The following is a 143,257-nucleotide window of genomic DNA, read 5'->3' as shown; positions in this document are numbered from 1 at the left end:
CTCAATAACGTCCAGTCGGAACTGAGTCCGACTGGACGTTTTAACCCTTTCGATCGCGCCGTGAAACATCACGGCGCGATCGAAAGGCATCCGCCGACAATTGAAGCTGATCGGCACCCCCCGCGGCGAGATCGGAGGGTGCCGATAGCAGTAAAAGGTAGTCTGGGGTCTGGCCAGTGACCCCAGACTGCCCGGAGCCCCCACATACCTGGTGATCCTGCCAGGACCTTCTGATGTCAGGCTGTGCGTCTACACAGCCTGACATCCTGCTACGGAATGCCATGTGGGACACCTGCATGCTGTGTCTCACATGGCATTCTATATCAGCAAAGTATTGCTGATTGAAGTGTCCTAAATGGACACATGAAAAAGTAAAAAAAAATTTAAAAAAATAAAATGAAGTGTATGAAAAAAATTAATAAAGTTATAAAGCCCAAAAATCCCTTTTTCTCAATAGAAAATGAATTATATAAAAAAAGAACTAAAAAGTAATAAAAACAATGCATATTTGGTATTGTCGTGTCCGTAACAATCTGTACAATAAAACTGAAATAATATTTAATGTACACGGCGAACGCCGGAAAAAAAAACCGGAAAAAACTCGCCGGAAGTAATGATTTTTCGCCATCTCACCATACAAAATATGCTATAAAAAGTGATCAAAAAGTCATATGCATCCGACAACAGTACCAATAAAAAGCGCAGGTTGTCCCGCAAAAAATAAGCCCTCAACCAACTCTGTCAACCGAAAATTAAAAATGTTATGCCTCTTAGAAGATGCGATGCAAAAAACATTGATTTATGTCCCCAAATGTGTTTTTCCTCTGCAGAACTAGTAACACATAAAAAAATACTATAAATGAGGTATCGCCGTAACCGTACCGACCCGCAGAATAAAGGGAACATGTTACTTATACTGTACGCTGCATGGTGTAAAATTAAAAAAGTAAAACTCAATGCCAGGATTGATTTTTTTTTTTTTAAATCCAGCAAAAAAGGGTTAATAAAATGTATTCAATAAGATGTAGACACCCAAAAATGGTGTCATTACGAAATGCATCTCATCCCGCAAAGAATAAGCCCTTATATGGCCGCATCACCAGAAAAATAAAGAAAATATAGCATCTCACAATGTGAAGACAAAAACCCTCAAAAATCGCCAAATTATTAGAACACAACTGGGTGCCTCATGTAGGGAATATATAAGCTGTGTGAGCGGATATCAGGGGACACCCCAGATTTACAGCTTATGAGGGAACAGACACCAGAAGTGAACCCCAGAGTGACTCCCCCAATCATAGGAGCTACGGGGACATAGTAGGGAATTTGGTGTCTGCAATGTCCTCCGCACAGCTTATACATTCCCTCTTCGCCATCCGCTGTGCAGTCACGTCCGGGATACTAATACTCACTACACCCCCTGATAAATTCTTTGAGGGGTGCAGTTTTCAAAATGGGGTCACTCCTGGTACCCCATGGAATCCACTTTTCTGGTACCTTACAGGCTCTACAAACATGACATGGCGTCCAGATACCAAACATCTGAATCTGTACCTCAAAAGCCGCATAGCGCTCCTTCCCTTCTGCGCCCTGCTGTACGTCCAAACTGCAGTTTATGACACATGTATGACACATGTATGACACTGGTGTACCCCGGATAACGGACATAATGTCATATGTGGGTATAAACTGATATTAGGGCACAGCCGGACACAGAAGGGAAGAAGGGTCATTTGGTTTTTGGAGCACAGACGGTTTGGTTTTTGGATGCCATGACACTTTTGTAGCTGAAACGCCAGTAATTTGGAATCCCCTGATAAATTACCTTATTTTGGAAACTACACCCCTGAAGGATTTATCCAGGGGTACAGACAGCATTTTTAACCCCCAAGTGTTGCTATAACTTTATATATAACTATAACTGTAGTGGATTGTGAGAGGTGAAAATGACCATTTTTCCAGGAATACGTCCTTTCAGTGCGTAATATGTTGTGCCCACCTTGTATCAGAGATGAACGCTCTAAAAGCTGTTGTGCCTGGGATACCCGTTTAACAGTTTTTGGAGTGTCTCTGCTGACATAAGTCGGGCACAACATGTTGCACACTGAAATGGCAAATCTGTAAAATTTTCATTTTTAACTTCTCTATCAGTTGCGATTTCATTTCTGGAAACTAAATAAATGCAACACTCAAGGGTTAAAAATTCTCGCTACACCACTTGATAAATCCCATCAGTGGGGTAGTGTCCAAAATAGGGTGACATGTCTGCGGATTCCACTTTATTGGCAATTCAGGGGCTTTGCAAAAGTGGCATGACGTCCAAAAACCAAACTGTGCTCCAAAAACCAAAGTAGCGCTCCTTCCCTTCTGTCCCCGGCTGTGCCCAAACAGCCATTTCTACCCACATATGGCATTAAGTACGTTATCCGGGGTACACCAGTGTCATACATGTGGGCATACACTGCTATTTGGGTACCCAGCAGGGTGCAGATGTGAAGGAGCAATATGTGCTTTTGGAGTGCAGATTTAGATTCTTCGTTTTTGGACACCATGTCACATTTGCAGAGACCCTAAAATTGCCCCTACAAAATGGGGTCACTTCTTGGTGAATTCCAGTTTACTGGAACCTCCAGGGCTCTACAAAAACATCATGGCGCCCAGAGGGTCCCTCTAAATCTGTACCCCAAAAGCTAAAACGCACAGTGGTCCTTCCCTTCTGAGCCCTGCTGTGTGCCCAAGCAGCAGTTTACACCCACATATATAATTTTTTGACCCCCGGGATGGCCCACTTAATAGTTTTAGGAGTGCAGGTCTCTGACAACACAAAGTGGGTGCAACGTATTGGGCACCGAAATGGCATATTTTTAAAAATTTCAATTTTCATTTTGTACATTAATTTTTGGGAAGCATTTTAGGCTCAAAATGATAATACCCCTTGATACATTCCTTGACAGGTGTAGTTTCTAAAATGGGGTCACTTTTGAGGGGTTTCTATTGTATTGATACTTTAGGGGCTCTGCAAATGCGACATGGCCCCTGAAAACTATTCCAGCAATATCTGCCCTCCAAAATCCAAATAGCGCTCTTTCCATTCTGAGCCCCAGCATGTACCCATACAGCAGATTTTGGCCACATATGGGGTATTGCCGTGTTCAGAAGAAATTGTGTAACAAACTGTGGGGGGCTAAACTATGGCGCTAAATGGACGATTTATTGGGAAAAAAAGTAATTTTTCATTTTCACGTCCCAATGTTAATAAAATCTGTGAAACACCTGTGAGGCCAAAATACTCACTCTACCCCTAGACAAATTCTATAAGGGGTGTAGTTTCCAAAATGGGGTCACTTATAGGGGGTTTCCACTGTATTGGTACTTTAGGGGCTCTGCAAATTCGACATGGGACCTGAAAAATATTCCAGCAAAATCTGCCCTTCAAAAGCCAAATAGCGCTCTTTCCATTCTGAGCCCCGCCATGTTCCCATACAGCAGATTATGACCCCATATGGGGCATTTTTGTGTTCAGGAGAAATTGTGTAACGAACTTTAGGGAGCTTTTTCTCCTTTATCCTCTTGTGAAAATTAAAAATTTGGAGCTAAATTGACAGTTTGTTGGAAAAAAAAGTAATTTTTCATTTTCATGGCCCAATGTTAATAAAATCTGTGAAACAGCTGTAGGGTCAAAATGCTCACTCTACCCTTTAATATGTTCTGTGGGGGGTGTAGTTTCCCAAATGGGGTCACTTTTAGGGGGTTTCCACTGTATTGGTTCTCTAGGGGCTCTGCTAATGCGACATGGCACCTAAAATTATTCCAGCAAAATCTGCCATCCAAAAGCCAAATAGCGCTCCTTCCATTCTGAGCCCCGCCATGTTCCCATACAGCAGATTATAGCCACATATGGGGTATTGCCGTGTTCAGGAGAAATTGTTTAACAAACTGTGGGGGGCTTTTACTCCTTTAACCCCTTGTGAAAATGAAAACTTTGGAGATAAAGTGACATTTTAGTAATTTTTCATTTACACATCCCAATGTTAGTAAAATCTGTGAAACAACTGTAGGGTCTAAATGCTGACTATACCCCTTGATGAATTCTGTGAGGGGTGTGGATTCTAAAATGGGGTCACTTTTGGGGGTTTCCATTGTTTTGGTACTCTAGGGTCTCTGCAAATAAGGCATGGCGCTGAAAATTATTCCAGCAAAATCTGCTGTTCAAACACCCAGTGTCGCTCCTTCCCTTCCATGCACTGTCGTGTGCCCAAAAATCAGTTTACACCCACATGTGGGGTATTTCTGTGCACGGGAGAAATTGCACAATAAACTGTCAGATGCATTTTCTCCTTCAACCCTTTGTGAATGTGTTAATTTTGGGTCTAAATGAATGTATTAGTGAAAAAAAATGAAATGTCTAAATTTCACTGCCATATTATTTTTATTCTTATGAAATGCTTAAAGGGTTAACAAACATCCCAAATGCTGTTTTGAATAATTTGAGGGGTGCAGTTTTGAAAATGGGGTAATTTATGGGGGTTTCTATTATACAGGCCTTTATAATTACTTTCAGAACTGAAGTGGTCCCTAAAAAATTGGTTTGGAGAATTTTCTTGTAAATCTGGAAAATTGCTGTTACAAAGATATGGGAGATAATATTTATTCATGTATTTGGATGGTATGACTATCTGCCTGAAAAGCAGAGAATTTCACATTTTGAAAATTGCAATTTTTTTCAAATTTCCATCAAATTTCCTAGTTTTTTTTATAAATAAATACAAAAATATTGATTAGTGTTTACCACTAACATGAAGTATAATGTGTTACGAGAAAACAATCTCATATTCATTTGTGTAAGTTAAAGCGTCTCAAAGTTATTGCCATTTAAAGTGACACATGTCAGTTTTGAAAAAAGAGGCCTGGTCTTTAACATACCTTTGGGCCTGGTCCTTAACCGGTTAAAAGGGTATTACCAACTGGCTTGTTCAGCAGCCTGCATGCTGTGTGCTCTGTTCACTTCCTGGTTTTCTCGATACATTGGTGGACAGGGTTTCACTTGCTCTGCTTAGTTCTCTTCATAGCAGTATGCTTGCAGTCAGTAAGCTGATATAGCAGAGCTCGATCTGATTGCAATCAACTTGTTTTAGGTCTGTTTTTACATACAGAGGTACCGGACTCCCTATCTCAACCCTTATAATCCAAATTCATTTAAACCGACGGAGCTCCGTTACTTGTCTGTGGCAGAGACAGAAACAGCTCAGAAATACAGGCTCAACTCCACCCCCGCCTTCTCTGAGAGCAGGCAGCTACATCACTTCTGGACCGAGGAGATAAGCTCAGCACCAGGCCCATGGTTATGGAAACACAGTGTAAACAATGAAGTGAATAAATTAAGATAGCAGCCAAACAAAGCAGTTTTGATAAAGCAATGCTTTTAGGAAAAGTCTTAAATCCACATAAACTAGCCCTATAGATAGGATCCTTGAGATGGGACAACCCTCTTTAAATACAAGCAGACTATATGCACTTCCCATCCACTGCAGAATCGTCCAGCACCTGGAGCCTGCCGAAGTAGCTAATCTGTGTGGGGACCAGATATTGGAACCTGTGCATTGTTTTCAGTATAACAGCTGGAAAACCTCTTTAAGCTTTGCATATACATTACATTTTTTATCTTACACAGATAATTGATGCAGGTGTAAACAGGCCTTTATGCTGTATAGGAAGAGCGATTTGTTCATCCCCAAACAGTAGCAATAATCTGCTTTGAAATGCTCTTTTCTAATTATTGCCCATATGGTGGGCACATGTAAAAAGGCCTTAAGTTGTGTCTATTGTCTGACTTATCTAGTTCCATTAGCATATTTTGGGTAGGATCGGAAACACCAACTACTGTATACACACAAATGATTTCTATCCCAAAATGAACAGATAACACCACAGTTTCTTCTTGGTCAATTACTATGCACTCTTTAATTTATTTGTGTGGAATGTTTGCCGTTGTTTTTAATAATGAGAAGAAACATTTGTATTAGATTTTCTGATGACAATTTTAATTCTATTTATTTATTGGAATAAAGTTCTTGATAAAACTTTTAAATGTGTGGTTGAATAATTAGATGGATATGAAGTGCATTATGTGAGTATGAGTATCGAAAATTATTGTTATCCCAGACGAGCCCCCAACCCCTCATTATTCCATATCTCATCATACAGTACCAGGTTTGTTTTTCTAACAATGTATTAGCAATTGTTAGTCTTGAAATTTAGTGGTTCGGGCATTGTATATACAATCTAATAGACAGTAGGAAAGGTACTTTAGGCTAAGGTCCCAAAAAAATGAAGCAGAAACGCATCATGTTTTTTTCCCACAGCACTTTCTATGGACTCTCTGTTCCCGTTATACCTATAAGGAAACCATCAGTGTTTCTGTATGTATAATTGGCATACCTCAAGTGTGGTTGAAATTGCAGTATTTCCACTGTAGATATTTTTTTTCTGCAATGTGTGGATGGTATTAGCCAGAATTCCATACACTTTGCAGGTACTATAAAACAGAGTGTTTTATGATGGGGCGTTTTTGCTGCAGCTAATATGCAATATGTTCTCTCATCATGGGGTTCCAGACTTAGAGTGATTGTGGGTCCCCTATGCTTCTGTACCCCGGTGCCACTGCATAAGTTGCTGCATTGACATGTCTGCCCCTAGATTCACCAACAGGAATTAATGAAGGTCTTCTGCAGCTTTCGAACTTTGCATTACAAAGACTGAAAGGCAAGGTGAAATTTACAGCATAAGTCACTTTGTGTTGCAGGTTTTGGTTGCACCATGTATTTAAATCTCCCATACTATATTGCTACTAATGAATACTGTGGATTAGCCATTGGCGGTTTTACGTTTTCTAACCACCACGATTTCTACTCATGTTTCTCAAATCTTACATTTTTGGCTTTTTTTTTTTTTTAATAGAATTCATACATTTCTACAGTTCCCCATAAACACACACTGCTTCCCTATAACAGTACTAGACACACAGTGCACCATTGGTAGCTACCTGTTCCTGCTCACATGTTGCACATCACTGCCTGCCAGACAGTTTCTTTGGATGTTGGCATGCATTTTCCATAGACCTGCACAAATAATTTTGGTCAATACTTGTACCTTCTGAGTTTACCCACTATGGCCTAAACTGCAGTTTAACCTTATTCAAGGTAACAGGGCCAGCCACACTTCCCTGCATTGTTTCATTCACTGTGAATTGGTCTTGATTTTGAAGGTAACTAAGGATGGAACTGTGGTAGCAACAGGAAGTGAACAGCAAATTAGTAAGAAAGGAGACACCTAGTGGGAGAAACTTCAGAAATGCTTTCAGGCAGAAAACAGCAACATTTTAAAATAAAGCGCATTACATTTTAGTCCATTTGGTTAGTGACCATTTAAGGATTACTGATCCCCTGACTGGGTAGAGAGTCACGTGTGAAAGACTGTATCATAAATCTCAATAATACTCGGACTGCCAGGCATCAAATGAGAACAAAATGTTGTGAACGGGATCTGCAGACTCCCTTCATTGGCCCCATAGTAATTGCCTACACTGCCTCCATGGTATGGTCATTGAATGACTGTATAACCTAACAAAACAATACCCCTTTACGTGTATATAAACACTATCATATCAGTAATACATATCATTTCATAGTATATTTTATAATGGTTAAAACCTGATTGTGAATAAGAACTTTATGGTTATCTACCAAAGGGACCATAGATAGGTAACCATAGATTTTCGCTTTTCTGTCTCCTCACTTGCAACGTATGATGTTAATTTAATAGCATCAGACATCATGGTCACTAGTACACGACATTGCATGAAGGCAACATGTCAGCTTGCTTGGAATGAATGTGCAACATTAACTTGAGCTGGCACAAGTGAAGGCCAGGTAGAAAATAGAAGTATTTTTCCTGCCTTTAAATTAATAGGTTTTGCTCCAATGACCCTGTTTTGTCACATAAATCTGTTGCAGAATGTAGTAGTATATATCACTGTTCTTTATGCCAAGGGACACTACCACTAATCCTTAAAGGGTGTATGAGGGCTCATTTCTTTGTAGAACTCTCAGGTAATAGTAACAAAATCCACTAATAAAAGGCAGCAATTAAAATCATTATACTTAAGTAAATTTCCTTGATCTAGCTCTAAATGCTCCACAACAAAAATGGCAATGTTCTTAGGCCTTTGTATATTAGATGGTTTCCTAATTGCAGCACTTCATCCTGATAAAGGGCTCTAATATAATAGCCCCAAACATTGTAGTATTTGTTGTGTGTTTGGAATAGAGGCATTCACTTAAGCATTAAGGTTTGGATCCATTATGTGCTCTTGAGAAAAGGTCTTTTTCAAGATCTCCCTTTCTATTTTAAAGTTGTTGCATGGTGGATATCCCTGGACTTACAAGGGGTCAGGGTTTTTGGTTTTTTTTATTAGCCCATTCTACCAGAACATCAAGAAACTTTTTAGATTGCGCAGTGTGGACATCACTCATATACTTCAGGATGATTCTTTTGAGAACCTACAAACAAGGATTTTTTTTTCTTTGTAACCGTAAGAATTGCATCTTCGGGGTAACGTAGGGAGATTATATATGTATACAGTAACTGCCCTGCCTAATAGTACTGATCAGCTAACCAGCAAGCAAATGCCAATGTATCTCTTTATGTAAACACAAAGATGACACGGAGTCTGTTCTTTGTAGAAGCATGTAAGTGGTCTTTAAAAACCTGTGTACTGTAATATACATTTACTATGCATATTAGTTGATCTCATTTATATTATCTCATTTATATTATAACGGTAAACTTAAAAGGGTTATCCAGTTTTAAAAAAATACGGGTCAAATAACAGAATGCACGAACACAAAACACTTCCTCATATATATCCTGTTTAAATTCAGCAGTTTATCTGATTTTTTTTTTCCAGGTCATTGACAACAGTTGTGACGTTTCATGTACAAGCTCACTACCCCTCCATGTGAGCAGTTCAGCCAGCATATGAAACATCACAGTAGAATGTGACCTCCTTGCTATTTGAAGCCACTCATATTGACATCAGATGTGGCAGTGATTTATTACCTGGTCAGATACATAGAGGAGAGAAAACTAAAAAATAAATGTGACATAACACAGACCCCAGGGACAGACTTTGCACACAGGCAGGGAATGTGTCTTGAGTTAATTCGAGAGAGTAGAGAATGTAGGGGTAAATAGAGCGTGAGAGCAGGAATATGAATTATGGGAAATGAAGTTTTTCCACAGATTTACTGCATATAAGTAACAGGCATACAAAGATCAGCAGGTAAAATAAAACCAAGTAATGATATATAAAGGAACAGTGAGGCTTTAGCACTGTTGTGGATGTATTTGCACCTAATTTTGTAAGTTGGTTAACCCCTTTATGGATAATAGAGATCCTTGTGGTACCTGAATTTCTCCAAGCTATCTACTTTGTATAATGTAACTATACAATCCCCAAGACTCCCCTCCCATGACTGTAGGAACAGTCTGATTTTGAGCTGCTGACTCCGCATTCAGCCTTAATGAGCTTGTACAGGCAAACTGGTAAGCGTTAGGGAGCATTCACACGGCGTAACGTGCTGCGAGATTTGGCACGTGTACGCCACGTGACCCTTTGCGTGCCGTACACGCTCCCATTCATTTCAATGGGAGCGGGGAGCGTATGCGCCGCGCTAGTTTGTGGCCGTGAATAACGCTCCCATTCATTTCAATGGGAGCGGGGAGCGTATGCGCCGCGCTAGTTTGCGGCCGTGAATAAATGCACGGCCGCAAACTAGCGCGGCGCATACGCTCCCCGCTCCCATTGAAATGAATGGGAGCGTGTACGGCACGCAAAGGGTCACGCGGCGTACACGTGCCAAATCTCGCGGCACGTTACGCCGTGTGAATGCTCCCTTAGGGGGCATTCGGAGTAAAGTGAAGCTGATTCTGGCACGATAACTCGCAGCATAATCAGTGCTAATGAAAAGACTCCCATTGACTTCAATGGGTTCCATTTTTCGCGTGGAAAACGGAACCCATTGAAGTCAATGGGAGTCTTTTTATCAGTGCTAATTCTGCCGCGCATTATCGTGGCAGAATCAGGGCCACTTTACTCCATGTGAATGCCCCCTTATATAGGCTGGGGGCGGTGAAAAAAATAAAACATGCCTGTTCTCAATGCTCCGGTGTCCTCTCAACATGGACCAACCTTGCTGATGCAGTGTCTTCTCAAAGTTAATATGCTTACCGTCTGTAGGCCTTAGGAAGAGACCCATCACATCTCAGGTCCTTCGCTCAGTGCCCACATTTGATTGGGACTTCCACCACAAGACAATTTAATGTCCAGTTTTGCCTAGACAACACCTTTAAGCCCATATATATATATATATATATATATATATATATATATATATATATAGAGTTCACTTTTTGTCTTCTAATATTAATACTTACACTTGCAAACTTATTTCCAGATATAAAGGTATCAGGCATTGGATGGTGCTTGTCATACCCAGGTGCCATAGCTATAAATGCCTGCTTAGCCAATCAGTGACCACAGCGTTGATTCGGCGATTGTCTAGTTTGAAGACAAGGAGCAAGAAGTGAAGAGCGATGAGGTTAGTAATGTGTGTGTGACCATGTGAAGTGCATACATTATATTCTTCTCAGTGTATATGTATATACCATGCTAGGCTCCTGTATGAAACAGTAGAAAATATTTTTTTTATAGCCCAAAAATATCACATGAACAATGTGACCAGCATCAATATCCACTGGTGCCCTCCTATACACTGAGCACTGAGGTAACATGACCTATTATCTGGCATCCATGCTGGCTATCTGTTATTAGGTTAATTTTGTTGAAAAATTTCATTTTCTCTACATCTATTTACTGATGGTTGTTTCACTAGGACTGTATCTTTGATAAGAAGAACTGTCTATGGTTTTGTACAGCGATAAGCTGCACAAAGTACAGCAGGCCTTGTTTATAAAAGGGGAGGGGGGATGTCCCATCTGAGGACTTCTCTGTTGGATTTTGCTGAGAACGGGCAGAGCAGCTTGTAGTGTATTGTAACATATGCAAGCTGCAGAAGACAAACTAAGAAACGAGTAATGCAAACCAATCTACAAAGTGATGTGTATTAAAGCATGCACTAAATGTAATAATGGGCAAAAAGAAAAAAAAATGACAAAGGTGCCCAAAGCCTTTAACTGTGACACGTGACTAACCATAAATCGAGTCTGCCATGTACCCCAGCATATTCACCTGCACCACTGTGTTACAGAGCACATTACAGTGATAAACAACTTACCTCCCAACCGCCCAACTTTCAAAGGACAAAAAAAGGTACAAAATTTGCATGCCAAGGGGGCAGTTCATGCTGCCCATGTATAGGCAGTTTTGCACTTTTTTAAAAAATGGGGCATGTCCTAAATGCATTGTAAGATGTTACTACCAATAAACCTTTCCTTTAATTATTTTAAGATTAAATGAATAGATTGTTAATGGTTTATTAAACTTCATGTCAGGTCAAGTGATCTTTTGGAAAAACCGTATCAAGGACGTTTGTTGAGTTTCTACAGTAATACATGAAGCAGAACAGCTGTGCTTGCTCTGACTGTTGACTTTGTGAGTAGTTGTATGGTCAGTATTGTGATGTGTCATTGTTTAGGAAAAATGAACAACAAATTACAGCAATTATGTCTGCCCTGAAGAATGAAAGCACAGGAGTAATTGGGATCGGGCAGCTGTCTATTGAGAAATGAGTCATAACCATTGCACCGTGTAACCGATAAGTAAAGACGTCGCCAGTCGAGATTATGATAATTAGCCGCAATGATTTCCAAAATTTCACTGTAACCAAGAGTGGAATAAAAGACGTGAAATACACAGTGCTACGGTATTCATTATTAAATAATTAGACTAAAATGAGGCAAAATAGATTTTTATTCATTTTCTCATCATCATGGATTGGAAGCATTTTTATCTCTCGAAGAAAAAAAAAATCACAACCCTCATCTTTTAGCCAGAGAGCAACCACATGCTGTGTTTTCTTTTTAGAAATAATGGCTCTCATGAAGACTAAAAGTTTGTGCTATATATAGTGTATTTTTCAGACTATTAGATGCATCGGTAAAATATGCAATGGTAAAATATTTAATACTAGCAGGAGGACCCAGCTTCGCATGGGTATATTTAATTTTTTGTTTGTGTCGTGGCCACATAAGAATTGTCCCAGACGTGCATATCTAATCCTCCGGCGTGTGGTACTGTGTGAAGGCGCACATATCTAATCCTCTGTCGTGTGATACTGTGTGCTGACCTGTGTTTCCAATCCTCTGGCGTGTGGTATTTTGTGCAGATGCGCGTATCTAATCCTCTGGCATGTGGAACTGTGTTCAGACATGTGTATCTAATACTATGGTGCCTGATACTGAGTGCTGACCTGTGTATCTAATCCTCGAGCATGTGGTACTTTGTGCAGACGCACTTATCTAATCCCGCGGCATGTGCAACTGTGTGCATTGGCATGTATCCAATCCTCCAGCATGTGGAATTGTGTGCAGTGGCGTATATCTAATCCTGTGGCATGTGGAACTGTGTGCAGACGTGTGGTATTGTGTGCAGTGGCGTATATCTAATCCTCTGGCGTGTGGTATTGTGTGCTTACCTGTGTATCTAATCCTCCAGCATGTGGTACTTTGAGCATACGCGTGTATCTAATCCCGTGGCATGTGGAATTGTGTAGATGTGCGTATCTAATCCTGCGGCGTGTGTAACTGTGTACATTGGCATGTATACAATCCTCCGGCGTGTAGTATTGTGTGCAGTGGCGTGTATCTATTCCTGCGGCATGTGTAACTGTGTGCATTGGCATGTATCCAATCCTCCGGTGTATGGTATTGTGTGCAGTGGCGTGTATCTAATCCTGTGGCATGTGGAACTGTGTGCAGACGTACAGATCTAATTCTCTAGCGTGTGGTATTGTGTTAAGATGTGCGTATCTAATCCTCCAGCTTGTGGTACTATGTTCAGACGTGCGTATCTAATCCTCCGGCGTGTGGTACTTTGTGCAGACGTGCGTATCTAATCCTCTGGCATGTATAACTCTCTGCAGACACATGTATCTAATCTTTAGCCATGTGGTACTTTGTGCAGACGTGCGTATCTAATACTCTGGCGTGTGATACTGTGTGCTGACCTGTGTATCTAATCCTTCAGCGTGCGGTATTTTGTGCAGACGTGCATATCTATTCCTCTGGCATGTGATACTGTGCGCTGACCTGTGTATCTAATCCTTCAGCGTGCGGTACTTTGTGCAGACGTGCGTATCTAATCCTCTGGCATGTGGAACTGTGTGCAGACGCACGTATCTAATCCTTTGGCATGTGGAACTGTGTGCAGACGCGCGTATCTAATCCTCTGGCATGTGATACTTTGTGCTGACCTGTGTATCTAATCCTCCAGCGTGTGGTACTTTATGCAGATGCATGTATCTAATCCCGTGACATGTGTAACTGTGTGTAGATGTGCGTATCTAATCCTGCGGTGTGTGTAACTGTGTGCATTGGCATGTATCCAATCCTCCGGCGTGTGGTATTGTGTGCAGTGGCGTGTATCTAATCCTGCGGCATGTGGAACTGTGTGCAGATGTGCGTATCTATTCCTCTGGCGTGTGATACTGTGTGCTGACCTGTGTATCTAATCCGGCATGTGGAACTGTGTGCAGACGTGCATATCTAATCCTTTGGGTTGTGGAACTGTGTGCAGACATGCATATCTAATCCTCTGGCATGTGATACTGTGCGCTGACCTGTGTATCTACTCCTTCGGCTTGTGGGACTGTGTACAGACGCGCATATTTAATCCTCTGGCGTGTGGAACTGTGTGCAGACGCGTGTATCTAATCCTCTGACATCTGAGTGGGGGTTGTGAGTTTACCAAACAAAATGGAATCCACAGCACATGGCATGGTGACCGTATGGTCTCACAAAATGGCGGCCGTCAGCACACGTCTCAAATACAAAATGGAGGTTACACAAGCTGCAATCCTCCACACTATAAATATTTACTTGTAAATTTTCAAAAAGCCATTTTTATAGTTATTTAGATCCCTGAATCAGTGAATTGTACTTTTTAATCAAGTTTTAATTTTTACTTGAACATATTTTTAAAGAATTTTTGATGTTTTTAAAAATGTTCCTGAAATTTTGATAGGCCATGAAAAAAAAAAATCCTTGACAACCCGTTTTTACAAAATCTGCTCTATGTCAATGTTGTGATGTGTTAGTGAGTGCAAGTTCTGATTACTGAGTGCCCCACTATTGAGACCACAGCACAGCCATCATGAGAATGGAGGACCTGTGTCAATGTTTCCAATGGAGCTATGGTCTTACATAGCTTTAGTCAAAGTTTATGAAACAGATGTATATCTCTTGGTCAGTCCCATAGAGATTAGAATAGCAGCTCTATTGTTGTTCTATTCAAATTCTAGACAGAGAGTGATACTCCCCACCCCATCCCTGCGATCAGTGGGGTTCTGGGAATCAGGCGTTTATCACCTTTCCTGTGAATAGGGGCCACGTTGTGATATTGGGACCACAGACTGGCCCTCTGACAATCCTCCAGTGGCACCAGGCTCTAACTGTCACGTTCGTGTCTATGCCTAGACCCAAAATCCGGACTGCAGACTGCACCTCTAAGGGAACAGGGGAGGGAGACTTTCCCTGACGCTACGGCAGCTAGCTAAGCCCTGCCTGCGGGTGGTGGTCAGCTGTTCCCAAGCTAGCCTTGGCCCCCGACAACTCCTGGCTCTCTAACACGAAGGCCTAACCGACAGGGTGAGAGCTACAAGAGAGTTAGAACTGGGGATACTAAGGTGGTCACCCCTACAGAAACCAAGGTGCAGCTGCAGACAAAACAAACAGGATGGGAAGTGCTGGACAACAGACACGCAGCACAACACAATACGTAACAAGAAATGAGGAGAGGGACAGTGGAGAGGTGAGGAAAGGTTTAACACAGGACTGGGGCAAAACAAACTGGAACCCAAACCTCACAAACACCAAGACAGTGGCAGGCAATCAGAACTGAAGGACAGGGCAGAGTGGAAGTGTGAAGGGGAAAACCAGACTAGCACACAAGGCAACACTCACACCACTTCCAAGTCAGCTAAGGTTCCAAAAACACTCCTCCTCCCTAAGCCACGAATTCTATGTTAGATACAACGAAAACCGGCAACAAGTGAAGCCAGCCCTCCTCCTTATACAGGCCCCAGAAGCGTCCGATAGGACAATGGTAACGACCAACACCTGAGGCTCAATCTAAAGAACCTCAGGTATACTCCGAAGGCCGATACCAAATGTACAAACAGATGGCCCAACGGCAAGGAAGCCACCAAGAGACTACAGAACACCGGATCAAATCCCCACCAGAAAAACACACCACTCAATCACAAGAACTCAGGTCGTGACACTAACAAGCAATATTCAAGAGTGCTGTGACCTAGGAGTTGTTAGAGAGTGGGACCTCAGAATTATTTATGTGGTGGGCCCAAGGATAAGGCAAAGAGACAACTTAACCCGCTGCAAGCCTTCTAGAGACGAAAGAACTGCTAGATGGTAAACTGACAGCTTAAGAATGGCATAATGACTTTTTACAGTAAAATAGCATTGATGCTTATGAAAATGTATAGAATAATTCTTTCCTTCACTTGTTTTTTCAGTCATGTCCTTTCCCATCCCTTGGTTGAACTTGATGGACATGAGTTTTTTCCTCCAGTACTGAATAGCTATGTAAGGAAGATTACATTTTTTGCTAAAAATATACCACAAAGCTAGTACAGATGTAATCCTTGTTATGTAAAATAAAACGAGTTACTCCCTATCCGATAGTGTCACACACATTATCCATTTTATTGTGTTCCATGTCTTGACTAACCAGAAGCGGCTAGAGGTGATTAGAAGATTTGACCGTAACATGATGATTAGGTTTGCCAGTAGCGAACGAACATTGCCATCATTCTCAAGTGCTCATTGCAGACAAATACAGCAAATGTCGCATGTCTGGGAAGACTATTTGGTACCTTACAATTGTGCTCTTGATAATACGACCTATTCTAGTAGAGCTGATTGTTCATGTGGTAATCGCCAGGTACAATGAATCAGCGAGAAGTGTTTGATGTGCAGTGGGAAAAGTAGATGTGATTTGTGATCACCATGAAGTGCAAACCAAGTAAATGGCAGGATTCTTCGTCAGACATCCTATAGAAAAAAAAAATACTCGGAGGGGAAACATGTAAGCACAGGTAGAGCATACAAACTCCTTGCAGATGCTGTGTGGCTGGACTCAAACTTAGGACTCCAGCGCTGCAAAGCCACCGTGCTGCCCATATTATATAGAATATCTCTTGTATATTATAAAGGACAACATCTGCAAGGAGTCTGTATGTTCTCCCCGTGTTTGCGTGGGTTTCCTCCGGGTACTCCAGTTTACTACCGCACTCCAAAGACATACTGATAGGGAATGTAGACTGTGACCCTGTATGGGACAGTGACCAACAATGTCTGTAAAGCGCTGTGGAATATTTTGGCGCTATATAAGTAAGCTAAATAAATAAGAAATTACTTGACCCACTCATACTTTATTATTGTATTTCATTTGTTTAGTATTTTTTTCTGTAGTATATCAGGTATTGGCCTTCCTCTTGCCTCATTCATTTTAATGTTTTTACGCTGCAGTATATGTGATAGGTATTATTATGGGTATTATTAGTCATCTAATAGAGAGATAACAGTTTCATCAATTTGACTGTGTTTTTTTAGCTTAAAGGATTTTATAGGTTTAAGATAAAGGATTTTATAGGCTTATGATAAAGGATTTTGTCGCTTGATCTGTTTAGGATTACGGTTAATAGTTTGGTGATATGGACCTTTGTTTTTTATGGAACAGTGTATGAATCACCTGAAATTCACTTGAGCTTAGTGGTGTTACACAATGGATGCTTAAAAAGGGTCAAAAGGGACTTCAAAATTTTGACATGAGCTGCACACTTGAAGAACAGTCTCTGCTCACTTAGGTGAGCTTAAAAAATGCAGAAACATACCGTGGATTGTGACTTTTACTCCAGCTGAAGGGCATATAAAACACAGTGGCATAACTACGACTCCTAAGGGCCCCAGAGCAATTTATGGACTTGTTCCTTACTTCCCCTGTTGGCAGACAATTTGAAATAGCAATATAAAGAACTAGCGTACCGTATATTACTGAGTTATAATACAGTACAATATACACTTCTTTAAAGAGATTCTATCATTAGCATCCCTTTTTTAACTAAGTACACAATGGAACAGCCTTAAGAAAGGCTATTCTCCTACCTTTATTATTATGATCCCCACCGCCGTTCCTGAGAAATTTCTTCTTTCCTCCATATGTAAATGAGTTTTCAGACAGCACTGGGTTGTCCCCTGTTCTCTCCGAAAACTCTTCAGCGATGCCTCCATCTTCTTCTCCGGACCGCCTCTTCTCCCGCATCTTCATCCAAAAGCACCAACTGAGCATGTCCGTTGGCCATTTTTTCCGTTTGGCCACAGGAAAATGGCTTATGGACATGCACAATCGGCGCTTTTGGATGAAGACGCAATGGTGGTGTGGAAGGAGAGGCAGTCCGCAGAAAAAAAAGGCATCTCTGGACAGTTTTTGGAAAGTACAGGGGGACTCCCCTTGCGCTATTTGAGTGCAGGGGAATGCCCCCAGTGCTGGGAAAAAATCTCATTTAAATATGGAGGGAAAAAAATTTCTCAGGAACAGCGGTGAGGATCAGAATAATAAAGGGAATTCTAATGATAGAATCCCGTTAACATGTCGCCATGCAGAGACTGAATCGGCTATGGGTACTACTCCAGGGCCTGCGGCATACAGTTAACCAGAGCCCAGCTACCATATTCTATTATAGTACCCCCTGCACTACCAGACAGATTCAAGACTATTTATTTCCCTTACTTACACAGTGCTATCCTATTCCACAGAGCTATACAGACATTGTCAGTCTCTGTCCCATGTAGGGCTATCAGTAAGTCTTCGGAGTGTGAGAAGAAACTGTTGTACTTGGAGTAAACACACACAAACACAGGGAGAACATACAAACTCCTCACACTGTCATGTCCCTCTGAGATTACCCCACAGTTTCATGTCCCCCTGAGGTTACCCCCACAGTTTCATGTCCCCCTGAGGTTGCCTCCATAGAGTCATACCCCCCCAGCTGCCCCCCCTTCCCCACAGTGTCATGCCCCCTCAGGTTTCCCCCACAGTTTCATGTCTACATCAAGTAGCTCCCTCAGTGTCATGTTCACCCCACAGGTTGCCTTCACATTTCCATGTTTCCCTCCAGGTTATCCCCTCAGATTCATGTTCCCCCACACAACCTGGTTGCCCCCACAGTATCATGCCCCCCCTACCCCTTAGGTTGCCCCCACAGTATCATGTCCCCCATCCCACATGTTGTCCCCACAGTTTCATGTCCCCAACTGTATATATCAAAGAGAAAAACAAACCTTGATACTCCCCTTTTCCTGTTCCCTCCTCTCTGGTCCTGGAGTCTTTAAGGAGTAACCGGCTCGATGTAAGTGACATCAGTACATCGCACCTCCTGCTCCCAGGATACCTGGATTAAAGACAGTGGCTGGGTTGTGAAGCAAGGAGCTCCCCACTTCATCACTGGCTCCAACGAGACGCCGATGAGCTTGTGTAGCAAGGACCCACTGCCCTGGACAGCGAGACAGCAAATGCAGGACTGTCCGCTGTCCAAAAGAGGCCCCTGCTGTCATAGGGCCTGGTGTAAGTGCATCGTTGAGCCTATGGTTAAAGTGGCCCTGATGTGTTGTATGCCAGAGGATGTGTAATACATAAGCTAGGCAATGGAATCTTTCTGGTAGGGTCCCAGTGAAGATGGAAGCCATTCTGTATTGCTGTCAGTAATAGACAGCAATACAGAGCACTGGAACTACACATAGCAGTCTTGCTACTGCTGGCTTCAGTGTCACGTGCCGCACAGGGTTATCTCAGGGCCCAGTTATGCTCGCACACTCTGCGACGTGAAGGTTATGTCCATGGCCCGTGATACAATAGCATTGGGGGACACGCATTGATGCAGATATTCTAATAAAAATGTAAAGGAATTCTGGTGCAGTTTACTCTTGCCGTTAACCACCTTTCTTATTCGTTGTGGACATTTCTGGTTTATTTAACAAGGGGGTGTTGCTTAGCAGCAAGAAAGCGTGGTGTAAGATGCTACACTGTTCGCAAAAATGTGACAGAATTTTGCTATTTTTTGTTGTTGAAAACTAAGCCAAAAAATAGATGGTGCAAACTAAAGTTGCTCCAGATATAGCGTTCAGCACCATCCGCCATGATACATCTGGTGCAATCTTAAGACCATCTAGTCTACGTTTGCATTACCTAGTAGATGTTATTAGTAAAGCTCCCTCATTGTACATTGTATGTTGTATGAGATTCCACCAAGAAAGCAGCATTGTGTGCTATGTTATCATGTAATCTACTGGAAACCTGATGGAGACCTGATGGATTCCATTAGAGCCCATGGGATCTGTTGGGTACCATTTAAGTCCATCATGAGTTGAATATGGAGCTTCTGTAATTCTCATTATTCTTCTCCAAGACGTATAAAATGTGAAGTGGGAAATGAAGGAGGCCTCGTATAGCCTGAAATAAAAATGCAGATCAATGAGAGAGCTGAAATAAAGATTTGAAGGATCCTTGAACTTGGACTAAGGACAGGCTGAGTAACTGTAATGATCTTAATTAAATTTTTTTTCATGGTGATTAAGTATAAAAGAGGACATTTATTTGGAAGGAAAGGATTAAGTAAATAAAGGTATTTCTTTGTATAATGAAAGATACAGTTTTGTAATATACGCTCTGTATCACTTTCTCCTGGTTTTCAAAATCTTTGCTTGATAAGCATTGAAGATTTCTATTTTGTTGCACATATGTTGTCAGGGGCGTAACTATAGGTGGTGCGACGATAGCAGTCGCTACTGGGTTATGGACCCTAAAGGCCCCCAATGGTCCCTTTGCCATACAAAATATGCCACTGTTCTAAATGGCACAACGTAAGTAGGGACAACTGCAGTGGATACCAACCTGTCCTGGTCATGTGATGGACACATCTTTGACACATGACACAACCCTGATTCATGTAGTGTTGTAACTGTGATCAGTCCTGCATCTTGTGGCTTCTGAGCCCAATGCAAAAACTGTAATGGGGCCCCAACCCACCTTATGCCATTTAGAAAAGTGGTGGCTCAGTGGTTAGCACTGGTTCCTTGCAATGCAGGTTTAAATCCAGACAAGAAAAATATCTGCAAGACGTTTGCATGTTTCTCCCTGTGTTTGCATAAGTTTCCTCCCACACGAGTTGGAGTCGAGGGGGAAAGTATGGGGGGGTGGGTTGGCTGATTTGGGGCATAACAGTCCATGGAGTCTCATCTTCCTCTTAGTTGTTGACCGCTATATGGGGAGGTGGGGTGGGTAATGCCAGGTTATGCATCCTAAGGTTATGTTCATACCTGCATTGAGGCTCCATTTCTAGCTTTTTCGGCAGAGCCTGACAAACCCCGTTAGAAGTTATTGGCGTCCATTTGATGGTGGTTTCCTTTATATGACACATCTAGGCTTCATTTATAAATAACTCTGTGACAGACATTATCCAAGTAACACAACATAAATAACACCCACATTTCCCATGTAACCTGCTCCTAGTCCATATAATCTGTATACAGGACGGCTCCGGACCTGATGATATACTTTCAGAATAAAGAACAGGCACAGATATAGTATGGGAGCAAATGCCAAATATTCTGCGGGCACCAAGGGGAATGTATTAGCAAATAAAATAAAAATCAACCCCCTTTAGACGTGTCTTATTGGTTTGCTTAGACCAGCTCCTGGGTAGGCCGCTGCAAAAAGGACATAGCCTATGTGTTATTTGGTTAGTTGGTATGAAAATCATCATCATCATATATAAAGCTACTGGGTGTCTCTAATAACCAATAATATGTAGTTTCCTTCACCATCACGCCACAATTGATTTATAGCATTTTATTATTCTGACAATGAAAGTATTCACTATAATAATGAGATAGGAATACAGACAGCATGCCAGGTAATGAAGTTGCCAGCACTGCCTCGTCTATTTTCTATCTTCATTGGATTACCTATATTGCACATAAAATACGGTTCAGTTCAGCTTAACATGCACCAAACACGCCACCTAATGGCGATTCTATAGATTTTTTTATCTAGATTTTTTTTTATATCTTAACATTATAAAACTAATGTAGATAGCACAGTGATGATAACGGTGAGTACAGATAACATAGTGGATGTCACCTGCAGTCCTATGTAACACTACAGATAACACAGTGATAACTCTCTGAGCACAGATAATATAGTAGATGTCACCTGCAGTCCTATGTAACACCACAGATAACACAGTGATAACTCTCTATATACAGATAATATAGTAGATGTCACCTGCAGTCCTATGTAACACTACAGATAACACAGTGATAACTCTCTGAGCACAGATAATATAGTAGATGTCACCTGCAGTCCTATGTAACACCACAGATAACACAGTGATAACTCTCTGAGCACAGATAATATAGTAGATGTCACCTGCAGTCCTATGTAACACCACAGATAACACAGTGATAACTCTCTGAGCACAGATAATATAGTAGATGTCACCTGCAGTCCTATGTAACACCACAGATAACACAGTGATAACTCTCTGAGTACAGATAATGTAGTAGATGTCCCCTGCAGTCCTATGTAACACCACAGATAACACAGTAATAACTCTCTGAGTGCAGGTAATGTAGTAGATGTCCCCTGCAGTCCTATGTAACACCACAGATAACACAGTGATAACTCTCTGAGCACAGATAATATAGTAGATGTCCCCTGCAGTCCTATGTAACACTACAGATAACACAGTGATAACTCTCTGAGCACAGATAATATAGTAGATGTCACCTGCAGTCCTATGTAACACCACAGATAACACAGTGATAACTCTCTGAGTACAGGTAATGTAGTAAATGTCCCCTGCAGTCCTATGTAACACCACAGATAACACAGTGATAACTCTCTGAGTACAGATAATGTAGTAGATGTCACCTGCAGTCCTATGTAACACCACAGATAACACAGTGATAACTCTCTGAGCGCAGATAATATAGTAGATGTCACCTGCAGTCCTATGTAACACCACAGATAACACAGTGATAACTCTCTGAGTGCAGATAATGTAGTAGATGTCACCTGCAGTCCTATGTAACACCACAGATAACACAGTGATAACTCTCTGAGTACAGGTAATGTAGTAGATGTCCCCTGCAGTCCTATGTAACACTACAGATAACACAGTGATAACTCTCTGAGTACAGATAATGTAGTAGATGTCCCCTGCAGTCCTATGTAACACTACAGATAACACAGTGATAACTCTCTGAGTGCAGGTAATATAGTAGATGTCACCTGCAGTCCTATGTAACACCACAGATAACACAGTGATAACTCTCTGAGTACAGATAATGTAGTAGATGTCACCTGCAGTCCTATGTAACACTACAGATAACACAGTGATAACTCTCTGAGTGCAGGTAATGTAGTAGATGTCACCTACAGTCCTATGTAACACCACAGATAACACAGTGATAACTATCTGAGTGCAGATAATATAGTAGATGTCACCTACAGTCCTATGTAACACCACAGATAACACAGTGATAACTATCTGAGTGCAGATAATATAGTAGTATAGTAATTATAGTATATATCCTACTAATATTATAAATGTGAAAGTTTGGATGTTTGGATGTTTGTGAGTTTGGATGTTTGTTCCTCAATCACGCTAAAACGCCTGGACGGATTTGCGTGCAATTTTCCACAAACATAGTTTTCCCTCAGGATTGAGTCACAGGCTACTTTTGGTGCCACTAAACAACATGGCTTCCTAGCAGGAGACTCACAAAAGCAGGACTCCTAGCCCCAGCTATAGACTCACACACACTGCCTGGCATTTCCTGCCTCAACACTACACACTCCTTACTGTCACCTCAGGAGTAGCCCTCACTCTACTCACTCACATTTACATATAGCTTTCCACTATACATACACAATACAACACATCACATTGTAATTACATGTATCTCCTATCACTGCTATATACAGTACCTGATACATATATACTCCTGTACACAGGCTGTATATACTATATAATTACATGCATCTCCTATCACTGCTATATACAGTGCCTGATACATATATACTCCTGTACACAAACTGTATATACTATATATTACATGTATTACCTATCACTGCTATATACAGTGCCTGATGCATATATACTCCTGTACACAGGCTGTATATACTATATAATTACATGTATCTCCTATCACTGCTATATACAGTGCCTGATACATATATACTCCTGTACACAGGCTGTATATACTATATAATTACATGTATCTCCTATCACTGCTATATACAGTGCCTGATACATATATACTCCTGTACACAGGCTGTATATACTATATAATTACATGTATCTCCTATCACTGCTATATACAGTACCTGATACATATATACTCCTGTACACAGGCTGTATATACTATATAATTACATGTATCTCCTATCACTGCTATATACAGTGCCTGATACATATACACCCCTGTGCACAGATTGTATATACTATATAATTACATGTATCTCCTATCACTGCTATATACAGTGCCTGATACATATATACTCCTGTACACAGACTGTATATACTATATATTACATGTATCTCCTATCACTGCTATATACAGTACCTGATACATATATACTCCTGTACACAGGCTGTATATACTATATAATTACATGCATCTCCTATCACTGCTATATACAGTGCCTGATACATATATACTCCTGTACACAGACTGTATATACTATATATTACATGTATCTCCTATCACTGCTATATACAGTACCTGATACATATATACTCCTGTACACAGGCTGTATATACTATATAATTACATGTATCTCCTATCAATGCTATATACAGTACCTGATACATATATACTCCTGTACACAGGCTGTATATACTATATATTACATGTATCTCCTATCACTGCTATATACAGTACCTGATACATATATACTCCTGTACACAGGCTGTATATACTATATAATTACATGTATTACCTATCACTGCTATATACAGTACCTGATACATATATACTCCTGTACACAGGCTGTATATACTATATATTACATGTATCTCCTATCACTGCTATATACAGTACCTGATACATATATACTCCTGTACACAGGCTGTATATACTATATACAGTCCTATGAAAAAGTTTGGGCACCCCTATTAATCTTAATTATTTTTTGTTCTAAATATTTTGGTGTTTGCAACAGCCATTTCAGTTTGATATATCTAATAACTGATGGACACAGTAATATTTCAGGATTGAAATGAGGTTTATTGTACTAACAGAAAATGTGCAATATGCATTAAACCAAAATTTGACCGGTGCAAAAGTATGGGCACCCTTATCATTTTATTGATTTGAATTCCCCTAACTACTTTTTACTGACTTACTGAAGCACAAAATTGGTTTTGTAACCTCAGTGAGCTTTGAACTTCATAGCCAGATGTATCCAATCATAAGAAAAGGTATTTAAGGTGGCCAATTGCAAGTTGATCTCCTATTTGAATCTCCTCTGAAGAGTGGCATCATGGGCTACTCAAAACAACTCTCAAATGATCTGAAAACAAAGATTGTTCAACATAGTTGTTCAGGGGAAGGATACAAAAAGTTGTCTCAGAGATTTAACCTGTCAGTTTCCACTGTGAGGAACATAGTAAGGAAATGGAAGAGCACAGGGACAGTTCTTGTTAAGCCCAGAAGTGGCAGGCCAAGAAAAATATCAGAAAGGCAGAGAAGAAGAATGGTGAGAACAGTCAAGGACAATCCACAGACCACCTCCAAAGAGCTGCAGCATCATCTTGCTGCAGATGGTGTCACTGTGCATCGGTCAACTATACAGCGCACTTTGCACAAATAGAAGCTGTATGGGAGAGTGATGAGAAAGAAGCCGTTTCTGCACGTACGCCACAAATAGAGTTGCCTGAGGTATGAAAAAGCACATTTGGACAAGGCAGCTTCATTTTGGAAACAAAAATTGAGTTGTTTGGTTATAAAAAAAGGCGTTATGCATGGCGTCCAAAAAGAAACAGCATTCCAAGAAAAACACATGCTACCCACTGTAAAATTTGGTGGAGGTTCCATCATGCTTTGGGGCTGTGTGGCCAATGCCGGCATCGGGAATCTTGTTAAAGTTGAGAGTCGCATGGATTCCACTCAGTATCAGCAGATTCTTGAGAATAATGTTCAAGAATCAGTGACGAAGTTGAAGTTACGCCGGGGATGGATATTTCAGCAAGACAATGATCCAAAACACCGCTCCAAATCCTCAGGCATTCATGCAGAGGAACAATTACAATGTTCTGGAATGGCCATCCCAGTCCCCAGACCTGAATATCATTGAACATCTGTGGGATGATTTGAAGCAGGCTGTCCATGCTCGGCGACCATCTAACTTAACTGAACTTGAATTGTTTGTCCAAAATACCTTTATCCAGGATCCAGGAACTGATTAAAAGCTACAGGAAGCGACTAGAGGCTGTTATCTTTGCAAAAGGAGGATGTACTAAATATTAATGTCACTTTTCTGTTGAGGTGCCCATACTTTTGCACCGGTCAAATTTTGGTTTAATGCATATTGCACATTTTCTGTTAGTACAATAAACCTCATTTCAATCCTGAAATATTACTGTGTCCATCAGTTATTAGATATATCAAACTGAAATGGCTGTTATAAACACCAAAATATTTAGAGCTAAAAATGATTAAGATTAATAGGGGTGCCCAAACTTTTTCATAGGACTGTATTACATGCATCTCCTATCACTGCTATATACAGTGCCTGATACATATATACTCCTGTACACAGACTGTATATACTATATATTACATGTATCTCCTATCACTGCTATATACAGTACCTGATACATATATACTCCTGTACACAGGCTGTATATACTATATATTACATGTATCTCCTATCACTGCTATATACAGCACCCGATACATATATACTCCTGTACACAGGCTGTATAACACATCACATTGTCTGTATCACAACATACACAATATAACACATCAAATCACATTTGCTAGCCCACCAAACTTTTTAAAGCACTTTTACAGTTTCACACGTCTGTGTCCGCCCAATACTCAACTCACCGCAGACGAAGTCACGGGTAAAAGCTAGTAGTAAATATATGATAACTGTATGGGATACATCAGAAAGGATATGACTAATCTGACCTTTGCACTTTACCTACCTCCTTTTAATGTAAGTGAGCTCATAAAGCTTTTATATATGGTGATGTGCATGATTTACAAGTATATATGTGAACATACTGAAGAAAACAACCTGCTGTGCACATTTGTATAAGCCGAGTATAAAGGTCATGAAGATCTTGTCCTATACCTGCCATAAAAGCCGTAGACATGGCAATAGTCACGACAGGAAGAACCTATTATTGAATGATCTTTCCTGTCATGACAGAGCTTCTTTAAAGAGGACCTTTCATGGATTTGGGCACATGCGCACTATCGGGGGGCGTTCCTCCCCACTCACACAGCACAGCGCTATAGGCGCTGCTGTGCAGAAGGACGTTCCTAACAGAGTGTCAGAAACGCCCTTCTGATGATGAAGAGCTACGGTTCTGGTACCAATAGCTCTTCACCCAGGGCACAGATCGGGAAAGCCGACAGTGTGCTGAATTCAGTGCACTGTCGGCTTTCCAGCAGTATATAACACCGCATGTGCCCAAGTCCATGAAAGGTCCTCTTTAAGTGACACTAGGATCACCAAGGACTTTAGCGATGGAGAGCCGGGTTACTAAAACACTGGTTACACATAGACACCAGCGGACCCTAAAGACTGTGGCCCTGCAGAGCTGTTATGGAAGCCCAGGTTGTATGATAGCAGCCTTCAGCTCATCTGCATTGTTGGGTCTGGGGTCTCTCATCTTCCTCTTGACAATACCCCATAGATTCTCTATGTGGTTGAGGTCAGGCGAGTTTGCAGGCCAATCAAGCACAGTGATACTGTAGTTACTAAACCAGGTCTTGGTACTTTTGGCAGTGTGGACAGGGGCCAACTCCTGTTTGAAAATTAAAAATTCATCTCCAAAAAACTTGTTGGCAAAGGGAAGCATGAAGTGCTCTAGAATTTCCTGGTAGAAGACTTCGTTGACTTTGGTCTGGATAAAACCCATGGACCTACACCAGCAGATGACATGTCTCCCAAACCATCACTGATGGTGGAAACTTCACACTAGACCTCAAGCAGCTTGGCATGTGTACAGCGGCCTCTACACTCTTCCCCCAGACTTTGGGACCACGATTTCCAAATGAAATGCAAAATTTACTGTCATCTGAAAACACTTTTGACCACTGAACAACAGTCCATAAGTTTTTGTTCATATTCTAATTTATTGAGATGCACTCGTATGTCCTGGGTTAGGTAGGATTCACACTACTGTTGGATTCCGTCATAAAGGTGTCCGTTAAAAAAAACAAAAACGGACACCTATCATAATGGACACAAATGGGCAGTAACTGATGGCTATCAGTTACTGTCCGCTATAAGTCAGTTGCCCATAAATCTCAATGTTAAAAAAAATAATGGACACTTGTCATCCGTTTTTTCTAAAAGTCCTGCATGTAGGATTTTTTGTCCTTGGGTGTACTTGACTTGGATGGTCTTCTTTTGCACTACATTTCTTTTTACTTTGATACAGAATGCCACTATGCATTTCTATACAGTATGTAATCTTGGTAGGCTTTGGGCCTTATATTTATTTGTGTATATCTTATATTGTTTACTTGTACTTTTTGTATCTCCTATCACACATTGCCTCATATTATATGTATACTTAGACTTGTTCTTTACATATTCACTCTTGGGATGCACTTTTGTACCATGTAATTCATTCTTTATCTTGTCCTTTAATTTTTAGAATACCGTATTTTCCGGCGTATAAGACGACTGGGTGTATAAGACGACCCCCAATTTTTTCAGTTAAAATATAGCGTTTGGGATATACTCACCGTATAAGACTACCCCTCTTCTGTTGGGTACCTCTTTTTAATGCATACTTACCCCTTGGCATACTCTTTAATGCTTTTTTATTTGCTTTCCAGTCCCGAATAGAGATGAGCGAATAGTATTCGAAACTATAGTTTTGAAAACCTCGCTTCCATAGGAATGCATGGAAGCGGCCGAACATCAAGGGGTTAAGCGCCGACGTCGGCCGCTTCCATTCATTCCTATGGAGCGTGGTATTCAAAACTATAGTGTCGAATACTATTCGCTCATCTTTAATCCTGAACCATCTTTTATGTAAAGGAGGGTTCACACTACCGCCGCTGTCCGCCCTGGGATTTCCTTCCTAAACTGGACAGGCGGCGGCTTTCCAGCAGTCTGCTTTACAACCCATTCATTTGAATGGGTCATAAAGCAAATCGCCGGTGTCTGTATGCGGCCTCTCTGCCTGGATAACCGTTTTTTTTGCACGGACAATCTGGCGGGGCCAGATTTACCGTAGATATACCATTTTGGGGAAGGTCTATTGCTTACATCACCTTTTATTTAAATCGGAGGCGAAACAGTGAAAGAAAAAGGGGGTTTGACACTTTTGATTTTGACATTCACCGTACAGGAAAAATGGGAGATTCTGTACATTACTATCACGGCTGGTCATAGACTAGCCACGATAGTAATATTGCTATGACAGGCCTGGGAGCCTTCAGTAGGCTCCCGTCTGTCACCGGAAAAGGTTGGCTCCTACAACCTCGCTGCACAGGAGCCGGCCTGCAATTTTAAAGGTGTGGGGCCGGGGAGGGTTTTTTTACACTTTATGGACGGGAGGGGGGTTAAGTTTTAATGCCTGGGATCAGAGTACATTCTGATTGCCGGCATTAGCATTGGGCCTCCACGTATAGCGGAGCGGTTACCATTAGCTTTACATATTCGGCAGATGCGGTTGAGGCCGGGGTTGCAGCATCGCTCCACTCCTGCCGCTGCAGGAAGCCAGCGGCAGCAGGAGCGTTGCAATCCCGCTCCTCCACCCCCTGCCCCACTGTATATCCGGCGTACAAGACGACCCCCAACTTTTCAGAAAAGTTTTGGGTGTTAAAAAGTCGTCTTATATGCCGGAAAATACGGTATATTTCATAAAAGGGCTTTTTTATATTGTGGTATTTATCTCAGTTGTGTTCTGTTTTTGTACTGAATTATAGTATAACATTTTATCTGTAAATTTTTTTTCATGTATATTAAACAAAAAGACAAAAGCAATTCATGAAAATTATAAAGGTATACAATACTCAATAATACATACCACGTTCCAAATTGTTATTCAATCATATTTAAGTGTCATAAAGATTAATGTTTTAGGCTAAGACCCCACGGGACGTCCCGTAGCAATAAAGCTCTGCAGGAAAAAACGCAGCAGCAACGCATCGCAGTTGTTCCGTTTTAAACAGAAAGTTCACAGAGTTTTCCTCCACGGACTTTCTGTTACAATTATATTTATGGGGAAACCACCTGCATTTCTATAGATATAACTCACATGCTGCAATTTCCAAAACTGCGCCAGTTTTGGAAATTACGGCGTGTCCGCACAGCGGTTTTCACCACAAAGTGGGCATAGGATTTGCCACTTTGCCTGTACTGTAAAACATCACGATTTTTCCAGCTGCGTTTCTGTTGCAGGCAAACCGCAGCCTGGGGGGCCCCGGCATAAGACTAAAGCTGAGGCCCCATGTTGCGGAAACGCAGCTTTTTTTGTTGCAGATTTTGCTGCGTTTTTTTTTTTTTTTTTTTTTTTTTTGAGCCAAAGCCAGGAGTGGATTTACCAGAAGGTAGAAGTGTAAGAATTTCTTAAATATTTCCCATTCATTTTGTAGGCATTCTTGGTTTTGGTTCAAAAAAATGCAACAAAATCTACAACAAAAAAAAGCTGCGTTTCCGCAATGTGGGGCCTAAGCCTAAAGCTCCTTGTTGCGGAAATGCAGCGTTTTTGGTGCAGATTTTGCTGCATTTTTTTGAGACTATGTGGATTGAAAAGAAATGGAAAATATAAAGTAAACTCTTAGACATTTCACTTCTGTTATGTACATCCCTGTTATAACGTAGCAAAAATTGCAACAAAAAAAGTTGCCTTAGCCTAAGAAGGATGTTCCACATTTTTAAGCAGGCCACAAGTTTCAAGCAACTTGGTAAAGAAAAAGAATATCTCTGCTGTTGAAAAACGATAAATAGTGTAATGCCCCGGACAAGTTATGAAAACATTAGATATTTCAGAAAAAAAAATGTGACCATGATCATCATACTATGAAGAGATGTGTGTCTGATTCAGAGCGCAGGAGGGTTCATGCAGATAAAGGCATAATGAGGAAGGTTTCTGCAAGACAAATTCTTTGCATTAAGAGAACAGCTGCTAAAATACTATTACAAAGCAGCAAACAGGTATTTGAAGCAGGTGATGTTCTTGAGTCCCACGAACCTCAAAGTGTAGGATCCTCCACAGGCTTGCAGTTGTGCATAAACCTACTATTTGGCCAACTCTAAACAGTGATCACAAGCAGTAATGGTTACAGTGAGCCCAAATATACATACAGATTAATTCTGAAACAATCTTATTTACTGATGAAATACTGATGAAGGTGTGAAAATGGCCTCTGCAAAGTATATAGAGTTGCTGATGACTTTCTTTGGAAAAAAAAAAGAGGAAGAGTGCCTTCGGTAGCAAAATAATTTTAATAATCTCATGCAGCAAAGAATACCTCCGAGTAATTGTTGCTATGGACATAAATGTAGAGAAAGTCATGGTGTGACCGCCACCATCCTCCCCTGACCTCAATCCTATTGAGAACCTTTGGCAAATTATCTATGAGGCTGGGAGACAGTTCACATCAAGACAGCAACTCTGGGAAGCTATTCTGACACCCTGCAAAGAAATTCAAGCAAAAGCTATCCAAAAACTCACAAGTTCAATGAATTGTGATGGTGATATCAAAGAAGGGGCCCAATGCTAACATGTAGTTTGGCCTGTTAAGATGTTTTTGATTGAAACAGCTTTTGACTTGAGTAAATGTGACCTCCCAATGCTGCAGATTCAACAAATGACAATTTCTTTACAACCAATAAAATGTTTAGAAACTCTGCTGTGCATAATATTTTGGAACAGCGAGTTTAGATTTTTTTAATTTGTGAAAAATATGTTATCATTGCGAGGTTTCTCCATTAAAATTTGATATATACTCGATGACATCATCAATGACATCATCACTTATGACATCAGTGATGACAATAGCTTGAACGTCATACTGACTGTTTGCATCGACCATTTAGGAAAATCAGAGGAAAATATAATTTGCATAATAATTTGGAATGCGGTGTGTATGAATATGTACTTAGTCTAAAACTATGAATGTAGTGGGACTATTAAAGGATTATCTTATCTTAATAAATTTTATTTTTATGTTACATTCCATTTTCAGACATATTTCAAGCATTTACACAGATTTGACAGATGGGTGCAAAATCATTCTTTATGCCAAAAATAATAGATATAATAATAATATAGTATTTATTTTCAAGCATGGCTCTGTTTTTCATGAAATAAGATATGGCAATCAGGTTGAAGAGAGGGGTGCCAGATTTCGGCAGTAGAATATGGTAGAATCTGGCAATACCCTTTCAGTCTTGTCATGGGGAGAAACAAGCTTTACACAGTCCTAAGGCCTCGTTCACATCTGCGTGGGTAATCCATTCAGGGAATCCGCATGGGGACCCCCCCGAAACCAAACTCATTGGCAAGCGGTGTGCAGTGAAAGCACATGAACCCCATAGACTATAATGTGTATCTGCGTGCTGCCCGCACAAATCATGACAAGGAAGTGCTTTGTGATCTACTTTCATGTCCACATGATTCGTTTTGGCAGTGCGCAGAAAGCACAAGGATCCCATTATAGTCTATAGGGTCCGTGTGCTTTCACTGCACAACACTTGCCAGTGCGTTCGGTAGTCTGTTCGGAGGTCTCCATACGGACTCCCTGAATGGATTACCAAACGCAGATGTGAACCAAGGATAACTGAAATCAATGGACTGTCCATGTAATGCAAGTAGGTGCCAGGTGATCTAGAGTGAGAGATACTCTATATAGTAACCCTCTCTGGGCTGGGTATCAGATGAAGGGCCTGCCTAAGGGGGAGGGGGTTGTTATGTAACTCAGAACTACCTTTTGTCCCTAATATTCAGTATGATACAACTGACAACTATCAGTCCCGTTTCACCCACTAAGGCTAAGTTTACACCGACGTTGCATCTACGTTCAGGGCTTCCATCCCTAAATATGCTTAAAAAAATGCAGGACTTTTCTCTCCACATTCTTCCATTTTTTTCGCGCGGAAACCCAGTGGACCAATAATAGTCTAAGGAGTCTGCAGATTTTCTAAGGTAACCACTTTTTTAAGCGAATTAAGTTTCCGTTTGGAAGGTCCCCAAGCACAGGTGTGAACCTGGTGTAACATGCATGTTTTATTGTGCTAAGAAGGGAATGTCACTTCTTTGTGTTTATTGTCTCTATAAGTCATACAGCATTATCATCCTCTCTGAAAATAATCTATAAATTGAATGCAATGCCCCGATGGCATCCTAGATAGTTACCTGCACCATCAAACCCCTCATTTTGAACTATATTTACATATATAACTATATTTACTTATTTATTTATATTAAACAAAAATATTCGTGAGGACGTTTCACCATCTCCACCACCTCCAACTCTTTGTATCCTTAAATAGGTTGTGTTCCACTGATCCAGGCACAGGTAGACTTTCGTCTCTAGCTCCCCTACTGAGCAATTGGTCAGAAAGCTAATTAGGCTGGATACTGTCAAGTGGGCGGCCCTAGCCCAGGGCAGACATCCTGGGACCTGCTAACTGAGAGTAGGAAGCCTAATTCGCATACTGGGTGCTGAAACACAAAGAGTTGGAGTTGGTGGTGGTGGTAAAAGGTCCTTTATAAGGATTTTACCCAAGGAGACAATTTAAACCCTATCCTCATGAGAGGGGTAAGTTGTGGGTCAATGGGGCTCAACCTTTGTACCCCCTTCTGAATGGAACATACAATAAGACTCTCAGTTCAACTCTATGGGAGGTCTTCAAGGGCTGTTCTTGGTATCTCTTCAGCAATCTCATAAAAATTCTGGTGATTAATACGGGGGGCCAAAGGACAGACTTGCACCAATCAAAGACTTATTCTCTATCTTGTGCATAGGATATACATTGACTTAAAAATTTTTAACAACAAACCAAAATATACCAAGTTATATACATTATTAAACTGTAGGAGTCATGCTTTATCTTATTGATGTTACATAAGTAATCTATTGCTATATAGGTTAAAGTTGCAGCCTTAGAATATCTATTAACATTGCATTTTATTAAGCTTTGTGTTGTCTTTTACCTTCAGTTTATACAAAATATATATAAAAAACCATCTAAACAGAGACAACAAATTCACTACAATAGTAATAATAGTATAATAAATTATTACTGTTGTTGTCACTCAATGTTTCTTTGTATCCACCGCTAGCCTTCACGTACTCATAGACTAAGATTACAGCATTTTGATGCCTGCAGTCACACTAGGCAGAGCTTATTGAGTTCAATGGTACGTGAATGAATCCATCTTAAATAAGATCCCGTTAGCTAAATTTTATAATTACAGTTTCCGGGAGTGTGAAGGGACATAGGAGTTTTGGAATGTATTATTAGAAAATGGTCGTCTATGATACATTTAGATTATAAAGTAATAACAAAAATCAACTTGGTTGGTTAATGAGGACAAGCTTTTATACGGCCGGAGGTATAAGCAGGTATTGAATGAAGCAGACAAAAAAAACCTAAAAAAAACCAATTATACAACATGGCATGGTGGCATGTAATGTAAAAAAAAGGCTAAAGCATCTTCCAGGACCTGAAAAAAGTTATTTTGCCGAGAAAAAGTGTTAAAGTATAACAATAACATTGCTGTTGCCTATGTCAGCTGCATAACCTGACCCAGCTGTTGCCGCATACATAAAAGGCAGGAAAAAGAGTCTCTGTAAAGGTAGCGTGAAATGTGTGCAAGTGTCTTATGGGGTTGGAAAGCTTAAAAAAGGAAAGTTGACCGGCCTCATAATTCAGGTATATACCAAGTGCTCGCAGAGGACTAACTATACGTATTGATTTACTCTCAGAGTTGTGAAGAGCTGACAGATTATTATGGAGCATTACCAATCCCCAAGATTTGTCATTACACCCAATTAAGGATTCATTTCCCGTTTTCTTTACAGTAGGATAAGCCATACCCACAACCCAGTACCCTGTCGTACTAACTTGTACTTCCAAGTAATGTTCTCCTGATGCAAAACCTCTTAAGCTCAAGACCTGAGAAGATGCAAATCTCTCAGGAATGGTAGACTGTGTAGCTTCTGTTTTTAGGTAGGAGGCCATTTTAAGATCTTGAGAAAGAGACACCTTACTATTAGCAGTGTTACAATCCATGACTGTATTCAGCTCTGCTTCAAGATGAAAACCTCTTTTTGCCTTCAGTTTAGCTAGAGAATGAATCAAATTGTTCAGGCTGCTTTGTAATGTAACTGATATAAGTACATCATCTAATTTGTGGTTAAAAGTCCCCGTCCTATTGTATTCCATCTTCACATAGTTCTCAAAATCGGGAGCATTGCCAAGCATCAATTTGCACTCCTTTAGAAAGTTCACTGCATCATTAACTCCAAAAAGCTCCTCAATGTGAAGGATTTTTTGATAAAGGTCATCCTTCCATATCTCCAGCTCTTGAATCTTCTCAGACACTTGTTCCTCAATGTCATCTTTTTGCCGGCTGATCTCATCTAAGACTTGGCTCTCCAGTTCATCGACTTGTTTTCGGATATCTGCAAATAGATTGATAGTTCTGACTCTTACTTCATTCGCCTTCTCATGTACTTTCTTGACTTCTCCTTGTAGATCGTGCACTTGTTTTCCCACATTTCTCCTGGTCAGTAGTATTTTATCCAGAATGCGTTTTAGTTCATCCATTTTCTGCTTGCATAGATTGCTAAGTGTGTTCACCTGGTGAGTTTCATGCTTTCCATTAAGTAGGCATGATGCACACAAAAACACGTTGTCTTGATAGCAGTAATACTTCAACACTTCCATGTGAGTAAGACATTTTCTATCAGACTCCAGAAGGACACTGGAATTGGTCTCAGTTAGCACATGTTCCTGTGACTTGCTATGTACCTTGAGATGCTCCTCACACAAAAACGCTTCGCACAGAAGACATCTTTTAACAGCATGTGTGTTAAAGCCGATACAATATGTGCACAAAATGGCCCCATCCTGTTTCGTCTTGTCGGAGAACAAGTGCTCGACAATGTTACAAAGCTTCCGGCTCCTTGTCAGCTCTGGTTTTTTCTTGAAGATAGTTCTGCATTCAGGACAGGTATAAACTTTTGACTCCTTCAGTGTCACAAAAAAATTTTCAATACAGTTCTTGCAAAAGTGATGTCCACAACTGAGACATACTGGATCCGAATAAATATCCAGGCACAGAGAACAGCAAAGTTCTTCTCTTACTTTTGCCGATGCCATTCTTGAGATGGTCGCAGAGGAATGAAATCACAAACCAGTTGGAGAAGGTAGATAAGAATGTAGGAGTGGTATGGTTGTCACATTCGTCATGGACATAGATGGTGTATGAAATGACCCTAATTTGGCAATAAACAATGACATCACTAGTCCAATAGAATGGCAGTAAAATGTTACTGCTTTTTTTTGTTTCAATCCAGTTTTTATTAGATTTTCAAACAAACATAAATCACATACAAAGTACAGAGAAGACGTCTTTCAAGTAACAGCTTACGTTACCAAGAATATCAGTGGCATTATGGTAAATGGCATCGTGCGTGATCTTAAGCAAGGAACAGGAGAAATAGAAGACCGAATTTCAATAGAGCTCAGAGAAAAGGCATCTTATCTGTGATAGAAGCCATGAGGCCAGTAGTAGAACATGTTGAGGCCACGGATTGCTGCTACATTTTATTTTATACCATTTTTGTTTATTTTTCATTTCCTGACAACCTGGATTAAGCCATTAATATGCTTTTAAAGGGGTATTCCCATGGGAATATTTTAGGTCATAACATAAAACATGTTAAAATCAGGTTGCAAAAGACCTAAAGCCTGGCTACATCACTTCACAGAGGCTGCTGGAATGGGATTGAGTTGAGTATTTCTCTCTCATTCTGCTACTTTATGAGGATTTTATACTGTGTTGTTGTGAATGAGGGGCACTTATACTGAGTTATAGCCAGGAGTATAACTACCTGAGTAGCAGCGGTAGTGGCTGCCACAGGGCCCGGGACATTAGGGGCCCAGCGACAGCTGCTACTGCTGCGGGTTTTGTTTTTTGTTTTTTTTAATAGGCCGTTACCGGCTGGAGTTAGTTCAGATGGTGTTAAGGTTCTGTGTATTAATTAAAAAATAATATTTTTAAACAACATAACCTCTAGTCTGCAAGGCACTGCAGCGAGGTCCACAGGCCCAATGATGGGCGGCTGAGTGTCTGAATAGTGCCCTACCAGTTAACTGCACTGGCAGACACAAGACGCAGTACTAAATGTGTACAGGCTGCAGGAAAGCCTTGCCAGTTAACTTCACTGGACAGGTGCTCAGTACAGCTGAAACAGCAAACAAGGCTGCCAAGGGTTAACTCACCCCAGGTCAGCAACTAAACATTCTCCTGCAACAGCCAGGAGAGTATAGGAAGTTTGGACAGTAAATAGGCTAAGTGAGAGCCCAAGCCTGCTGCAACTCTATGAGCTGGAACAGTGTCTACTGCTCCTAACCCTGGTATAGAGCAGGCAGTTCAGGGCTTACTGGGTACTAACTACAGGCCTAGTTTGAACCCCTGCCTGGATACTGGAGCTAGCCCTGACCTACTGTCATGAACAAACTTCATGCAATCTGATTCAAAGTGTGAGCGCCGGGTGGGCGTCGGCTCACACTTTTTAAAGGGGAGTCCCCGCCCAACAGGGCAGTGGCCATGACCTCACTGCTCATGCTCAGTAGGCAAGAAGTGGCACTTAGCCTGTGAGCGACTCCAATAGGCCTGAGCATACTCATTGGGCCGAAATCTGGACTTACACTCCAGACACCTCACTACATGAGGCCGAGGGCGACGGTTAGATTGACCCAACGGTGGCGCTGTGCGCTGAGAGTGGACCCTGCGGGACCCAATCCTAACAGACAGCAACGTACCCTATTTACTTAACGATCCTGGCAGGGGCTGGGATCGGTAAGTGACGCCGTAGGCCCCACAAATTGTTATACTCAGGGGTTTTTTCATAGCCCCATATACTGTATTATGGCCACTAAGAGACATTATGCACTATAGTGGTCTGAAATGGGACATTATACAGTGTGGTGGCTAGTGAGGGTGCATTATGGCCTGTGGGACTGAGGAGGCCTTATGATGTGTGATTGCCATAAAGCAGGGGTAGGGAACCTTCGGCTCTCCAGCTGCTGTGAAACTACAACTCCCAGCATGCTCCATTCACTTCTATGGGAGTTCCAAGAACAGCAGAGCGAGTATGCATGCTGGGAGTTGTAGTTTTGCAACAGCTGGAGAGCCGTACGTTCCCTACGTTCCCTACCCCTGCCATAAAGGATCACTATACCATGTTTCTATACAATGGGCAGGGTTATAGGCATAGCTCAACATATTTGTTTTAGCAGGATTTTCTCAAGAGGATGTGAATATTGCTGAGTTACTGTGAAAAGCAGTCAATAAAATGTAAACTTTGGCCTGCTTTTTCACATATTCCATAGTAAGAAAATGTCTAAGCTCAGTATATTCTCCCATAAAAGAGTAACTGTCTCATTAAACCAGAGAATAGAGACAGCAAATGAAATTTCTTGTCTGTTGAGCTGTTTTTCTGTGTGTCCAATATATAACAGGACACAGCTACATATACTTGTAAAACAATTCAAGGACATGTGACCATCAAGTTATGCCAAATATAACATACATTTGTTTTTTCCGGAGTGATTTTTTTTTTCCATGTTATTTTATTATTAGGCTGGCTTCACATCTGTGTTTGTGTCTGTGCACCTACGTGGTTTTTGTGATCCGTTTTGGTGATCCGTCGAAGGATCATAAAAACTTATTAGAACAGGTTGTAAAAAAAAACATGCATTTCATTGTGTGTTTGGAGCATTTCTGCCCTGTACTGCTCTTTGAGACTGAGACAAAAATAGGACTCGCAGTACTTTTGCGCCTTCCGAAAAATAAGGAAACATGATGAACAGAAACATATCTGTTTATTTTAACATTGAAGTCTATCGAAGGCGGATACAAATGGATTGCCAACACATAGTAATCCATTTCTGTCTGCTTTGCATTTATCCATGCTTAGCATGAAGAATTAATGTATCCACCAAAAACTGACACTAAGGGTCCATTCACACAGAGGAAAGTGGTGAGGAATTTGGTGTGGAATTTCAGTGCTGAGAAAAACGCCTTCTTAATTCAAAATTTTGTAAAAAAAAATTATTTTTCCTAGTCGCCATATTCTAATATTTTTAAATTTAAACATACAGGGAGGCATAGGGCATCTTTTACGAGGGGGCCAGATCTGGTTTTTAGTTATATCATTTTGAAGAATGTCTATTCCTTTGATCACTGTTATTGAAATTTTTATCACAGGCAAAACAGAGAAAAAACCTGTGGTTTGGCTCTTTTGATTCTTTTCACTGTACAGGAAAAAAAATGTGTGTATATATATATATATATATATATATATATATATATATATATATGGCCTGTTAGTTTTTCTTCCTCTGCTGCACTCATTACCGGTATTAATTGCATCTGTATGAAGTCGTTACCTGTATAAATTACACTCGTCCACACATTCAATCATGCTACAACCTCTCCATCGTGGCAAAGACCAAAGAGCTGTCTAAGGACACCAGGGACAATACTGTAGACCTGCACAAGGTTGGAATGGCTACAGGACAATAGGCAAGCAGCTTGGTGAGAAGGCAACAACTGTTGTTACAATTATTAGAAAAAGGAAGAAACTCAAGATTGCTGTCAATCTTCCTCGGTCTTCATCATGGGGTAATGATTATTCTGTGAAAGGCCAAGAATCAGCCCAGAACCACATGGGAGGACCTGGTCAATGATCTGAAGAGAGCTGGGACCACAGTCTCCAGGATTACCATTTGCAACACACAATGCCATCATGGATTAGAATCCTCCAGGGCACGCAAAGGTTCCCCAGGGAGCTAGAACCTGTGATGTGGGCGTGGTGATCACGTTATTGTGAAACACTTTCAAAATGCAGCAAGCACACAGAAGTGGTCAGCACTGCCAAACTATGCATCTAAGAAATGCAGGTGCACACTGCTGTGGTGTAATAGACACGTGAACACAAAAAGATGAAACAGCAGTCTACTAGCACCGAGAACATTACTGCTAATTTCTTCTGTTTAAAAAAAATGCTGTTGTTGCAACTTTGTGTTCACATGTCTCTTGCAGCCACATCAACATGCATCTTGTTCACATTGTTTGGCAGTGCTGACTATTTCTGTGTGTTTGTTTCATTATGCATTTGGTGGTGTGGCTGATTAAATTTTGGTTGTGTATGGTAACCATCTGCCCAAAGCTGATTTTACTAGAGCTCAATATGGTTGAACTAGATGCCCCTTTAATTCATTCAGAGGACCAGGTCTATAGAGACTATATGTTTCTACTAACCTCTGCCTGCGACTTTGCATATTGTTAGCGTCGATGATCCGCCTATATTCAGCAAATTGCTGCCATTGATGGTTGGCCTGCTCTGACGTTTTGGCAACTCTCAAGCTGTCCTGCTGCTGAACTTGTTCTTCACGCCGTGCCTGGTATTGTTTCGGCATCTCAGCAGCTCGCTGGAACACCATAAAATGAGTGTGTTGTTGGCGTCAATGATCCGCCAGCTCTGGAGTTTCGGCTGCTCGAAGAGCAGGATTGAGCTCGTTTGCTCAATCCTCCTCAACTCTGCTTAAGGAGAACTTTGTTGACTTCTGGCTACCTTCATAACTCTAATTTTTTGAGAATTTTACGACAAATTAGATTTTCTTTTTCCTGAATAACCGCAGTGCGCTTTTTCCCTTGAAAAAATGTATTGATTAAAAAAAATCGATCAAAATATTGGAAATTCCCCCAAATTAATTGTGCTGCCAAATATATGCCCTACACAGCTCCATACATGGAAATATGAAAAATTTACAGGTATCAAAATATGGCAATAGTAAAATACAGCAAAAAAGATTTCAATTTAGTATTGCTGTGGTGGTGCCGAGCCAAAGAACATAAGAAACGTGTGTTAACACTGTAGAAACAAAACCACTTCTTCTCTAATTCTACCTCAAACTTAATTGGGTTTTGGAATATGGAGAGTAGAAAACAAAAATCAAAAAATGGTCATGGAGAGAAGGGGTTAAAGCATATTTGTAAACACCGTTATTAACAGCTCAGAAAATATGTCGGGTCCCCATATACAGTAGATGTGCAGGAAATATAATCTAAAAACAACCAAAAAGTAACAACAGAGAAAGTAATAAGTTTCATCATATGATTTTTATTTATAAAAAAACATATTTATTAGAGATGAGCGAACACTAAAATGTTCGAGGTTCGAAATTCGATTCGAACAGCCGCTCACTGTTCGAGTGTTCGAATGGGTTTCGAACCCCATTATAGTCTATGGGGAACATAAACTCGTTAAGGGGGAAACCCAAATTCGTGTCTGGAGGGTCACCAAGTCCACTATGACACCCCAGGAAATGATACCAACACCCTGGAATGACACTGGGACAGCAGGGGAAGCATGTCTGGGGGCATAAAAGTCACTTTATTTCATGGAAATCCCTGTCAGTTTGCGATTTTCGCAAGCTAACTTTTCCCCATAGAAATGCATTGGCCAGTGCTGATTGGCCAGAGTACGGAACTCGACCAATCAGCGCTGGCTCTGCTGGAGGAGGCGGAGTCTAAGATCGCTCCACACCAGTCTCCATTCAGGTCCGACCTTAGACTCCGCCTCCTCCAGCAGAGCCAGCGCTGATTGGCCGAATTCCGTACTCTGGCCAATCAGCACTGGCTAATGCATTGTATTGGCGTGATGAAGCAGTGCTGAATGTGTGTGCTTAGCACACACATTCAGCTCTACTTCATCGGGCTAATAGAATGCATTGGCCAATCAGCGCTGGCCAATGCATTCTATTAGCGTGAACTGAGTTTGCACAGGGGTTCTAGTGCACCCTCGGCTCTGCTACATCAGATTGCTACATCTGATGTAGCAGTGCCGAGTGTGCATCAGATGTGTAGTTGAGCAAAACTGACTCAGCACTGCTAAGTCTCTGCATTCGCATAGGAATGCATTGGCCAGCCTTCGGCCAATCAGCGCTGGCTCTGCCGGAGGAGGCGGAGTCTAAGGTCGGACCTGAATGGAGACTGGTGTGGAGCGATCTTAGACTCCGCCTCCTCCAGCAGAGCCAGCGCTGATTGGTCGAGTTCCGTACTCTGGCCAATCAGCGCTGGCCAATGCATTCTATTAGCCCGATGAAGTAGAGCTGAATGTGTGTGCTTAGCACACACATTCAGCTCTACTTCATCAGGCTAATAGAATACATTGGCCAATCAGCGCTGGCCAATGCATTCTATTAGCTTGATGAAGCAGAGTGTGCACAAGGGTTCAAGCGCACCCTCGGCTCTGATGTAGCAGAGCTGAGGGTGCACAAGGATTCAAGTGCACCCTCGGCTCTCCTACATCAGAGCCGAGGGTGCGCTTGAACCCTTGTGCAGCCTCGGCTCTGCTACATCAGAGCCGAGGGTGCGCTTGAACCCTTGTGCACACTCTGCTTCATCAAGCTAATAGAATGCATTGGCCAGCGCTGATTGGCCAGAGTACGGAATTCGGCCAATCAGCGCTGGCCAATGCATCCCTATGGGAAAAAGTTTATCTCACAAAAATCATAATTACACACCCGATAGAGCCCCAAAAAGTTATTTTTAATAACATTCCCCCCTAAATAAAGGTTATCCCTAGCTATCCCTGCCTGTACAGCTATCCCTGTCTCATAGTCACAAAGTTCACATTCTCATATGACCCGGATTTGAAATCCACTATTCGTCTAAAATGGAGGTCACCTGATTTCGGCAGCCAATGACTTTTTCCAATTTTTTTCAATGCCCCCAGTGTCGTAGTTCCTGTCCCACCTCCCCTGCGCTGTTATTGGTGCAAAAAAGGCGCCAGGGAAGGTGGGAGGGGAATCGAATTTTGGCGCACTTTACCACGTGGTGTTCGATTCGATTCGAACATGGCGAACACCCTGATATCCGATCGAACATGTGTTCGATAGAACACTGTTCGCTCATCTCTAATATTTATATATGATCTGTAACATCAGTGAATAGCAATACCAAAATCCACCACTGGATGTCACCAATGAAATAATAAAACATTAGAGATGAACGAGTAGTGAAATATCCGAGATTCGTTTCGAGTAGAGACTCAATATTTGACTACTCGATCAAATATCGAATCCCATTATAGTCTATGAGGAAAAAATTTTCGTTTCAGGGGAAACCACTATTCGACTAAAGGAGAGTCACCAAGTCCACGAGTAGCAGGAGGAGAGTGTTTAGGAGGAACGAAGTGCAGTTGAGAAGGAGAGCTGTGCAGTTAAAGCGCATGGACCCCATAGACTATGGGCCGGTTCACATTAGCGTTTGCCTCCCGCCTGGAAGGAGTCCGCAGGAGGACCCCCCGAACGGAATATCAGGGCAACTGCAAGCGCTGGACAGTTAAGCACACAGACCCCATAGCATATAATGAGCTCCGTGTGCTTGCCGCGCACTGCCCGCATGAATCATTGTCTCCGTGGGCTCTTTACCTACAGGCTTCTCACAGCCACCCTCGTCCCCTGTGCTCATGGCCCTTCCCACCCCGGCGCCCCCGGCCCCCATCTGTCTCCCATGGTCCCGGCCACACCCCCATCCTCTCCGCGGCACTGCACCGCGCAGCGCCCCTGACTCCCTCTCCCTCCTGCGGCACCCCAGGTCCACCTCCCCACCCCCCTTTTCCTGCAGACCCCCCCTCCTATGACCCCCACCTTTTTGGCACCCCATTCACCCCTGCCCCCTCCGTGTAGCAGGCCCCCCCACCGCAAAATCCCCTAGCACCCCTGCCATCACATGCACTGTCCCGTTGCCGAATGACACGGCGTACTCACCAGAGCTGGTAGCACGTTTCAGTGTGGGATCGCAAACATAGGCTGCATGATCGCTATAGCCCCGACTGAGCTGCAGACTGTTTAAGCCGCAGCCGGTGCGGGACAGTAGGCTTTCCAGAAAGCGGCGCAGGCGACCCTCTCCCCGGCCGCGGCAGAATACTTCGATTCAGCGGCGAGCGAACACAGACAGGGCAGCTGATGCACGTCTTGCTGCCCCAAAGTACGGGTGCTTGCTCTGGACGCTCAGGAGCGCTCAGCGGCGCCATGTTTGTCTGTTTGCTGGGTGCCAGATAGCTCCGCCCACACAGAAGCGCCAGCCAACCGGGTGAGCGACTGAAGGGCCTGGGATGACGTCATCTCAGGTCCTTCAGCAAATTCAGAAGTGACAATCACACCGTTCACAGACGTGAATTCCGGTTGTCTACGGGGATACCAAGTAGCCTATCTTTCAATCCGGGACCCAAGGTATGCATGTGTGAAATTTCAGGTAAATCCGTTCAACAAACATCCAAACACACAAACATCCAAACACACAAACCCACAAACATCCAAACACACAAACTTTCACATTTATAATATTAGTAGTTGGTCCCGGGCAACCAGACTCCCATGCATACTGAGGTAAAACAGCACTGAGCATCCAACGCCCTCCTAACCAGAACAGAGCCAGGCCCTAGAGGTATTAGCCAGAGCTCCTGATGGTGGAGATAGACTGGGTAAAATCTGGGACCCAGAACCTCAGCCGTCCAGAGGGTGTCACACGCACAGCGCACCACAAGTCACAGAAGAACCCAGAATTCCGAAAACTACTAACCTTGGCGGGTATGGAAGCAGATGAAACTGGTCAGCAAAGATGAGTGCAGTATCAGAAGTTCACCAGAAGATGGTGGAAGCACTGTAGAGTAATCATACTAGCTGGATCGGCACCATCGGCTGGATCGGCATCGTCACGCAGTTTTCAGGGATGAGACAAGATGTAGTCAGACAAGCTGGGTCATACACAGGTGGTCTCACAGTACAAGGTCGCAGGTCAAGGAGAAGTGGTCTGGAAGGCAAGCAGGGTCACAACAGAGGCGACCAAAGGTACACAATCAGCAGGCAGGAATTGAGGTCAGAGGGCAAACAGTCAGACAACCGAACAACAGGATAGCGCAGAGTGGAGCTGATAACCAGCAGCAAGCCACAGTCAGAGTTAAATAGACTCCAGCTTGCTGTCTGATCCCCTGACCCTAGAAGTTTACGATCCAGTCCCAGGAGGAGACCAACAACCCCCGCAAACTACCACGGAGGTTCTGGTCCTACCCCTGAAGGAAGCGCCGAACCAAGTGTTGATAGAGGAGAGGACCGGCAACCTCCGTGCACTGTCTGGACTCTAAAACTTGACTCTGGCTGGACATGACAAGGTAGTTCCCTGCAGCAATCGGAGGCGGCAGTACACCTACACCCAATAGCAAAAAAAGGCCATGCTCCGGCATCAAGCATACCAGACAGAAATATTATGTAAGTCAAGTGAAGGCCTTGAAACACAAGCTACCTATTCTTTCTCTCTAAATGATGATGCTGAATGACGACCCCACAGCACATGTTGGGCCATCTCAATGGACCAATTGACAAATATATTGGGAAAGGATACTAGGAGTCTGTCAAAATTCACTCTGATTATGGAAATGAATCTGGGAACTTGAAGAGGGCAAATGCCGTTTCCACCAACATGGATGTTCAAGACTAACGGGCCCAACAGTCTCCTATTAGCAGCAACCAATTCTGGTAAGACCCTGTCTGCCACAAAAAATTTGCAGTGCAGAAGCCATCTTCAAACCACCTGGATGATGCAAGGTCATCCGAGTTGCACAATAAACGTATAAGTGACTGATAAGGCCAAATACTTGGCCCAAGAAACCTGAAAGTAAACAAAGATACATATCAGCACTCGACAGATGAGGATGGATGCAACATTTGAAGGAATTGGATTGCCAAAGGCCAAATTTTTAAACACTTCCATCACACAAACCGGCTGCAGTAGAATCTGCCAATTCAAGAGAGAGTGCCGAAATCTGACTGAAAATGGAGGCCTAAGGATAAGAAACTTCATTTGAAAACCCCAAATAATTCTCACCTGTGATATCAGCACAACTGTTTTAAGTGATAGTTTATCTTGCAATGTATTGAGGTGGTGGGGGAGAGGTTGTATCAGTATACCCTGTTGTGTATTGGTGGAAACAGGGTAGAATTTGTATCAGTATATCTAGTATCCGGACATGGGGAGACTTCTTACCTTTGGTAGTTTATTACAGTAGATGGTAGAATGGCATTATGGCAGTTACATGATGGAGAATTATTTTCCCTCGGCTATGTATAAAGTGCCTTACAAAAGTATTCATACCCCTAGAACTTTTTCACACTTTATAAACTTACAAACGTAAATGTATTTTATTGAGATTTTAAGTGACATACCGATACAAATCCGCACATAATTGTGAAGTGAAAATGATACATGGTAAAATAAAAATCTGAAAAGTCTGATGTGCAAAAGTATTCGGGCCCCTATACAGAAACTTTGTAGAGCCACCTTTTGCTGGGATTCTTTTGGGGTATGTCTCTACCAGCTTTGCACATCTAAAGACTTACATATAGGTGAAGCTGAGCTAGATCGGATGGAAATTGTCTGTGAACAGCAATTTTCATGTCTTGCCACAGATACTCAATGGGATTTATGTCCGGACAATGACTGAGCCATTCTAACACATAAATATTCTTTGATCTAAACCATTCCACTGTAGCTCTGGCTGTAGGTTTAGGGTCATTGTCTTACTGGAAGGTGAATCTCCTTCCCAGTCTCAAGTGTTTTGCAGCCTCCAACAGGTTTTCTTCCAGGATTGCCCTTTATTTAGCTCCATCCATCTTCCCATTAACTCTGACCAGCTTCCTTGTCCCTGCTGAAGTAAAGCTTCCCCCCCAGAATGATGCTGCCCCCTATGTGTCACAGTGGGGATGGTCTGTTCAGGGTGATGAGCTGTGTTACTTTTCTGCTACACATAGCACTTTGCATTAAGGCCAAAAAGTTCAACTTTGGTCTCATCTGACCAGAGCACCTTCTTCCGCATATTTGCTGTGTCTCCTATATGGCTTGTGGCAAACGGCACTTCTTATGTCTTTCTTTCATCAATGGTTTTCTTCTTGTCACTCTTCCATAAAGACCAGATTTGTGGAATCCACGACTTTTAGATGTCCTGTGGACAGATTCTCCCACCTGAGCTGTAGATATTGCTGCAGCTCCTCCAGAGTGACCATGGGTCTCTTGGCTGCTTCTCTGTCCAATGCTCTGCTTGCTCTCTCTGTCGGTTTTGATTGACGGCCATGTCTTTGTAGGTTTGCAGTAGAAGAGTTTTTCCATTTTTGGCTGATGGATTGAACAGTGCTCCTTGGGATGCTCAAAGCTTGGGATATGTTTTTATAACCTAACCCTGCTTTAAACTTCTCCACAACTTTATCTCTGACCTGTCTGGTGAGTTCCTTGGCCTTCATGATGCTGTTTATTCACTAGTGTTCTCTAACAAACCACTGAGGTCTTCACAGAACAGGTGTATTTATACTGACACTAAATTACACACAATTGGACTCAATTGTGCGCACTGGATTTTATGTAGGAGTACAGGAAGCTGAATACTTTTGCACTAGAGATGAGCGAGTACTGTTCGGATCAGCCGATCCGAACACAAGCACCATAAAAATGAATGTATGCACCTGGTACTTCCACTTTGACACTGGCCGGCCGCTTAACCCCCCGCGTGCCGGCTACGCCATTCATTTCTATGCGAGCGTGCTGTTCGGATCGGCTAATCCGAACAGTACTCGCTCATCTCTATTTTGCACTTCACATTTTTCAGATTTTTATTAATATTTTGAAAACCATGTATCATTTGCGTTCCACTTCACAATTATCTGCTACTCTGTGTTTGTCTACCGTATTACTTAAAATCTCAATAAAATACATTTAAGTTTGTGGTTGTAAGGCGACAAAATGTGAAAAAGTTCAATGAATACTTTTACAAGCCACTCTAAGGGAGCATTCACACAATGTTACACTCCGCTTATTCTGAACGTAAAATTCGTTCAAAATGAGCGCGTAACAAGCAGCTCCCAATGATTTGAATGAATGCTGGCATACGCGCGCTACCCATTGAAATCAATGGGAGCCTTTTTTCCGTATTACTTTCAATGTAATACGATGCTCCCTTACTCCACCATGGGGACGCGATTCACCTTTGGAAGATTATTATAATAATTTACAGCAGAGTTACATGATGGGTAATGTATCAGATCAGTCGGGTCTAATACACTGGAGGTCCCACAGCAATAAAGCATTGCGGGAAAAAACGTGGCATCAACGCATTGTGGTTCTTTCCGCAAAGCTTTAGACAGAAAGTTCGTGGAGTTTTCCTCCGCGGACTTTCTGTTATTATATCTATGGTGAAACCACTGGTGTTTCCTTAGGTATAATTGACATGCTGCAATTTCCAAAACCAAGCCGATTTTGGAAAAAGTGGCGTGTCCGCACGGCGGTTTTTACTGCAAAGTGGGCATGGGATTCGCTAGAATTCCATCCACTTTGCCCATACTGTAAAACGCTGCGATCTGCCTTGTGGCGTTTCTGTTGTGGGCAAATCGCGGTGTTTCTGGCCTGTGCGGCCCTGGCTTTCAGGCGGAAACCCTACGGACCCAATTATAGTCTATGGGGACCGCGGGTAATGGCTTTGTAAACAGAATAGGTGAACCTGGCGTCAGCCACCGGATGCCATATACCAGGTATACGGCCAGGTGCAGCATCACCTTTCTTTACATCATGATCTGATACTTATCACGTATTCTGTGGATTGGTCATCAATGTCCAACTTTGCTAGATCACAGACAATCCCTTTAATCCTGCACCGGTACACTTATCACTCACATGTGCAAATGATAACCCTGCAACAAGTGACCCTGAAACAGAAACCAGGCGTCTGGGTCATTCCGGAGCTATTAGTTCACCATAACTTCAGATACGTAGTTATTAGGGACTCCTCCATCTTTCAGTGATACAGTCTGGGCGTGTTGGAGAATGACCATCAGTCCCTGCTGTGTCCTCCATGTGAGCTAGTTGCTAGCCATGCTACACGCGGCTGTGAGCTATAGCAGCTGCGGTGGGAGGGGGAGTGGGCGGGGCTATGTGGAGCTGCTCTCACTCTGCTCGCTCTGATGTAATCCCCTGACGTCACGAGCTGCTTGCTTGGAAGGAGAACTAGCTGCCACTGCCCGTCACCGGCTGCTGCTGCTGCTTCTCGGCTCTGCTCCTCCGGAGGCTCCGTATCACGGGGGACCGGGCGTCTCTGCAGCATACGGCAGAGGTAAGGCCTGGAGCAGCGCCTGTCCCCGTTATGTGCTGCCTGCAGATCACCTGGCGTCCCTCACATCCCCCGCACCATGACGGCTCCCGTTATACACGGTGACTTGTCGCTGACTGCGTATGGTTCTGGTGCTGAGGCTCCGGTACACAGGGCTGCACTGTGCGGGCTCAACTTGTTTATGCAGAGGCATAGTAACCGGAACGGTGTCCTTGACATCGGTGCAGGAGGCGCAGTGCCGGTCAGGTAACGCAGTTATCTGTGACATGCTGGAGTCCCTAGTGCTGCAGATGTGGGGGATATGTATGTGTGCTGGAATGCATAGTGTGACCTGTGCTCTAGCCTCAGTCACATAGCGGTATCTTAGGATGTGATGAGTGCACAGACCCCAGTCCCATCCAATGTGATGGGGAGAACCATCCAACCATGATATGACATGCCTGAAGTACAAGATGTAAGATGCAGGAAATCTATCTATCCAATATCTATATATAAATATTGGCACTCCGTCAGGCATGGCAAGATGTCTCCCTGAAGCCTAGTTGTGTTTGCAGTGGGATGTGTATAAAGCCAGATTGTCCATGCTTGTGAGTCGCTGGCAATGGGCACCTTGTATGTGGTGCCCTCCTGTACTTGGTATTGTGGAGCTGGGTTGTGTTTGTCAGTGAGACCCTGGATGTGCTCACCTGTATGTGCTAAGGAGGCGCTGTATGGAGCCACACTGTGCCGGGTAGTGGATCCAGTGGGAGGGAAATGTCCAATGCACTGAATGTTCTTATTCTTGTCTCTGGTGGTCCCAACCTGCATGGAGTTCTTGTGCTGCAGGTTATAGACTGCAAATTATTGAAAACTCATTCACTTCTTTTATAATGAAATTTGAACAGGTATCAAGGCGTATTCACACATGCAAGATTCATCTGATTGAATTCCGATGACAGATGCAGATTTCTAGATGAAGTAGTAGCAACTTCTGCAACAGATCTCAACCTAAGGCTACATGTTCCTAAATGTGTGTATGTATGGGTACGTGAGAAAACTTCCCTTGGATGAGATCTGTGTGCCTGAGACCCGTATAACTAAATGAATGAGCCCAAAACAAACAAGGATAGGATCGGTTCTGAGTTTTGCCTCCGGTTCGGTAAGGCTGTTTTCACACGTCAGTGATTTTGTTCAGTGATCGTGAGCTAAACCTAGGAGTGGAGACTACCCAGAGATTGGGTATGATAGAAATATTTGCACCAGTTCTGCGTTGTAACACACTCCTTGTTTTGGCTCAGAACACTATGTAACAATTTTTTATTTTTGTTTTGTCTTTGTTTCAGTAATGTTATTTTCTGATTATTTAGATCTGAAAAGAATATTAAACACTAATTTCAACTCATAAACTTTTGCTTTTTGTACCCGGACATCGATATTTTAAAATCCTATATTTAAATTAACAAGCCTATCCTATGTCTAGATGTTGGTGAAATATTCTACACTGTTCTGAAAACTTCTTACGTCTACATTATTCTGGCCATGTCTAGATTTCGGTAGAATATTCTATATTGTCTGCCTGTTTCCTATATAAGCACGTCTGCTGGACAGTAGTACTTATTGGAATTGCAGTTATAGTGTGATAGTGGATAGCGATATAGTGTGTAGTTAGATGCAGAGATGGTATCAAGAGGCTGTGAGTCCCATATCTTGTATCAAGTCGTTGAATCCTTTTGATTGGGGTAGTATCTCTCCGTTTCTCCCCTATTGACACTATAGACTGGATCAGTTACATCTTCTTGTTCAAAATCTGATGTGCCACTTTCTTCTGATGATGGCTGATTTCTTTCAAGAGGGGCAGGTATGGGGAGCTCAGTGCAGTGTGGTGGGATATCAGGATACGCCACTGGAGGAGCATTCGTGCCACTTCGACGTTTGGAAGGATCGACCATGCAAAAGTAGAATTCTGCTGATTCGTTTTGTTACATATGTGGCAAATTCATGAAGACGCGAGCCAAGAAATATTCAATGAGAACATTGGTCAGGATGTGTGAAGCCTATAAGGTATACCTCAGAGTACAGGTTGGGGACCAGGACAAACCGTGGGCACCTCACTACAGTTGTGAAAACTGCAAAAGAACACTTGAGGGATGGTTCTGAGGGGAAAGAAGAGCCATGATGTTTGCTATTCCAAGAATTTGTCGAGAGCCTACCCACCACTCAACCAATTGCTACTTTTGCATGGTCGATCCTTCCCAACGTCGAAGTGGCAAGATGCTCCTCCAGTGGGGTATCCTGATAGCCCATCAATTGCTCCAGTATCACACTGCACTGAGCTCCCCATACCTGCACCTCCTGAAAGAAATCGGCCATCATCAGAAGAAAGTGGCACATCAGATTTTGAACAAGATGTAACTGATCCAGTCTATAGAGTTAGTAGGGGAGAAATGGAGAGATACTACCCCAATCAAAAGGATCTCAATGACTTGATACGAGATATGGGACTTGCAAAGTCCAATGCTGAGCTACTGACATCTAGACTGAAGCAGTGGAAGCTTCTGGATGAAAGTGTTCAAGTTGTGGACCAGTGGAAACGTCACTACCAAGGACAGTACAATGAAAACATGATGGGAGATTACATTTGGGGACTTGTTTGAGAAAAGTGACTTACAGTATAACCATAAATCTAGAAGGCAAACGCACTTTTAAGTTTAATATCTTGACTACTGTACTATACAGTACTGTATAATGACATTATTTTTCTATAACATTTTGTTATTGTATATGAAGCTAGACAGCTTATTTTTACTAAGATCAGACATTTTTATAGTTTTCGATGCCCTGGTCATAAAAACAAAGTTGAGTAATAATAATTAGTATTTTCTGTAATGCCAACCTATGCACTGTTAGGAAATAACATCTGATGATCAAGGACAAAAACTCTGTTACATAGTGTAATAATTGATGAAAATCGCTGACCAAACACTGACAGTGTGAAAGCAGCCTAAGGGTGCATTCACACGGAGTAAACGCTAGCTTATTCTGAACGTAAAACACGTTCAGAATAAGCGGCGTCTAAAGCAGCTCCATTCATTTCTATGGGAGCGGGGATACGAGCGCTCCCCATAGAAATGAATGGGCTGCTTCTTTCACTCCGTGCAGTCCCATTGAAGTGAATGGGGAGTGCCGGCGTATACGGCAAGCTCTGCTCATGCCGGAGCGTACACGCCGGCACTCCCCATTCACTTCAATGGGACTGCACGGAGTGAAAGAAGCAGCCCATTCATTTCTATGGGGAGCGCTCGTATCCCCGCTCCCATAGAAATGAATGGAGCTGCTTTAGACGCCGCTTATTCTGAACGTGTTTTACGTTTAGAATAAGCTTACGTTTACTCAGTGTGAATGCACCCTAAGGGTGCATTCACACTGAGTAAACGCTAGCTTATTTTGTAGAGTAAAATTACACTTGTAAATTTTGCTATCCCATTGACTTCAATGATATTTTTTTACAAGTGTAAAAATACGCCTGTAAAAAATACGCCTGTAAAAAATACGCCTGTAAAAATACGCCTGTAAAATGTCATTGAAGTCAATGGGATAGCAAAATTTACAAGTGTAATTTTACTCTACAGAATAAGCTAGCGTTTACTCAGTGTGAATGCACCCTTAGGGTGCATTCACACTGAGTAAACGCTAGCTTATTCTGAATGTAAAACACGTTCACAATAAGCGGCGTCTAAAGCAGCTCCATTCATTTCTATGGGAGCGGGGATACGAGCCCTCCCCATAGAAATGAATGGGCTGCTTCTTTCACTCCGTGCAGTCCCATTGAAGTGAATGGGGAGTGCCGGCGTGTACGCTCCGGCATGAGCAGAGCTTGCCGTATACGCCGGCACTCCCCATTCACTTCAATGGGACTGCACGGAGTGAAAGAAGCAGCCCATTCATTTCTATGGGGAGCGCTCGTATCCCCGCTCCCATAGAAATGAATGGAGCTGCTTTAGACGCCGCTTATTCTGAACGTGTTTTACATTCAGAATAAGCTAGCGTTTACTCAGTGTGAATGCACCCTTAGATAAATGTGCTATCTATTAAAAACTCTGTTAGAACACGGTCATGTGCATGTAGTCACATGCGGCAGATTTGTTGTAGTTCCCTTCATCTGGTTGGGATTTCCACAAGCCCCATTCAGATAAATGGGAGAGTTTCAAAAGTGTCTCTATGGAATATACTGTGTTTAGGGCACAGATAGAGGTTGATACAAGTTGAATACAGTAGTGGAGCATAGAGCTAATAGCTTTGGCTGATGAATTCTGCAGCAGGGAAGTGCAGTGAGCACTGAGCCTCAACATCATTAGGAGCCTGCAGGTCTGTGGGAACAGGGTTAAAAGGGCTCTATCACTGGGAAAAGTCACTTTTAGATAAGCGCATCCTTGCATAGCCTTTAGAAAGGCTATTTCACACATACCTTTAGTATGTAAATTGCCTCAGTAGATTTTGAATAAGTCTGTTTTTATCCATATGCTAATGAGCTTCAACCGTGCATCGGAAGTGTCTGTGTGCACTGTCTGCTCTATGTGTATGTATAGCAGAGGCTGCTGTGCTGATGACTGGTATCTGCTGTGCATATACATAGAGCAGACAATGCACACAGACCCTTCCGGTGCACAGTCGAAGCTCATTAGCATATATATATATATAAAAACGGACTTAGCCAAAATCTACTGAGGCAATTTACATACGAAAGGTAGGTGTGAAATAGCCTTTCTAAAGACTATGCCAAGATGTGCTTATCTAAAAATGACTTTTCCCAATGATAGGATCCCTTTAAAGGGGCTTTATCTTTCAACCATATTTTTTTTCTAACTAACACGTCGGAATAGCCTTAAGAAAGGCTATTCTTCTCCTACCTTTCGTTGTCTTCTCCGTGTCGCCGTTCGCTTGAAATTCCGTTTTTTTTTTCTCGGTATGTAAATGAGTTCTCTCGCAGTACCGGGGGTTGGCCCCAGTGCTCTAACAGCACTGGGGTGGAACTCTCCAGTGCTGCCTCCATCTTCTCCTGGAATGAGGTCTTCACTGTGTCTTCTTCCGGCGGTGTCTTCTAACTTCTAGGCCTTGGGCCTCGGGCAAATCCGACTGCACAAGCTCGCAGCCACAAGAAAAACGGCCGCTTACACAGTATCGTAAGCGTCCATTTTCTTGTGGCCGGCGGGCATGCACAGTCGGTTTGCCCTAGGCCCAAGGCCTAGAAGTTAGAAGACACCGCCGAAAAAAATGCTGTGAACACCTCGTTCCAGGAGAAGATGGAGGTGGTGCTGGAGTGTTCTCTGGCAGCATTGGGCCCGCCCCCAGTGTTGCAAGAGAGCTCATTTACATACTGAGAAAAAACGGAATTTCAAGTGAACGGTGGCACGGAGGAGACAACGAAAGGTAGGAGAAGAATAGCCTTTCATTCCGACGTTTTAGTTAGAGAAAAAATCTGTTTGAGAGATAGGATCCCTTTAAGTGAGTAGTGTGAATATGTTCTTGCAGGTATATGCCAACTACAATGTAACAAGCTGTGCAACTATGTGTCAGACACATGATTTAGATTGATTTTTATCATCTGGCTTTTTCAAATGTTACAAATTTTTTTTTTTTTTTTTTTTTTTTTTTTTTTTTTTATGTAAATGAGTGGTTAAAGGTAATTCGGTGGTCAGTCTTAGCTTGTCTGGGTTTTGGTCTTGGCTCTAGATTACCAGGATTTTCTATTAGTTTCCATATGAATTGCACAGCTATTTCCATGAATGCAGGCTTTAAAGGGATCCTATTATTGGATACCCTTTTTTTTTTTGACTAACACGTAGAAATAGCCTTAAGAAAGGCTATTCTTCTCCTACCTCTAGATGCCTTGTCCACGCCACTGTTCGGTAGAAATCTGAATTTTCTTCGGTATGCAAATGAGTTCTCTCGCAGCACTGGCGGCAGTCTCCGGCGCTCAAACAGCACTGGGGGCGTCCCCAATGCTGCTAGAGAAATCTCCAGGGCCGCCTCCTTCTTCTTTTGGAACACCCTCTCCCTGTGTTGTCTTCCACCCTGGATTTCAATCTTCTAGGCATGTGCAGTCGGTTCTGCCATCGGGCCACTGCGTGTGCCCGGGCCACAAGAAAATGGCCACTTACACCAGCTATGAGTGAAGAGCAAAGCATGTTAGTTGTAGGAAAAAAGCACAGGAATGTGGATAGGTTTCCATTCTAGGGGGTCCTGAAACGGACTTCCCAAATGCAGATATGAAGTGGGCCTTAGCTTGCTCAAGTTTCAATCTCTGCTCTAGATTCCTTGGCAAAGCAATTTTCCTCTCATTTGCATATTAATAAAATATTAATTTAAATGAACATGGAGCTGTAAACCTGAATCACAGGGGGAATACTTGGAAACTGTGGAATGACCTCTACAAGGTGCCCCGATCAGGACTATAAGCAGCTGCTGACATTACATTTCCACTTGTGGAGTTGCACTACGAGCATGTGTTATATACATGAACAGCCATAATGCTGTCTATTACACTACCCCACTTACAAATGTACTGACTTTCTGGAATTCGTCCCGCCCGGTATATTACAAGCAGGAGTGACTCCAGTAAAAGAGCGGCGCTGACATTGCAGCCGCCATTTACATTGCTATCTCTGGTGTATTCGAAGGCCATTCCGTTCCCTCCCCCCAATGAAAGGAAATTACTCTGAAATTGAATGTCACTTCAGATCATCATCAAAGATATAAACTGGTTGTTTATCCATTAACAAATGTTATGTTACTCTGACTGGAATCCTGATGATGTGATTCGCAACTGGTGCTTCAATTGTCCGTGTGAGATTTGTAGATACAGTATTGTTACTATCATATGCCGCCTAGGACTAGAAGTGCAATACATACTATGCCACATGACTGCCAATCTAATATTGCTATTAATTGGATTTAATTTTTTTTTTTTTTTTTATAAATGAATAAATAAAATTCCAGAAATCTCCATATGGCTGGAATACAGATTTTCGGCTACAGAGCTCCAAACCCGCTACTTCATATAAGTATCCAGTTACATCAATAAATTCTAAGTTCCAACTATAGGGGGCACATGGCATCAAATTTATATACTGTAAATCTCATGGTACATGTCCAATTGCTAGGTGCCCCAATACTGGGACCCACATTTATCACTATAGTGGGGGTCATTATGTCAGAACCACAGGCAGCAAAACAGCACAACCCTCTAGTCAGATGATCCTGGTCAGTCCAATAGACCTACGCTGTCAGAGTGAGCACTTCTTCCTTCAAACTCAAGAAGGAATGGGGGCTTAGAGCTCCTGTTTGAGTGATACAGAGCGGTCCCAATTACGATGCGCAGAGTCCTTAAAGAGGACCTTTTAGGTCCTCAGGCACATGCGGTTTAAACATCACTAGAAAGCCGACCGTTCACTGAATTCAGCGCACTGTTGGCTTTCCCGTTATGTCCTCCGGGGCTGGAGATATTGGTGCATTCAGCGCACTGTTGGCTTTCTAGCAATATATAAAAACGGCTTTAAAGGGATTCTGTAATTAGAAACCCTTTTTAAACTAAATGTAGGAATAGCTTTAAGAAAGGCTATTGTTCTCTTACCTTTATTATTCTGATCCCCGCTGCTGTTCCTTAGAAATATCATCTTTTGGGGCAACACTGTGGCTCATTGGTTAGCACTGCAGCCTTGCAGCGCTGGAGTCCTGGGTTTGAGTCCTGCCAGGAACAATATCTGCAAGGAGTTTGTATGTTATTCCCGTGTTTGTGTGGATTTCCTCCCATTCTAGAAAGACATACTGATAGGAAGATAAAAGTACATTGTGATCCCTATATGGGGCTCAAAATCTACATAAAAAAAAAAAAAATTAGAAATATCTTCTTTCTTCCTTATGCAAATGAGTTTTCTTGAGCGCCCAAACAGTATTGGGGGCCTCCCCAGTGCTGCTTGAAAACTCTCCAGCGACGGCCTCTGTCGTCTTCTCCGCCTCCCGCCTCTTCTCGCATGCTCCTCTTCTCTTTTTCAAAAAGCGCCGATTGCACATGTCCATCGGCCATTTTTCCTGTGACCGAACGGGAGAGGCTACAGGAAAATAGCTGATGGACAGGCGCAGTCGGTTCTTCTCAGTGCTCAGGAGTGGATACCCATTCAGGGAAATTTAGTAAGACTGGTGTTTCCTATTCCAGTACTTCCTAAGAGTGCCCCGACCTGCCTTGGTCCCTGGCCCTCTCCTTCCACTACTCTCAAAAGTGGCAAGTGAGTCAGTAAATGGGCTAAGTGGCGCATTTTTTTGGTTCATACCCGCAGTGTACAAAAAAATGCACAATTTTTGTGCCCATAAACTGTTGTATTCCATTTAATAAATATCCTCTGAATATTCGTAAGGAACAGAAATGTGCAATGTCACGTTCTTTTCCTCACTGCTAAGACATGGGCACCATAAGGATACTTTGTAGGCTAAGATGTCATTGCTTGTGTACTTGGGATGTTCTGCAACTGCAATATCGCAGGGACAGAAATCCAATTAAACGTAATGGAGCTGGGCCCTGGAGTGTCCTACTCATGACTAACCATTCTTATCTGACAAACGGTGTTATGGGAGACAGTCCCATTTAACAATTTGTGTTTTCTACATCGGTGTCCTGAAACATAAGCATGGTTAAGTATTTCCTAGAAGCTTAAAGTCCTCCAGTCTTGGAATGTGCTTCAGATGTTTCGTATGAAACGTTGACATATTCCAGGAATCCTGTGAATTACTGATCTGTGTTTTAGCAACTGTAACACTTCCTTTAGTAAATAATGACGACATTGCAGTTTTTTTTTTTTTTTAATATATAAACATACTGATAGCCTGTTTTCACATGGACGCTCATTGACTTGACTTGGCGTTGTACTGCGTATTATGCTGTAGGAGATGTATATATCACACTTTTTTTTTTTTTCCTTAAAAGTTTTTATTGAAATTTTTTAAATAAAGTGTAAGACAAGAACATTTGGCAAATGAAGAACGATATCTGGAGTACACAAGGAAGGGAGGGTGTGGGGAGGGGAAGGGATAACAAGTAACGGCAAATGGGGGAGGGCGGAAGGGAAACGGGGAATAGAGGGGAACACATGCTCTGACGCAGCACAGCGGCATATTGAAATCAAGACAATAACTATAAGTCCATAACCAGAACAATCACAACTGTAAGGGGGCGTTCACACTACCGTCGGTGTCCGACAGGTAGTGTCCGCTCCTAGTGTCCACTGAAAATCTGGCACGGACATGTCGGGTTTTTCTGTCCGCTTGAGAAGTCTGACATCTTCACTTGTGGACAGCGAAGGACGGGCACGGAGTGCAAAAGAACGCACCCGATGCCCATTGAAATAAATGACAGGTGTCACGGACACAGCTAGTGTCCGCTCCTAATGTCCGTGCCAGATTTGGAGCGGACACTACCTGTCAGACACTGACGGTAGTGTGAACGCCCCCTTACAAACAAACAAAAAAACAGAGAGGATAAAGTACAGTATATATAACCTCTTAATGTTGAGGTTTAGAGCAGCACAGATCACTGATAATAAGATGATGGCTACAGTTTCTGTAGTTTTGAAGACAGGAATCCCGCTAGGAATCCCACTTTATGAGATGACATTTTAACAGAGTCAAATAGTTAAAGGCAGCCTGTCAGAGGCTTTATAGCTGTCGGGCTAATAACAAGAGCCCATTTACGTTCCATACTCGGTGCTGTCATTTCAGCTAATTTCATAAATGAACAGTACAAGAGATCATAAGATGCAGAACAAAGTTTCTTATCCATGAAAAATGCATCTTTTTGCCCTTATCAGACTTTCTCTGCTCACTGTCCCTCTGATAAAAAAAAATAAATCCATGCTCTGTCTCAAGACTGGCTGCAGGTCACATGACTCAGGAATCTTCTCTACAGATGTCTAAGGAGAAAGGAGGTGGAAGTAGCGAGGAGGAAGGGCAGGAGATAAGAAAGCTAAGGCTAAGTTCACATCTGTGCTGGAGCCTCCCTTGGAGATTCCGCCGTATAACAGTTAATGGGATCTGCCAGTGTCTGCTTGTGACCATTGTTTTTGTGGCAGTTTGGGTGCTTGTGGCCTCAGTTGTACACAATTCTAAAAGTTCTTTCTTGGCAATGTTAAACCTGTCTATGATCTTAAAGGTATGTTTGCAGCTTATCTCTGGCACTGATAATAGGTTAGTAGCTACAAGGCATCTCCCACACTGCCATCTATTCAATTTCTATGGAGAATCTTTTTTAACATCTGATACATATTTCCCCTTCAGTTACTTTGTTGCTCCCCTCTAGAATTGGCTTTACAGCTGTTTGCAGGTTTTGTTTGTATTGCAGTTCAACACTGTTCACTTCATCCTATCCTACTAATATTATAAATGTGAAATTATAAATGTGAAAGTTTGGATGTCTGTGTGTTTGTTCCTCAATCACGTAAAAATGGTTGAACGGAAGTTAGAGTTCTCCTCAAGTGGAGCTGAGGGGGATCACCGAAGCCAACATCACGCTCATTATATGGCGTCCCAGTGAGTTGCTGAGATGCTGGAACAATCACAGGCACAGTGCCAGGAATGAGTTCAGCAGCAGGCCAGCTTGACAGCTGTCGAAATGCCAGAGCAGGCGGATCATCAACACTAACAAAATGCTCATTATGTGGTGTCCCAGTGAGCTGCTGAGATGCTGGAACAATCACAGGCACAGTGTGAGGAACAAGGTCAGTAGCAGGACAGCTTGTGAGCTGTAAAAATGCCGGAGCAGGCAAACCATCGACAGCAGCAATTTGCTGAATATAGGCGGATCATTGACTCCAACAACCTGCAGACGAAGTCGCGGGCAGAAGCTAGGTGAAACATAAGTTTAATAGAAGACACAGCCCATGGACTAGAAGAAAATGTTTCTTTAATTCTGTACATACCCGTTTTGTAAATTGCTGTATGTCAATTAAACTTACAGAAACGCTGGCATTTTCCGTATAGTTATAATAGAGGCAGAAAGTCTGCAGATGAAAACTCTGCAGACTTTCCGTGAAAAGCGTGATGCGTTTCCAGCACGGTCTTTTCTTCAGCGTTTTTTGGGATATATCAGCGACAAACCACCTTCAGTATAGTGAATGAGAAAAGAGATCTCAAAAAGTTTGTTCAGCTTTAGTATGGTGGGAGTGACCTGCGGGGCATCCCTATGTCTTTTGGGCGGGTCATCTGCGACCGCGGCCTCTGTAGGTACGCCAGTGCTTTCTCCTCTATAGTAATGATTATGAACGTCTTAAGGTTTATATTTGCTTTTCTTAGCCAAGAACAGAACAATGCTTCAGGCCAGAAGTGGATCGCACAGATAATGGAGCCGCTCGTCTGTACAAGTGCTCCATTCAGACATTAATCCTTAGACACGCTAAAGTCTTTTTAATGTAATGGCAAGTAAATGTGCATCATGAAGCAGAATTAGTGGCCTCTCTCAGAAAGCTATGAGCCAAATGGACACTCATCTAGCTTGAAGAATTCAATTCCATATGACTGACTTGATATAGTACTTTATAATGGATCCATGTTATGTATGATATTACAATGGGAGGACAATGATGTGCGGTACAAGTAGCCCAGGGCAAACCACTGTATTGGAGCTATAAAAGGTAACCCTGTGTGTACTGTTTAAATAGCAGAAGAAGAAGATATTGAGTCTGCATGATGAAAAAGTGACATGTTTTTGCAGATGAATGGAATCTTTTAAAAAAATAAATAAATCTGGTCCTAAGATGATGTTAGCAGATCCTGAAAGACCTATAAGTTGTCAGAGCTCCATAAACCATACAGCATTTATTTTATTTTTTTCAGCAGATCCTAGAGATACTTGGCCTCCAAATTCTCCAGATATTAATCTGATCAAGTCAACACCTTTGACTCTTTGCCATGTTTCTCCAACCACTCCAGAACAATGCAGTGTGACAAGATATATTTTCATGTTGAATCCACCGTCAGTAGGTAATAACATTGCTATAAAAATATGTACTTGGTTTATAGCATTGTGTAGGCAGTTAGAACATATCAAAATAACTCTTTCCCCCTCCCATGATGCTAGGTCCCAAGGTTTCCCAGTATAACATTGTCCAGAGCATCACACTGCCTCCAGTAACCTACCTTCTTCCCCTACTGCATCCTAAAGCCGTGGTGGTGAACCTACGGCCCATGTACCGGAGTTGGGTACCCATCTGTGAAACACATTATACTGTGTAGGGACCACTTTGCTGCAGATTGTACTGTGTGGGGGGCCCTTCACTATTTTCATCGCACAGTATCTGTTTTATGGCAGATGTGTTATTACAGCCTAAGCTCTGCTACATCTGGCCATTTGAATTACAGGCATAGAGGAAATGGGGGAAACGGAATTTATACTCAGCCAACTTGCAGCATCAAATCAATCTCCAACATGTAGTTTTTTTCCACCCAATTCAGAAGCTCAGCTCGGAATACACTCCCTCGGCTCGGAGCTTGACAATGAGGAAATCCAAAATAGAAGTTGATTCCAGCCAGGTTTCGTGGAAAATTGAAAGATTCTTCTTTATTATTTAAAATAACATAACATGTATGACAGCACACATCTCAACAGGAGCATGGGCGTCAGACTGACGCGTTTCGGATTAGTACCTTTGTCGAAGTCTGATCACTTCCGCTTTGTGTCTCCCCTGATATAGTATCTGAACACACCCCAACACAGGTGATTGACTCAGTATAGCAATCACATTAGATGTTAACACAACAGATGTTAACACAAAGGAGACACCAAGCACATACATAGTTAAAACCAAAAACAAAAACACACAAAATAATCATAATACACATATGTTAAAAACAACACTCTATTACACATAGATCATAATAAACATATCCTCACAAGAAATACATAGACACAAAATTGCCCAATATAGAAAGACTGAGACATAAAATACAACATATAATATATGCATTTAACAAACATTAACTGACACAATGCTAAAGTTTGAAATATAAATATAAAATGCAAAGTACAATAACACCCAAATGGACTATGACAATCTTTCTACCTGTATACACGCAACGAGTTAACTCCAATGGAATATCCCCACAGTTGAAAAATGCCCTACTCAAAGATGGCCACTTCCTGAACAGAATATGGGAATGCGCATGTACATAAACAAATCACGTAATCAAACTCCGCTTTTTCTATTGGATGACACGTTCTCATTGATGCTCCTAAGTACGTTCCCGGAGTGAAGATGAACATCACACACCGACATATCCTCTTATACAGAAGTATATCAAGAACCCACTGGACGTTAATGTTCTCTTTATTGATGGATGGAATGGAAATGTCAGATGTCGGACAGATTCAATAACACTGTTAAGGTAAGTGTAAAATATGTGTAAGTTTGACATATAATAAATGTACAGTATGATTGAAAAACAATACAGCCCATTAGAAAGTTCTAATGATAAAGCACTTTCGTACAACATGTATTGACAGGTATACTCTACATCTATTTTAAGATATAAAACATTTCACATGGTCTCAAGCTAGATATGCGGTAGATATGGGACTATGAAACAAGATATTCAATAAATGTAGGACACATCGTTCCTGCTATTCATACCCAGAGGGTATCGAGTCTCCAATTTCAGGATCCAATGGACTTCCCTGATTCTCAATAAACGTTCCCAGTTGCCCCCCCTAATGGGGCATTTCACCAACTCGATGCCCCAAAATTGTAACCCAGACATGTCACTATTGTGTTTTTCCTTGAAATGTCTGGAAACACCTGTAGTTTTAAGACTATCTGGATTAGTGATGCTACGAAGATGCTCCGAGACACGTATCTTTAAAGGTCTGATGGTACTCCCTATATATTGCATTCTGCATGTTTGACATTCAATCATATATATAACATATTTGCTGTTGCAATCAATATGATCTTTAATTTTATACGATTGGTGTGATCTGATGTTAGAAAAACTCGATATTTTTGAAGTCCATTTACACGTAGAACATCGTGAATGTCCACATCTAAAAGAACCCTCCATACTCAACCATGTATTCTTTATATTTTTGTCACCCTCATTATCTACTAAGAGGCTGGGTGAGATATAATTTCCCAAAGTCTTGCCCCTCCTGGAAATAAAACTACATCCCTTTTTAATTATTTCCCCCAAAATCGAATCCTGGTTCAAAATAGGTATGTTGTTTTTAATAATTCGGGTTATTTCATCATATTCTATACTAAACCTAGTAGAGAAGTATACATCCTTGTTGCTATTTTTCTGTTTTTTATTCTGTGGACCATGAAGCAACTCCTGTCTGCTCCTGCGCATAGCAACATTATATGCTCTGTCTATAGACCACTGCGGATAGTGCCTTTGTTTAAGTCTACTCCTAACAACTAAAGCTTCCTTCTCAAAAGTTTCCTGTGTTGAACAATTTCTTTTAACCCTTAAAAACTCCCCCACCGGCAAAGATTTCTTTGTATGTTTGGGGTGCATACTATGTGCATGCAAAAGTGTATTGCCTGCACTTGGTTTTCTATAATTGCAGACCCGTACCACACCATTGTCACAATCCCCCATCAACGTCACGTCCAAAAAATTAATACTTTGTTTTCCTATGTCAAAAGTAAACTTTAAATTGTAAGAGTTGTTATTTATGTAATCTATAAATTTCTGTATGTCTTCAACATGTCCCGTCCAAATTAACAAGGCGTCGTCAATATAACGACCATACCAATATATTTGGTTTTGAAAAGGGTTACTGATGTCGTATAAGTGTTTCTCCTCCCACCAGGCCATAACTATGTTGGCCAGGGAGGGGGAGAAACATGCGCCCATGGGCGCCCCTCTTATCTGCAAATAAAATTTTCCCAGAAACATAAAATAATTGTGATGTAATAAAAATTCTATAATCTGGATAATATATTCATTGAATTCTGGATCATAACCTGTGTGGACATACAAAAAATGGGAAAGTGCAGCAATGGCAATATCATGTGGTATAGAGGAGTAAAGGGCTGCTACGTCGCAGCTGACCCAGGTGAAATCCCCCCTCCACCGAAACCCATCAAATACTTTTAAAATTTCTTTAGTATCCTTAATATAACTTGGTGTTAATTTAACCAAAGGCTGAAGTAATTGATCAACCCAGCCACATAAACGCTCGGTGACAGAGCCAATACCTGAAATGATGGGTCTCAGCGGAGGGGGGACCCCACCTTTATGCACTTTCGGTAGCCCATGAAAAATGGGAACTACCGGATGTTCTACACACAAATATTCCATTTCTCTCTCAGTAAGAAAACCCTGATTCAGACCCTCCTCCAAAAGAGACCTGACCTTCTGAGAAAAAATCCTGGTGGGATCCTCACTAAGAACACGATATGTTTCAGTATCATTCAGTATAGTGTATGCTGACTGAACATAATCGTTCCTATTGAGGATCACTACCCGTCCTCCTTTGTCTGACATTTTGACAGTAATTTTATCATTGTCCTGTAATTCTTTTAGGATCAATCTCTCATCCATACCCAAATTATCAATCCTAGGTTTGGTTCTCTGTACATCATAAAGTCTCATGAGATCCCTTTCTATGGCATTTTGAAACATGTCTAGTGCCGGACATCTGGAGTTTGTAGGATAAAAATACGGATTTTTTACATCAACCTTATAATTAGGTGCACACAAATCACTCCTATCATTACTCCCCAAACTTTTGAGATTCAAAAGGCAACACTGCTCATTGAACAATAATTTATCAAACTCATTGACCACAGAAAAATCATCAGTTGTTGTTGTGTCCCTCTCTGACCCATGTTTATCAAAAAAATGCCTTCTGATTGTGAGTAGGCGAATAAATTTGTTCACATCTAATAATGTTTCAAATATGTCAAAATGTTCCACAGGAACAAAATTCAAGCCTCTCGATAATAATTGTAAACATGTGTCAGAGAAAGTGAAGGACGAGAGATTTAAAACACTGGGAAAATCACTTTCATTGCTTATGTTAGGAAGAACAGTATCCACATCACAAATTATTTGCAAACTATCTATCCTAGAATACTCCCCTATTAGGTTTGGTTTTTCCGTGTTTGATGTCTTGTTTGTCTTTTTATGTTTTCTTCCTGCCCTATGGGTTTTCTTCCGTGATAGGGACTTTTTGAATTCATTCCCCCTAAAAAACTCTCTTGTGACCGAACGGACCCTGTATCGGATCCTTCCGACTCTCTCTCAACAGAACTGAAAGAAACTCTTCTTTTGAAACTGTCCCGTGTTTTATATTTATTCTTTCTCTTTAATATGGATTTGGGAGTTGATGTAACTTCCATTTGCCATTTGTAGACTGTTTCATTGTCATAATCAGACTTATCCCGTTGGAATTTCTTCTTTTTTATATCTGCTATGTTTTCCTCTAATTTGTTAATCTGTTCCTTAATTTTATCATACATAGTATTCTGTTGTTGAGAAAAGGTGAATTTGGTTAATTCCTCTTTAGTTTTGTTGATATCACTTTTTAGGGACAGGAGTTTTGTTTCCTCATTTTTTATAATTAATCTCATCAACTGATGAGAACAGTCCGTTAAGATTTTCTCCCATTGAGTCTTAAAATCATCATTGTAGATATAGGTAGGGAACTTCTGCAATCTCAATCCACGTGGGATCATGTTTCTCTCTAAATACATACTGAGAGTCTTATGATCCCACCATGTTTTAGTTTCAAGTGTCAGTAATTTGCGTAACTTGGACATAATAGAATCACAGTTTGCATCTGTGTCATTATCAATTGTCTCAATACTATCAAAAAAGACCTCTTGCAGTCTTTTCTTGCGAGAGACTTCTTGATCGTTATCTGTGTTTATGGTTTCCATAATAGAAAAATTATTAAAAAATTACTTGATATCAAAAAATGTTCCTGTATAATATCAATAAGGTATCAATAAGGTATGCTGTTCATATCCAAATAGAAGAAGAATCAAGGATTATTATTATTATTATTTGAATTACAGGGTCATTCTTATTTCAGTGTCTGAGGAGCTTTTGTGTTTGAAACGACTGAACGGATGTTGCTGAAACTTGCCACAGTTCGATCCTCCTGCTCCCGCATCTCTGCTCAGCTACATCGCTGCATATGCGCAGCATTCTCAGCTGTATGTACATCTTTGCATACGGAGAGCCTACTCAGCTGTGCTCCGGTGCTGCCTAAGCTCTGCTACATCCGGCAATGTGGATTACAGGGGTCTGGCTATGTGTCTGTCTGAGCAGCTTCTGTGTTGAAATGTGCCATAGTTCTCACCCCTCCCCCATCATAGGCTGAACAGCACATTCCCCCGTCATACTCACACAAAGTTTACACCCGATATAGTCCTCTTGGCCACACACAGCCTGCATGTTCTCTGCTCTCCTGATCTTCGATTCCACTCCATTTTCTGCAGCTTTTACACAGTGTCCGCTTTCATCCTATATAGCTCCGCCCACACAATAGCGCAATCCTATCCGAGAACGGCTCAAGGACCTGTGATGACGTCATCAAGGGTCCTTTAGTGTAGTCTGAACATAACTTCGGTCATAGTGGTCGTAAAGTGACGTCATTTACCGGGATAAAAAGAAGCCTATGTTTTAATCGGGGTTCCAGTTTATGTATGTGCAAAATTTCAGGCAAATCCATTTGGCGGTTTTTGCGTGATTGAGGAACAAACATCCAAACACATAAACATCCAATATTAGTAGGAATTAGTAGAATAGGATGCTTACTTGTATAGCACCATCATATTCCACAGCACTTTTAAGACTTTCAGTCACAGCCCTATATAGGGCTCACAATCTACCTTCCCTATCACTGTCTTTGGAAACCCACGCAAACACGGGGAGAACATTCAAACTCCTTGTCTGTGGCAGGATTCAAACCCAGGACTCCTGCGCTGCAGTGCTAACCACTGATTCATCGTGCTGCCCCTATTTTAATTCTTTAGTGGTCTCACTCTAGTGGCCAAATATCCATTATAGGCAATTAAAGCCATGTAGCAGGCACATTGTGGCCATTTAGCACCTTCTAAAGCAAGTTTTGAAGCACTGCGTTTTGAGACACACACACACACACACACACACACACACACATCATTATTTTTTTTTCTCTATATATCTTTCTAGCTGTTATATGGGGTTAGAGGTGACCTAGTCTTTGCTCTCCACCATGACCCTTGGTTGCCCATATCCCTCTTTTTGGTTCACTGATGAATGTCCTTCCTTGGACCATTGTTAGTAGGTAGTAACTATACTTTTAACCCAACTGCTTTTAGTCAGTAAGGCATATAGACCTAGTTGGACCAGGCCAGTCCACGCATTATATGGTCATCCATTGTATATCCAAATGTAGCCTCCCCCATCCATGATAGATAATAGACGTGTGATTTATGGCATCCAGCTGATCACTGCTCTGGCTTATGTTAGTACGGAACGTGCCAGGTCATTAAATATGATCTGAAGAATCGCTATGTCAATAGCTCCTATGTGGTGTTCAGTTGCTTTGGCAGCTGGGAGTTGTCTAGCAACATTTCTATTGGGTTTGCCTGTGGCTCAATAGTAATGTAGTGATTTTAGAATACATTACAGTACAGTAGTACTGCAGTCTATGGCATAAACGATCCGGTGATCATAGACTCAAGTTTTCAAAATTTTAGGTTTAAAAAAAATATATATAAAATTTCAGGCTTAAAATCAGGGCTGTGGAGTCTGAACTAATTTTAAGTGGCGTCTGAGTTGGAGACTGTGTATAGTTTTACACATTTCCTTTAATAGGACTCCTATCAGGAGTCACAGAGGAGTCAGAGTTGGTGTGACCTACCAATTCCACAACCCCACTTGAAATAGCAAACTCCATATAATTTCCTTCCTGTATGGCTGAGGATTTACTGGAGAGTCTCTGACCGAGGACCAGCTAGGTGCTATGCTGGATCCCTGGCCCAATGGAGATGTTTGTTATTTTTAAGCCTCTGCAGGGGTTAAATAGTAGCTGGAACAACCCTTTAAATCTATAACCTTTTCATGAATATTTTCATCATTCTGGAGTTGTTTTTTTTTTAGTTATTTTCTTCTTGCTTAAGCAATAGACATTAAAATGCACCCAGCAGTGTTATCGGTGTGTTGGGGTTGAAGAAAGTCCATGGCAGAGCTGTAACCCATGTGGGCCGTATACTCTTAACCCACCAGGCTTATTTGCCATCCTCTGGATTGTGACTTGTGGATTTCTAGACTGGTTACCCTATCTACAGTAGAGGAGGAGGGCAGGCGGCTCTTCTGAGAACTGTACTTGTTTTACTTTGAGTACGCACCCATGGATCAATTTCTTCTCATAGTTCGACAATAACTCCGCTCTAAACCAGTAGATTCAAGTGTATTCTAGTATCCCACTACCAACTCAAGGACCTGTTTGTTAGGGAACTGGACTCGGAGGTTTGGTGGTCAGTGATCCTAGTTCATCCCGTCTTGCCACCAGTCGTACAAAAACTTTGGAGGGAAACTGATGGTAAAATGACTTCTAGTTTTCCGTGGGGTTTAGAGGCATCCTTTATTGGGCCAGGCATCTTAATTCTGTTGAGACTCTATTTAAGTAGCCTGTGAAAGATCGCAGATGACCTCTAGCTCTCAAAAGTTAGGACCCCTGCCAAACAACTTGTCGTATCTGTTTCCTGGAGCACCACGAGTTGTAAGGGGGTAAATTGGGAAATGAAAGTCATCTGCATTCACACTTGTATTTCCAGCCTTCAAGTGTTTGAGAAGTTTTCTTTTTTCTGTCCTTCAGAATCCCCATAGGGTTTTGCTTGGAGATTTGTATTTATTTTGTTTTGTTTTCCAGTGTTAGAGTCTCTAAGGGGGCGTTCACACTACCGTCGGTGTCCGACATGTAGTGTCCGCTCCTAGTGTCCGCTCAAAATCTGTCACGGACACTAGGAGTGGACTCTAACTGCATGCAGGGTTCCTCTGTCCGCTTGAGAAGTCGGACATCTTCTCTTGCGGACAGGGAAGGACGGGCACGGAATGCAAAAGAACGCACCCGATGCCCATTCAAGTGAATGACAGGTGTCACGGACACAGCTAGTGTCCGCTCCTAGTGTCCGTGACAGATTTTGAGCGGACACTAGGAGCGGACACTACATGTCGGACACCGCCGGTAGTGTGAACGCCCCCTTAACAAAATTCTATTTTTCTGTGGTTTAAAGAAAACAGGTTCTCAGCTATCTATTGCCAATAAGTCCATAAACTGTTTTTCAGACCAAAAAACAGTTAGTGTAGATGGGCCTTACTACATGACAAGATAGGTTGTCTAGAGCAAGAGACCCTTTTTATAACGGTTTTTGAGTCTGGGAATCCTGAATAAATAACCCCCCACACTGGTAATGCATGAGAATAATCTGGTATATAGGAGTTTTATAATCTGGAGAACCCCTAAACCCTTAAGTACTATCATGGATTCTATCATAATGATATGTCTATAATAGTGCTGTATGATAGACACCATGATAATCCTGAAGGGTTAAGCTTTTGCACATTGTATATTTATTAAAAAGGACCTTTTCAGCGCACTGTCGGCTTTCCTGTTCTGTGCCCCCGGGCTGGAAATATCGGTGCTGTTATTTTTGGCATGGATCTCTGCCCGCTGTCAGATATGCATCCCTGACAGTCTAGCTTGGCTGTGAGGAACGCACCTCCTGATAGTACTTGTCCATAGACTTGTACTGGAGGGGCGCCCCCTCTGACAGTACATGGCTATGAACGAGTACTGTCAGGAGCTAGACTGTCAGGGATGCCCTTCTGACAGTGGGTTTGGTAACTGCACAGATATCTCCAGCCTGGGGGAACATAATGGAAAAGCCGACAGTGTGCTGAATTCAGTGCACTGTCCACTTTCTAGCAGTATATAAAACCACATGTGCAGGAGGACATGAAAGGTAGATGTAGAAAAAATGCTACAAAGTAACAAAGATTTCTGATTACTATAAACAATAGCAGCTTTAATATTTTTTATTTTTGTAAATTACCACAAATAAATGAACAAATGGGAAATCTAAATCCATATTATAGTGTGAAACCCCCCCATCACCACCTTTTGTCTGCAAGTGAATCGAGAAGAACTCATGAAAGTTTTGAAGGAACTCAACAGGGAAGTTGTTCCCACCATCTTGGAGAACTAAGCACAGATCTTCTGAGGATGTAGGCTTACTCAGATCCTCCTGTCTCTTCATGTAATCCCAGACAGACTGGATGTTGTTGAGTTCGGGGCACTGTGGGGGCCATATCATCACTTGCAGGACTCTTCCTCCAAAAGGTGACTGATTACTCCAAATTAAGAAAAATCTAAATCATAACTTGCTTAATTTTGTTAATTGACAAAAATAAACTATCGCATCTATTTTTGTAAACCTTTTTTCCACACCTGCTTAATAGGTGTGCACAGCGCTGTAAATGTATGCACGTGTGTATATTTCACTGGGGCATTGCTGAACTTTGGTACAGTGTGTGTTGGGGGGGGGGGGGGGGTTAATCTATATTTTATTTTTATTTAGTTTCTTTATTGCTATACATTGACGATGAGATACAGGGATTCTACACATATGTTCTGTATAGTGACCAGTTATTGTTCCTCAAGTTTTATAAGCAGCTTAGAATTTACTAGAGTGTTTAACAGTAAGTAATCCTGTAAAAGCTGGTCAAGGTCCAGAATTTGTGTATATTGTGTGCAGACCTTGGTCATCCAGTAGCCAGCATTTTAATGTATTACCAATTACAGTTTTAACTTCTTGACATTCTAAAACATGTGAATGACTTATTTTGTAACACATGCACTTTAGGGCAAGATGTGAGAGCTGAATGGTTACATAATGTTATGTTAATGACCTCTTTTAGGATGACCATAATACAACACTGAAGAATAGAATTTGATAATATGGGTACAACTGCATTGCAACTTGCAGGCAACACTATGGATATGTTGACATATGGTGTTTTTTTTGTTTGTTTGTTTTCCAATTAGTATGTCGCAAACACAGGGAGAACATACAAACTCCTTGAGATGTTGTTCCTGGCGGGATTCAAACCCAGGACTCCAGCGCTGCAAGGCTGCAGTGCTAACCACTGAGCCACCGTGTTGCCCCAGTCTTGGTGCTTTTTCACATGAATGTACACTTATACAGCTCACAGTAACCTGTTTTCAGGGATACCTCTTAGACTTGAGTCTATAGAAGGGCTGGGAAATGCCATGCTCTATAATTTAAAGGGGTTGTCCGGGATAAAGTGATATTTGTACTCTAATCTAAATCCCCATATTTGTATGATTTTCCTCTCCTTGCTTCAGGGAACAGGGGCCAATGTAAGTGGAGACATTCTCTGTACAGCCACACAGAGCGTCTTGTTCTGGAGTTTTCCTTTAATCTGTTTAGTGACATTGTGCACAAACACTGGCAGATTTGTTGATCTGATTTGCAAGTCTGTCTTTGGATAGTGTCCAGCTTTTTTTTTTGGCTGTATCAGTTAGTGAGATCTAGACGCTGTGCTGTTAATTTTAGGATAATTCTATATTTATTTAAGCAGTCAAATTGAAAATTCATTGTGCCAGGTGCAGCTTATCTTGTAGTCTATGGAGTGTATGCTTCCACATTCAGATCTATGGGAAAGTCGTCATCACATCAACATTTAGTTCAGAGATGTAGATAATTGAGTGAAGAATCTTCATTCTACAGGCTGGGGAGGGCTATAGCTGTAATAAAAAAAATGACATGTCCAAAATATGTGGGCTCTTAAGGGACCGTTTGTACCTACACAGGTCTCCAGCTGGCGACTGAAATGACTGCCTGTCTGACCAAAAATCTCATTTAGATGCAAAATTAGACTTTGAGCAAACGGCATCCAACTGATTTTAGGTGTAATACATTTTTATTAAAGTTTTCAAAATTCAAAACATGACAAAACAAAGGCAAGGCTTGGAATATGTTGAGAAAAAACAAGGCCCAAATGGTCCCAATATATCAGCACACAAATCGCAAAATGGACATTCAAAACATAGCGACAGGGGAAGAGAAGCCCCCGAGGCCAAGGTGATCAAGACGAGGAAACAGAAAACACATAAGAGACAAGGGCACAACAAGGACAAGACTCACAGGGGAACAACAGGGGCATAGACAGGTTCAAGATTAGGGGAGGGAGGGGCTAGGGGCCCCAGAGGGCCAAAAAGAAGGAACCACTGGGGGGAATTAAGCAAGGAGGGAGGAGAATTCTGCAGATCCTTGAAACACAACCCATGGCCACCAGAGGGTTTCAAACTTAGACGGGTCCGCAGAGTCTTCTGCAACCAAGGCCTCATTCCAACTGATTTTAATACCCTGAAGCCTTGCAAAACGTTGTGGACAAGGACATGCATAGTCCATTCTGACTGCTAATGTGGATCAGTCTATGGCCTAGTGCAAACTGTAGAGGTAACAGGAAGAAGGTTTGTTGTATGGACACAAGCCAAGATGTTCGTAACATCTGCCTAGAAAGATGTGAAGGACTGCAAAAAAAATGCCATGGCAAAATAACACCTGAATGAATATGAATATATATATATATATATATATATATATATATATATATATATATATATATGTGTGTGTATATATTTTTTTTTTACTCCTGTAGGAATCCCCACAGGTTTCCCACATCAAAGCAACAGGTGAAACCCACAACGCTTATACATCTGTGGCTAACCTGTTGCATTAATGACCACCGCTTCATTCACTTAAGTTACACTATTGACGAAGAAGGTAAATTTCTGAACTCTGAGTGCCATAGAAGTGAATGGAATATTTGTCACGCATGTGTACTACGTCAGCGAGCCTTGTTTTTGGATAATTGGTTTGTCCCAGTGTTTATTTGTGAGACTAACTGAAATCAGTGCAATGTCAGCTTTCTCAGTATGTGCCCGATGCTGGAGATACCAGTGCCATTCATTTTGCCACTGATATCTTCCCACTGTCAGAAGGGCGGGCCTTGCAGCTCAGTGTTCATTGCTGTCAGGAACACCAGAATTCATATTTACTTTTGACACTTTATTAATCTTTTATAAATATTATTAACTCTTATACATTTATACTTTTATTAATCTTTTATAAATTTGGCACAGCTTTACTCCAGTAGATTTTCAGGGGAGCCTCCCCTCCCCGCCATGTTGCTTCCTCTTCCTGGAGAGCTCCTGACAGTCGGAGTCTCTGCAATGTGCTGATTACTGAACTGGGAAACTTCAATTCACCCTCCTAGTAATTACAGATTTCCGTCGAGATTTTCCCAATTGGTTACTATGGTAACTGTGTAATAGCTCATCTGAAAAGCTGTCACCGTGATTTAGAAGTATTTCAGCCCTTCCAACACTGCTTTTGCTCTTTCCACTTTCCCACCCACCAATTCTCTGCGTTTTCATGGCAACTACTAAATGCAATGAAAAAAAGAGCATTTATCCATAACATGCGGCATGTTACACGTGTGCAGTTTACTTCGTGATATGTATAAAGAGAGAACTTGAGATTAGCACCCTGTTGAGCCTTTGTGGAAGGACTGGCTGGTCTATGCCAAAATTTGCTTTCAATAAACACCGTAGCTCTGTGTTGTATTCCCTTGCAGAATTTGGAAGCCATTTAACTTAAATGGAGGTTTTCTTAATAAATTGATCGATTTCTAGTATCGTCTTGATTTGGTAATTTAATTTTAAGGCTATTTGGACGTCCACAAATCTTTTGCAAAATTTCAGTGAGTGATCTGCAACCTAAATCTGGGGGGAACGGTTGTGTGACTAGCCAAAGAATTCTTTCATGGTGGAATTAAGGTTGTGGACAAATCGTAGTAATGCCACGTTTAGTTAAAGGAATCAAGCCCAGAGGTGTATCAGAAAGCCCATGGGCTACAATGCAAAATCTGTAATGAGGATCCTCCCATGAGCCGTATGGAATATTTTATGTGACCTTTGAGGTCCCCTCAGTTTTTACAAATCTGGTAGCGACGGCAGAGGATAAATAGCTGATCGTCGGAGTCTGGCTACTGAGACCTCAGGATCTTGCAAATGGGGGTAGAAGGTTGGAGTATGCTGTGAATTCAGCCAGACTGCAGCTAGGCCGTATATTGATGTGACGCTGCTGGATGGGACGTATTTGTGCTTCCATTCACTTCAATGGGAGCGCTGCAGATGGCACTATATACCGTAAGAGAATTAAAAGGTCTAGAAGTAGCACTACTCTGTTCTATGGGCATTTCAACCCCTTCAAGTAAGTATGGCAGATATTTGCATTAGTATGCGCAGACATTGACTCCAGATTGTTTCATGTAAGAAAGCAGACCCCTTCTTGTAATCCTGTATGAACCCTATGAAGAATGGATCCTCAGTTTCTTCCCTTAAACTTATTAAAATCTTGGAGGCCTGCTTCCACCTGTCTATAGTAGTCTATGTATGTGGAATTTTCAGATATGGTGTATAAGAAATTAACTTATCAAATGGTTTATCATATCAGTTTAGTTCCCTTTTTATTTTGGATGCAGGGAAGCCTCTTGCGCTAGGTTTAAACCAATGTTGCATTCCTTTCGGGACCCGAACAATGAAGCAATTACTAATGGAGCCCTTGACTATTTATTTTTGGCAATAATGGGGTCCGATAGGTGGCCGTTGTTTTTAAAATGAAACCGGCAGAAGATAAAAATCCTTTGTGCAGGACTTTTTTGTTTTTTTTCTGCATGTTTTTAGACCGACTCTGCAATGGAGTCTCCAACTGAATGTAGGCTTATAAAGACCCCCCTCCAACTTAGGCTAGATCTGCGTTTGGATTTCCATTCGGTGAAGTCCGCTTGTCAACCCCCTCCCCCCAAACGAAAACCTAATCCGCTTAAAAAAAGCGGTTACCCGTGGAAACCCATGGACTCCATAGACTATAATGGGTTCCGCTTGGTTTCCGCACCAGTGTTGGCTCTCCGTACGGGGATTTCGTTCCCCTCTCTGCTTTTTTTTTTTTTTTTTTTTTTTCCAAATGGAGAGAGGAACGGAATCCCCGTATGGAGAACCAACACTTGTGTGAGCAATTTTGGGCATATAAACACTGGTTTATACGCTGCTAATATTCAGACTTCTTCTTTGCTGCTTGTTCTGCTTTGAAAGAACCTGAAAATGTGTTATCTATTATAACCATTCTACAATCCAACCAAATATTAAAATAATCCTTAAACAATGAAACTTTGAGCAACCATTAATCCCCGGGCTGTATTGCCTATCATTACGCATTGTGCTATACCCAGACTGTATTTACTATAGAATTTGATAAGCTGACTTGTTTAAGGCTTTGTAAATACTGGAGGATATCACTATAAATCTGTTCCAAGTTCAGGGAGCCACAGACTGTTCTTCTCAATGTGTGAAGTTGTTAATAGATTTTCATTTGCTCTTTATTAGAAGGAAGTATTAAAGGGATTATGCAAGGAATGACTTGCAGTGTCTTGCACATCATGTCTAGCACTGTTTATACAGAACAGAGTGTGCTCACAGTTTCCAGACTGGTGTGTAGACTGCAAAGAGCCATTTAGACAAGTTTGCATATGGGTATGATGTGCTTATGACTGCAATGTAGTTTTTGCTCTCGCACTTTAATTTCGAGGCTATAATCTCATATTGTATTCAAAAAATAAAACAAGAAAAAAACCTTGCCCATTCCATGATACTGGCTAGACCCAATTTGGTTCAACTTTGCTTGGGTACTATGTAGTTTTTGCCCACTGCAGATAGTACCCCCATTGTAGCTAGGTCCATTCAGAACCAATTGAAGCTGATTTAGAGGAAGATTCTGGCAGATTTTCAATGGGAGTGATGGACGCTGATACAAGTATTCTGCTCAATCTTATCAGGGATTCCACAGAGCTTATGGCGGAAAGCTCAAACTAAATAGCACCATTGTGTATTAGGCCACTCAGTGAGCAAACCCGTGATGCTCACCAAAGCTCTGTCCCTGGATCCAGGGGGTCGGCTTTAGCAAGGAATCTGGGGTGGAAGACTACCTTCAATTCCTTTCTAGATTCCTCCGTGTGATTGGATTGTAACAATGTTTAACTGAAATATAATTGTACCCATTTTTACTTCTTGTTCCCATTTTTATGCCTTATAACCCCTGCTGTGTGTCTCTTAAGACCACTGACAACCCCTGAACAGTGTCAGGTTGGCTAATATACAATAATACTATACAATACAGTATACAGTAATACAAATTTCCTACTGCAAAATGTGTCAGTAAAAGTTAGCAAATTCAAGATTTTATTGTTTCTCCACATTTGATAGATCTCCCCTCCATTTCTGAATTGAATGTGACTTTTAACCTTCAAAAAATCGGGTCATCTGGTCTTCATACAGAGACCTCAGGGATATGAGTGATTCGCCTGTCAGACTCCATATTCACTGCCAAGCAGTGACTTAATAGAATTAAGCTCTATTCACATTTGTGTCTGTTTTTGATCTATCACATGGTCTATACTTTCTGCTGTGTCTGACAAGATTTCTTTAAAGGGATCCTAACACGTAGGAATAGCCTTAAGAAAGGCTATTCTTCTCCTACCTTTAGATGTCTTCTCCGCGCCGCCGTAAGGTATATCATTCGTTTTTCGTCGCTATGCAAATGAGTTCTCTCGCAGCACTGGTGGCGGTCCTCAGCGCTCAATCAACACTGAGGACATCCTCAATGCTGCGAGAGAACTCCGGGGTTGGCTTCAAAATTCTAGGCCTGGGGCAAAGCCGACTGCGCGTGCCCGTCGGCCACAAGAAAAAGGCCGCTTACAATACTGTGTAAGCGGCTACTTTCTTGTGGCTGACGAGCATGCGCAGTCTGCTTTGCGCATGCCAACCCCCGCAAGAGGACGCGAAGAAGACCCGTTCCTGAAGAAGATGGAGGCATCGCTGGAGAGTTCTCTTGCAGCATTGGGGATGCCCCCCAGTGCTGTTTGAGCGCTGAGGACCGCCCCCAGTGCTACGAGAGAACTCATTTGCATAGCAACGAAAATCGGATTATATACCGAAAGGCGGTGTGGAGAAGACATCTAAAGGTAGGAGAAGAATAGCCTTTCTTAAGGCTATTCCTATGTGGTAGGCAGAAAAAATTCTGCTTTAATGATAGGATCCCTTTAATTTTTGATGTGGAGAAATTGAAGTTTTCAGTCCTATGTTTCAGAGGCCTAGAATGGCGTTTCAGATCCAGATGTGAATACACTGCAGTGTTTCTTATCCTTTCAGTACAGTGCTTGTGGGATCAGTACATTAGGGCTATTAGGAGACCAAATGTAGACCGTGACTGGTAAGTAATATATAGAACTGTACATCGGTGACTATTTTATTTTCCTCGTATCCTTGCTTTGTCTTCCCTACATAGATAAGTTACATTGAACAAAGTCTACTTGCTCTATTTTATGCACTCCAGCTTTATCAAGTGAGTTTTGCCCTCTGTACAAGAAATAGTTTAGTTGTGTTTTTTTTTTCTTCATATAACTGATGAAATATTTTATAACACTTGTAGCTTTATAGTATGTCATAAAAAAGGTGGAGAACTAAATCTACATTAGTTATAGTAACCAAATCCTTAGGTTTTTCTTTTTTCCTAAGGACCCTGGTAATGCCCCAGATATGCTGCCCAGATATATCTCTTACTAATGTCACGATGCCAAACTCCAAATACTCCATCCTTTATAGGAGTATTCCCATCATGGCATTTATGGCTATATTCACAGGATACGCCAGAAATGCCTGATTGATGTGGGTCTTGCCTCTTGGAACCATGGCTGAAAAATGCAACAAGAAAAGTCCTGCTTACAGCACTTTTCTCTGCCCAATTTTTAAAGAGGACCTTTCATGAGTTGGGGCACACGCGGTATATAAAACCGCATGTGCCCCAACTCCTGAAAGGTCCTTTTTAAGCCTATCCCAGGACAGAAACCCTAAACGTAGTTGGAATCCTAGTGTGAACCTAGCCTTATACTTGTCCCTTTTGCTCAATGCACTCCTGCCTTTGGCTCAAAAAACTGCAGCAAAATCTGCAACAAAAAAATCTGCATTTCCACAACGTTTCATCAGCCTTGTCAGGAAGAGTCTGTACACACTGTATATTACCAGCATGTACAGTTGTAGTAGTTGCAAAGTGGGGGGGGGGGCACTTCACATAACTGAATCTACTGGTTTTATCCCACCTAGAACATTTACTTTGTTCAACACTTTTATAGTAGTTTTATGCTCATGCCATAGTTATTTTATTGTTTTAGAACATTTTAGATGTTCTAAATATTATCCAGTAAGCTTTGCCAAGTACGCAGACCTAAAGTATACGTCCAGTTTATTGTACTTTGTTACCAGTTTTTGCAGAATTGCCAGTAATTCATATCTTTAAGCTTTTGAAAGCTGTTTTGTAAAAAGGAGCCAGAGGTAACTGAACAAAAAGGCCCTGTAAATGCAGCTGATGGCCGACCATGGTGACTGGTAAATGGTCTAATACTCTTATTTTTTGTTTCATTCAGTCCATTGTTACTTGATGGACTTGATGCATTAAAGAGCTTTGACTGCTTTGAATAAGCTCTTAACTGTTTCCTTTAGAGCCTTCCTAGACTCTAATACAGTATGACTGTACGAGCAGAAGAATCGTAGGCATTAAGAGAGTGGTGTGTGTAAACAGTGGACCTTATATAAAAGGAAAGCAAGTGTATGGGTCCAGACATGGTGTCAGAATGCTCAGCCCTAATTTGACTTCTGACTCCTATTTTACCCCAGCTTAACTCCAACTCCTTCAGAAATGTTTGACAGAGGATCTGTAGGGCTCGTTCACACGGGGCGAGAGGGGGCAGATTTTGGCGCTGAATCCACGCCATAATCCGTCCAATCAAATTGGAGGTCTATGTAGACCGCTTACTTTTTCCGTGAGCAGCATGTTCCCGCTCACGGAAAAAAGAAGCAGGCTGCCCTTTCTTCAGGCGGACTCCGCGGCAGATTCAGCCCCGGCGGCCACCTTGTGGTAGCACCTCTGGACTAGGTCCATTCATTTGAGCCTACTCCGGAGGGGGAAGCCGCGACAGTCATGGCAGGTGCATTTTGGCCCTATTGTGACGTGCTTCACTATCAGGACCAAAATGCGCCATACTCCCCCTCCCTCGTGTGAACTAGCCTTTATACTGCTTCGGCCTGACCATGGCTAGTTCATTAGAAAGCCAATGATTGTGCTTACCTCCTTATCACTTATGCTTCTACTTAGCCAAAATGCACACTTGCGCCTAATCTCAGTTTTGGGTTTCCGCTTTTGTTTCTCTAGAAATAAGATGTACCCCTAAAATAAAACCTAGCTTGATTTTGGCAGGGTTTTTAGAGTAGGCTTGAAATATAAGCCCTACTCCAAAAATAATCCCTAGCAGTCAGTGCCTCCAGCGTTGGATTATGTCACGGAAATGGAGAATAGACAAACCTTAGTTCACAACCATCTTGGACCAGTGCCCTGCCACCTCATGACACGGCAGGGCAAAATCCATTCACACGCTCCTGAGTCCCAGTCCCGAGTCCTTCCTACCGGCTGCTACTATGCTGTGAGCTGGGCTACTTACATGACCAGACGTCAGATGTCACCCCTGCTCACTCCCACAGACTCAGCCACTCCACTATAGTACCTCTCCCTAAGGCCCAGTTCACATTTGCATTTGGGCCATTCCGTTCCCCTATTTGCATGAAATATGTGGAGAGAAAAGTCCAGCAAGCAGCACTTTTCTCTCCACATTTTTAGTGTGGAAACTACATGGACCCCATTATAGTCTATGGGGTCCATGGGTTTCCTTAGGTAACCACTTTTTTTATTCGGTAGGTTTCGGGGGGACCAAACGCAGATGTGAATGGGGCTTTAGCATAAAGAAGAGGAGATAGAGAGGGCACAGTGTCGCTGCCACATGACGTGTTTAGAGAGAGAGTGCCAGCAATTTTAAGACCCCCTGACCCTGCACCATCAATTGTAAGTTAGTTACTAATCCTAACGCTAACCATTTTACAAGATTAGTCTGGAGCGAATAAGAAAAGATGCTGATTCGCTCCGCTGCCTGAAAAATAAGACCTACCCTGAAATTAAACCCTAGCCCTTTTTTCAGAAAAAAATCATCTAAGAACCTATCTTATTTTTGGAGAAACACAGTATTACGTATATGCAGTTCACATTAATTCTTCCCTTGGCAGGCAAATAGTGTTTGTGTAATGTGGTTGGGTAAGAACTGCAGCATTAGTAACAAGATCTATCCTATGAAGCATCACAATAATGGGGTTATTTGGATACTACATATGACATTAATGATGTCTATCTTGGTTGGTAAGCTCCTAGGTTTTCTGTCCCATATTATTATGTTGCTTTCTTTCCTCCCGTTCTGTATTACAGCTACATTTGTAATTACAGATAAGAAATTGCAGTGACCTACTTTATCTATGTCGCTGTTCATGGAACATATCCTGTTTGATCTCCATCTAGAAGAAACCAGATAGGTTTCCATATATATTGCACTTTCCTTCCCTGCACTAGATCATCCTCTTGAGCTTTTTATTAACTATTTGTTTGTGCAATCTGTATACTGCAGTACAAATGATAACCCCGATCCTTTTTATTGAGGTGTTTGTTTTATTCTTATACTTTTAGCTTAATCCCCCAAGCTATGTTTTCCCATCAAATATTTAACCGTAGTCGACAAACAAAGGTAATCTTAGTTCAAATATCACGTCTTAAATCATTGTTACAGACGCCAGGCCGCAATGTTTTCAACGCCGGCTGCATGATTGTGGACTCTCTTGTTGTTTCTGGTTAAATGGGCTTGAACGGACTATTGGTACTGAATACAAACAAGGCTCTTCTCAGTCGTATGGATAGGATTGTGGCTGCTACAAAGACTATGATGCACAACAGGATTGCAGCCTAGTACTGATTTAATGTTAATCGACTCCTCTGTCCATTTTTCCGTCTGTTGTTGTCATTGCCTATAATATGCTTAGGTTACATTCAGTAACAGTACTAAAAAAATCTAAGATGTTTTACATTGACTTATTATGGAAATTTTTGTAAATGATGCACAAGTGTATTAAAATATAGATTAAATCCATACCATGCCCTCTGTTCCTAGGCTCTGTACTAAGATACTTGACTGCATGAGTTCCATCTAGTACGTTACATTTTATTCTAATTTAAAATTAAGTCTAAAGGCATGTTCACACAGAGGAATCTGGAGCCAGAGGCGGATTAAGCGTAACAAAGGCCCCAGGCTGGCTCTTTCCCTCCCTTCACTTCAAAGATCCCTGTGACAGAATAATGCCCCATAGTGTCCCCTCCATGTAATGTAATATCCCGTAGTAGCGAGTAAATGTAACACCTTCCCTTGGGTCCCACTGCATAGTTTCTGTCCTCTTTGGGCCTTTTCCAGCCTCCTGAATAATGTCAGGGATCGCTGAAGCCTGTGATTGCACCTCAGCGATCCCTGATGTCATTATGCAGGCAGAAAGAGCCCAGGGAAGGTCCCCCATTTATTATACTCTGGAGTCTGAAGAGATTCCAGACCATAATGGCAGTTCTAGTTTGGATGGTTCGCTTCAATCTAAACTGCTGGATGAACCGCGCAAATGTTCCTGAGACAAATGTTGATAGGTTTGCCCCACACATACACCCCGCCAGGAGACTCCAATGCCCTTTCCCAGTAATCCACTGTATCAGTGGATGTTGATACACTTGAATACAAGGTCTGTTTATAATAGGGTCAAATCAAATGTGTAGTTACTTGCTGCAGGGCCCCCTTGCAGCTTTGGGCCCTGGCTAAACATTTCACATTTACTATAATCTGCCCTTGCCTGGAGCTGATTTTGAGGCCCTGAATACCTTGGTGAATCAGATAATCTTCCCAGGGTCATATGGGGTGGACAAATTTTAACAATTAAAAACACCGAATTAATCAGTGGCACACTGAGAATGAAATAAGTTACAACATTTAGTGTTTTGTACTTTGCAACAGATCCTCTCTAACTCTGGTTAGATGGCTGCCCACAGCCTTGTACCAATAATAGAAATAAAAAATCTCTCACAAGAAAATAAAAAGTACTTGAGTATTAAAAAAATAAATACAATAATTAAAAATCAATATTTGGTTTTAATTAGTTAATATATAGATAACCCATGCATCAGGCAAAAGAAACTTCTTGCATGTGTTACAAGTCAATAACCCACAAAGTACTGGACATGCACAAGGACTATGGATTTGATAGGCCAAACCACCGACTGCTCTGTTCTTCCACAACCCAACTCCAACTTCTTCATTACCGGCTGACGGCCATTGTCAGACAGAAGCATTAGTGTTTTCAGGCCCCAAATGAATTTTTATACTGATGATCATTTTTATTAACACCTTTACATTACATGACATTTTAACTTTTATATGGTGGTTGTTCTCAGTTTGATATATATATATATATATATATATATATATATATATATATATATATATATATATATATATATACACACAGTGGGGCAAAAAATTATTTAGTCAGTCACCAATAGTGCAAGTTCCACCACTTAAAAAGATGAGAGGCGTCTGTAATTTACATCATGGGTAGACCTCAACTATGAGAGACAAAATGAGAAAACAAATCCAGAAAATCACATTGTCTGATTTTGTAAGAATTTATTTGCAAATTATGGTGGAAAATAAGTATTTGGTCAGTAACAAAATTTAATCTCAATACTTTGTTATATATCCTTTGTTGGCAATGACAGAGGTCAAACGTTTTCTGTAAGTCTTCTCCAGGTTGGCACACACTGTTGTTGGTATGTTGGCCCATTCCTCCATGCAGATCTCCTCTAGAGCAGTGATGTTTTGGGGCTGTCGCTTGGCAACACGGACTTTCAACTCTCTCCAAAGGTTTTCTATAGGGTTGAGATCTGGAGACTGGCTAGGCCACTCCAGGACCTTGAAATGTTTCTTACAAAGCCACTCCTTCGTTGCCCTGCCGGTGTGCTTTGGATCATTGTCATGTTGAAAGACCCAGCCACGTTTCATCTTCAATGCCCTTGCTGATGGAAGGAGGTTTGCACTCAAAATCTCACGATACATGGCCCCATTCATTCTTTCATGTACCCGGATCAGTTGTCCTGGCCCTTTTGCAGAGAAACAGCCCCAAAGCATGATGTTTCCACCCCCATGCTTTACAGTAGGTATGGTGTTTGATGGATGCAACTCAGTATTCTTTTTCCTCCAAACACGAAAAGTTGTGTTTCTACCAAACAGTTCCAGTTTGGTTTCATCAGACCATAGGACATTCTCCCAATACTCTTCTGGATCATCCAAATGCTTTCTAACAAACTTCAGACGGGCCCGGACATGTACTGGCTTAAGCAGTGGGACACGTCTGGCACTGCAGGATCTGAGTCCCTGGCGGCGTAGTGTGTTACTGATGGTAGGCTTTGTTACATTGGTCCCAGCTCTCTGCAGTTCATTCACTAGGTCCCCCCACGTGGTTCTGGGATTTTTGCTCACCGTTCTTGTGATTATTTTGATCCCACGGGGTGAGATTTTGCGTGGAGCCCCAGATCGAGGGAGATTATGAGTGGTCTTGTATGTCTTCCATTTTCTAATTATTGCTTCCACAGTTGATTTCTTCAATCCAAGCTGGTTGCCTATTGCAGATTCAGTCTTCCCAGCCTGGTGCAGGGCTACAATTTTGTTTCTGGTGTCCTTTGACAGCTCTTTGGTCTTCACCATAGTGGAGTTTGGAGTCTGACTGTTTGAGGGTGTGCACAGGTGTCTTTTTATACTGATAACAAGTTTAAACAGGTGCCATTACTACAGGTAATGAGTGGAGGAAAGAGAAGACTCTTAAAGAAGAAGTTACAGGTCTGTGAGAGCCAGAAATCTTGATTGCTTGTAGGTGACCAAATACTTATTTTCCACCATAATTTGCAAATAAATTCTTACAAAATCAGACAATGTGATTTTCTGGATTTGTTTTCTCATTTTGTCTCTCATAGTTGAGGTCTACCTATGATGTAAATTACAGACGCCTCTCATCTTTTTAAGTGGTGGAACTTGCACTATTGGTGACTGACTAAATACTTTTTTGCCCCACTGTGTGTGTATGTATATATATATATATATATATCTCAATGTGATGCTGAATAACATGCTGGTTGGTTGAGACTCTGAAATTGGCTGCATGTGTGTCTGAAAAATAGGGCAATTAACTAGATTGTGAGCCCCATTTCTTGATGTGTATGATGACAATGTATGTAGAAAGCTACAGTATAAGTTGGTGAACATGAATAGATGAGTCTAGAAACACCAATAGTAATTGCTATATGATATGGAATTTGGATTGCGGAAATTATCACACAAAAAAAAAAAAAAAAGACAGAGGCCGAACATTGTAGATACGCAGCTTTTTTGGTTGCAGATTTTGCTGGGGTTTTTTTTTTAAGCCAAAGCCAGAAGAGGATTAAGCAGAAGATAGACATATAAGAACTTCCTACATTTTCCATTACTTTCGCAGCCATTCTTGGCTTCAAAAAAACGCAGCAAAATCTGCAACAAAAAAAGAACCAGGCCTTAGAAGCATTGCTTGGTATTTCAAGGCTAAACTATTCAGTTGATTTAACCGAATGTGAACGAATGTGATGTCTCTGACGTGAGATAGAGGCAGTGCTCACGTAAGCACCAATTTGAGCAGCTGATCTGTGTGGGATCTTTGGTTTGAACCCCCCATCCAATTAGATATTGATGACCTATCCGAAGTATATGGAGAAGCCCTTTTAATTTCATGCTAAAACCTAATCTTGGTTGTATATAATATGCATTACTAGCATCTGCCCGCAACTTTGTTTGCGGATTGGCGGTGGCGCTGAGCCGCTTATATGTACGCAATCGCTGGCGCTTCTGATTAGCGGTGCGCACACGTGCTGGCCCCCATTGCCCCTTGCTTGGCACCGCAGTCTATGTACCCATCCTCATCTACCCCAGTGTCATGGCGTTCTCCTCCCCTTCATCTGGCCAAGTGTCATGCCATTCTCCCCCTTTCATCTGCCCCAGTGTAATGCCATTTCCCCCCCCTTCATCTGCCCCAGTGTCATGCCGTTCCCCCCTTCATCTGCAGCAGTGTCATGCCGTTCCACTCCCTCATCTGCCCCACTGTCATGCCGTTGTCCCCCCTTTCATCTGCCTCAGTGTCATGCCGTTCCCCCACCTTCAACTGCCCCAGTGTCATGACGTTCCCCCCCCCTTCATATGCCCCAGTGTCCTGCCGTCCCCCCCCCCCATTCATTTGGCCCAGTGTCATACCGTTCTCCCCCCTGCTCTTCATCTGCCCCCAGTTTCATAGGCCCCCTACATTATGTCCCCCTCGATGTTTAACACAAAGAAATCGTTGTACTCTCCTTCCCATGCTCCCCCGCCGCTCTCTCCGCTCGCTCACTACACTGACATAGGTGTCGGGGTGATGGTTGGGAGGTATGCCTAGCAGCTGCGTGTGCATACATGAAGCAGAGCAGGCAGCATGGCTGCGGCGCTCCGGAGCTGCGTGTAGGTGCCGGGCTGGAGAGCCGAGAGTGGCCCGCCCACACACTGCCTTGGACATATGGGGTCGCGCCGCTTCGCCACAGGCCCGCTCAGACCCTGGCGCACACCAATGGGAGCACTGCGCACAGACCAGTTAGGACGCCATCAGAGGCCGTACAGCGGAGTCGGAGCATCGTTTCGCTGGTCCCGGTGGGGCTGTCGGGGAAGGGGGGGTGCGTGGCTCGGGAGGTGGCCTATCCTTCATTCCGGAAGGATAAATATCTAGGTATGTGTGAAATCTCAGCCAAATCCGTACAGGGTTTTGGCTGCGATGGTGGAACAAACATCCAAACACAAACCCACAAACATCCAAGCACACAAACTTTCACATTTCTAATATTAGTAGGATGTCTATTATTGGGTATAAGTTGAACTAGATAACACATAATTACCGTATTTTTCGGACTATAAGATGCACTGGACTATAAGACGCACCCAGGTTTTAGAGGAGAAAAATAGGGAAAAAAGATTTCAGGCAAAAAATGGTAAAATATTTAATGTATGGGAGTTGTAGTTTTGGAACAGCTGCAAGACCACATTGACAGGTGACCCTGCAGCTGTACGGGGATGTATAGGGCGTTTTTTTTTGTGGGGCCAGGTGTACTTTTTAGTTTATACCATTTTGGGAAATGTTTATTGCTTAGATCACCTTTTATTTAATTCAGAGGCAAAACAGAGAGAAAAACCCGGCGGTTTAGCACTTTTGATTTTGACGTTCACTGTACATAAAAATATTAGTAGACCGGGCATTTTCAGACACAGGGATTCCTAATGTATATGTTTCACAGTAATGTTATGCTTTTATATGTATTCTAGGGATATGTTATATTTTTTTTTAAGTGTTTTTTTTTTGTTTTTTTTAACTATTTTATTATCCCCCACCTAGGGGGCTTGAACCTGCAATCATTTGATTGCAAGTCCCATAGACGGCAATACAAGTGTATTGCCGTCTATGGGAGATTCTATACATTACTATCGCGGAGTGTCATGGACCAGCCGCGATAGTAATATATATCTATGACAGGCCTGGGAGCCTTCATTAGGCTCCCGGCTGTCATCGGAACAGGTCGGCTCCTGCGGCCTCTGCTGTGCAGGAGCCGGCCTGCATCACTAAAGGTATGGAGCCGGTGGGGACCGGCCCCGGGGCTAACTGACTGCCGGGACCTGTGGAGGAGGAGCGGATTTGCAGCATGGCCGCGCTACTGCCACCGCTGGTTTTCTTCAGCGGCAGGAGCGTGACAATCTGCAGGCCCCGGCAGCTAAGACAGTCCCCGGCATCTGCTATAATAGACCGACGGATGCCGGGGACTGTCTTAGCTGCCGGGGCCTGCAGATTGTCACGCTCCTGCCGCTGAAGAAAACCAGCGGTGGCAGTAGCGCGGCCATGCTGTAAATCCCCCCGCTCCTCCCCACATTCAGACTATAAGACGCACCCTCATTTTCCTCCGAAATTTTTTGGGAAAAAAGTGCGTCTTATAGTCCGTAAAATACGGTATACTCTAACTAGTTTATTACTACATGTGTACTGTCTGTGGGATATCCCCTTATCTTAACTTGTCAGGGAGACATGAATAAAGTTGAGAAGCCCTGGTGTAGATGATAACGGTGTGCACATAAAATAATATGGCATTTTTTCCCTTCTATTATCTTTATAGCTGTTTTTTTGTCCCTCTTCAATCATTTGCCCTTGGTATTTCGCGGTCATATTGTGAACTCTGTCTCTTTGTCATCGTGCCAGGTGCATTAAAACCATAACTCTGTGTCAACTAGTTGATCATTGAACACTCTTTAGAAATGTTATACCCTAAAACTTGCACAAGGTGTTTTTGGCCTTTGGCGATAACCTTATGATAACAAAGGTTGCGCTAAGGAGTTAAGTTTCATGGTTAATCTATCATCTGATGTCTTCTTCTAGCTGTAATACTGAACATTTCATTATGTATGCAGTGCAACCTTTCCAAAAGGCCACCTCTATTAGATGTCCGCCTTCTTACCCAGGGTAGACATCGGTCACAGATTTTCGGTTCTACCATAGATCACGTACAGTGAACGCTGGACATATTCTTAAGACGCCCCAGAGTTTGGACAGTGTGTGGTAATATTATATGTAATGTGTTTGTGAAGATTATATGTTTTTTATAGTAAGTAGAAATGTTAAGTTTGTTTTTGAATGGAAAGCAAAGGTCAAACCAAATATTGATGGGATTTAACTTCTCTTTGTTCATTTACTTAGTTTATTTCTGTTGATAAAATTATTAAGGCCTGGTTCACATCTGCACATGGTTTTCCATTCGAGAAGTCCACTTGGGGATCCCCTCCGAACGGAAACCTAATTCGCATAAAAATGCGGTTACCTTAGAAAACCCGCGGACACTATAGACTATAATGGCGACCGTGTGGTTTCCGCACAAAAAATGTGGATAGAAAAGTGCTGTTTGCAGGAATGGAATGGTCAGAACACAGATGTGAACCAGGCCTAACTCTATCTTTATAGGCATTCTGACTTTGTTGCGTTTTGTGTAATATATGGGCATACGTACAGATTTATGTGACATTTAATAATGTTTATTCTGTTATGTACAGCAGATAGTAGGCTACTTGTAAGCAGGAGTCATATTTTATAGTTTATAGGGGATAGGAAAACTTCTGTCCTCTAAATCTCTCTGCGGTAAGCTGTAACACTGTACTTCTGATCTCTGTATCATTCGAGTTCACCAATAGTTGGACTCCCACCTCCCATGAATGTGTTTTAGACTCCTGTGTAGTAACCGGCAAACATGCCATAGTAATAGTGTGTAACACTCTCGGCTTTTGCTCTACTCATGACATAACATTCCTGGAACGCGTTTTCTATAGTCGTGTATAGTGTGCGGAGCATGTGTTGGCTGTGTTCCCATAACTCTTGAGTTCAGCATGCCCCAGGTCAGGTCACCTACTGTAGCACTTCACAGAAAGTCATCTCTCATGGAATAAGGTCAGGTGAGTGGAGGAAAGCAAACCAAATGACATGTTGGATCAGGTGTACCCCACACCCTTCTGCATCCACCCTATGTCTCCTGGTTATAACCACGTAGCTAGGCATAAATCTGAAACTTGTCATAACAAATTTCGTCTGCTCACTGACAATTACAGAGAAAAGATGTGTGTAAGGATGGATTGAGGGCCTTAATATAAAAGATAAAATCTTCACCGAATGAATTGACTTTTTTTTTCCCCGCCTTCTGTTTGTAGCTTCTCCTTGGAGCTTAAGAACTACAGTATATGATTCTAACAGATGGGTCAAGTCTAAGTGAGGAAACATCCTGAAGTTTAGATAGGCAAAGCCAAAGTGGACAAGAGATAAATTCTATATAGGAATAAAGAAAGGACAAAGGGAAATAGGTTCATATTTCCATATGAGTAAAACCCCATGGCAGACTGGATTAGATGTGATTGAGAACGGACATCCTCCCTGAAGATATAGATTTGACCGTTGACCGTTGGGGGAGTAGAATATAGGGTAGATGACTTTGTGACATATTGGTTAGCATATGTTCTATATATTTTATTCTATGCTGAGAAGTTCTATTGCATTGGAAAAATGATTCAATCTCTATACGATTTAGAGAGCACTGTAGGTTTATAGTAACTTGAAAAGGTTACTGTGTGCGGTTCATATAGGGACCTGCTAACATTTGCCAGAGCATTAAGGGTTAATGATTACTCCAGTCTGAAAGATCACGTATTATAAGGTACATTGTGATAGGACCATAAGGATCTAGTCTGATAACTTTGCTGCAAAATGGCTGTGAAAAGTGGACATTTTTCAATGCCGCTTTGCATCTGTGGGGCACTCGTCTTCACAGATCCCTCACATGACATGATTCAGTTGAGGGATTCATGAAAACAGGAAAAAATAGGGCATGTCCGGTTTTTTTTTTTTTTTAAACCATTTAAAATGGATATAGTCATGTGAATAGCACCGTTGTAATCAATTGTTTTTAATACAGACGTGCAAGGTCCATTTATCATGTGTATGTAGGCCCTTTATAGGCTTACACTAGTTTTATACATATTTTTGAATAGATGTATATGAGGTTATGCAGCACTCCCGTGAGGCCTTGAGGAGTCCTGTGTATATGTCAGACAGCTGTAGGCTGGTCGGATCACTTCACCTCATGTAGGCAGTGGCATAGCATTTGTAAGTTCAATAAAGGTGAACACTTTCTCTCGATTTTGGTTCTAGATCTTTCTTGCTGCTTCCTGATCTTCTCTTGGTAGTTGTATGTGGCCAAAAGTATTATGACTCTTCCATGTTAAACCTACAGGAGCTTTTATGGCATCCCATTCTAAATCTATAGCCAATAATGGGGAGGGGCTGTGGGAATTTTTACTCTTTCATCCACCGGTGCATTTGTAAGGACACTGACATTAGATGAGGGCCCGGCCTCCAATCTCTGTTCGCGTTCATCCCAAAGATGTTCCGTGAGGTTGAGGTCGGGGCTCATGAAGTTCTTCCACACAAAACTGTTGAAAATGTCATGGTATGCTTGAAGGATGAGGCCTATCCATAGGCTATAAATATCTGGTGGGTGGGGGGCTGACAGCCGGCTCCTGCACCGATCATCTGTACAGAGCTTCAATGGAAGCTGAGCTGTGGTCTCTGTGGCCGGCACTATATAGGGGATGGAGCTTTCTGTACTGGGCCCGATATGTATAGGATAGGCGCTAGAGACAGTTCTGTAAAGCTGATTGGTGTTGGGCCTGACTGTTAGCCTGCTCTTAGTTTCCTATTATTGGATCTTAGGGGCCTAGGCCTCAGCCTTTTCTTTATCTTTTTTTTCTCATAGGCTTTGTTTCTATAAATTAATATTTTCTCTCTGTAACTGAACTAAGTGACTGTAAAGTATATTTTGTGTGTTTTTGACCTGTCTTTTCTTTCTGTTCCTTGACTGAATCCTGAAAGCATTTTTTTCTCTTTTCTTACAGGAAAAATTGTGCACTGAACTAGTGGTTTGGTGATTCTCCCCTAAGCAAAAATGGCTTCCATGTTGCTTAGCAGACATATGACACAGGCCTTGCAGCAAAACTCCAGGTTGCTTGTACCATGTAAGTAAGCCCAACTTGCTCAGATATGTGTAATATATTTATGCCTATTCTGTAATAGACATCCCACTGAGAAGCAATGCAAGAATATGTATTAATCTGTTATAATACAGTAGAAGAGCAGGCCAGAGCCAGGTTAGCTGTAAACTGATGGACCACTTGTTATCATTGGGTGGGCTGCTTAGAATATCAACATTTCGCAGATAGGGGGGAAAGCATATTACAATGGGCATCATAATACCTTGTAGAGCTGTGTTTCCCAATCATTTAAGACTTGGGGCACCCGCACCATATAATTAAATAATTTTTACCAAAACACAAAAAATGGCAGTTTTAATGTGGTTTTACCACTGTTGGCTCACAAGTAAAACATGTTAAACTTATATATATATATCTCTTTTGGCAATTTTCATAATCTGGGGTCTAAAACAGCGTGCTTTTTTTCTAATCAACCTTTCAATTCATCAATAAAAGCTACGCCATGCTATACCACCCCACCACATATTAAACTTCACCTTTCACCATCACCATGCTCACGTAGTGACTTGCATAGTATTTACTACATGGGCATTTACAATACTCCCTTGTGATGCACTGTCTCTCTCTATCTCTCTATCTCTCTATCTCTCTATCTATCTATCTATCTATATATATATATATCACACACACTCAAGTATAAGCCGACCTGAATATAAGACGAGACCCCTAATTTTACCGCAAAAAAATGGGATAACTTATTGATTCGAGTATAAGTCGAGCGGGGGAAATCCACCATTGCAGATAGTCTGGTCATGTGCATTGCAGCTTAGTAACTCCATGGGGATCATAGTAATAGCAGTTAACCCCATCATGTCCCTCACGTTAACCCCCTGTGTGCCTCACATAAGAGGTACTGATATGTGGGACATATGAAGGTAATAATTAGGTATCTTCATAATTAAGGTCCTTCCACGCCAGAGGATTAGATATGCGGGTCTACACACAGGACCACACATCAGAGCTTTACTACAGGTTACCATAGCAACCTAGCCATTTTTCTCCACTGCTGTATTTCCTCTTTAAAGGGGCAGGGCTCTGTGGATGACACTGTTACACAAGGTCACATTCGCACAGCTTTACTCAAGGTATCCATAACAACTGATGGCAGGTTTTTCACTAATATCCAAACTGATATACACATGATCACATGATGCTTATGGACACACACACACACACACGACATACAAAATACACCAGGGCAAAACTGGACAATTCTTATGGGGCCACTACACAAACAAAAAAATTAAAGGGATCCTATCAGTCAGACAAAATTTTTCTAGGTACCACATCGGAATAGCCTTAAGAAAGGCTATTATCCTCCTACCTTTCGTCGTCTTCTCCATGCCGCCGTTCGCCTACAATCCCGGTTCTTGACGGTATGCAAATGAGCTCTCTCACAGCACTGGGGGAGTCCCCAATGACATGAGAGAACTCTCTCCAACGCCGCCGCCTCCTTCTTCCGCAGCGTCATCTTCACCCTCTTCTTACAGCGGTGACTTGTAACTTCTAGGCCTCAGCACAGTATTGGAAGCCCCCAGTGCTGCGAGAGAGATCATTAGCATACCGACAAGAATCAGGATTGTAGACGAACGGTGGCACGGAGAAGACGACGAAAGGTAGGAGCCGAATAGACTTTCTTAAGGCTATTCCGACGTGGTACTTAGAAAAAATCATGTCTGAGTGATGGGATCCCTTTAAATATATCCATATGAAGTCGGGTCCTCCTAGTAAATATTATTATTAATAATAATAATAATAATAATATTCATACAAGCAATGTATTAAGCCTTTCCCACAGATTGCTCTGCCTCTCTCCTCCTCTTGTCTTCAGCTGTATGCAGCATGCCAGTAGAGAGCCATAGATATCACTGGCAGCTGTTTGAATAGTGGAGCTGGAAGCTGAAGGCTTCCTGCTTCACCATTATATTCGGTTTAGGATGGGGATAATTTGAAGGAATACATTTGGCCACATATACATCAGGGTGTTGCGGCACCCCTGGTGAGCTTCTACAGCACCAAGGTGGGGAATTGCTGCTTTAAGCCGAACTGTTGCCCAAGGTTGAATTACAGACTTTTCCCAAATACTTACGACTGTGTTACATAATACTTTTCCGATTTCATGACTTGTCATACTGCTGTCAAGCTCTTTTCTATCTTTGACATTTTTTTTTTTTTTCTGTCACTTGGTAGATGAGTCGGCTGAGTGAAAAGAGCAATGCATTAAACCACTGTATTATGTAACTGTCTTATGTGATGGCTCACAATTTAACAAGAGAGAAATGTGGAATTTATTCCTGAACTTACTTTGAACGATAATCCATGATCCACCGGGTCCCCCACAATGCATTCATTGGTTATTCTCTAAAATTTGTTTTTTCAAGCCTTGATTTTGAAAATGGTAACTGTGGTTCAACTCTAATACAATCCACCTTGTATCTGAGCAGCATACACTGGATAAGGTCTCTCTGTCCAAGGACCTAAACAAAATATAAGCAATAGAGAATAAAATGGCCTGGGTTCTTGAAATCAGGAGTAGTATATTCTTGTAATGTTATGGAATTGCAATACTGTAAACAATGAATCAAACTATCCTAGGCCACATGTTGCGGAGCCGCAGGATTTTTGGCCACTGTAGAATTTAAAGTGTTAAACACAGTCGTAGCAAAGTGAATGAGAGTTCCTCTGATCTCCACACCCTGCATATATAGAAAATAAATGCAACAGAGAAAGTAGGAATGCAATGGAGAAGACAAGTACATTCTTATTTTTGTATAATGTTTGAGTAGTTTTCAGCTTCATTTCTGCGAAGCTTTGGACTTAGTCTTAAACAGTGTCTGCTTTCATTTCTAAAATGGATAATGTGAAGAAACATTTTGTACAGTTTATACACCACAGGAGGGTCATCTTACTGATATAGATGCCAGTCCCCAGGCTAACAGATACTGAGCTCTTTACAGCGTCATTGGGGTGCTGGTAGTCTTCTATGTATGCCTGTTCTGCTGACACTCCGATTCTTTGTTGCGTGACTGACCCTGCTCTACTCCAGTTGCTTGAACACATGGTAGAAAGGGATCAGTCATGTGACAAAACATAGGACTTCCAGTCCCCTGACAGTACTGTGAATAGCTAAACATAGGGTTGCCAGGGCAATACCTGCTGCAGTGTGTGTGTGTGTGTATATATATATATATATATATATATATATATATATATATATATATATATATATATATATATATATATATATATTATAATAAATTTTATTTATTTTTTTGCTGTGTAGGGTTTTTTTTTCTTTGTCATTGCTAGGAGTGGATTTAGCAGAAGTATCAATACTTCCTTTTATATCAAAAAACCACAGCAAAATCTGCAAACAAAAGCTGCACTTCTGCAAGGTGGGCCTCCGCCTAAAAGAGAAACCTCCTTTATACTTTTCCCTTCTATTAAATCCACTCCTAGCTTTAGCTCAAAAATGCTGAAAAATCTACAATAAAAAAGCCAGTTTTTGGCCATGTGGGCTTTAGCCTTAGGGTATTTCCACACGAAGGAAAAGGTCACGGAAGCCTTTTCCCCCATGTGAACACTCCGCGCCACTCATCGCGATGGAATGCCGATGCAGCCTTGACATTCCGTCGTGGCATCCCGCTCCTGTGTAGGCCTGAATGAATGGCCCTACACTGGAGCGTGTTTCGAGCCGCAGTATCCGTGGCAAGATAGGGCATGTTGCTTCTTTTTTCGCTACTAGATAGCAGAAAAAAGAAGAGAGCGGCTCCCATTGAAGTCAATGGGAGCCGTTTTGGCAGGCAGATTTTGAGGGGGATTCTGCGTCAAAATCTGCTGCAAAAAAACTTTGTGAACTAGCCCTTAAAGAGGTATTCTGGGATTTATATATTGATGCATGATTGGTATTGCAGCACAGCACCTTCCTGAATAATCTTTGAACTGCTTCAAAGACCATGTGATGTCATCAGTCACAAACAGCTGATTGTGGTGGTGCTTAGTGTCCGAACCCCACAATCTCATATGGATAAACTAACCTAAGAGTTTTTACAATGGTTCAGACTTTTATGGCACATGTAGATGATGGTGTTCACAAAAAAAGCACATTTGTTAAAAATCAACTACAATTGAGTAACAGAACATTAAAAGTTTTAGGGGAAACGTCCAAAAGTGGAGGGTACAGAAGGGAAAAGGAAAAAGAACATTGTACCCAGCCTTTGTTTTCTTGTATATTAAAGAATTCTGAGAGCCATTCCAACATGGATAACTCTGATTTTTGATTTCTAGTATCTGGGAATTACTAGTCTGGCACCCTGAAGAAATAATCTCAGAAGGCCTTCTTTTTGAATAGACATGCTGTTAGGAATCTGTGTGCGAAACTGCTAGCTTCTGTTCTGTTAAAGGGATTCAATCATTAAAAAGCAATTTATTTGTCCCTAACACAAAGGAATAGCCTTAAGAAAGGCTATTCTTCTCCTACCTTTAGATGTCTTCTCTTCACCACCGTTCGGTTGAAATCCCGGTTTTCTTCTGTATGCAAATCAGTTCTCCCGCAGCACTGGGGGCAGGCCGCAGCACTCAAACAGCACTGGGGGTGTCACCAATGCTGCGAGAGAAATCTCCAGCGCCGCCTCTATCTTCACCTGGATCAGCTTCTCCCTGTGTCCTCTTCCGGCGCTGGCTTCAAACTTCTTGGCATGCAAATTCTGCTCTGCCGTCGGGCCTTGGGCAGAGCCGACTAAGCATGCCCACGGCAATTTATCCTGTGGCCGCTTACACAGTAAACTGGTGTAAGCGGTCATCTTCTTGTGGCTGCTTACACAGTAAGCTGGGTTTAGAGTCCACAAGAAATTGGCTGCGGGCATGCGCAGTCAGCGCTGCCAGAGACCCGACGGCAGAGCCTACTGTGCATGCCTAGAAGTTTGAAGTCAGCGCCGGAAGACGCAGGGAGAAGCCATTCCAGGTTAAGATAGAGCCTGTACTGGAGATTTCTCTCGCAGCGTTGGGAATGCCCCCAGTGCTGTTTGAATGCGGAGGACCGCCCCCAGTGCTGTGAGATAACTCATTTGCATACAGAAAAAAAGCGGTATTTCTACCGAACAGCAGCGCAGAGAAAACATCTAAAGGTAGTAGAAGAATAGTCTTTCTTAAGGCTATTCCTACATGTTAGGGACAAAAATATTTTGCTTTTTAATGATTGAATCCCTTTATGGTTACCATGTCAGCATCTGAAGTTTCTGCAGTTTTCAGAGCTTTGCTATTCTGATCCATCAGCGGCTGTTTAAACTCCTGAACCTGCACACCCAGGTGCCTGCTATTAGGTTGTACTTTAGTGAGGTTCTAGATCTCAGATCATTAGTGCTGGATTGCTGTACTACTGCTCATTAGCCTATTACTGCAAATTCACTTGGAAAATGATTTAGACTCTGACTATACCTCTTGGGTAGACCTTTTGGCTTGGACACATTCACTTCTCTGATTCATCCCCCTGGTTTAGATCTGTCTTGAAAATTTATTGGGGGGTTCTGGTTTGACTTCAATTTGCAGAGCATATTATTTCTTATACTAGTTTCTGTAGTGATAACTTGGGTCCAAATTCAGCACAAATCCATTTGGGTATGTGGCTACCGTTGGTGTAGACTTTTAGGTGCCCACATCTATCTCTCTGTGCTATGTGAGATTTAGATAGTATATTCTACTACTATCTGTCAGCCAGACCCTGCAATTTTTGATGTTTGCTCCAGTGATAATATCATAACACATGGCTTCCATAGATCGAAGAACTATAGTAGAGTTGGGATCTTTAGTCACCTGCAACCTAAGAGTATAATTGGTTCATGTTCCTCCAGAAATGAGTGCTAAGTAGGGTTCAGCGATCGGGATCGAAAAAGATCAGATACCGATCGGCGATCGAGTAAATTTCACAATCGCGATCAGAATGCTGATCCCAATCTTTTTAGGCGGGATCAAGGTCGTAGGTTATTTCCAACAATGCTTTGCTACTGGCCAAGCATTGTGGGAAAAAGCTAACAATGTTAGCTAGGTCCCATAGGAATGAATGGATGCAGCCGGCACACAGCCTTTGCCGGCGTCCGGCCGCTTAACCCCCTGCGCACCGCCTGCGTCCATTCATTCTAATGGCAGACTAGCTAACCTCTCTAGTAGCTAGCACTTAAATGCACAGATCGCTGGAGCGGTCCCCACTGTTCTCGGTCCTCTTCTCACCTTGCTGCCCCCGCCTGCCAAGTTAGTGTTACAGACCTAGGAAGAAGGCGGGGCTTGTGGCTTAGGAGAGTGTGGGCGGGTACTGAGCAGGGAGACGTCACATCTCCCTGCCTACACTCTCCTAAGCCACAAGCCCCGCCTTCTTCCTAGGTCTGTTACACTAACCTGGGAGGCGGGGGCAGCGAGGAGAGAAGAGGACCAAGAACAGCGGGGATCGGACCAGCGATCTGTGCAGGTAAGTGGACACCAGGGGGGACTAAGTAGCCAGAGGATTTTTTTTAATCACTACACAGCATGGAATCTAACAATTAAAGCATTCAATTTTTAGACTCCATGTTGTGTAGTGAATTAGGATCGTTTCTAAAATCCGATCTCCGATTATTAGAAAAATCCCATTGACTTGCATTGGGATTGGGTTCGATTGGAAAATGATCAGAAATTGGATTTTAAAAACGATCCTGAAATCTAAAGATTGGCTCAACCCTAGTACTAAGTAGTCTTTAGGATCTCCTGATCAGACCTTCAGCAGTCCTGAGAACACCAGTGGTATCATGTATCAGGCCTCTGTATCCCTGGGATATGAGCTTGTAACTGTTTCTCCTGAAGCCTGCAGAATACTGCCGACCTGTGTGTAAAGGTAAATGACTTCATGCCTCTGAATTAAACGACTGACCCAGTTTCTATCCCCTTGACGTAATAATAAATGTATTTTGCCCAGCAGTTGCCTGTACTACAAAATGCCAAATGAGAAGGTTGGATTGGTAACGGAAGGCCTCAGTGTGAGGCCTCAAAATGTGTAAGGTTTCTGTAGATGGCATATTGAGGCCCAGCTTGAATATATTGCAGTGTCATCTCCTTGAAGAGGACCTTTCACCCTTAAAGAGGACCTCCACCACCCTTAACCCATCGTTCGATAGGCTCCACTCCACTGATTCCAGTGCAGTTCAAATATTTTCCGTAATCCCCACCATTTATGAGCAATCGGTGCTGTTATTCTCAGCAACATATATACTAATTATTCTCTTTACTGTCAGTTTGGCAGTGCTGCTCTGTAGCAGACTGCCTGGAACCGCCCACCTGACAGTAGTCAGGTGGACAGTTATATATTTTATGTTGAAACTAACTTCCCACACCATTCCTGAGAAATTGGTGCAATTAAAAAAAAAAAAAAAAAAAAAAATGCTACTGTGCTAAAATTAATGGAGTGAATTGAAGGATGCAAAGAGCTGAAGCCATTGGCAGCGGTGAAAGCGGTGTCTCTCCATTCTCTGCCAAAAATCAAGACTGAGGGCATAGAGATTCGCAGCTCCACAAAATCTATAAATATAAATTTAGTTTTTAAAGGTTTTTTTTTTTTTGTCTGCGATGACGCAACTGAATGTAAAATGGCTCTTTAAATTTTGCACTGTGAGATTGTAATACATTCAGTCTATTTCAAGAGAATCACAGTGTATTGAACTCCTTCTGCTTTATACAGTAACAAGCAATGCATTTTTAAATCAGATCGTACCACAGAAAATATGACTTGTCCCCTTCGGCATTGTTCTATTTATCTCACAGCTTACCTAACACACAAAGACATTTCCATGTTCTTTCTCCAGGTTTGCTCAGATATTGGTGATAGGGCAATGAAGCACATAAGGAACATAGGGTTAAGTCCCTTTTTCCATGGCTGAATTTCTTTCTTAGCATAAAGATGGCTTTGTGTGACCGCATCAGTAATGCAGTGTTCAGGGATAATAAATCATACAAGACTACGCTGAAAGTATTTCCAAATTGGTTATAACCCTGACATCATCTTAAACTTGAAGAATGCTTGAGGCCTCCTGTGTTTGTATAAAAAGACTAAAAATGAACAGTGTGAATCATAGTTTGCATTTTTTTTTACTTTGCAGCCATTGTTGGTTTTTTATTGTGTAGGACAAACATAACAGATTGGTAACCTTGGAAATTTCATTCAGGGAATGAACTGAGAAAGCAAACTGAGAACAAATGATGAAAAAGAGGGCAACGCGGGGGAATCGGAGTAAACAACCACGTAATGGCTAGTATGTGGCAGTCCTTAAAGGGGTAGTCCCTTGATAACCATCATCATGTTTTATATAAAAGTGCTATATAATGTCTCCTTATTTATAGTAATTGGTTAAATACGATAGTTGATATCCCTAGTAATAGTCCAATGAAAACCCTCTTTACCTACCACTGTTCTCATCCTAAGTGTATCCAATGACTGCTCAGGTTATCATTTTGATCTGTATATCGGTTTATTAGATCAGTGCTATACAACCATGTTTGTGCCATTATAAATATGCACACAAATAATTCCTGGAAAAATCCCTTCAAAGGGGTCGTCAAGGGACTTGCAAATACCTGATCTAGAGATTTCTTGCAGCTGGACCTGGGGTTCTGGACTGGTTTCAATCGCAGATCATGTGATCAGACCAATCCCCCTAATTGTTCTACCACCTGCTTGTTCTTTTGTACTGTACTTTGTATAGTGACTGTACTTGGTATTGCAGTTCAGCCCTATTCATTTGGATGGGACTGAGCTGCAGCATAGCCATGTGGCTAATGGACATGGAGCTCAATATTTTAGGGCTGATTCACATATGTGTTCAGTAATCTGTTCAGAGAGTTCTCTTTGGGACCCCCCTGAATGGAATACTGAACACATTAAAAAGCTGTGCGCAATGAAAGCACACGCACCCTGTAGACTATAATGGGGTCCATGTGTTTTCCGCGCTGTGTTCGCATGAGTCATAGTCTATGGGTCCGTGTGCTTTCACTTCTCACAGCTTTTTAATGCCTTTTGGTATTCCATTTGGGGGATCCCCAAGTGAAACTGGGCCTCAGTCCCAAAGTAAATCCTTGCTGGAGAGGAGTAGAAGTGCTAAAGTATTACCAAAATCGCTCCAGACCAGTGGATGAACATTTTTGCTATCAGTTCTCCTCCATTTAACTCCTTTTTGGCACACTATTTGTTCTGTGTGAACACATTCCGTTGTGGCTGCAGCAATGGGATGGCATCCCGTTGCGGCTTTCCGCTCCGGATTAAGGCCCAAATGAATGGAGGGTGGTGTCGCTGAATCAGCCATTCAAAACCGCTTGAAGAAAGGGCAGCTCGCTTCTTTTTTCTGCGAGCGGGAACAAACCACTCACAGAAATAGGAAATGACCAGCTCCTATTGATTTCAATGGGAGGCGGCAACATTTTGACGTGGATTCCGTGTCAAAATCCTGACCATTTTGTCATGTGTGAACTAAGCCTTAGGGGTTTTTCTGTGTTCTGTGATTTTTTTTGTTGTTGTTTGTTTGCTCTATTTCTTACATTTAAAGGGAATCACAAAATATTTCACTTTTCATGACTATTGTGAAAAAAGCTAAAGATTCTATAAAAAAAGTAGGTAAACTTAATTTCCCAAGATGCTTATTAGGGTGCACAAAGTTACCAACTGCTAAGTAGTTTTTGTTTTGTTCTGCTTCAATAGGAAATGTCTTCACTTCAGGCTTGTAAGTATAAAAATGCAAGTTTTCTATTAGGGAGGACCATTAACCCCCCGCTTTCTTTAAGTACATGTTAAATGACACTTTTCCTGTTCAACAGGCTATTATGTAGGTTAATGTGTTTATAGGAAAGAAGAGCAGCCTATTAAAGTCTTCCAGACGGGATGTAATTAAATTCTATATGAAGGAAGCCAATACAGATCTGTGGTACGATAATAACATGTGACAAGTCTTCGAGGATGTGACTCTATATGTAGCCTACACCGTTTACATAGCATAGATGTCTTGAGATGCCATCAGAAATGTACACCATTGCTTTAACATGACACTTGTATTAAAATGGTTATGCGTAAGAGCAATGTGATAATAAATCCAAATCCTACAGGGCTCCTTGTAGGTGATTGGCAGACCCGGGTGCCGACCATAATGGAGGTCTGAATTCTGATGGTTTGCAGAGTTTTCCCATAATGGATTATTTTCAGTAACCGAAAAATATTGAGGAACTGATCACTTCATAGATGTCCATAAAACATGGAGCGAGCTGTGGACCGGTCAATGCTCTACTCACGTTTAGTTAAGTAAATGTTTGCATTTCTCATAAAGAGCTGCTATTCTTAGATTTCTATACAATACCATTCCTCTGTTATTCCTCCTAGAAATTTTTATAAGGAGAAAAAAAAAAAAAAAAAAATTGACAGCTTAGTTACCAGTTGTGGATGTGTCCCTGCACACCTTCCTATTGCCCAGTCACTAGTAGCAAGTGAAGTGTGAACCTTACGAGATTTGCTATGGGAATATTTGCTATTATGGGAATAAGTGCTATTATACTCTGAGATCTCTTCAGGCCCCAGACTATATAATAAGTAGAGTGATACTTGCCTTTCCTCACTTCTCCTTGGCTTCTGGTCATCTTTTCTAGTCGCTTCTCACCCACCAACTCTTGTGTCTTGACGTTGTTGCGGCTCATTTGACCACAGCGTTGAAATTACAGGCCTCAGTTGTGACCATCAGATCACATGACATAAGAGAAGATGATAGAAGAGCACAGGAGTGGACCTGATGCCCAGTAGAGCGGAGTATCAATGCTTTAGGTTTTGTCCAGATGTCACCTGGGTCTCTGCTCTGAGTTTGAATCCCAAAAACTTGTAATGACCCCAGATCGTTACAAGCCAGTTTTCTCATCTCTAGTGATAAGAGTCAGGCACCATTGTAATGCCCAATTTTGCAGGAGACTTCATCAAGGAATGGCACATCGTAGAGCTATATGAAAAGATCCTCAAGAATTGTTATCTAAATATACAGAATTTACAGGAAAGATAAGAAGTCCTCCTTAAGCCCTTGTACACAGACTTGTTCTTTTTGCTTTTACTTTATTGGAGGGGAAACATTTGTATAGAACATCATGAATCCATTTTCTATAAAAGATTTTAAAGTATCCTAGGACTTCTGAAGACGACTACAAGTTCTAGTCTATCCTGCCCGTATAAGTTTTAAGTAATACCATGGATGAAGAATCTCATGCCCTCCATTCGCACAGATAAAGGTGGATACACTGAAATAGTCGTGTGAGATAAACTAGACTGGAAATCTAAACTATTGCATCAAAGAGCCGCATAACGATCAGTTAGAATCTCTTAATTCACAAACAAGAACTTTCCAATAAAAGATTTCCAGGGCAAAATGTTTCAATCCCATTCCGCCATATATTTCTAAGTAGAAGCAGAGTATAACCTGGTGTAAACGTAATAGATCTCCCATAGAAATACTGATGGACAAGTCCTCTTAATATAATACATTTCCAGCCATGAATAACACGATGCATTTTGGGGGCCCAGGGGCCCATTTCTCAGGTTTATGATACATTAGTGCCCAAGGAAGGGATGTTCAGCTCCTACAAATGGTTTGTATTGTTTACATGCATCATTATGTCTTTATTTTACATCCATTATTATAATTATAATATCCATAATTATATTATGTATAGTCATAAATCACAGGAATTCTCACTCAGATCCAGTGACAAGAATTATCCCATCTAATGGAACTGAGAAAATAAGTTTGATTTTTCAGAGTATTGATTTTCTAATTCCTTTGGATAGGTCATTTCTGTAAGAAGGTAAATGCAATTGTTTGCAGCGATTGGTCCCTGTAAAGAAAATCTATGTGGCTGTTGGGATGAACAAGGCTTTCTTCCTGGTTAAGTAATGACCCGATCAATGAGCACATCATTAATTGAACTGTATAAACCATTTATCAAATCAGCAGGTTTTTTTTTTTGTTTTTTTGCCCTCTTTTTTTTTTCCATTTGAAGGATATCTGTGAAGTATAGATTCCATCACTAATACTCAATCCATCCATTGGAGGTGCTTAGGAAGCCTTACAAAGCAATATAGTAAGACTATGTTTTTTGCCATCTTTGCAATCCCTGTTAGGGTGCATTCACACTACTGATACGCTGCCTGATTCTGAACGTTAAGACACGTTCAGAATCAGCGCGTATAAAGCAGTTCCCATTCATTTCAATGGGAGCCGGCATACGAGCGCTCCCCATTGAAATGAATGGGCTGCTTTTTTCACTACGAGCGCTCCCATTGAAGTGAATGGGAAGTGCTCGCGTGTACAGCTAGCTCTGCTCATGTCCAGAATCAGGTAGCGTATCAGTAGTGTGAATGCACCCTTAAAGAGGAAATGTCACCAGGTCTGAAAATCTCAATGACTTTACATCATATAATACACAGTCACCCTGAGCATTTTTTTGGTTTGTATACCCAAATCTGTTCAGCTATTCCAAAGATATAAGGCCTTTGAGTGCAGATACAAAATAGGGGGCAGTAACACTGCATGACTTGCAGTACACAGGGATCTGGTCTCCAGAGAAACCACAGTGGTGCCGCCCACTTGGCTAATATACCCTCATTTATATCAACCTTAAAAAGGCTTATATCTTTAAAACAGGTGAACAGATTTGGGTAAACAGAACACCAAAATGTTGAGGGTGATAGATGATATCAGATGATGTAGGTGGTCATTACGCTTTGAAGATTTGGTGCCAGGTGCTCTTTAAAAACTACAGTAATGGATTGTTCAGGGGTTTATGCTGTTTCAGCATGTTCAGCTAGTTACAGGGGTCAGAAACCTTCAGCACTCCAGTCCTGTGAAACTACAATTCCCAATATAATAGTCACTTCCATGGGATTTCTAAGAACAGCAGAGCAAGTATGCATGCTGGGGGTTGTCTGATGAAAACGGAGGGCTTTTCTCTCTGCCCGTTACAGTATAAAAATGGCAGGAACCTGACTGATAAGCAATGTACCCCCATTATAGTGTATGAGGTCCACAGCCAACTGCTGTTTTAGCATACACTATTGAAGAGGACCTTTCACTGACTGCAACTCTTAGTATCTATCCATTAAACGGATACTGGCCCAGTTCCATTTTTTTTTCTAGTGTCTACCATTCCTGAGCCATCGTTTCTGTTAGTAGAGAAGCCAATTAACATTTTCGGTGCTGATATTATCATGTGGGCAGTCTGTCTGCTCTAGCATAGGACCATCCATCTGTTAGTACAGAGCCCAATTGGCATACTGGGTGCTGAAACTACTAGTACAGACTCCGCAGGAACGCTGTGGATTAGAGAAACAATTTCCAATGCCCCAGAATCAATGGATCGGCACATTCTGAAGGATGTAAATACTGGCTATAAGGTATACAGCACCATTGTGGACAATAATTGGTTTTGGTGGTCACATGTTCAGATGTGGCATCAATGGGGACCAGAATACAGGCAACATCGGAGTGATAGGGGCAGGGAATAGGTAGGATGAGCATTCATAATTTTATATCATTCTAAGGACTGTCCAGATAAATAACTTTACAAGCCCTTTGAATTTGTATGTCTATATCATAGTGAACATTGGCTCTAAGACTTCTCGATTTTTGTGAAGTCAGATGCATTTTTCGTAGTTTGCTCTTTTGTGCGATTCTCTTACAATTCTGATTATACAGCACATTCAGCGAGCGAGGGCGCTGACCCCTGGTCATATGAACTGTGCAGTTTTCTCAATCTATACCATGTCATAACCTTTCTAATCAGTAGTAAGGACATTGCACATACTGTAATATTCTTTATTGATTTCATGTTCTGCTTACCTGGGGCTTGTGAACCTGTTTGTAGACTGGAGATTTTATATTCTGTAGTCAGATTAAATAGAACTTTTACAATTTTATTAGAGGTTAATTCCTATTATACCTTGTGTTGAAATTTAGTCTGTGAACTATGATCTTGGTTATTGAGGCAATAAAAGGGGAAGGGGGAGAATGCACTCGTTCATAGACCAGGTATCTCTACAAAAATCCACATCTGTGGTGGGAATATTTAGGACACTGACAATGGCAGAAAATGACATTTTTATAATTTCCTCAGATTTCTAACGGAAGCAGAAACTCATCAAAGTCCAGTTGAGCAATGTCAATCTGTCCATGCACAAGCGACTGTCCTCACTTTAAAGAGGTTTTCTAGGACTTATCCTTAGGATAGATAATCAATTAAAATATACAAGGCGTGGATCAGCTGGTTGAAATAGCAGTGTTACCTCCTCCTGAGTGTTGCTTAAATTTCATAGGTCTTCATAGTCCATCAGTCACATGGCATGATCACAGCCCAGTCCCATTTCAGTAAATGTGCAGAGCTGCAATATTTGTATGGGGCCATACTTGGTATGTACTGAAGAGGCTGCAAAGTTCCCATGAACACTGTACCCTCACAAACACTGACTGTCCGGAGTCCTGGGTGTCAGATCTCTGCCAATCTTTAATTGATGGTCATCAATTGATCAGCCTCTTTTTTTTTTTTTTTTTTTTTTTTTAAAAATTCCCTCCATTTTGTCCTACAGGGGACTAGAAGCATGGCAAAATCCCGCTAAAATTTCTGGTGCAAATGGGAGCTATAATCATGGACTAGACTTAAACCAGGACAGTGGAACCACCTCAGGATTAATGCTGGGAAGACCAAAGAGTTGGTGGTGGACTCTATAAGCGTATAAATGCCCTTAATCCGGTGGACATCCGGGGACAGGCACTGAGATAGTTAAGACCTATAAGTTCCTGGGTGTGCTCCTCAATAATAAGCTGGACTGGGCTGATCACCTGGACGTGCTGCAAAGAAAGGGCCAAGGCAGACTCTACCTTCTCAGGAGGCTGAGGACCTTTGGTGTTTCTATAGGGACTCTGTAGTAGCATCCGCCATTTTATTCGGAGTGGCCTGCTGGGGGAGTAGCACACCAGCCATAGACAGAAATAGACTTGACAGGCTGGTTTGAAGGGCCAGCTCTATTCTGAGGAGCCCCCTGGACCCAGTACAGGTGGTGGGTGACAATAGGATACTGTCCGTGGTGACCTCCATGTTGGAGAACAACTCCCATCCCATGTATGAGACCATGATAGCATAAACTTGGCAGTACTGTCAGTGACCGATTAGCATTCCTTCTCACACTTTGGGTGAAGAATTTGGTGTTCCTTCTTCCTAACTGCGGTCAGGTTGTGTAATCAACATCAGGCGAAAAACACTCCCCAAAGAGAACTAAATGATCTTGAAGTCTTCTTTTCTTTTTAATTGCTATGACTCCCAGTATCTTTTCTATCTGCTATGAGCTTGTATGCGTTCTTTCTTGAATATATTACTGTATTATCCATGCTGCTGTAACAAACCAAATTTCCCCATAGTGGGACTCTTAAAGGATTATCTTATCTTATCTTAAAGGTGCAGCTATTTTATCATCCACCATTAGTCGCTGTGATAAATCTGGCACATTTTTAGCAGCACATAGTTCGTTTTTAATATCTAAAAATAAAACCAGATAAGCAGATCTGCCCCATTGGTTTGTGGCTGGTTCCTGTTGGATTTGTGGGATCAGGCTGTAGTTGTGTAGTATGCCTGTCCTGTTTACCACCATTGGAATCTTATCAGCCCAGCAGATACTTCCTGATACTTGGAGCCATGGAATTCTGTGTTTTCGTGACAACTGGTGCTGTCCGTGTGCTCTGTTTATTGTGCGGCTTCAGTTTCTTTCCTAATTTGGTTCTGTTTAAAGTGTATCTGTCATTTCAGGATAAGCTATTGATAAGCTATTGTGTGTGTCTGTGTACATGAGGAGTAACTCTATGGTATTTCTGGTTATTATATGGCTTATATTCTGCAGTTTCTATGATTGTCCTTCTTCATGCATGCTGGAATTTGTAGTTCTATCCAAACTGTTGGGTGGCGACTAGATGCCATAGACACAGTGCACATGTCTCCTTCATAGCAGTCTCTTTCACTGAAAAACAGTCCTAGGCCTCTCTGAAGCATCTATGGAGAAGAAAAAGCCTGTATGTCTACCTCACAACTTTCAAAGGACAGAAAGAGGCACAAAATGTGCGGCACACGTAGCGCGATGTGGCAAATTTAGCTCCACACACTTCTAAATTGACTCCAACCGTTCCCATCCATATCTCTTTGTGCTCCCCACACAGTATAATCCTCCTACAGTCACCCTGATATTATATGCCCCCACATTCTACTGTGGGGGTCAATTTGAGGAGAACATTATAAAGTCTTTCCAGTTGCCCTCAGCTTAATGTCGTCCTCCAGCTACCCCCACGATTAATGTCCCCTCCAGTTGCCCCTAGTTTAATGTCCTCTTCATCTGCCCCCACAGTTTAATATCCTCCTCTATATGCCCCCAAAGGTTAATGTTGGTCTTGAGCTGCAAAAGTCTAAAATTCAAAAATCCGCAAAATCCACCTCCTTGCCCCTTTTGTGAACTAGCCCCTTAGAGGACACAGTGGTGAGGCAGGGGTTATCCGCTCCCGCTTCACCACTGTATTCAACTCATCTGCATCCTCTCCAGTCACAGATAAGTTAAATCCAGGACATTCCTCCCGCTGACTGGACTGCAGGGCAAGATCCAGAATCCGGGACTGTCCCACTAAATCTGGGACAGTTGGGAGAGATATGCCTGTACTGATGTGAAAACAGTGCTTGGGTTGCCTTTCACATTTAGTTTTTGGAAGCACATAGACCTATTATAGTGAATGGAGCAATTCTCACAGCAGTTGGTTTTCATGGCCAGATATGATATACATTATATTTTTCCTTGTCTTGGTTTATGAAAAATATGGACAGCACATAAAAATTATATTATAAATTTGCAACCCCAAAGCATATGATACACAGATGGCATTTCAATGTCACACAGATTAGACACAGATCAACTAGAGCATACATAATCTGATATTCAGGCACACTATACTATATATTCCAGGCATAGTTATAACTGCAGTCAATTCTGGGGTCACAGTGGCCCCCACTAATTGAAAATGATTAATTCCTGTCTATTTCTCATTACTGACCTCCTAAGCAGCAAAACCTCACAGTCAGTATTGAGAAATAGTCTGGAATTAATTGGTATTTCACCTATTTATTAGTGATGGCACCCGGGGCCCCAGAACTGACTGCAGTTATAACTTCATTCTGTACGTAGTGTGTCGCCACCCTAAATTTTTGGACCTTTTTGGCCACTTCTCCCCTCATTTTCTAGATTCTTGTATATTCATCCATATTATATCTTATACTGTCTGTTCTATACGGTTACAGAAGATTTATCTATTTTATATCCCATGTTATATACTGTATTCTGTCATTCAATGTTCATGCTGCTATTCATTATCTTGACATGATTCTCTTCTTGATGAGCAGGTCTGTGACCGTTTTGACAGTCCTGACTAATTCTGATTAGTCAGTCTCTCTATTCTGTGCATTAATACATGCAGTCCCTACAGAAATCTGCATTTAATGAGGTGGCCTATATTTAGCATAGGCTGCAAAGCGCAGAGGCAAATAGTAACATTAACCCAACATGAACATTCGGCACTACCTCTTGTAATATGTGTATACTTTATAATTTGCCTTTTTTATGTAGATTATTTATAGGTCTTATTTTCTTCCATAAAGCCCTGATTATAGAGTACAAGTGTCATTCTGCATCAGGAGCAGTTGGTTCTGGCACGACGCCTGCAGTGAATTCCGCTTTACTTCTGGGCGCCTTCTCGTAACCCTTTCCACATATTATTTCAGCATCGCTGGCACATTCCTTGCTGTTCACAAGTTTCTATAAATCAGTTTAGTGCTTCTAGGCTCTAAAGAGTTAATATTGCATATGTGATTTGGTTTGTGACCCTTTCGGAGCTATGACCTTGTGTCTTAGACCAAGAAAATGGCCAATTGATTAAATCAGTAGCCCTAGTCAGATGGGGATACTGTATGTGAAGGATGCTCCTTTAAGGTTTTCATTAGTTACTAGATAATCCCTATGTTTGTTCTTTGTATGTTGATGTGTAGGTTGTTTAATGCCGCTTGTAATCCATTTGACATGGTTTTATCATTGTAGTTTACAGTACGGTCTTCTATAGTGGATAATGTTTTGTATTTTCAGCATTATTTTGAAGGGTCACCCTTCGTTCATATACCCAATGGTGCCATAGGATTCAATGGAATGTATGGGTAGGCATCAATCAAAGAAGCTTTATTGGCACGTCCGAATAGATATTTGGCATTGCCAAAGCAAGTAAAGTGTGGGGGGGAGTTGGGGTTGGGGGGAGAATGGGGGGGATGATTTGGAGTATAATAGTCTTTGGGGTCTCATCTTCCTCTTAGTTGGTGGCAGGTGGACATCTATTGGGCAGCAATTTCCACAGTGGACTCCTCTTCTCCCAGTAGGGTGTAGAATTTCCTCTTCTCATCATCCAATCAGATTAATGCAAGTCAGAAGAGCTTTATTGGTGCCAGAGGGAATGGTAAGTATATCGGGCATTGGGACATGTGGGAGTGGGTATTTGGGGGGTGGGGCAAAAATGTCTGGGGGTGAATGGGTGATTAGGGGGTATAACAATTCATGGCTTTCATCTTCCCCTCATTTGGTGACAGCTGGACATGTATTGGGCAGCGATCTCCACGGTGGACTCCTCTTCTCCCAGCAGGATGTAGTTTCCTCTTCTCGTCTGTTGATGTGAAGCCTGGGATGTGGGCAGAGAGTCTTTGGTATTAGATGGCCCTCACACCTTGTCTTCTAGGGCCCCCTGGTCACAGTGTTGGCACAGTCTGTTTTCTCGTGGCTTATAAGTCTGCCTGTGTTGTCCTGTCTCCATCTCCAGGTTGTGGGCGCTCATTCTGTACCGACTCAGGGTCTGTCTGTGTTTGGGGTGGGGTATTTTCTCCAGGTAGGTGGCCATGGTGTATTCCCTTTGCAGTGACTGGTACACGGTCAGTTTCTTGGAGTTATTTATTGCACTTCTCCATTCCTCGATGTACCGCTATTTGTCGCTCTCAAGGGCCCCTTTTAAAGCCTTGTTCAGGGCATGTTGGGGGTTTTGGTTTGGCAGACGGCTGATGCTTGGTTGGGGGGGTGTCGGGTTTGCACAGGTCTCTTTGGCTCAGCCAGGCTTGGTGGTGGTGAGAGCCAGGGTTGCTGTCCTGTATGTGTGTCCAGAATGATAGTGCCCTCTTCTGCATGCTGAGCCATAGGGGGAGCCTGCCTAGCTCTGCCCGGCATTCCATGTTGGAAGTGCTGCAGTAGACATGGAGGAGGTACTTGCAGAACTCTATGTGGAAGGTCTCTGTTGGGCTGGAATCCCACTTTGACTGGTCTGGGTAGGTGGCTGGGCCCCAAACCCTACCTCCCTGCTCTAAGGGAACACAAGAAATTGGACTTGATACTTGGCCTTCAGATGAAGTCAAAAAGTATTGCAGGAGAGGCGCCTAGTGCCTTTGTATGGCTGTCCAGGCAGCCAGACCACCTACCATAACCATATTTTCAGTATGGGACAGTAGTGGGGCAGGGACTCTTGGAATCACAGATGACTATAATGCTAGGAGTTGGGGTCCATGCTCCGTGTTCAGTCCAGGAAATATGGATGACTTCTAGTCTGTACTTCATGGACCGAATACAGCTGTGATCTGAAGCTCTATTCAAATGAACGATATTTATGGCCATGTAACAGTGGATTTCGTTCGTTCGTTACTTATTTATTTATTTTGTGGTGGGGGTTTATGTCTGCTACGTGAGTGCATTAAAGTCAGTCTGAATGGGACAATTTATATGACTGATTTGATGGACCTTTTTAACGGACTAGCAAAAAATAGGACATATCCTGTTTTTGCCCATTTTCATGGATCCTTCAATAGACTCCAGTGTGAAGGATTCATGAAAATGGATGCCCCATAGATGCAAAACGGCCATGAAAAATGTCACTCTTTCATGTCTGTATTGCACATTGGTCGTCTGAATAGAGCCTTAGGGTAGGTTTACGAGTCCGATGCGCTATGTAGTTCCACCAGTTTTACAGGTAGAATAACAGCAGCAGCAAAGTGGTTGAGATTTTAACACCCCTCATCCACAAGCAGTGGAAAAAATATCTGCATGAAACTTGACATGCCTCTAGTTTATATTCAGGATCACCGGTTATTTCAAGGAGTGGATTTAGCATGAAGTGAAAGTTCTGATCAAGGATGTTTGCATGTGAAACACATGAACCTGTAGTGCTCCAAGGCATGGCGCATCTATTATCATGTTATTGCTGCTGTGGGATTGTGGAGGTTTTTAAAGAATCTTCAATAAATCGCTCAAATTTTTACAACTTTGCTGTGAATTTTTATAATTCGCTGCAAATTCTTCGGTGATACGGCTTCAAACCTTTTCCATTACATTATCTACTTTTTGCTTATGAATATTTCCTTTTAGTATCATATGCTATAAAAAGGCTCTTTTGGAAATCATTATCTAAAAGAAAAAAAAAACAAACACTTTTGGTAATATTACATCGTGCCTAAAATTTTTCAGGTTGTAGTAGAGAAATTGTATTGTCCAGGATTTTTAATTTGAGGAGCTATAATTAAGCAGATCCAACTCATTTGACCTTTACTTGGAGGAGATCAGTTTACTAATGTCTGATATTAAGATTGGCAATTGTTATTAAATATCGAAGTACGTTGGGGCTTGTTCACACGGGGCAAGAGCAGATCATGGCGCTGAATCCACGTCCTAATCCACACCCTTCACAACGGAGGTCTGCGTAGACCGCTAGTGCTGTTGCCGCTCACAGAAAAAAAGAATAGACATGCCCTTTCTTCAGGCGGATTCAGCCGCGGTTTCCACCTCGCGACAGCACCCTCTGGAGTAGACCCATTCATTTGGGCCTAATCCGGAGTGGAGAGCCGCGACGAGATGCCATGCACTGTATCGGCATATGACACGTGGAATCCCCGTGTGAACTAGGCCTTACAGTTTCTATAGCATTAATTCTGGTTCACGATGACCATGAGGAATGACCTCTGTACTTCTTCAGGTTGCAGGTATATCAGCCAGGCTGCAGCCAAAAAGACAGTGGATTTTGAGTATGATTCTCCATTAATGAAGACAGAAGTCCCGGGACCAAGATCAAGGGTAAGAGAAGAGCTCTAGTATGTCTATGTAGTAATTCTATAGTGGACATTTTGTGAGAGGGGAGAATATTAAGACCTTGGCAGTTACAGTAGTCTGTAATCTGTCAGTAGACCAATGACCTGCTGCTGGGATTGAAGTCATACTATGGGTAATAGACTGCTGGACTCGGAATGGACCCTCTATAAGAGAAGAGGCTCTGCAAATCTTTCAGCTATACATGAAGTGAACATTGAAAAAGGCTTCATTTTTTTAGGCTTTGTTCTTACTACTATTGTTGCTGTCATCTGTCACAGAATGACGACAACAACAGATATTAAATCTTCCTATCTAAAGGATCTTACTTGAGAGAGCGGTCGTGCCCGCTTCCTCCTCCCTCCAGCAGCATGGCGGCACCTGCCCAGACTCCTCGTACTGGGACATTGTAGAGCATCTCTGCTGTAACACTTACAGCGGAGATGTCCTAGCTCCCCATGCCTGCAATCTCGGATTGCAGGGAGCTCCGACATTACCGCTGTGAAAGTTACAGCGGAGGTGCTGGTTGGTATGGTGACCGCTCCGAAGCAGAGCGGCACCATTATAGTTACAGATATGGCATCCGGACCCGGCATACAGACACAGGGACGGGTGCCGGGCCGCAGCATCGCCACGCTCATAACAGGAGCGTAGCGATGCTGTTAATTTCAAACTGCAGAAGTACTTGGGGTACTTCTGCTAGCAGGCCCGGAACGCAGATACATGCCGGGTGCGGGACTGAGCTTACGTGGCCATGTCATCCGGCGTGTGATGGAGTGGGGGGGTCTGTATTCTGGGCCTGCTAGCAGAAGTACCGTAAATACTTCTGCAGTTTGAAATGAGCAGCATCGCTACACTCCTGTCCCGGTGTCAGCAAAGAAATGCAAATGTAGCCACTAAGTCTGAAGATGGACTACTCGAGGGGAATAGGCATTAAAGCAAAAATTATGAGGGGGGAGTGTAACGGGCTCACCCAAACATGGGTATTTTGCCACACACTCTGCTAAAATGTTAGAGACAATATCATTATTTATTATTATTATTATTATTATTATTATTATTATTATTATTATCATTATTATTAATAATTTTTTTCTGCAGTTGTTATATTATTTCTTCATATGCTTGGCTATACTTTGCATTTGTTATATATCTTGATCTACCTGGCATATATTTTGCTTGGGTGGGGTTGAATGGATTATCATAGCCACAGCCTTTTTGTGCCTTTGTCCAGTGGGTTGTAATAAAGATTGATACATTTATATTTCTTTATATATAATGTCTGTTGGTTATTTACACCTCTTTTGTGTAATTGTGTTCTGATACTGGAATCATTGTCACCACGAGTATACCGTATATAAATATAATATTTTATGTTTTTATTTTTTAGGAATTAATCAAACAGCTGAATAGTATCCAGGTAAGATCTATGTTAGACCTGAATTTCAAATAGCATTTTCAAGAAGGCCCACCTTGAAAAGGTGTTAAGTGTCTGACTGCTCATACCTCATGGTCCATAAGAACAGGGAACCTGAGCATTCTACTCAAATATAGTGGTGGTTGCACATGACACTCTATGCACATCTATGTGACTGACTTAGCTAGCGCAGTGCTTGGCTGTCTCCGGCAGTGCCACAGAGCTGAATGAAGCAGCAGTAACTGGTATGTCCAATTGCTAGTCACTTCAATCATCAAGGCGCAGGACTCCCCTCCCCCCCATTTATGTGATTAGCATGACCACCAGCAATCTGATTTTTATCACATACCCTATCATAATAACATCTGGCAATCAGATGTTATTGACAGGAAGAGTTGTACTTGGTCACTGAAAGAAGAAATGTGATACCTGGATAGGTTCTGGTCCACAGAGGGTAAACGCCTCCTTCTGTGTCATCAATATCCCCTAATAGGATTTGCTTCAAGAGACAGACCCTTGTAAGGTTATTGGATACCCAGTACTGTAGATACAAAGTACAGGTGGCGAATGAGTTTTTCCTTCTTCCTTTCATGTTTATTCATCATTTTTGTAAATGTTATTCACTTCTATGTGAATGAATGGGTTACTTCTAATGTAAATCCAGTATGACGTATTGTAATGGACATATTACCTGGTCAGGTTGTTCACTGTGCAGTGAATGTGTATGAAGGGTTGATAAACCGTGAATATAGCTAACCATGTTAATGTTATTTTTCCTAGAATGCAGAAGCCGTGAACTTTTTTTGTAATTATGAAGAAAGTCGCGGAAACTATCTTGTTGATGTTGATGGCAACCGAATGCTGGATCTCTATTCCCAAATATCATCCATTCCTATTGGTATGTACCATCTGGTGTTGTCGTTTTTAGTGATTAATATTTTTTTGTTGTTGTTTCTAAATCTGTCACTTCTTGGCACTTGCTACATGACAAGTATCAGATTCCCTGCTGATGAACCAAAAGCATTTATTTTCTTTTTTTTACATTTAAATACCAAAATAGCTTTACATACAAAGCAGATATCAAATGTAATACTGAGTGTGCTTGAAAATACACTATGTGATCAAAAGTATCCGGACATCTGGCTGAAAATGACTTACAAGTTGGTGGCACCCTCCATCGGTAATGCTGGAATTCAATATGGTGTTGGCCCACCCTTAGCCTTGATGACAGTTTCCACTTTTGCAGGCATACGTTCAATCAGGTGCTGGAAGGTTTCTTAGGGAATGGCAGCCCATTCTTCATGGAGTGCTGCACTGAGGAGAGGAATCGATGTAGGTCGGTGAGGCCTGGCATGAAGTCGGCGTTCCAAAACATCCCAAAGGTGTTCTATAGGATTCAAGTCAGGACTCTGTGCAGGCCAGTCCATTACAGAGATGTTATTGTGGTGTAACCACTCCGCCACAGGCTGTGCAGTATGAACAGGTGCTCGATCGTGTTGTAAGATGCAATCGCCATCCCCAAATTGCTCTTCAACAGTGGGAAGCAAGAATGTGTTTATAACATCAATGTAGGCCTGTGCTGTGATAGTGCCACGCAAAACAACAAGGGGTGCAAGCCCCCTCCATGAAAAACACAACTACACCATAACACCACCGTCTCTGAATTTTACTGTTGGCACTACACATGCTGGCAGATGACGTTCACCGGGCATTCACCATACCCACACCCTGCCATCGGATCGCCACATTGTGTACCGTGATTCATCACTCCACACAACGTTTTTCCACTGTTCAATCATCCAATGTTTACGCTCCTTATACCAAGCGAGGCGTTGTTTGGCATTGACCTGCGTGATATGTGACACCCACTCACCTGACCACGTTCGAAGTCGGTGAGTTCCGCGGAGCGCCCCATTCTGCTCTCTCTCACAATGTCTAATGTCTACTGAGGTCGCTGATATGGAGTACCTGGCAGTAGGTGGCAGCACAATGCACCTAATATGAAAAACATATGTTTTTGGGGGTGTCTGGATACTTTTGATCACATAGTGTATATTAAAAAAAAAATTAAATGGAACAGAATAGCAAAAAGAAACATTAGGTGTTGCAAAAAGGGCAATAAATTCTTGAAATTTTCTTTGTCATAGTCATTAAAGGGACTTTCCCAATTTAGACATTTATGGTGTATCCTACGGATAGATAAATGTGTGGCCATCTCACTATGCATTTTCCACGTAGATGTACAGGTGACTTCTGTTATAGACACCAGTACACCTCACATCATTGTTCATGCAACTGGTACTGTTCTCTACATCCAGTGTCCATAATGCACAAGTAAATAAATCAACCATACATTGGTTAAGAAAGAATATTTGTGTATTAGAATGGCCAAGTCAGACCCTAGCCCTATTAAGATGCTGTGGCATTACCTGAAGAAACACTGATGTGATAAAACACTTTTGCAGAGAACTGGCCAATCTCCTGTTCATTTTGAGCAAAGCTTATTTGCAGTAACATAAAACATTTGTTGGTGCTGCTAAAGGGGATCTACAGGTTTCAAAATTCAAGGGTTCACTTCCATCCCCCCCCCCTTTTCCTTGTACTGTGCATGCTTAACTCGGTATGTTCCATGAAAGTTCTGATCCAGTACAACTGTTTGGCTAAGACCCCGGTTGTGGAAATGCAGCTTTCTTTGTTGCAGATTTTGTTGTGGTTTTTTTTGTGTCAAAGCCAGGAATGGCTACAAAAGAGATGGGAAAAATATAGGAAGTTCTTAGAGCTCATATACACAGGGCAAGAGGGGGTGGATTTTGGCACTGAATCCACTTCATAATCCGCCCCCTCACAATGAAGGTCTATGTAGACCGCTAGCTTACTTTTTTCAGTGAGCGACATGTTCCAACTCACGGAAAAAAGAAGCGAGCTGTCCTTTCTTCCAGCGGATTCCGCGGCTCATTCAGCCCCGGCGTCCGCAACGTGGCAGCACCCTCTGGACTAGACCCATTCATTTGAGCCTACTCCGGAGGCGGAAGCCACGACAGTTGTGGCAGGCGCATTTTGGTCCAATTCTGATGTGGCTTCCCGCATCAGAATCGGGACCAAAATACGCCATCCTGCTCCCTGTGTGAACTAGCCCTTATACTTCTACCTTTTGCTTAATCTACTCCTGACTTTAGCTCAAAAAAACCACAACAAAATCTGCAATGAAAAAAGCTGTGAAAACCTCAACGTGGGGCTCTAGCCTTTGTGTGGTGTTATTTTACTTAGATTGTGTTTCTCCATTCACATCACAGTTTTAGCAGATCCATTTAACCAATGTAAAAAAAAAATTGACCTTGATCTGTTTGCATAGTGACACAACCTTTTTCTATTACATCACCATCAGGTTTATATATTTATTTATGAATTTATTTTTGTCAGACTATGCTTATGTGTCTGACAGATAACATGGATAGAGATGAATGCCCATCAGTTTTCATCCACTTTTTGCATCTCTTAAAAAATCCACTACAATGTTGCTAAAAACGTGATGTAACATTGTTGAAATCAAGGCAATTCTAAAGGGTTCACATAGTTGTGTGTCTCCCCGGCTTGTCCCTATCTACTAATCACTAATAATTGATGGGGTTGTGCCGGTAAGAACACTTGTCCCTTCTCCTCTGGATAGAGGACAAGGAATAAGTGTCAACCGCTGGGTGCCCAATGATCTGAAGAGAGGGGTGCCAAGAGTCCTCCTAAAGCCTAACTGGGAAAGGAGCGCCAGTGCACTTGTGTGAATGGCGATCCATTCACTGCCATGGGGTTGTTGGACCTGCTGGATCATGGCAGCCCCATAGCAGTGAAGAGGGCACTAATCATGCAAGCACACTAGCTCTCTATTAACCAGGAGGCTTTAGAGGGGCTTTGGTTTCCCATTCTATAGACCACTGGTGAGACCCGGCAGTCAGACCCTCTGTGGTTAGTTTCTTTAATGGTAGAACTCCTGTAATAACTTTGGTAACAGCCCATAAGATTGCAGGGAACTGACTATTTTACTTCCCTAGCACAAGTTCTAACTGATCAAAATGGGCACATAGAGTAAGTGATCTGGTGTGGGCAGAAAGGTGTCGAATTTGGATGTCTATAGGGTCTGGAATCAAAACCTGAGCATCTTTGTGAATCACGACTTAGTCCTGTTCTCACTATCATGAACACCTTTACTTTCTTGCTGTTGAACCATCTTAGCTGATACTGTATGTACAAGAATTATCTAGAAGAACAAGCCCACATGGCAGAAATTTTTCTGCGGTATCTACTGCAAAAACATTTGCCATTTCAATGGCTTCTATCTTTTGGTAGCTGAAAAAATTCATCTAGTGGAATAAAGCCTGTCTGATGTTTAGGAATATTCTTCCAGAACCTCCCATTGAAGCAAATGGCAGTAAAAAAAATATTTATGCCAAAGGCAGGAAGATTTCCATAATGGATTTTGTATGGTGGTTCCCGCTGTAAAAGCCACAGTGTGAATTTACTGTAATATCCTTTGAACTGATAAAAATAAAGCAATATAACGAAGATGGTTGGCACTCCACATGCCTCGTGGTTCTGGTGGAGACACACCTAAGCCTCGAACTATCCTAGAAGGTAGTACTCCCGGTACGCACGAATCCTCGATGTTCAAGTTTATTCACATATGTGTAATGTGGATGGGCTGAGACATGTCTGATTGTATGTCTGGCAGAGAATAAACACTTTAACCACTTTAGTGTCTCAAGATGATTTTAATGGAGAGTGTCCATGCATCCAATCTGTCTGCTATAGGAAAATTGTTCTAAAATCTGTTCATACCAGGATCATGGATAGGCAGAAATTCAGCGCTGTTGTTTTCTGAACAGTCCCAGCACTGTGCAGTATTACAATAAAGACCAAGGTGATGGAGCTTGGCAGGGCTTACTGGGGAGAGCACAAGAACTTTTTGGGTTTGGCTGGTGTACTTGGCACTTGCAGATCTATTTGTGTGTTGTGTCAATCTCATATTTTTCATGACTGTTCAAGTCCATTACCTGGCACTGGAATTAGTTTACTAAGCAGGCAGGAGTAGGCAGACTCCCTTTAAGTTGGCAGATCTTGTACAATTCCCGCTGTATAAGTGGATTTTTAAGAATGTAAGCATTCAAATTGCCCTCTTGGACTTTCTCTAAGATTAACCATTCATGGTTTCATAAAAAATGGCACTATTGTTCGGTTTTATCCTTTTCTTTATATAAAGTATACTTTTTATATTTCAATGTTTTCTATAGATTTTTCTGACAAAAAGGGGGAATGTATCACAAAAAAATGAAATGGGGAGGGGGGTAGTGAGTGGGTCAGAGAATCAATGAAATAGTTAATACTGGGTTCATATCTATTCACTGATCTCTGTCGTTTGACAACAGAGAGCCGGACCGCTAAAACAGCGGTTACCCATGGACTCTGAAACCAGCAGAGAGAGTCTTCTGTGCAGGACTTTTCTCTCTGATTTTTGGCGGTTTCTATGGCGGAGACTCCAGCGCAGATGTGAGATTAGCCTTATACAACCTGTCTTAATGTCTGACCCAGACTTCAAGTATCTTTCATTTTTGTCCCTATATCGATGTGATCACATATCGATGTGGGCATATGACTTGATTATCAGGCCAATTAACTGGACTAAGCCTTTATATGAGCACTGATTTTTCATCTGGTTGCATCATATGCCCCATAAAAGATGCAGGACTATGATCAGCATCACATTGCATAATGTGGATGTGACCGTTCATGTCCGCCTTCTGCCTCTCCACGGGAAAACCGTTTTTTTTTTTAGTCAGACATGCAGGACTTTTTGTCCGGTTAAAAAAAAAAAAAAAAAAAAGTTTCCCCAATGGACATGGACGGTCACCTTTACAAACCCATTCAAGTGAATGGGTTTTAAAACTGACCACCGGGTTTCAGTCTCCTGTCCAGTTTCGCAGGGGCTGAAGATGGAAACCCGGTGGATTGCACAAACCGGAGAACGAGCGCAAGCGTGAAAGCCCCCTTACGTGGATTTCTGAGCTATTAGCACAGGTTATTGCTTATGTGCAATTTATTTGCCTAATCCTGTATTTCCTATATACCTATAGTGTACAATGTAAATGCAAAGGCAATGGACTAAATGGAAAACTCCTAGTCATATCCTGTGCTTGGCATTTTACAAATTAGTTGATTTGCATTGACTTGAAAAACAAAGCTTTCCCAATGTAAGCGCGAGGCTGTAAGAACACAGCATGTTTCCTGCAATGTTTTATTTATTGATCTCCAATGTGCTTTAGAAGTCTGCACAGGGGAGATAAATTATATATCATTTTATATAGATGAACAGAACAAGGCCAATGGTGCCTTTGGTTACAGTGTACCTCCAGTTATAGAAGCACTGTTAATAAATGTATAGCAGTGGTGAATAGAAGTAACTTTCTGATATATCTTATTAGAGAAACGTTTCCTTCTCCACCTCGATCATCCTCCTTCCTCCTCCAGGCTCACACACAAGTCATGGCGAGAGGCAGATGGGAGGCTGCGGCCGGCTAGTCAGTGGTTTTCCAGGTTAAAAATATTGACCCACACAAATCTATATTGACACTCTTGACCCTACCAATCTAATATTAAGGGGTCAATATTAACCCTTACAAATCTATTTTGCCAATACTGGTCCTCACAAATCTAATATTAAAGGGTCAATACTGAGTGTGTTGGGTGTATTATAGAACACATCATATGACTTGCCCATCACTAGGTGTCAGCTATGTATTAGCTGGTGGGTGAGGACTATCTTGCCATCATATACGGCACACGTGTATGATATCCAGCAGCAGCATGGAGGACATTATACAGCTGTAATGTTGTCTCTGTAGCTGTGAAACTTGCTCTACAGTACAATACTCAGTACAAGATGCAGCCATGTCTCCATGTTACTCCCTGTAGTGTGCACCCCTCTGCTCCTCTTTCCTCTCCATAGACTCCTATGGGCAGCACATACCCCAATCTCCTAGTAAAGTGACAATCTATTACGCAACTCCATTTTGATAGATTGAGAGCAAATAATTCCTGGAGGATGCAAGGGGGAGGAAAGGAGACTGATAAGTGGAGAAAGAGACATTTTTCTGTAATAGGATATATTACAAAGTTTACTATACTCACCTGCACTATAAATGTATGCATTGTATGTTAAAACAGTAGTGCCTATTTAAATAAGTTTTCCGGGACCATAGTATTGATGACCTATCCTGAGGATTGGTGAAGATGGGCTTGGAGAGGCCTCGCACCTATGGTAGCACCAGACAGTCAACTGTTTGCAAAGTCTGCTGCATTAGGACAAGAACTGCCACCGTTTCAGTGCATGCCAGGCTTGGCCCTGTACTTCGTATAGAAGCTGTACTTGGTGTCACAGCTCAAATCAATTTATGTGAATGTGACATGTGTGCGAGACCAATGGATGCGATGACACTGGCCTGAGAAATGGAGGCGTGCCTGCTACAGCCTCTTTCGACTGCTTATCAGTGGGGGTGCTGGGGTCATTTCGATATGATATTGATAACCTATTCTGAGCGTAAGTTATTAGTACTGTATTAGGCTAAGGCCCCACGAAGCAAATCGATGCAAGGAAAAAAAAAAACCTGCCAAAAAAAGCAGCGAAAACGTTTTTTTGTTTTTTTTTCCTCCATCATTTTTCTGGCTGCCAGCATTTCAGAAGTATAATCTACTTGCCGTGATTTACAAAAACGTTAGTGTTTTTGCAATTGCTGCATTTGCCCTGCTTTTTTTTTTTTTTGCAGTATGTGAATAGCATTAACCAGAATCCCATCCAATTTGCAGGTAATGTAAAGAAACGGTGTGTTTTTTTCTTTTGTTTTTTTAACTGGGGTCCAAACCTGTTTTTGCAATGTGGTCTCCCAGTCTTCAAGCCTGAGAAGATTGTAGCCGCATGCGGTCTTCATCTGCTGTGGCCAGCTTGCAGGGAAGGGTTTCTGGCCAGCAGCTTGAAGGAGAAAGGTCCGGCACATTGTTTATGGGAGAGTGTGGTGCCAACCACAGCAGAGCGATCCTATTACCACCAGTCCAACGCTGGCGAGTAGTGGCCAATGCTGGATTATAGAGGACCCATTTATGTTTGTCCATTTTTGACTGATTTGCGTACTTATGCCAGAGCTGTTCCTATAGGTATATAGTATATATGTCCTGCTACTCTCTCCCATTAGGTTTCTATTCACATGCTAATCAGAAGCCACATAGACATTGCATACATTATCAAAATGCGTGATTAAAAATGCAGCCTGCTGCACAGAGATAAGATTCAGGGTGACATTAACATGAGGATGAAGAAGCGTCTTAATAAAGCAGTGATTTCTTATCCTACATGTTATATAGTCAGGATGATAAAATTCTAATTCATGGTTCCAGTTTCAGGGAAATCTTCTGGCCATGTGATTCCACTACTGTAATGTAGAGCACTGCAAATACCTGACCTGTCCGGGCAAATGTACAAATTGCAAGCACAAACTTTGCTTTAGGCCTCATCCACACTTGTGTGTTTTAGCCAGTAGTCTGTATTGGCTAAGATTAGGACTGCAACATCAGAACAGGGAAACTATATATGATGTGGTGCAAAATACTGACCAAAATACACCTTTGTGAATGAGACCTTATACTGTGTTTTTGTATTTTGAGCTTTTTTTCCAATCTGTTTATGATAATGTGTTCTTCCCAGTAAATAAATGAGATGTGATGCCTCATAATTCAGTCTAGAAGAGGTCAGTGGCCTCATCTGCTGCTCAGCACTATGATTTAGTTTCCGTGACTATGTCTGTGCCTGCTCTCCTATTTCCTGATATCATTCATTCCTCTCCTCATATCTGGATTAAAAATCTATTTGTTATATTGTATATTTCAGGTTATAACCATCCAGCCCTTATAAAAGTTTTGCAACAGCCACAAAACCTGGTAAGTACGAGAGGATCTCAAACACGTAGACATATATGTATACATACACGTATATAATAGATTCTCATTATACGTCCTATTCAGCAGCGATGTCATTGAGACAAATGAAATGGCTGCAGTGTAACTGAGGGGGAGTCCAATTTTATTATATAGCGTCTGAGTGCACTTATCTACCCCTTGAAATTGGTCCCAGTTTTGCCACCATTTGCCCCGCTTGAGCTCTCTGAATACCTGTGATTACATTAAATGCAATTCACTCAGTGCAAGTCTATGGTGAAGGACATGTGGCAGACATTGAGATTAGGTAAACGGGGAATCCGAAAGGTCAGTTGTGTGTTTTGCTTCTGATTTTATTTTTTAATTTTTTTTTTTTAATGTTGCGGTTCCTTTTAGCATACATTTTGCAAGTGACCTGCACGTCTTGTAAGCTATATATAGAGTGTAAAATTCATAGCACAGACCAGTCATTTATATCTGCACATGGAATGTGGATTACATATAGTGCCGGGGATAATCACCAGTGGAATGGCTAAATATACCATTGTGTAAATGCAGAAAACCAATCCCTGCCTATGCATGAAGATTTCCAGGGCTGCTTGAGAATGTAGTCACATGAGTGCCTGATTCTTTTTAGGCTAAAGGGTCTCTTGTGGGGGCAAGTAACAGAATTACTCTAGGTAAAAAGTCATCTGTTTTGCATTAAGATTTAATTTTAGGTTTTTTTCTAGCCTTGCTAGTGAGTTTTATGCACATTTTTATGTCGATCTAATAACCCAGAGTATCTGATAAATCAGGGCCTGCATTACCCCATAGTTGCTAAATTGATTATTTATTGCTACTGTATCGACTTATGAGGCAGAGATCAGAGGAGAACACTGATGAGTGATTGGGTGGGGAAAAAGAGGAACTTACCTAAAGGGGTGTTCTGAAACTAAAAAAAAACAAACTAAAAAACCCATAAAAAATAATTCACGTAACCTGCGTTGCTCGGAACCACTGAGGCCAGTGATTGGTTCTAGTGATTGATAAATGTGAATCTCTTAAACGTACAAGTGTGTTATTTCTCCTTAGAGTACGTTTATCAACAGACCAGCGTTGGGTATTCTGCCTCCTGAGAATTTCACTGAGAAACTGGAGGAGTCCTTGTTATCTGTAAGTGGCTTCCGGCATTTTATATCTATGTATTCCTTGTGGTGCAGTCTTAGGTACCTGTATGTGCATAGAATGAAGGGAAGTTGCTAGAAACCTGACATGTTGTATATGGTGCATTGTCTCTTATTTAGATTGGACCAAAAGGATTGACACAAATCATGACCATGTCTTGTGGATCCTGCTCCAATGAAAATGCATTTAAGACCATATTCATGTGGTATAGGGTAAGTGAAAAATATAAAAAAAAATACGGATGTTTAACCTGAACACCCCTTTAATGGGGTGTAAAATGTAGAACAAAGAAAATAGAGATTATATTTCACTGTTTTCATTGTTATGTCGAATGTGTTTTAGAACAAGGAAAGGGGAAACAGCCGAGTATCAAAGGAAGAGCTGGAGTCCTGTATGGTGAACCAGGTACAGTAACTATAACGAAATACATCTTAAAGGGACACTCTGGGGGGAGGAAGGAGATTTATATGGTAATCACTCAGTAGGGAGCCTTGCAGATTCTATGTATGGCGGCAGTCTTGCTGTGCTCAGTTACTTTAGTATGTATGGCGGCTGATTCTCTGGTGTTTAGATTTTCAAATACATTTTTTTATTGCAATTCTGAAGGTTCATTTTCACTGTTCTTTGTTTAGAGTAATCGTTTTTTTTTTTCCATTTTAGTTTCCAGGTTGTCCAGACTACAGCATCTTATCATTTATGGGAGGTTTTCATGGACGAACGATGGGTAAGAACATATAGGTTTTATTTTGCTAACTTGTATAGCGCCATCATTTACAGATATTAACACTGTCCCATATAAGGCTCACAATCTAACTTCCCCATCAGTTGCCGCCAGGACGAGGTGGCCGAGTGGTTAAGGCGATGGACTGCTAATCCATTGTGCTCTGCATGCATGGGTTCGTATCCCATCCTTGTCGATTCTTTCGAGAAGGAATTTTTTCCCCTGAAATAGGGCAATTGGCATGAGCCTCATGGGGTTTTTTGCCTTCCCCTGGATCAACACTGTAGGGGATTGTAGGGTTATAGGTTGGACTTGATGGACTCATGTCTTTATCCAACCTCATCTACTATGTAACTATGTATGTCTTTGGAGTATGGAAGGAAATCCACACCAGCTACAAACAACCCTGCAGTTGTTGTCCTTGGCAGGTTACAAAGCTAGGACTCCAGTGCTAATTACTGAGCCACCATTTCTTTTTTTTTTTTTCTTCGGTACTCTTACAAAAGCACAGGTCCATGTATGGTTAGACTAGAAAATAGAGATGAGCGAACGCTGTTTGGAACAGCCGTTCCGAACAGCACGCTCACAGCATGCTCCCATAGAAATGAATGGAAGCGGCTGGCACGCGGGGGGTTAAGCGACCGGCCGCCGGCAAAGCGTACGTGCCAGGTGCTTCCATTCATTTCTATGGGAGCGTGCTGTTTGGATCAGCTGATCCGAACAGTGTTCGCTCATCTCTACTAGAAAATATATTCAGGAATTCTAAAGAGCATTTCACATTTCCCACTATTACTTGTAAAATCTTTTAACCTACAGAAAGAAGTTTGGGGGCAACTGGTATTCTACAGTGTGCATGTTGGTCCCTTCTCTGCAGCTTCAGGCACCTCTCCTGCTGAATATTTCACTGTTAGTGTAGACACAATGTGGCCAGGAGGAGGCAGCATTGCGCAGTACACTCACTTTTTTCAGCTCTCTTCTACTCCTTAAAATGAGTATCAAACTCTGTGATGTCCTATTTCAGGGCAGCAAGAATAGACATTGGTGTTATGGTTAACATAAACCATAATAAAAGGGCCGTCGCCACTATTTGAAGCAGTGGTGGCCTTGCGGTGATTTATCCCTGTATTTTGACACAGTGATGTAACTGTAACACAGTAGGGTAGTAGTAGAGGAGCCCCACTATGATTTACCGTATTTTTCGGACTATAAAACGCACCTAGGTTTTAGAGGAGGAAAATAGGGAAAAAAAAATTTGAAGCAAAAACTGGTATAATATTTAATATATGGGAGTTGTAGTTTTGCAACAGCTGCAAGGCCACATTGACAGGTGACCCTGCAGCTGTACGGGGATGCATAGAGTGTTTTTTTTTGCGGGGCCAGATGTACTTTTTAGTTATACCATTTTGGGGAATGTCTATTTCTTAGATCACCTTGTATTGAAAAAAAAAAAACAGGAGGTGCTTTAGAACTTTTATTTATTTCATATTTTTATTATATATTTTTAAAGTTTTTTTTTTTTTGTTTTTTTTTTTATACTATTTTATTCCCCCCCGGGGGCTTGAACCTGCGGTCACTTGATTGCAAGTCCCATAGACGGCAATACAATTGTATTGCCGTCTATGGGACATTCTGTATATTAGTATTACGGCTGGTCGTAGACCCAGCCCCACAATACTAATATAGCAGTGACAGGCCTGGGGGCCTTCATTAGGCTCCCGGCTGTCACCCGAACAGGTCGGTTCCTGCGATATCGCCGCGCAGGAGCCGGCCTGCAACTTCACAGGTACGGGGCCAGTGGGGACCGGCCCCGGGGGAGAAGGGGCCACCGATACTGCCTCGGCATCTGCTGTACTAGAGAGGCGGATGCCGGCGAGGGATAGACGCTGGCACAGGTGCCGGGCCTGAGACATCGCTCCTCTGCCCTGCATGAAGCCAGCGGCGGGGGGACGGAGGAGCGGAATAGCATCGCTGCTGCTGGCTTCATGCAGGGCAGGGGAGCGCAGCGATGTCTCAGGCCCCGGCGTCTATCACTTGCCGGCTTCCGCCTCTCTATTACGGCAGGTGCCAGGCGCCACATTCAGACTATAAGACGCACCCTTCTTTTCCCTCCAAATTTTGGGGGAAAAAAGTGCGTCTTATAGTCCACAAAATACGGACCGTGACACAGTGATGTAACTACAGGGATACAGTAAGTAGTAGCAGAGGAACCCCGCTGTGATTTATCCCTATATTGTAACACAGGGATACAATAGTGTAGTAGAGGAGCCCCGTATGATTTATCCCTGTACTGTGACATAGTGATGTAACAGTACAAGGATACAGTAAGTAGCAGAGTAGCCCTGCTATGATTTATCCCTATATTGTGACACAGTGATGTAACAGTACAGGGATACAGTAAGTAGTAGAGGAGCCCCGCTATGATTTATCCCTATACTGTGACACAGGGATACAATCGGGTAGTAGATTTATCCCTGTACTGTGACATAGTAATGTAACAGTACAGGGATAGAATAAGTAGTAGCAGAGGAGCCCCGCTATGATTTATCCCTATATTGTGGCACTGTGATGTAACAGTACAGGGATACAGTAAATAGAGTTGCCGAGTTGCACTGCTATGAATTGTCCATTTTCCCCTGTGAATGTAGTGCCAAAAACACAGTCTAGAGATAAACCATAGCGGGGCCGCTACCACTAATATCAATGGAATATGACTTGCTGAGTGGGCTGTACTATATAAATGAAGGCAGGACCTGTTCGTCAGGTAGCAAGTTCAGCCTGTATTAATAAAGAGGTTTTCCAGGACTTTAAAAGTGATGGCCTATTCTTAGGATAAGTCAATAATTTTAGATTTGTGACACTCAGGACCTATGTGGCTTATCTTTTTAAAATAGTAGTGATGAACTGCTTCATAGGCCATGTAACATCACGTTCATTAATCATGCTTCATTCACACTTGCGCCCAGCTTATGCATTCCGCTGGGTTTCTGTCTTCAGCCATGGCGAACTGGACAGGGGACGACTTCCCTGCGGTCAGCTTTGAAACCACATTCGCTTGAATGGGTTTGTAAAGGTGACCGCCTGTGTTTACCTGCGGCCTGTCCGTTGGGAAACAGTTTTTTTAAGCCAATGTTTCCCCGTGGATAGGCCACAGGTGGACACGAGCGATCTCCGTTACAACCCATTCAAGTGAATGGGTTTTAAAGCTGACCGCCAAGTTTCTGTCCCCTGTCCAGTTTCGCTGGGGTTGAAGACGGAAATCCAGCGGAATGCACAAACTGGGCACAAGTGTGAAAGAACTCTTAAATGGCCTGATCATAACTCGGCTCATTCACTTTGCAAATGTACAGCGCTGTACTAGTCTTTGTAGCTGATCAGCTGGGGGACTTGGCGTCAGACCCCTGAATATCTTTAATTGATAACCTATCCTCAGGAAAAGTTATCAATTAATTAGTTATTTAAGTCCTAGAAAACCTCTTTAATGACTTCCACATCTGTGTATTAGCAGTATGTTTCTGGTATCATATCCAGGAGATTTCTGTGGTTCCATTTTTCACTATATTACTTTATGATCATTCTTTATTCTATTTTTATGAAAGGTGATCATAAAACAACAATTTAGTTGCTAAGCTTCCCAGAAGATTCGATTTAGTTACAGAACCCTAAAGATCCAATTGACTTAAAAATTTCTTTTGGGCTTCCTTTCAAACGTCTATTTTTCACTGGATCGTGCGACGGAAAATAGCTTATCATGATATATTAATAGTACGTAGAGATGCCAAATAGGCTTATTTTCATTAACATATACTTTTTTTTTTTTGATAATTGGAAAACGTCTTTCCGAATTATCACAGTGAATACAGGGCTGTCCCATGGGGGCCCCCGCTACTATAGGGCCTGGTGCAAGCACTATTGGCCCTATGGTGAAAGTGGCCCTGAGCCAGGTAGTAAAGGGAATACTAAGATGGCAGATGGGGACTTAGGAGAGAGGGTGACTGAGCTATTAACTGATCTTGGGGATCTATTAGTAGGAATCTGCGTTCTCTCCTGACCTCTGCCTTGCAAGCAGGGGTCAGCTGTATGAACACAATTATATCAATATAGTATATGTTTCCTAATATCTACCTTCTTCAGTTTGTCTTTATCCTTTTTTTCCTTTTATATGCAGGATTTCCTAATATGTTTCATCTTCCTTATTCTAGGTTGTTTGGCTACAACTCATTCGAAAGCTATACACAAATTAGACATTCCTTCTTTTGACTGGCCAATTGCCCCCTTTCCAAGACTAAAGTACCCACTTGAGAATTTTGTTAAGGAAAACCAAGATGAAGAGGCACGCTGTTTGGAGGAGGTAATGTGGGTGATAGTGTTTAACGTGACAGCGACACAGACATTGTGTAAACTGATGTAAGAATATTCGATGGTGATAAATTACAAGCGTAGAAAGCATATAATGCTTTATAGGGGTCAGTGCTGCTATTCCTTCTGTTATTTCTCTTAGAAATTAATGAGTTAATTGACTTCTGGATGTTACCATTTCCCTTGTCAATAATGTGTGGTGCTGCATACTTGGATACTGTCCCACCAGAGCTGACAGTGTCATGCTGTGTAGACAAACCCTCCGGCATCTTGAGAATTTAAAAGTTACAATATTAGAGATGTCACTGTTTGCTGCCTTTGGCCGGAGTCCCATGTTGCAAAAACTATGGCGTTCTACAATATCTGCAAATTGGATGGGATTCTGGCTAATCCTGTCACACGTTTCAGAAAAATATCCTCAGTGGAAATGCTGCGATTTCAAAAAGGTTGCATTTTTGCAAATCGCAGCACATCAGTTATGCAGAAATGCTGGCATTTTCCATATAGGCATAACAGGGACAGAAAGTCTACAGAAGAAAACTCTGCTGACTTTCTGTGAAAAGCACTGTAGAAAAAAACGTGATGCATGTCTGCCAGTCTTTTCTGAAAACTTTATGGCTGCATCTACTGTGGGGCATAATACTGTGTGCAGGGGCCATTATGGGGCATAATACTGTGTGCAGGGGCCATTATGGGGCATAATACAGTGTGTGCAGGGAACACTGTGGGGCATAATACTGTGTGCAGGGGCCATTATGGGGCATAATACAGTGTGTGCAGGGAACACTGTGGGGCATAATACTGTGTGCAGGGGCCATTATGGGGCATAATAGTGTGTGCAGGGGCCATTATGGGGCATAATACAGTGTGTGCAGGGAACACTGTGGGGCATAATACTGTGTGCAGGGGCCATTATGGGGCATAATACAGTGTGTGCAGGGAACACTGTGCGGCATAATACTGTGTGCAGGGGCCATTATGGGGCATAATAGTGTGTGCAGGGGGCACTGTGGGGCATAATACTGTGTGCAGGGGCCATTATGGGGCATAATAGTGTGTGCAGGGGGCACTGTGGGGCATAATACTGTCTGCAGGGGCCATTATGGGGCATAATACAGTGTGTGCAGGGGACACTTTAGGGCATAATACTGTGTGCAGGGTCTACTATGGAGCATAATACTCTGTGAAGCGTTCACTTTGGGGCATACTATTGTGTGTGCAGGGGCCCAATTTGGGGCATAATAGCGTGTGCATGGCGCTAGATTGAGACATTATACAAGTGTGAAGGGGCCAATATGGGACTCGATATTGTTTGGAGGCCACTTTGGGACACTATAGGACTATTAAAGGACTATTTGGTGCCCATCTGTGGAGTATCAAAGCACATTATGGATTTCATCCATTGTAGTATATTTTATATTTTAGAATAGTTACTGCCACTTCTAAAGAATATTGCATAGGCTTTGCAGAGGTAGCACGTGTTCTGCTGGCCTCATCACTAGTGCACTAGAGTCAGTGCAGACATATAACAAAAATTGAGAGCAAGGAAAAGGCTGTTGACCAAATTCTTTCTGAGACTTGGAATTCTTACTCTACTCTGTGGAAAATTGTATTCTTTGTAAATCCTAAAGTTTATTTAAAGAGATTATTCAAAGCTCTCAATAAAACTTAAAAATGACAAAACAGTTTGTGTTTCCATTTCCTCTTGAATGTCTTTTACAATGTGATGTGTTTTATTAATATATAGGTGGAGGACTTGATTGTGAAATACAGGAAAAAGAAAAAGACTGTCGCCGGAATAGTGGTGGAGCCAATTCAGTCTGAAGGTGGAGACAATCATGCTTCTGATGACTTCTTCAGGAAATTGAGGACAATCGCAAGAAAAGTAAGAGTCAGATGTTCTTTTTAATTGATGGAAGGTCTGCAATTTAGTTTTTGGCAATGATCATATCCGTGATGTGATTTCTGGCTCAAAATGGTAACCTAGTAGAAGAGATTGAATGAAGACACAGGTCCATCAAATCCAACCTATAACCCAACAGTGTTGATCCAGAGGAAGGCAAGAATTACCATGAGGCTGATGCCAAGTTCCCCATTTCAGGGCAAAAAATTCCTTCCTGACTCCAAATATGGCAATCTCTATATAGCCCAGGATCAACTTGTCTTCACCAAAAGGATAAAATCTGTAACTTGTAACATTTTCCATTCAAGAAAGTCATCCAGACTCTTCTTGAACTTGCACAATGAATTCTCCTTCACTACAAATACGTGATCTGTGGGGGTTCTTTGCATCCCTAATATTGTTAGAGATACTGGATAGGATAGGCCTCAGTATTAGAAAGTAGATAACCCCTTTAATCATCTGTCAGTCCCACATAGTTTAGACTCTCTTCACACTGCCATTGGAGGACCCTCTGATAGCAGTCTGGGTGAATTTAATGCATACAGCCCTATTCTACAAATTTATGGAGACCACAATAGAACCTTATGACCCCTATGTAAGTGATGATGTGTATATGTCATATAATGGATGCATTAGATTTTAGAAAAATAAATAAATAAAAATTTCTATATATTATGACCTTCCTGTTTTGGTATTATACTGTTAAAAATTGATGGTAGACTAAAATGCGAAGGGATCTGAAAGTGAACACATTTTTCCTTTTGTTTTCCAGCATGGATGTGCTTTTTTGGTGGATGAAGTTCAGACAGGGGGAGGAGCTACTGGAAAATTCTGGGCCCATGAACACTGGGGAATGGATGATCCCGCTGATGTGGTTTCCTTCAGCAAGAAAATGATGACCGGAGGCTTTTACCATAAGGAAGAACTACGGCCTGATGCAGTAAGGATTCTAATTTGGGTGGTTTATTCTGTATTACAGGGGTTGTCTAGGGCTAAATTTATCCGGCTGATCCTTATCATAGACCCCAGGGTTCCTATCTGGTTCCGAACCCCAAGTCACATGATTGGATCCTGAGTTGCTCTGCCCTCTCACTCCTCTCCTGTGCTATTAGGGCTGGCTTTACTATGAATAGCCAGCCCCCATAACCCAGGTAGGTCTGGGTTGTGATAAGAGACTCCCTTTAAGAGGTTCATGGTGTACTAAGTTGACTGTATTGCCTGTTTTGTTTTTGATGCTTTCTTTAACATGCTTGCTTATATACCTGCAAGTTTTTCTATATTGGAAAGCATACATTATTATATATTTATAGCTAAAACTAGGTTATGCCTGTACATCCCACATTACTGTACACAATCGCTATGTAAACTCCAAGCATGATGTAAATGTGGCCTAATATACCCATTCACTAAGTAGGTATTTAGGCAATTCCATTTTTGTAAGGGCTCAATACACTTTCTTATCTTCCAGCTGCAGCTCGTGTAGGTACACTCTTTCATTAGTCCTTAGTATAGGGCTTACTTTTTCCTGCCAAGGTTGTCCGATTGTCTTTTTGTAGGATTATACTTCAATTTAAATTCATCCAGGCATGATGTATGCAGCCTGCATAATAGCAAATGTCAGCGTAACATTCAGCTAGATAAGATAAACTAGATTGTGTATTGCTTATGTATACGAGAAGCTAAAACACATAATCCATCATTTCAACAGGACTTTCTTATCACGTCATGATCTAGGCTATACATTTATTACAAAAGTGCGACTAAACAGTCCGGGCATCACCGCCACAGAACCTTTATCCCACCATCGGATAGACAGCACTGGTAAACTTGCCCACGGGTTTCTATTCTAATAGTTGAATAGTGCAAAGTTGGACCAGACCGTCATAAAGTGTACCTTAACGTTCCAACAATATTTGACTTTTTTTTTTTTTTTTTGCCTAAATCGTATCAGTGGGAAAAGGCCATATGCCTGATGTTAGGTGAAACAATGGTGGGTTGCAAGTTTGTGTATTTTGGCCAAAATATCTAGTAATGCCTCATGGATTTTAACTGGCACCTTATCGAAGCCTTATCTGTGTGCATCTGGAATACTAGGCATCCTCCAGCTCATGGATTGTAGGGGTGTAAGTGGATATTTTATGATTATCTTGCACTTGTGCAGCCTCTGCCGTATACCACTTAGGCCTGTCTGCATCCTGCCGTGAACCAGTGCCCCACCTGAAAACACCCGGTAAATATGGCCTTTTCCCAGCGATATATGATTTGAAGTCTCTTTCCAAAGGATTCCTGACATTTGTCACTTGCAATTGGGCACACAAGAGGACTCTCCATCCTGTTATAAGGAGCCGTCTCCTCTTCACCTCCTTGCTTCTGTTCATGTTTCATTTCTTTTTTTTTTCTTTCCCCTTATCACCTTCCTGGCCTCTAGTCTATGAATATCACATTGCTTATCTCTCTTTGGCTAATCTGGGGACATTTGTCTTTTTTTTATTATTTTTTTTAATCCTATTAGCCATACCGAATTTTCAACACGTGGCTTGGGGACCCCTCTAAAACACTCCTATTGGCTGAAGTTCTAAATGTCATAAAGCGTGAAGACCTCTTAAACAATGCAGTCCTAGCAGGAAAAGCTCTTCTAGATGGACTTCTAGACTTCCAGGTGACTATGTGATTTCTCTTTTCTTTTTAGGCATATCTAGATTCTGCGACGAGAACCAAATCATTTCTTATATGTATCCTCTATTCTGATTGTCCATATTGGTATATGACAGGTGTAGTGTGGTAAATTTCCAGTCTTTAGTCAGTTTACCTGCCCTGCCTACTGTATAATGAAGTAGAAGTGTCTTTTCAGATTAGCCATAGTTCTGCTGCAGAAACTTGTGCTATTTAAAGTGGAAAAAAACAGCAGAAAATCACCAGATGTAGGACGTTTTATGGCAGTCACACAGTGGCTCAGTGGTTAGCACTGCAGCCTTGCAGCACTGGAGTCCTGAGTTTGAATCCCGCCAGGAACAACATCTGCAAGGAGTTTGTATGTTCTCCCCATGTTTGTGTGGATTTCCTCCCATATTCCAAAGACATACTGATAGTAAATAAAAAGTACATTGTGATCCCTATATGGGGCTCATAATCTACATTTAAAAAAAAAAAATCTGGCTTGTTCTGCTGATGGTTTCCCAAGCATAATGAAATGTACTAGCTGTAAGTAAATACAGGGCAATTTTCACATTTTATCAGAAACCTGAATCCTATCCTATCCTACTAAATGTGAAAGTTTGTGGGTTTGGATGTTTGTTCCTCAATCACACAAAATCGGCTATACGGATTTGCATGAAATTTGCCGCATACATAGATAGGAACCCCGATTAAAACGTAGGCTACTTTTTATCCCAGTAAATGATGTCACTACACGACTACAGTGAAGGAATTTAGGTTCACGCAACACTAAAGGACTGTGTTGACATCATCACAGGTCCTTCAGCCTTTCTAGGATAGGATCATGCTAGGCAGTGGGCGGAGCTACACAGTATTTTGTGGGCGGAACTATATAGGATGAAGCTGGACAGTGTGAAAGCTGAAAGAAAATTGAGTCTCATGGAAGATCAGGGGACTACAGAACATGCAGGCTGTGTGGGCAAGAGGACTATATCGGGTGTAGCGTTTCAGTGAGTACTACAGGGAATGTGTTGTTCTGCCTCTCATGGGGAGGGGGGAGAACTTTGGCACATTTCAGCAACATCCGTTCAGCCCTTTGTAACATAGAAGCTGCTCAGACAGTCACATAACAAAACCCCTGTAATCACAAATGCCCGATGTAGCAGAGCTTACGCAGCGCTGTAACTCACCTCTGTAGGCTCTCCATATGCAAACATGTACATACAGCTGGGTATCCTACGCATATGCAGTGATGTAGCAGAGCCGAGACGCGGGAGCAGGCTGATCGAACTTTGGCACATTTCCGCAACATCCATTCAGCCCTTTGTAACAAAGAAGCTGCTCACACACTGACATAAGAACACCCCTCTAATCCAAATGGCCAGATGTAGCAGCGCTTAAGCAGCGCTGTAGCACACAGCTGAGTATGCTCTCCATATGCAGAGATGTACATACAACTGAGTATGCTGCGCATATGCTGCAATGTAGCAGAGCCAAGACGCGGGAGCAAGCTGATCCACAACAGCAATTGGCTAAATATAAGCGGCTCAGCGCCAACACCAACCCGCAGACGAAGTCGCGGGCAGATGCTAGTATAATATAAAAAGCATAGATTTTCTGAAAGTAAAGACTCTGGTACATTAACAGTTCTAGGCTGCTTCCATGTCATTTTGCCTCAAAGCAATAAGCTTTATATGAATTTTGGCACATTTTCACATCACTATTAGACCAATGATCTTCATGATCTAGATGCTGGTAAAGTTCCAAGTCACAGAGCAGCAACAACTCGATAAGATGCAAGGTGTGATATAACAAAAAGATCAGTCCCCTAAATATGAGAATCAGAGGGCACACACTTAGTGCTTGGGAATTCTAACAATATTCCTGTACTCCCCAGGTGCCAGAGGAGCGCAGTCTGGGATTAGGTAGAGGTGTTGGAAATCATTGGGACTTTTACAGGGGAGAGGTGTCGGTAACGGGCCGTGGTCAGTCTTCCTGGTGTCATTTACAGCTAATCCCTTCCTTGTAGACACTTTACATGCTATTCTCCAGTGTTAAGTGAGAGTATTGCATCTGGAGTATTGTGAGTGATTCCGTATCACTTGATACCTGGAAGCCGTGTTACATTCATTCTTGGTAGTGAGAGAGTTAAATACAGGTCCCTTGCTGTTCTCTGTTTATTTTGCTGGGACTATGATGCACCACACTGGATCGTGGCCTCTACAGAAAATTAGTGTAGCCGTTGGTCATATTTCGTAGGTACCAACATAGTCCCTATGGCGAGGTCGAATTCCACACAGCATCTCAAGACTGAAAGTAGATAGTTAGATCTCAGTGATGAGGATGAGAAAGCCATCCAAGATGAAGAATTAGTTATAATACTACGAATATTAATGGAAAGAATCATCAGACCTGTTGTTCTGTGCACATCAAGGCCTGGAATATTTCACTATCTGTATTTTGTAGCAGCACACAACATGGTTTATTTTTAAGACCCTGAGTTGTTGTGTGTTTTTTATTTTTTTTGGCACAAAGGTTTATTGCTGCAGCAAGCGATCGCCTTGTGCGCTGCGGCCTCCGCCACCGCTCGTGTTTACTCCCATTCAGAAGCCTTCATAGTCCACTGAGCTGTAACAAAAACACATTGCAGTCAGATAATGGCTTATTGATTTGTGTATTCTGGTCCTGCATTATACAACGTAAAATCTCATGGTTGTCTTCCTTTTATGTGCTCGATACAAGCAAATCTACTGCTGTCCTGCCTCCCGTGAAGGATGGGTTTAAAGGTGCATAGTACCTGGGAGTATATAACGGATTAGACACATTGACATGTTTTTAGATTGTCGTCTTCCAGCTCTGTGGTAATATATGTGCACACGGGTACAGCATCTCCAAACGTCTTTGGATATATGAACAAACCTACCCAGCTTACTATAGAGCTATAGTTGTATTCTGAGTATATTCATTGCGCTGTGCTGCAGAATACAGTATATTAAATTGTTACATTGTTCCAGTCAATATTTCCAATGTTGTATTTAGTGAAAGTCTTGTTTTTTTGACTACTCCTCTGTGAACAATACTTAGCATCATAGTCTCTTCCCTTTTAAATGAAGTTCTGCAGCAGCTTCAGCATTATATTCCAACTTTACAGAACTTATTATAGAAGGGGAAGATTGATTTACATGAAAACCCCTCTCCCATTGTGTTCGCACATAATTTTTCACCACCTCCAGCTGTTTGCGCTAACTTCTCCTACACTCCCCATAAACACCCAGCATAGCTTCCACCCTGACAAGAGAGGTCCCCAAATATCACCCTATTAGAATCTCAGTGATATTGAATAGAATATACATTGCAGGTGAAGAATTTGCATCTCCGGATCCTTGAGAAGAGAATACTCCTTTAACTTTTCCCGTTTCACTGTAATTCATATCATTGTACCGTATATACTCAAGTATAAGCCGACCCGAATATAAGCCGACCCCCCCCAATTTTACAACAAAAAACTGGGAAAACTTATTGACTCGAGTATAAGCCAAGGGGGGAAATGCAGCAGCTACTGGAAAATGTCAAAAATTAAAATGGGTGGAGTTTTTGGGTGCAGTAGTTGCTGGGGAAGGGGAGGGGGTGTTTTGGTTGTCTGTCTGCCCCTTCCCTGAGCTTGAGGACTGGTTTTTTTTCCCCCACTTGGAATTCAGTCTGGCTGAATATAGGGTATCTGCAGTGCTCCTATTAACCCCTTCCCAACGGAACAGGAGCACTGCAGATCCCCTATATTCAGTAGACCGGGCACTGTCAGACACAGGGATACTTAATGTGTATGTGTGTCACCATCATTTTCTACTTTTATATGTATTCTAGGGAATGGAGGGATTTACAACTTTTTTTTTTTAAACTTTTTTTTTTTTTTTTTGCACTATTTTATGTGAGATTCTATACATTGATATTGTGGCTGGTCATAGACCCCCCTCACCCTACTTAAAAAAAATAAATAAATGTTCTTTTTTTTTTTTTGCTGACTCGAGTATAAGCCGAGGGAGGCTTTCTCAGCACAAAAACTGGGCTGAAAAACTCGGCTTATACTCGAGTATATACGGTACTTTAACTTTGATCTATTACATTTTTGGGCCTAGAGCTTTGTAAAACATCATGTGACATTATTTGTATTTCCAGTCTCGCTATCCGCATCTTGTGAGCAGAGCCAGGGGCAGAGGCACGTTTTGTTCATTTGACGCTCCGAATGATGCAATTCGATCCAAGTTAATAGCACAAGCCAGAAACAAAGGTAACCACTTCACAATACACGATGGGTCTTATTTTAAAGGGGTTCTCTAGTCCTACAAACTGTATGGTCTTTCCATCATTATAAGGAGTGTGGAGGTCAGACTCTTGGTAACTCCATTGATCTGCTGCTAGATAGGGTTGTTGTATTCCATGGAGGGATGGCTTGTGTATATTTTTACACTAGACCGACTTGTTTGTCTTCTCAGGTATCGTCCTAGGAGGTTGTGGAGATCGCTCCATTCGGTTCAGACCAACTCTTGTGTTTAAGGAGCACCACGCACACCTGTTCCTAAACATCTTTAATGACATCTTGGCCGATTTGAAGTAGATTTGCATTTCGCTCTGTTGCCTTAGTCCAAAGGGAGGAGGAGGTCGCGAAATAAGTTACGTCTATTAATCTCTACTACCATATACGCACAGTTCAGGTCTAACTATAATGGATGGAGATTATTTTTGCTCTCAAGCCAAAACGGTGTCTCCATAAAAAGCAGTTTTAATGTGCCACAATATATATTTTCATAGGAAAGTTATACTTTTTTTTTTTTCTTTGTGTACACCTTACCTTGTTCAGGGATGTTGCGGAATAAGAAATAATGAAATATTAATAATGGTTAATTCTGGAACTCTCAGACTGTGAAATGAATACTAATACTTTGGAAGTGTCTGATCTGTGTTTGTGTTGTCTTGTGTTATTAAATAAGGAATTTTTGGGCCTTCCCCCCCCCCCCCCCCCAATACCATGTGTTGTCACCTCAATGTGAGCATTTTGTCTGTAAGGTAAATTCCCTGCACTATTTGGATTTCAATGGTTAGAATAGAAAATAACATAACTGTCTACTAAATTAATACCGCCATACAATGTAACGGTTGTATCTGCATGTTGTACTGTACATAGATATTTCTTAGGCTTCACGTATAAAATGGAAAACCTTTCTAACGTTAAGACAGTATTTTACAGCCACTTTATTTGGTGTCTACGAATACTTTTGTACACAGGTCACATTGAGCCATATATATATACAGATTCATCTTGTTCGCATTCCTTGTAGCGTTTGCTGAGTGGAGAAGAGATTGTGTTTCAGAAATTATTGAATGAGAAAATCTGTCATTGCTACTATGAGTCTTAGATAAACGACCACCAAAGCGGGACTATACATGTCATTTCTGTAGATTAGACATTCATTTTGCCATGCTTTTCTTCTCCTTTGCTGTAGTTTATACATTTACACACTTCTTGAGACTTAAAGGGGTCTTATAACCAATATGAATGGTTAAAATACATAACTGTGATTCCTGGAAGTCGGGCTCCTACGAGGGTGCCACTATAGTGTGCAGTCTATCCAACTATACAGTCTACTGTAGTATCAGCAACTTATGACATACGCCACCGTACGTGGAATATTTTCCTTCATTGTCTGGACAGAGACCATGGCCACTTACTCCATACTCTGGTGAGGAAACCTTTTTTCCCTGAATCTACTCCCCAGCAACACTGTGCTGTCGAGTATAATCGAGTCGGTGGGCCATGCCAACATACCATCTCCGGCTTCATAAATGGTTAACAGTCATGGTCAGCAGTAAAATATATTAATTAAAAAGCCAGTGATTGACTTCCTATGACTAATGTCTAATTACATAATAACAATGATTTTATAATTATTTTTTTTTTCCCTGACTTAAATTCCACAAAGTTGTCCCAGACTCTGAGAGTAAGTTCACACAGGGTTTTTTGGATCGGAACCTGAGGCGGCACTGCACCGGCATCCGGCCGAGCACTCCGCTCCGGATTGGGCCCAATGAATGGGTCTAGTTCAGAGGAGGGTGTATCCTTAGGCCGAATCGCGAGGCGAAACGGCCTGAAGAATGAGCATGTTGCTTCTTTTTCCGGGAGCCGGCTGGAAAAAGCTCCTGAGCGGCTCCCATTGATTTCAATGGGAGCCGTCTTTTTTATCAGGATTTTGAGGTGAATATGGCCTCAAAATCCTGACTAAAAAACTGTGTGAACTCATGCTGAAGTCACAGCTCTGTGTATAAGAAGAGGTTAAAGCCTTCGGCGCATGACTATAGTGGTTTTTACTGTCCGCAAATACAATGTATGATCCCCTACACTTGCCTGTGCCATAAATACATACAAAAATAAGATATGCTTCATAATTTGCAGCTGGCAGCCATCTCTATTTTCTTTGGGGGTTCTTTCACACGAAGACACATTGTGGCCAACATGAGCAGTTGTTAACCAGGGGTCCACAGGAGGCCAGACCTAAGTCATAGGTCTTGATATGTTGTCCTTTAGTCTCTTCCTGATGGGCTGAGGCGGCAAGGAGTCCATATCTGTGTACACCATGTTACACTATAATGTAAATCTCCCAGTAGAATGCACCCTATAGTTGGTGTCCTGGTAGGCAACATGCTATAGTTATACTTATACTGGATGTGAGCGCCGCAGACCTAGTTTTCTTATCTAGAACACTTGCCGTGGCCATAACTGCTGATTCCCCTACTACGACCAGCACTGGACCCCCATTCACATGGTCAGGAGCCGTCTAAATTGGGAATCACCTTTTAAATTTAGGAAGTTGACTGCTATATATTGAGATTAGCTGACACTTTGCGACGTGTTATGTATAATGTGGATGCCTGAGAATAGGTTTAGGATGGTTGTCGCTGCAGAGTTAGCTTCCCCAAAATGAAGCATGTACACCATGTTCTGTCACAGGACACAGTTACTGCAGGACATGTCACCAAGTACAAAAACCTAATTGGCTAGTTTGTCAATGTTCTTTACTTGAACCCATAGTTGTGTGTCCCATTCACTGTTATGTGACGTCTTATGTTCCAGCATAGCCAAACTGCTGATATCGTTTACACATTAAACTCCATGAAGAAATGGCACAATTACAAAGCAACGTCAGGCCTCAAGCACACAGCCAAGTGTCAAGGGCGAGGAGACGCCGATGCACTCAGATGACGTCAGCATGGATTCACTTTGGGGGTCCTATTCCAATGTCATGGTGTAGGATAGATCCTGCTCTAAGTCATCAGAATTGGACAGAGTATCCAATCCATCGGTAAAGCCTCCGCCTGCACATTCAGTTGTGTTTGAGGCCTAATGTGTTTTTGTCTTTAAAAAAATCTGCCACATGAGCCATATGTCCTAAGACTTTGCATGCTGCACATTCAGTGCTCATAGACCAATTCCACTACAACAAGAATGGATGAGATCCCCACATTTGACAATCTTGTACTTTTCTTTTTCCACTAATGCTTGTATAGACTTAAGATTTCCATACACACTTGCAGAGCTGACTGGTTTCTTAATGGACTCCCCATGCACATGCATGCTTGGTATGAATGGAGGAGTAAGACGCTTCTAGACATCCCAGCTAATGTCCTGGAGAAGCAAGGGATACAGCATGACCAAATTCAAAATGGCGGATCCTTTCATCGAATGACATATGTTGAACCACGGCCAAATATTTCATGCACTTAAGATGGTCGTCTAGTGCTGAAAACCAGGTCGGGCCATCTTAAGTCTAATGGGTGTAATCCTCATTCTAGTCAATTTTGGCCTACACTTACTTCTCATATCTTCCATTTTAGTTGATGGAAAATCTACACTACTTTTAGACTAGCTTTTCCAAAAAGAAGTTTAACTTTTTGATATATTAACAACGTAAGGATTCCTATAGCTGTCAGATGTGTGTATAATGGGATACTTTCTTCATGTGTTTGTAGCATGTTCAAGGCTTGTAATGAATGTGTAATTTCCATAGAAGTACGTACAATGCTTTTTGGCTAATTTTAATGTATATATCATTTTTACACTTAGGAGGCCATGGTTTTCTGTACACCAAATATATAAGAAATTTTAATGTACACGACACAAGACTGACGAAACTAGGTGCTTATAAGAAGCAAGTGAGCCGTTTACAGTGTTCTTCTAGTGCCAAACATGTTAAGACTAACTGCACTTCTGTGTTCATGTCCAGAAATCTGTGGATTTAACTGCTTTACGTGTTAATTAGTAAGGAATAAAAAGTATTTGTAAGTTTTGTTTTTTTTCTTATGATTGTCATTTTATTTCAAACTAGTACATGGGTAAGTGATAACAGCATTATCGGTGCCCTTAAAGGGAGTCTGTCATCAGAGTCTAAGGGTTGGTTCACACTAGCGCTTGTATTCCCCCCCGGACGGAATGCAATTGCAAGCGATGTGCTTGCAAAACACATGGAGCCCATAGTCTCCATGCGGACTCCTTGCGGACAGAGGACGAACGCTAATGTGAACTGGGCATAACATGTCAACCCAGTTACGGGTTGGAGTCCCCTGCGTCCGTGTTGTCTCTTTGTGAGTCTTTGCACCAGATACACCAATTCATAAGGGGGAAAATGCTCTTTCCTACAAGTGATACTAACCTATACGGCACTGCTGTAGCCAGTTGGTAAGTAGTATGTGTGTGGTGGTTTTTTTTTTTATTTTTTTTATTCTAACTAAAACTTTGGAAAACTTTTAATTTTCTCTCAGTATATGTGTTATTAAAGGGATCCTATCATTGGATACCCTTTTTTTTCTGACTAATATATAGGGATAGCCTTAAGAAAGACTATTCTACTTTTAGATGTCTTCTCCACGCCGCCGTTCGGTAGAAATCTGGGTTTTCTTTGGTATGCAAATGAGTTGTCGCAGCATTGGGGGCGTCCCCAATGCTGCAAGAGAAATCTCCAGTGACGCCTCTATCTTTTTCTGAAATGCCCTCTGCCTGTGTCTTCCGTCCTAGATTTCAATCTTCTAGGCATGCGCAGTTGGCTCAGCCATCGGGCCTCGGGCAGAGCCGTCTGTGCATGCCCGTGGCCACAAGAAAATGGCCACTTGCACAGTAAACTGGTGTAAGCAGCCATTTTCTTGTGGCCGCTTGCACAGTAAGTGGACATGCGCAGTCAGCTCTGCCCGATGGCTGAGCTAACTGCGCATGCCTAGAAGATTGCAACCCAGGACGGAAGAAGACACAGGCAGAGGGCATTTCAGAAGATAGAGGCATCACTGGAGATTTCTCTTGCAGCATTGGGGACGCCCGCAGTACTGCAAGAACTCGTTTGCATACCAAAGAAAACCCAGGTTTCTACCGAACGGCGGCTCGGAGAAGACCTCTAAAGGTAGGAGAAGAATAGCCTATCTTAAGGCTATGCCTACATGTTAGTCAGAAAAAAAGGTATCCAATGATCGGATCCCTTTAATAAATTTAGTCTCCTTTCTGTGAAATCCTGCATAATTTTTTCTCTTTTGTTTCTTTGAGAGTTTTTATTGCAGAGAGAAGGTAAGGGAGGGTCACTTCAAAAAAAGTTAGATTTTGGGTACTATAAAAACATAGAAAGTGCTTCTAGTGCTGTATAGAAGATACAGTGCTAACCACATTATTTCTAAAGATATCATCCATTATAAACAAGAGCAACTGCAGATGTACAGTATAAATAGTAACCCTGACTGTGTTTTCAACTGTTGATATCTCTGAAAATAATTTGGGTATAACTGGAAACTTACATCTCCTCTTTCATACGATACTAGAAGCAAGCTTTTATGTTTTATAAGGCCAGAGCTATAACTATTTGAAGTGACCCTCCCCTACACTTGCACATATTCATCAGCAATTCCCTACAGGGGTGTGATACTCTAGTTGGGAAGATGACCCCATGCCTTCCTGCTAGCACAGATCATGCTGCATGATGTCTGACTTCTGGTCGGGGAGCAAAGAGTCTGTAAAGGTTGGAAAACTCTGCCATTCACCATGAGAAGCAGGGGAAA

General features: G+C 41.9%; 2 protein-coding genes across 2 annotated transcripts; one reads left to right on the top strand and one right to left on the bottom strand.

Annotated features, from left to right (window-relative positions):
- Positions 1-34,312: 34,312 nt before the first annotated feature.
- LOC142217248 (E3 ubiquitin/ISG15 ligase TRIM25-like) lies at positions 34,313-35,908 on the bottom strand. Its single transcript, XM_075285442.1, has one exon. It carries the CDS (start codon positions 35,906-35,908, stop codon positions 34,313-34,315), a length of 1,596 nt encoding a protein of 531 aa, XP_075141543.1.
- A 12,955-nt stretch (positions 35,909-48,863) lies between these two features.
- On the top strand, positions 48,864-141,942 carry ABAT (4-aminobutyrate aminotransferase). Its single transcript, XM_075285950.1, has 16 exons — positions 48,864-48,978; positions 90,613-90,732; positions 111,876-111,973; positions 113,376-113,405; positions 114,183-114,300; positions 122,326-122,375; positions 123,447-123,527; positions 123,659-123,751; positions 123,882-123,944; positions 124,200-124,263; positions 128,460-128,608; positions 130,364-130,501; positions 131,292-131,459; positions 133,032-133,178; positions 137,348-137,459; positions 137,665-141,942. Exons 2-16 carry the CDS (start codon positions 90,663-90,665, stop codon positions 137,784-137,786), a joined length of 1,503 nt encoding a protein of 500 aa, XP_075142051.1. The 5' UTR covers positions 48,864-48,978; positions 90,613-90,662; the 3' UTR covers positions 137,787-141,942.
- Positions 141,943-143,257: the final 1,315 nt, after the last annotated feature.

Source organism: Leptodactylus fuscus, chromosome 8 (assembly GCF_031893055.1).
Source record: "Leptodactylus fuscus isolate aLepFus1 chromosome 8, aLepFus1.hap2, whole genome shotgun sequence".
Classification (NCBI taxonomy): Eukaryota; Metazoa; Chordata; class Amphibia; order Anura; family Leptodactylidae; genus Leptodactylus; species Leptodactylus fuscus.
Note: the sequence above shows the minus strand (reverse complement) of the source record. Positions and strands in the feature narration are given on the sequence as shown.

Bases quoted from the DNA above. Each gene is read 5' to 3' on its own strand.
- LOC142217248 (XM_075285442.1), bottom strand. From the start codon at position 35,908: ATGGCATCGGCAAAAGTAAGAGAAGAACTTTGCTGTTCTCTGTGCCTG.
- ABAT (XM_075285950.1), top strand. From the start codon at position 90,663: ATGGCTTCCATGTTGCTTAGCAGACATATGACACAGGCCTTGCAGCAA. The intron at 90,733-111,875 runs GTAAGTAAGCCC...GTACTTCTTCAG, and splicing joins CTCCAGGTTGCTTGTACCAT to GTTGCAGGTATATCAGCCAG. The intron at 131,460-133,031 runs GTAAGGATTCTA...TAATCCTATTAG, and splicing joins AAGAACTACGGCCTGATGCA to CCATACCGAATTTTCAACAC.